Raw genomic sequence first — 144179 nt, 5'->3', positions numbered from 1 at the left:
TAGTCTTGTTTGAAACATTAGAAGAGTTACCTGACTTGGCTGCCCCTGGATTTCTAAACTATAAGACATCTCACAAACGGCTTAAAAGCTTATCTTCCAGAAGTGTCTGTATCTCTGATAACTTGACTCCACCATTCAAAAATCTGCAGTGACTAAAATTAGAGTCACCAAGGCATTTCACAATGTGGTCCAAAACTAATTTTTCATTCAATAAATATTTAGTGTATGCACTATGCGCTAGACACTGGGCTGATCACCTCCTCTTCCCTTAAGCCATTTCTGCTGAGTGTGCCAACATATAGTGGGCACCTACTCTATACCAAACACTGTGCTAGGCATTCTGCATGCATTACTTCATTTAATCTTCACAGTAATTCATTAAAGTAGGAACTATTATCCCCATTTTACAGAAAGGGAAACTGAACATCAGAACAGTTAACTAACTTGGCCAATATTACACTGCTAGTAAATGAGAAAGCCAAGATTATGACTTTCTGACTTAAAAGCCAATGCTCTTGATAATATCCACTGTCCCACTAGCAATTTCTCCATTCATTACCTTGATTTCTTCCTTCTATGACTCCCTTTTCCTGAACTACCAAAGCCCTTCTACGTTGTCTCTTTTACAGCACTGATGTCTACCAGCTTATATTTCCATTATTCAAATTATTCATTTATAAGTCCCTTGAGAATAAAATATTTGTCTGATCTATCTGTGTCACTAGCACCTGACTTAGTGCCTACAGTATGGTAGATGTTAAATAAATGTTACTGAATGGGTAAATAATTCACATTTGTTTCCAACAGAGAGCCAGACAAAACTATGCAATGAATGTCCACTTAATGTTAATACTAAATACATCCAAGAATGAGTAAAATCATTAAGCACTTAGTGATTTTACGCATTTTACTTAATGAGTAAAATCATTAAGCACTTAAGCACTTTCTGGCTTGATTGAAATATAAGTCTTCCTCAGGACCTCCTTCCCTTGACTCTGTTCTTGGTTTCACAAGCACAGCAGAGTGGTCACCAAAGTTAATGGCTCCATCATCCACCCAGCTGCCCAGCACAGAAACTTCAGACTTGGCCTCAACCCATCCTTCTCCCTCTTCCAGCCAGTCATCAATCCTGTCCATTCTGCCTCCACTGCCACTGTCTTAGTTCAGGCCTTCTATCTTTCCACTTTATTACTGCCTCAAAACTGGTTTCTGGCTTCCAATCTCTCCCAATCCCACTCCCTCCCCCTTATCCTCCCTCCAGCTCTGATCATGTCACCCCTGCCACAAAGGAATGGCAAAAAATCCCAAAATTTCAGGACCAAACTTCAAAACAAACTGCATTATTGTTTCCCAGAAGAGAAGCCAACTAGAGGAAAGCCATTCTCAATCAGCACAAACCAGTTACAAGAGCACAAAGCTGGTTTCACTATCTCAGCTCTTTGCCATCCTGTTATTTCTACCTGACTTATGTGGGGATCTCCAACACTAATTCATGTATCCTTTCCCTTCCCCCATGAGCTTCTTCATCTGTTTTTCAATGTTCTTCATTTCCAATCCACTATCTTAGTGCTGGACTATTATTTGTCTCTTTGATCTGTTGGTGCTAATGCAATACCAGATCCATTTTATTCTTTCCTCACTTCCTGCTCTCCCCGCTTTAAAGGTGAAGAGCTCACCAACAACACCATACTCTCTCCAATTCCTAGAGTAAATCTTTTATCTGTTTTTATTATTCAAAGGAGGGGGAAACCTAGTGCTAAAGTGTCTTATACTACCCCTAAAATTTTTTAATCACCAGCACAGGGGCCAAAAATGACAAAAAACCTGAGTGCCTTTTAGCAATGGAAACTTTGGAGGAGCATGAAGTCTAAAATAGTGCCCCTGATGAAGGATCTCTGAAAAGCTTATTCTCAGGAGTCAATCAAGTTACACAGAGTACAGTTTTATACTTCCAAATTATCAAAGTAAGTTTAAGTAAGTTAAATTATCAAAGTAAAATTAAGTAAGTTCTGAAAGGATACCAAAAAATATATTTATATATTTTTCAACTTGAGCTTCAGTCTTGCCTGCCTCCAATGCAATCTCCCCTATACAGCATGAACGAAGTAAATCTGACCCTATTACTTCTCTTGCTCAAAACCTTTCAAGGCAGAACTTCTGGGTAGCTCTAGACTATGTGATGGGGTCGGGGGAGAGGCAGGGTATAGTAATCAACTTCCCAAAATTTCTTCCCAAACAACTTTACATTACAAAAATTCTACACAAAACCACACCCTCAGCATTACTTGAAGACAGAGAATGCTGAAAATGCAAAATAAATGTAAGTAAAATGAGAAAAGTCATTACATCGTGGCACTATGATCCCATTTGCTCCAACCTCACCCTAAGCAGGGCTTTGTGGCCAGCAAGGAGGAGAAAGGAGGGACTCTAGAAAAGGTGGCTGCAGGAGAGCTGGAGCAACCAACAGCAAGATGAAATCCACCCTAACTCTGAAAATACTAGAAGATAGCCAGGCAGATCACAGCACAGACTACAGGAAAGAATTTCAGTGTGCGATTTAAAGGGCCAGACACCGGGAATAAAGACACAGACCTACTTGAGAATGGACTTGAGGATATGGGGAGGGGGAAGGGTAAGCTGTGACAAAGCGAAAGAGAGGCATGGACATATATACACTACCAAACGTAAGGTAGATAGATAGTGGGAAGCAGCCGCAGAGCACAGGGAGATCAGCTCGGTGCTTTGTGACTGCCTGGAGGGGTGGGATGGGGAGGGTGGGAGGGAGGGAGATGCATGAGGGAAGGGATGTGGAAACAGATGTATATGTGTGACTGATTCACTTTGTTATAAAGCAGAAACTAATAAAAAATAAATAAATAAATAACACTTAGAAAAAAAAAATAAAGGGCCAGACACCAAAAACGTGCACTTTAATGAGACTGATTTGGTTAAAGGGGCAAGCATGATTTAAAGGGATAAAAACAACTTAAAGGGACAGTCTTCCAATCTCTTGGCTTATGGAGGAGAAAAAGAACCAAAAGGAAAGCTCATAAATTAGGTCACAAAGAAAACATCAGTAACATGCATAAAGTGGAGACATTACAAACAACACTCTGATCACATGCAATAAAACTAGAGTTTACTAGGAAAAAAAAAAAAGAAAAAGTCCTGGAAATTTTTGAAAAATTAAATCTATTAAGCAACTCTAGGGTGAAAGTGATAATACAAACTGAAATTACAAAAAAATATATTTTTAAATAGTGACAATAAATCCACTATATATTAGAATCAATGGGATTTAAAGTAGTGGTTAGAAGAAAACTCATTGCACTAAACACTTTTACCAACAAAAAGGAAGAAAAAAATTAAATTTCTTGCTCAAAATAAAAGCACAGAAAGAACAAAGTAAACCAAAAGAAAGTACACATAAGGAAATAATGAAGTTTTATCTTTATTATTTACCTTTATTATTGAGGAAGAGACTAGAAAAATAAAATACCTAATTAACAAATCAAAATCCTGTGTTTTTAAAAAAAACTAACAAAACACTGGTGAACTTGATCAAGGACAAGGAAGAAAGCACATACATCAAAAAAAATGAAAAGGGGGAAATAACCATTGAAACACAAGGAATTTTTAAAAATCATAAGACACTATTTTGCAGACCTCTATGCAAATAAATTTGGAAACCTAGATGAAATGGATAATTTCCTAGGAAAATACAGATTACCAAAATTGACCCATTAGAGTTGGAAAGTGTAAAGAGACCAATTTCCATAGAAGATACAGAAAAAGTTATTAAGGAATTATCCCACAAAAAGCACTAGACCTAGATGATTTCACAGAAGAATTCTACCAAATCTTCAAATACCAGATCGTCTCAATGTTCTATAAATTATTCCAGAGCACTGAAAAGGAAGGAAAAGTTCCTAATTCCTTTTATGAACTAAGTATAACCTGATACCTAAACCAGATGAAGAAGTACAAAGAAAGAAAAACTACCCTGTCTCAAATTCCAATGCAAAAATCCTAAACAAATTATTAGCAAAGAGAGTCAAACACTATATTAAGAAAAAAGTACATCATAACCAAGTGGGATTTATTTCAGGAATGCAAAGTTGGTTCAATCTTAGGAAATCCATTTGTATCATACACCATGTTAATAAATCTAAGGAAAAAATATTATCTCCATAGATTTAGGAAAGCCTTTGACAAAATTCAACACCCATTCTTAGTAAAAACATTGAATAAAATTAAAATTGAAGAATACATTTTTTTTTTTTTTTTTTTTTTTTTTTTTTGCGGTACACGGGCCTCTCACTGTTGTGGCCTCTCCCGTTGCGGAGCACAGGCTCCGGACGCACAGGCTCAGCGGCCATGGCTCACGGGCCCAGCCGCTCCGCGGCATGTGGGATCTTCTCGGACCAGGGCACGAACCCGTGTCCCCTGCATCGGCAGGCGGACTCTCAACCACTGCGCCACCAGGGAAGCCTGAAGAATACATTTTAATGTTTTAAACATACAACCCCTTAGTCTTAAAGCCAATACCTTATTTAATGGGGAAATACTAGAGGGATTTCCCCTAAGGTCAGGAACAAGGCAAGAATGCTCACTATCTCCACTATTATTCAACATTCTATTCATGGTATTAGCCAGTGCAATCAGACAAAAAAAAAAAAAAAATCAATTGCAGGCATAAAAATGGGTTAAAAAGAAATAAAATTATCTCTATTTACAAATAATATGATAGTATACCTGGAAAATCATGAGCACTAATGACAAAACTAACTCAAATAATAAATGAATTCAGTGAAGTACTAGGATCAAAAATTAACGTACAAAAATCAATAGGCTAAGTGAAAGAAGCCAGTCACAAAAGTGCCTATATTGTGTGATTCCATTTATATGAAATAGGCAGAATAGGCAAATAGGCAATCCAGAAATTTGCAAATTTGGTATTTTCCAAATTTGTCTATTGTCCAGAATAGGCAAATCTATGGAGACAGAAAGTAGTTTAGTGCTTGCTTAGGGCTGGGGTTGGGGGCAGTGAGGGGGCACGGTGAGTGACTAGTCGCTAATGGGTACAGGGTTTGTTTGAGGGGGTAATAAAAATGTTCTAAATTGATTTTGATGATGGTTGCACAACACTGTAAAAAAACATTGAATTGCCCGTTTTTAAGGTAAACTGAGCAGATTGTAAATTACGTCTCAATAAACTTTTTTTTTTTTTTTTTAAGCACAGGTAGAGGGATGGGTCCTCAAAAAGAGGTAGGACCTTTCCAGGTGATGGAAATGTTCTAGACCCTAACTGTGGTGGTGTATAACTTTGTCAAATCTCCTGAAAGTTGTTGGGTTTGTTTGTTTGTTTAATCAAGAGGCTTTATATACACAAACAATGAACATCTGGAGGACATTACGGAAGAGGAAACCCCATTTACAACAGCAGAGAAGATCAAATACCTAGGAATAAATTTAACAAGATACATGAAAAACCGATAGAAGGAAAAAATTTAAATATAAAACATTCCTGAAAGACACAAAAGTAGAGTGAAAATGGAAAGACATCCTCTCCTCTCTTTTCAAAGAGGAAGTGACATCATTAAAGATGTCGGTTCTCCTCAGGCTAACTTATAAATTCAATGAGTCCTGAAAGGAATATGGACACACACGCCAAGGCCCCCATCATTCTGAGGGACTTCAGTGGCTCCGTCCAAGAGCCTCCCCTCTCGGATTCGGATCTCGGGCTGAACTCAAATGACCTTCACTTGCACTTCAGCGCCCTCTCGGGGCAACACCGAAGCGCAGGTCGGGCTTGTCTCTCAGCCCCCGGACGGACAAGAGGGCCGCCCACTGCCCGCGGCCAGGCGGGTGCTGGGCACGGCGGCCTCTGAGCGACACTACGAGCCCCGAGCGGCCCACCGGGAGGGAGGGTGGCCGGAAGCTGACAGGGAGGCCGCGAGCTGAGAAGCCGGCCTCCCTGAGACTCGGACCCCAGGCAGGACGGCTGCCGAGGAGGCCGGAAAGGCGGGCTGACCAGCCGGCACCCTCCACAGGTCGGGGGCCCCCTCCCGAGTCCCCGCCCGCCCGGCCCTTCGCGCCACCTGCATGTGCCTCCTGCCGAGGCCGGCTCCGCGAGCTCGACGCCCGCGCCGGAGAGGAGGCCGCGGGGGCCCTGGGCGGGGAGCCGGGGCACAGCTCCCCGCCGCCCGCGGCCCCCGGCACAGCCGCCCGCGGCTCCTCCCGGCTGCGGCCGGCCCCGAGCCCGGGCCTACACAGACCCTGAGCCCAGCGGCCGCCCAGCTGAAGGACGGCGCCGCACCGGTGCGAGCCGAAGCTAGTCACGTAGACGAAGCGTGCCCGGCCCCGTCCCTGCTCCCGGCCCGCCGCCGCCATCGCTGCCTTCTTCGCGCAACCGCTACGCAGTGCCCGCAGCGGCCAGCCCAGGGTCACTGGGGGCGGACGACGCGCGGAGGAGGGGCCGACCTGGGGGCCAGACCACTGTGTGTGTGAAGGGGGGGCGGGTAGAGCTGAGGGGCTGGACCACTGTGCACTGTGTAGGGGGTGAGGGGCGAGCTGTGGAGCAGGACCCTGGGGGCGTGGGGGGGCGGCATGTGGGTTGGGGAGAGATGAGAGATGAGGGATGAGGGAACAAGTAAGGGAGTGAGAGAGGCTACAGAGACCGGTCACCCTGTGGGCAGCGGGAAGAGGGGAGTTTGGACCACTCTGCACGGAGTGGGGAGCAAGAAGGTGTTTGGTTGGGGGGTGGATGATGGACCACTCATCTGAAAGGTGGAGTTAGAGTTTGGAGACCAGATCACTTGGGGGTGGGGAGCAGACCATGACGGGCAGATCTCTCTGAGGAAATGAACTGAACCAAGAACAGGGTGGGGGGAGAGGGAAGAGACCAGGTCAAGTAGTTTTACCATGGACCATCTCTAAGTCCATACAGCATTTTACAGCAGAGGATCTGGAGCTCCAAACTGTAGAGTGACTTCCCCAAAGTAATAGTGACAGAGACATAGTCTCTTAAACTTCAAGAAATTAGATTATAAATATGTGCAGAAAAGTGCACGAATCATCAGTATACATACGGATAGGTATTGACGCAGTGAACACACCCACGTAGTATCCGCTGAGGTTAAGAAACGGTGCACAGGGCTTCCCTGGTGGTGCAGTGGTTGAGAGTCCGCCTGCCGATGCGGGGGACGCGGGTTCGTGCCCCGGTCCGGGGAGATCCCACATGCCGCGGAGCGCCTGGGCCCGTGAGCCATGGCCGCTGGGCCTGCGCGTCCGGAGCCTGTGCTCCACGACGGGAGAGGCCACAACAATGAGAGGCCCAAGTACCGCAAAAAAAAAAAAGAAAAAAAAAGAAACGGTGCACTGCAGAAGCATATCACGTCCCTGCCCAGTCCCAATCCCTTTCCCTTCTTTCCTGATTTCAAACAGCATCAATTAGTTTTGCCCATTGTGTTTGACTTCTTTTACTCTTTATGTCTATGAGATACAAGTTATTGCATAAGTTTATACATCATTTGAATATACTACCATTTATTAATTCATTCCACTATAGATGGAAATTTGGTTGTTTCCAATTTAGGGTAATCATCAATCAATAGTGCTGCTGGGAACAACTATATATATATAGTTGAATATATGTTATAGGATATGTACCTTAGTGTGGAATTGCTTAGGGTATTCATATGTTTAGCTTTAGCAGCTACTGACAGACAGGAACCTGAAGTGGTTGTACCAGTTTTCACTCCCACCAGCAAAATATGAGAATTCCAGTTGCTCCACAGGTTCACCACCCTTTGGTGTTGTCAACCTTTTTCATTTCAGCCATTCTAATGGATGCGCACATTAGGACTCTGCAGAAAAAGAACCAATAGGTGTGTGTGTGTGTGTGTGTGTGTGTGTGTGTGTGTGTGTGTGTGTAGACAGGTCCATAATCTTCAGGATAGGCCAGCAGGCTGGAGACACAGGAAAGAATTGATGCTGCAGTTCAAGTCTGAAGGCCTTCTGCCAACAGAATCCACCCTTCTTCAAGAGACATCATTCTTTTTCTGTTTTTTCTATTAAGGCCTTCAACTGACACCATAATGAGGTCCATCCACATTATGGAGAGTAATCTGTTTTACTCCAAATCTACTTGTTTAAATGTTAATCTTATCTAAAGAATACCTTCACAGACATACCTAGCATGTTTGACCAAATATCTGGATACTGTGGCCTCGGCAAGTTGACACATAAAATTAACCATCACAATGTGGTATTACTTTCTTATAATTTGCATTTTCCTGATGATGTGTGAAGCTGAGTTCATTGGCCATTTGGATATTATCTTTTGCATTTTAATCTCTTGCCTATTTCTCTTTGTTTTTTTGGCTGCACTGGGTCTTTGTTGCTGTGCACGGGCTTCTCATTGCGGTGGCTTCTTTTGTTGCAGAGCATGGACTCTAGGCACACAGCCTTCAGTAGTTGTGGCATGCAAGCTCAGTAGTTGTGGCTCTCCGGCTCTAGAGTGCAGGCTCAGTAGTTGTGGCACTTGGGCTTAGTTGTTCCACGGCATGTGGGATCTGCCTGGACCAAGGCTCAAACCCGTGTCCCCTGAATTGGCAGGTGGATTCTTAACCACTGCACCACCAGGGAAGTCCCTCTTGTCTATTTCTACATGGGGTTCTCATAATGTTCACATTTATTAAGAGGAGTTCCTTACATATTCTATACATTTGCTATTTGTTAGTTGTATGTATTGCAAATTTTCTTCTCATCTGTGCTTCACCTTCTTATTCTCTTTATAAACTCAATAAATAAAAAAGTTTAACTGTAACGTAGTCCAATGTATCAGTGTTTTTCTTTAGTATTATACTTCTTGTGTTTGGTTAAATAAACCTTTGACTATTCCAAGATATTGTCCTCTGTTATCTTCTAGGAGCTTTACTGTTTTATCTGCACATTTAAATACTCAATCCACCTGGAATTGATTTTTATGAATAGTATGATGTAGAGGGACAAGATTAATTATTTGTCCATATGTATATCCAGTTGATTCAGGCTAAAACTTCCAATATAATATTGAATACAAATGATGATAATGAACATCCTTGTCTTGTTTCTGATCTTAAAGGAGAGTTTCAGTGTTTCACTATTAGGTATAACATTTGCTGTAAGTTTGTTTTTTGTCATATCATTTAACAGATTAAGGAAGTTCCCTTCTATTTTTAATTTGCCAAGAGTTTTTGGTAATAAATTGGTGTTAAATTTTATCTGATGCTTTTGCTAAAATCTATTGAGACAATTATTTTACTTCTTTATTCTGAAAATGTGAGGTATTACATTGATTGATTTCTAATGTTAAAACAAACCTGCATTTTGGAATACATCCAACTTGTTTGTAACATATCATCAATTAATATGTTTGACATACCTCTAAATTTGATTTGTTCATGTTTTGTTTAGATTTTTTACTTCTATGTTCATGAGACAGAATGGCTTCTTTCTTATGTATTTTGTAGAATTCATCATTGAAGACATCTAGTCATGGAGTCTTCTTTGTGAGTAAGGTTTCTGGTAATCATAAGATTATTCAGATTTTCTATTTCTTTTTGGGTCAGTTTCAATAAATTGTGTTCTATGAATTTGTTCATTCCTCCTATCCTTTAAAACTTGATGGCAAAAAACATGTTCAAATATGTTTTCATTATCTTCTTAATGTCCCTAGGAGCATTGTGATATGCTCTTTTCATTCCTGAAACTGTTAATTTATGCTCTCTTTTTTTAAATTTGATCTCGACAGTAAGTTATCAATTTTATTAATCTTTTCAAGGAATCAACTTTGACTTTGTTGATTCCTTCTATTGTTTTCTAATTATTTTTATAATATCCTGTGATGGATACTTAAATCATTGATGTTAAGCCTTTCTTCTTTTCTAATGCAAGCATGTAACGCTATATGTTTTCCTCTGAACATAGCTTTAGCTGCATCCCACAAGTTTTGTGTGTCATATTTTCATTACTAGTCAGTTCAAAATATTTTATTATAATTTTTATAAGACCTATGGGTTATGATAAATATATTGTTTCACTTTCAAGCATTCAGGAACTCTCTACTTTTTGTTGTTTATTTTTATCTTAATTCCATAGTGGTTAGTGACCATACTCTGAATGATTTCAGTCCTTTGAAATTTTCTGAGACTTGCTTTAGGAGCCAGCATGTGGTCCACTTTTGGGAAATATCTGTATGCATTTGTAAAGTATGTGTATTCTGTAGTTGTTGTGTCTAGTGTTATATATATACAAAAGTAGATCATATTTGCGAAGTGTCTTATCTGGGTTTCCTATTCCAAGTATACTTGTTGATCTTTCTTTGATTTATTTGCCCTATCAATAGATCAGATTGTCCTATCAGTTACAGAGAGGGGTATGCTAAAAATTTCCCTCTACCGCTCTGAATTTGTTTGTCATTTTGGTTATATCAATATTTACTTTATATGTCTTCAACTGTTGTTAGGTGCCTACACATTTAGAATCGTTTTGGTAGTTTGACTCTTTTATCTTTAGGAAGTGTTTCTTTGTCTCTAACACTGCTTCTTGTCATATATTCTTGTAATTAGTGTATCATGGTGTTATCTTTTTCATTCTTTTACTTTCAACCTTTTTTCATTCTTACGTTTATAATGTGTATTGTAAGCAGCATATAGATTTTTTTTAATTCTAGAATATATTTTAAACACCATGAGACATTAAAATTATTATCATTTTATATAGTCAATACTCATTTTGATTTTCTGATATATTTACACTTTTCATTGGTTTTTATTCATTCATACATATCCATTCTTCCAAATGGGGTTATTTTCCCTCTACCTAAAGAACAACCTTTCCACATTACACTAGTATAGTTCCACTGGAGATGAAGTCACTTAGTTTTTGTTTACTTGATATGCCAATTTTTATAACTGTATTTTTAAGCAATATCATTGCTGGGTATAAAATTCAAGGTTGCCAGCTATTTTTTTTCAGCACTTTGATGCATTCTGTCTTATGGCTTCTACTATTTCTATTGAAAGTCAGCTGTCAGTCATATTACTGCCCCACTTGAAAGTAATACATTCTTTTTCCCTCTGCCTGTTTTTCAGATTTTCTTTTTGTCTTTGCTTTTCAGACATTTTACTATGATACAACTGAGGATGATTTTCTTTGCATCTATCTTGCTTAGACTTCATAGTGCTTCTTGAATATGTGATTTGTTATCATTTATCAGTTTTGGTGAATTCTACTCTAGCCTTTCCCTTCTTTTCTGAGACTCCACTACACATGTTAAATCTTTGTACTCAGTTCCATTTATCTCTTTTGCTCTTGTCTGTAGTCTCTGTCCTTGTTTCTCTTGAAGCTTCTGTCTAGTTATTTTCTACTGATCAGTATAGCAGTTCACTGATCCTCTCTTCAGTACCATCTAATCTGCCATTAAACTCCCTTATTGAGTTCTAAATTTCAATTATTATATTTTTCATTTATAGAATTTCCATTTCCATTCTGCTGAATTTTCTTCTTCAGAATTTCTTCAGAATATTTTCTAGAAATGTTGATCAGAGTTATTTTCAATACCATTATGATAACTGTAACTACTTTTTTCTCTCTTGTGTTTTGGTTATCTGATTTTTTTTTTAATCCTGGTGTGATGGGGAAATTTTTTAACCAAATGCCAGATATTGTATAATTAAAATTGTAGAGTTTATTGGAGGGTTGGGATGATATTATCTTTTACAATTTACTTTTGTTTCTGGCAGGCACTTAAGGTAGGGGGAGTTCATCTTAATCCTGTCAGAAATTGAGTTGTTTATAGCTTGGCTTCAGTCTTTACATAGGCGAGTGTATATCTTGTTTGGTCTTACTCTTTAGTGCTTAGCTCTTCAGGTCTCCCAACTTAAAGTCTAGGGCATTTACTAGGACCTTCCTTGGCTGGCCCTGGACTCCAGGGTTTCTTCATTTAGCCCATAAGTCTGCCTGTAGTTCTTCTCAACTTCTCAGACTCTAGGCTGCCACTCATAAACCAGCAATGTCTGGTGGGGGAAAGCTATGCTGAATATTGAGTCATTGCAGTGCTTTTCTTGTCCTTGGAACCTTGGCCCCTCAAGGTCTTACCACCTCAGTAGCTTTCCAATTCTTTTGAACAGATTTTATTTCCTTTATCATTCAGAATTTGATATTTTTCTTGGCAGAAGAGTCAACAGATCTGACACAAACTAGTTCCCCTGGCCAGAACAGGGATGGGACAAATGTAGGGAAGTCTGAAGCCACTGTCTTGTGAGCCTACTCATGTGGAACAATCACAGAGCTCACCGTCACTGTCCCTGTCACCTGGGGCCTTCACAGCGCTCCACCCGAGATCAGCATGGATGGATACTGACGGGATGACCAGCAGGATGACAAGAGAGCCTGGTGGGTGAAAGGGGTTCACATAGCCAGAACCTTCTCACCGTTCAGTTCACAGCCTATAGGCCCCTCCTCAGAGCGCCCACCCTGGGACCTTCTGTCCAAAGCAGCCCCTGTCCCCAGTCCCTCCCTCATACATGGTCTCCACCATGGCCTGAAACTCTCTTTCTCATTTAGTGGTTTACTTGTTTATTGAGTGCCACCCTCTCCCCACAACCCCACAATTGCTACATGAAAGTGAGGACCTTGGCCCTTTTGTTCCCACAGCATGTACCCAGGTGCCTAACACAGTGCCTGAAACACACAGGCCTTCCAATTTCATTTGTTGTATTAATAAGGAAGTACAGGCAGACCCCAGAGATATTGTGGGCTCAGTTCCAGACCACCGCAATAAAGCGAATACCACAATAAAGCAAGTCGCACAAAGTTTTTGGTTTCCCAGCTTATATAAAAGTTATGTTTACACTATACTGTAGTCCATTAAGTGTGCAATAACCTTGTGTCTAAAAAGTGTACATACTTTAAAAATACTTTATTGGTCAAAATTGCTAATCATCTGAAGCCCTCAGCAAGTTGTAGTAGTAACATCAAAGATCACTGATCACTATAACAGATCATAAAACAATCATGAAGAAGTTTGAAATATGGTGAGAATTACCAGAATGTGACACAGAGATAGGAAATGAGCAAATGCTGTTGGAAAAAAGGGAGTGGATGGAGTTGTCCAAGCAAGGTTGCCACAAACCTTCAATCTGTAAAAAAAGCAATATTGGTGAAGCGCAATGAAATGAAGTGCAATAGAATGAGGTCTGCCTGTAACTAAATGAATGGCCAGACACATTACAAAAAGGCAAGAGTAGAAGGAATGGAGGGCAAATATCCCACAAGAACCATCTCTTCCACACAAGACCTTTGCAAAGAGCAAGCTTCCTCCTTTCCTGGGTCTTGCTCTCTTCCAGCCTCACCCCTCCCTGCATGCAGCCTCCTGCATATCTCCCAGAACTCACCTTCTCCCTCAGAAAACTTCACCCTGCCCAGAAGGAGCTTATCCCTTGGTCCCTACTTGTGTCTTGGAATCCCAAGCAATGCCTTTGGTGTCCACCAGGCAGGCGGTGGCCTCCTCCGCTCTGTCCTACCTGATGGGGAGGATGGTGGTCGGACTTGAGTCCTAAGAACGAGGGTGGATGGGAGTGTCCCAATCCCAGTTGGGGCTCTCTGTCAGCACAACTGTTTCTCTTTATTAAGTCACTTAGCGAAGATAAACATTCATTTTCTGTGCCTACATACAGGTCAAAACGCTATGGAGGAAGAGCTGTTTATTTCCCCTCCTAGCATTAGAGGCCAGATCTCTAATTCTCTCCTGTTCTCCACCTCACCTTGCTGGCACCATTTCAAAAGAAGCCACCCCTGTCATTAAGTGTGTTTCCAAGGGATGGCACCAGCTTCCCCATATCAGCTCAACCAGCTTCCTTTGACTTTAGTCTTCTGATAACAGGGGGAGAGAGTGTGCTTGTTCATTCCACCATTTACCTAGCCAACATTTCCTCCTACATAATCAACCCTTTGTACCAGGGTGTCCCACCTCTGCCATTCCACTGACATGACAAGGTCATCCTCCACTTTTGACCTTGCTCTCCCGACTTAACCTCACCATGGCTCCCCGTTGCTCTGAAGACAAAATGCAATCCCCTTCATGGGCCTCGTAGGGCCCTTGCGGAGCTGGCCCCTACCTGCATCTTCACCCTCATCCCAGCTCTCCCTTGGCCTCCAGCCCTACCCAACCTCTGTCAGTTTCTCAAAGGCACTGAGTCTGATTTCACTATGAGCCACTGCAAGCAGCATTTCTACTCTGCTCAAACCCTCTTCTCCTTGCCTCAGTTGGCTACTCCTTCTCACCCTTCGGAACTCAGCTTACAGCCTCCTTCTTCACAAAGCATCCCCCTCCCCAGGTGTTAGTTGCTCCTTATGTGCTCCTAGGGCACTGAGGACCATCCTGGAATAAAGTTATTACAAATTATAATCACCTGTTTACAGGTCTAACTCCCCAGCTAGACCCTGGGGGTAAGGACCATGTCTATTTTGCTCTTCGTGTGGTTATTTGCTTGCTTGTGCCTGAATCCCTCCAGACAATGAACTTGATGAGATCAGGCAATGTTTCTGCTGACCATCATATCCCCAATGCACCACAGCATGCCCAGCACATAGTACGTCCAAAGGTGCCCACAGCCCCATGTTATTCTCCACACCATACCACCAACTAACTTTAACTGAATGCTTTCTGTGCACCAGATTTGTGCTAACCATTTGCATGGAGTGTGTAGTTTATGTCTCACAATCACTCCATGAGATAGGAAGTGTTAGCCCCACTTCACAGATGAGGAAGTAGAGGCACAGAAGAGGTTTAGCAGCTCAGACAAAGTCACAACAGGAAAGTCTTAGAGCAGGGAATCAAACCTGGGCAGTGTGGCTCCAGCACTCACGCCTTAACCGCTACTCAAGACTGTCCCTATCACAGCATCTATCCCACTGTGCGGTGGCCAGACCTCTCCTCCCCACCACGGAGCTTCTCCGCAAGAAAACAATTGAGAAGAGGGAAGAAATGACTGAATGGCTGACTCATTAAAGTAAGCAGCCCTTTTAGTTGCTCAGTTAGCATCATCCACCAGGTGGCAGTCGCACCTCCCAGATAAAATCATCTCTCCCTTTATTTCCCCCCATTTCCAGAAAGAAAGAACTCAATTTTTATATTTACCAAGGAATGAGTAGTCTGAATTCAAACCTCGACTCTTTTCGGTTGAGCTTTTTGAAAATGGTGCTTGGAGAAAGTGCGTTTCTAATCCCTAGGCGCTGTGGAGTGCGTGGCCCCCCGCTGCTCCGCCAGGCTGGTGGAGAAGTTCAGCGCGTGCCTGGGGGGTGCCCTGCATAGAAAGACCGGGAGCCACTGTGCGAGATGTCTTTTCAGCCAGCAGAAGAGATGATTTGCTTCTCCCTCCCCCCACCCCTCATCAAACTGCTGCAGGAACAGAAAAGCAAAAGATGCATATTCCTAGTCGTGAATTCCGTTTGGCCAGCAGCAGGCATGGGGACATACGGTCCCCTGAGGAGATAGCCACAGATGACTGTCAGAAAGGGGCCTTCCCACCTCATCTGCGCCTGAAATGTTGTTCCTTCCTTCTCCACTGGCTCTGCCACACGCTTCTGGCAGCTTCCACCGTGTTCCTGAGAGTGGAATGGGTTTGGGGGCTGAAATGGTTCTTGCTGCCAAGTCCACCCTGACTTTCCAAAAGCGAACCCCAGGACTTCAAGAAAGAAAGAAATAAGCCCAGGCCAATTCCATAGCAGGAGGAGGGAGACAAGGGAAAAGGTATACTTTTCTTCTTTTTTTTTTTTTTTTTTTTTTTTTTGCGGTACGCGGGCCTCTCACTGTTGTGGCCTCTCCCGTTGCGGAGCACAGGCTCCGGACGCGCAGGCTCAGCGGCCATGGCTCACGGGCCCAGCCGCTCTGTGGCATGTGGGATCTTCCCGGACCGGGGCACGAACCCGTGTCCCCTGCATCGGCAGGCAGACTCTCAACCACTGCGCCACCAGGGAAGCCCGGTATACTTTATTTTTAAATGAAGAAATTGTGATATGTTTTAAATGCTTACATCGAACAAATAAATGCTGTTAACCCCCAAAATACAATGTAACAGAATTATGCTTTTCTCCAAGAAATCCCAGGAGTTACTTTTAAGACTGGATTCTTTGTGTTACAAGCAGAGGAATGGCCCTGAGCTTAAAGGTGTGTGATGGCTCCATTCTGTTCTCCTACTTGTCACTGGATCTCTATGGCCATTGTTTAATGTCAACTGTCTCCATTTTTGGCCCTTTGTGAACGAGAGGATCTTGGGTCCCAGGGGACCTAGCTTAACACTGAGTTTGTTGGGACCAAATGGATGGGAGGACCCCACCCTATGGGGAATTGAGAGAGAATCCTCTAGACCTGGTAGCAGGGAAACTCAGCCCTTTCCCCCTCCCCTGCTGCCTCACCACCACTAAACCAACACACACACACACACACACACACACACACACACACACACACACACACGCATCAGCTCTTGGTTTTTCAGCCTGATATCTAAGATTAGTTATCTGTGTCCTCCATCTATCTTGTCTTCCTTTCATATACCCTCTCTGAATCAGAATAATGCTTAATCAGAATTAGAGCCTGTTCAATGCCACTAAGTGCCACTCCTTACTTGTTAAAGCAGGATCTCTTGTGCCCTTTCATACAAGCCAAGCATTTCAATGAGACTTCAGAGGACAGGGAGGGGACTGGGGTAAAGATTGCCCTTTGTAATCAATACCCTCCTTTCTGAAGCTTCTGTGTATCTGGGTAGGATTAGGACGGGCCTTGTTTCCTTCTGCTTTCACAAAGGTTTTGCCTTTGCCAAAGTGTTCCAAGGGAGTGGGGTTAGTACTGCATGGTAAATTGTATCTCCTCCAAAAATAGTGCAGCATGTGGGATTTTGCCAAAACCCAAGTCATTCTCAGATATCTTCCTCACTCCCCACATTTCCTCAAGCCAGTGTCATCCACTGACATCCACTGACATTCACCATCATCCACCATTATCAGTCACAGAGACCACTGCCATCCCCTCCTAAATGGTTCTTCTGCTCCCACTCTTGCCCCCCTACAATCCATTCTCCATGCAATTGCCAGAGTGATCGCTGATCACTTCCCGTCCCTCTGCTGCAGCTACTCTTCAGTGGCTCTCCACCTAATTTAAAATGAAATTCAAAGTTTTTACCCTGGCTAACAAGGCCCTGCCTTATCTGGCCCCTTGACCTCTCTGAGCTTATCTCATGACCCCTCCGTCTTGTCACAGCCTTGATATATCAAGCTCAGTCTTGCCTCAGGACCTTTGCATATGCTGTTCCCTTGCCCAGAATACTTTTCCCTCAGATTTTGGCATGGCTAGTTTTTCTCGTATTATTCAGATCTCAGCTTAAATCTCACCTGTCAGAGATGCCTTCTCTAATCTCCCAAGTTTAAGTAGTCTCTTCCCAGTCTCCACCATATTATCCAGTTTCATTTTTCTCATAACACTAACAGTAATAACATTTTCTTGTTTATATATGTGCTTACTTGGCGATTGTCTGATTTCCTCTTCTGAATATAAATGCCAACAAGATAGGGACTTTCATGGCTTTGCCCCCATAATATTGCCAGAGTATAGAACAGGGCAAAACAGGGCAAACACTTAGATGAATGATTGAATGAATAAGAAAACTCCTTGATATGATTCTCCTTTGCAGATTGCCACCTTTGGCTAACAGAGAGCAAGTTCAGAATTCAGATTAGTGGTTCTGTGAATAATTATAATACCTTATCTTTGTAAGTCATGATCTCCTGAGATCCACCCAACAACTCCCAATGCTGGGTGTGGACATCACATTTCACTAGGGCTCAGATTACTGAAATGACTCACCAAAATCACATAGACACACACACACACACACACACACAGCTTAGGGCTCAAATCCACGTCTTTGTCCCGAGAATGTAAATGCCAAGAGGACAGAGACTTTATGTGTCTCATCCCCACAGTATCCTCAGAATAATGTGCAAATATTTGTTGACGAAATGAGTGAATAAATGAATGAGCAAACTCCTGGACAGGATTCTCTCTCTGGGACTAAGGCAAATTCTAAAACATAGCAGCTCCCAGCCTCTCGCTGTATCTGGCTGGCCTGTTCTAGCCTCAGGAGAGGCCAGCTCTTTGCTCCTCCCCCTACCTCCACCCGGGGGCCTGGGTCCCCCAGTCTCCAGTCCAGAAGCTGCATCCATAACCCAGCCAGACTCTCTTCTCTCAGCACCCACACTATCCCTGTCCTTGTTACTCCAAGGCTTCCACAGGGACTTGCTTCTTTCTCCAGCCTCCAGCGTGGTCTGAGAAGATTGTTAGAAGTGCAGAGTCTCAGGCTCCCAGGGGGGCTGAACCAGAACCCACATTTGAGCAATACCCCCAGGTGAACTTGGCGCCCATTAGCACTTGAGGACTCTGAGCTGCCTTTATCGAGCATTCCGATCTCTATTTTGCTTGGGAAATACCTTAGGCTTGGGGCCCCATTGCAGCACAGCCGTCCTCTCAGTGGCAGTTTTGAGAGCCGGCCTGGGAAAGAGAACTAACGTCAGGATCCTGTGCGTCACCCACTCAGCAAACATTTATTAAGCACTTATGATGTGCAAGGCGCGTGACAAGTCCTAAGGACACAATATGATTAAGACAGCATTTGTTTCCCCTACCCAAAAATGCAGGTTCACAAATTATATACCGTGATAATTATTGTAATAAATGCTACTCAGAAGGAGCGCTTGTGATAACAAATCAAGTGTGATGATGGTGAGTCGGGGCGGGGGGAATCTTTAGAAAGAGTGATTCAGGAAGTTCTCTCGGAGGTGATGTTGAATCCAAGTCCCAAAGGGTGAATGAGGAGCCTGGTCTGTTCTGAGTTGAGTTGAAGCGCGGGAGAAGGCAGAGCAGGGCAGGTGGATAATTTCTCACAGGAGGAAAAAAACGAGCGCGAAGACCCTGCCCGAGGAAAGGGGGCTTGCGCTGGAGGAAGGAGAGAGGTTCCTCCGTTGCGTGGCTGCAGGGCATGATGGAGACGGAGAGAAAAAGGAGAGGAGGTTGAGGTGGCAGCCGGGGCTAGATCACGCTAGGCGCCCGGGCCTGGGGAAGAGTGCGGATTTTATCTCCAGGGCCAAGGGAAGCTGTTGGAGGGTTTTAGCAAAGTCTGGCAAAGCCAGATTTCTGTTCCACTCTAGCTGCAGGGGGAGAATTGCAGCAGGGTGAGTGTGGCAGCGGGGAGGGGCCGCCAGGAGGCGCTGCTGCAGCCCGTGGGGCACTGGGCGTTCACATCACTTGATCCTCACCATCGCCTCCGTACACAGATGAGTGGGGTAGGGTGTAATATCGCAGAGGGGAAGGGACTTTGCAGAGGTAGTTGCTGTCAGTAATGGCCAGATCTGGGGCAATAATGGTGACGATAATGAGAGTCTCTAATGTTTATAGTTGGGGTGTGTGTGTGTGTGTGTTTATGACTGCCTCATTTAATCCTCACCTCAACCCAATGATGGAGGTATTATTATTTGTTCCTTGTGATGAATGAGACCACAGATACTCAGAGGTTACCTACTGTGGCCAACGTCACTCAGCCAGCGGTGGCAAAGGGACAGAAATCCTGGGCGTCTCACCCCAGAGCCACGTCCTTAACCCTGCTGGTTCCTGTCTTTGGGGTTTGAGCCCAGCTTTGCCTGACTTTAAAACCCATGTGGTCTCTGCTATCCCACTCTGTGCCAGGGTTACTTTGCCTACAGTTTGCCGTTCATTAGGGCAAAGGGGAAATAATCGAGGAACTCAAAATCGTATTTTCTCAAAAGCAGTATAATGGAGCTGTCAGCTGAGAGACCCAAGGCCTACTTTCCAGCATCCACTCCTCTTTTCCTGCTTCTTTCCCTAAAGAGAAAGATTCCAGACAACCAGGGTCCCAGGACATAGCCCCTTGGAGTTCATGTTCATGTTGGTAGCACAGACTCAGCCCCTCTGTTGCAGAGTGTGGTCGCCCCATGGGAGGATCCCTGTTCCTAAGATGGGAAGAAAAATAGCAGGAACTGAGCACAGCAGCACTGGGCCTGGAGTCTCTGCTTTCTCCATCACCATGGCAACTCTGCCAGGCTGGATCTGGTTGAACCGTGATAATAAGCAGGAGGTGGGAAAGCAGCATCAGAGGGTTCCACCTGCTGCCAGTGACCCTGCCGCCCACTCCTGCCTCCCCCCCACCTAGTACAGGGACTGGCAATTCGTAAGGGTGTAGATAATAATAATAGCACAACAATTGTCATTATGATGCTACTAGTAACAGGTAAACATATTGAGTACTTACTCTGTGATAACACAGCACTAACTCCTATCAAAAAAAGACATGGCTAGAACCCAACTTTCGAGAATTATGGAGCTCCACTCTTCATATGTAATTCAGAAAAGAAACTATTATGATATAAAACAAGTATAAGAAAGCCAAAAAAAGATTCCAATTTCCCCCTTTATGGGGGACTACAGCGTCACTACAAAATTGCCTCGCCCTGGGAGAGAGAGAGAGATGAGATTGCGATCAGGAGTGTGGGACGCTGTGTCCTGGTTATGGGGCATATGGGGGTGGAGGGAGGTGCCAGTGGCTTCTGGACACTGAATTGCACCTGACAGTTGCATTCCACTGCCCTTCTCCTCCCATCCTTCCCATTCCCTCCACACCCCCCTTCACCTACCCTCCTCCCCACCACTTTCTGACACCCGTCGAGGAGGGCTGCTGATCCTGATTTAAGTCGGACTCTTCAGGGCACTACATCTGAGTCCCCACTTGCATCCCTTCCAATTTTAGAATTTTGCATTTGATCCTTGATTTGAATTCTTTGGGTGGCAAATAAAAAGGAAGTTACTGATGACTGTATTTGGCTATGGCCTTAGTATCTCCCTCAGAAGAACCGTTGTACTGCAAATCTATGTTCCAGATTCTAAGTTGGTTCTTCCAGGCTCCACAGTGTCACATCTGTTCAGGAACAGCTGTTCAGGCTGCAGCGATGATCAAAGCTCTACATTCTAGACCTCCGGTGCTCTAAAAATGGCAAACACTTCTTCTTTCTTTCTACATATATATAAAAATCAGGAACATAAATTCTCTGTAGAAATCTATTTTAACGATTCTGACATCTCAGCCCAGAAGCAAAATATTCAAGTGCTGTTCTGAAATTCAACAGGGCACACCAGTAAGAAAGCCTCTCCCCCGCTCCTTTGGATTTTCAGGACTATTTTTGTTCTGATTACAGCGATGGTGCAGTGCCTCCAAGGATGAGATTCATGAGGAGGCTTGATTTCTATATAGAACGTGTTGTTCAATTATAGTTCTATAGAAGGAAGTAAAACCCTTTCTCTTTGGTGGGATTTTCCTTGAATCTCAAAGAAAATCTGATGTATAGTTGTATACATGTATACCTTATCTGTATCTATCTGTCTGTCTGTCTGCCTACTCACCTACCTACCTATCCACGTAACCATCCATTCTCCATCCGTTCATCCAACCATCTGCCCATCCATCCATCCAGCTAACTAGAGATCCTTCCTTGGCACCCATGTGACGATGATGGGTTGGACCACTTCTTCGTCCCCTGACAACTTAGCGGACAACATAACAACCACGAAGAATAGCCATCACCTTATCGTTAAAGACATCCTTGTCAAACAAAATAAAGGAAAATAATTTTTTGATGGGTCTCTAAAATGGTATGTATCCTTTCGGTATAACATCTTGGTGATTTCTTAGTCAATGCAGGGCGGGGAATAAAATTTTACTAAAATTTCTTTCTTGTTGGAAACTTACAAGGGGTGAGGAGAAACAGCACCTGGGTGTGAACCCTGAGTTTGAAAACTGGTTAACCTTTCTAAATCTTGACCATATTTAAAAGGAGCATGCTAACAGTACCTGCCTCATAGGACGGTGGGCAGAGGCAGAGAGGCACGATGCCTACACCTGGTAAGCACTCCATCGATGCTAGTAGATGTTGTCATTATCATGATTATTATTCTCACTCCCAGAGCTGCTTGTGTTTCTGGGATCTGTGGGTTCACAGTACTAGAGAAAAGGCCCTTCCTTTTTCCTTGTTTCCTGCCCCCCAAACTGATACGTGTCTTTTCCTGGTGGTGAAGTCAAAGAGAAAGGATATGCACTAAGGAGTCTGTAGTCCCTTGACGTGAATAGAAATGACATTTCAACTCCCTTGCGCCTACTCCTGGAAATGTATACCCCAGTCTGCCTGCTGAATCACATACACACATTTAAGGGAGGCCAGTGGGGCAGACAAGAATTGTAGAGGTAAACAGGAGCCCCCCTTGGCCTCACAGATGGAAGAGCTTTGGCCTCCTTACCTGGACTCCCCTACCCACCTATATGACCTTGAGCAAAATCCTTTAACCAAGAACCAGTTCTTGGGGGAGCAAGTGACCTCATGTGTGGACTCCAATCAAAACTCACCTTCTCTCTAGTGAATTGCTTCATCACCCTCTCTCTATACATTCAAATACGAGAGTTTGCACCCGGATTAGGTTTAGGAATGACACTTTTTGTTTTGAAAACAAACCTAACTTAAAAAAAAAAAAATCCTGTCCATTGCTATTCCAGGGGCAGTGAGGTTTATAGAGGAAGAAGGGATGTGGTAGGTGGGGACTGGAGTCCAGGCTTCACCACATACTAGCTGTGTAAGCTTCCAGGTCACCCAGCTGCTCTGGGACAGGACACAGTTCTGTATTCTGTTCAGTGCCTCACGGGCGGAGGGGGGGAATGGAGGTTAACCTGCCAAAGTACGTAGGTGCCTGATGCACCACAGTCGATCAGCAGTCGCTAGCTTCCTCTTCCAGAACCAAACCATCGATCGTCCTCGCGGTCATGAAGCCGTTCCACATCCCCTCCCCCACCCCACGCAGTTAAAACACACAAGGGGCCACTTGTCTTTTCCCTCCAATATGAGAGGTGAATATGCCTCCATTCGTTCAAATAAGGAGGCTCAAGGCTCAGGTCTTTCCTGGATTCTGTCTAAAACCTTTTATGGTTTCACAGACTTATGTTACTGCCAGTTCCCTTCCTGCTAACAAGTTTTAAATGCCCTCTTGTGTTTAGTGGGGATCCTTCCTGGATACGTTTGGTTCTTCTCTCTTTTGGTGTTGGGAGTAGGGTCGGAGAAGCGTTGAAAATAGTCTCTTTAAAAATGGTGACATCTGCTTTGATCGCAGTTGACATTTTGATGGTGTCAAAGCCCTGCTTACTGAAATAGAACTGCAATGAAAAGGATGAAGAAAGCGCAGGCTGAGCTTCTGGCATTGTATTCACTGATTCACCACCCTCCGCCTCCCACTTACCCACAAGCAGGTTTTTACCGATGCTTAATCAGATTATCCGCAATAGAAAACACTGCGGGTTTGGGCACACATTGGATTTTGACGCTGCTGTTCATTTTTAACTTCCTTGAAACAAACTGTACTTTGCCAGCTCTGGTCACCACAGTGAATCACAATAAGACAAAACAATGACACCCAATTTGACTAGAAAGAGATTCCAAGTTAAAATACACCAAGACTCAGGAGAGCCAAAATAAAACGTTCTCTAATAAGAGACCGAATGGGTACTGCTAGATAAGGGGCTCATAGTAGGGTAGAAATATTCGTTCTCTGAATTCTTAGTTTATTTGAAGCCTGTGGTCCCTATTCTCAGAGCATGGGGTGTGGGGTGTGGGGTGTATGCTGGGGGAGGTTGGCAAAGGAAATTTTTGAAGGAGGGAAATGATACGCGTTATCAGCAAGGTAGGGAGTGCACCACAGAAGGCAGATTCAGAGCACAGGTTGCTTGGGTGACGTGGTATTTGTGGCACTCGTGAGAAATAAGGGCCGATCTGAGTCAGCAAGGAGCATAATCAAAATAGCATTGCAAGGTGATAGTTTCTGCTGCAGAGTAAACTACTCTTTTTCTCCTGGGGTGGGAGCAGAGGCAGGAGGGAAAAAAGGAGGTGAACTGGAAATGGGACAGGGTTCAGAGGCTAGGCAAGTATGTTGAACCCAAGTTCAATGCAGACCATGGCAACAGCCCAGGATATGACTCAGGCGGGGCAGGAACAGGAGCCCTTGCAGAATGCAATCCAAAGTGGGGTTCTAAGGCTGACACCAGCAAACGTACTAACAAGTAGAGCAGTGCACCCCAAAGTATGTGCCATGGGATCCTGCATTACCGGGAAACAGTGTCTACGGTCAAAGCAACTCAGGGGGAAAACACTTGAAACAAAGCAAATAGGTTTCTTCACTGTAGAACTTCTCAAAGCCTTAATGAAGTCAATTGCCTATTTTCTAAGAAACAGGATGCTTTATTTTCAATACTAATTTAATGACAGAACTTTTTTTTTTTTTTTGTCCTTTTCTCGTGGTAAGGACTACCTTAATGCTCTGAAGATGAGAATCTGGGAGACAAATATTAAGAGTTTCTTGTTTATTATTCTGTCATTACATACTTCAGAAAAATAATTACCCTTTCAATGTGTTTAACTCACTTCATTGACACCTTCAATGTTCCTTAATTTTTAAAATCAGGAACTTATTTTCCCAATGACTTTCTTTCTCTCTGACTTTAAGTATTTCTCAAACTTAAAAAAAAACTTATTTTCCTTCTGAACTGTGTATGAATACAAACCCATTACCAAAAGAAGTTATTAAATAACTTCATTGTTAAGGACCGTTAAGAATGGAGTAAGGAGCTTTCCTTGTTGGGTGGGTTTAGGTAAGCTACCAGTGAATAAAATAAGAAAATGCAGCCCTTACAACCTCACACAACCTTTCCAGGTTCACCATTCCATGACTTAAGACACCAGAAGTACTGCACCTACATATTATTTCAAGATCCCATTGTTACATCACTTATAGTTGATATATCACTTGCCTAAAATAAGTATTTCCTCAAATAAAGAAACTAAATCTACTCATGTTTTTCCCCCCCGCCCCTCCTATAGTGCTGAAACCATGCCAGCATGCCCAGGGATACAGCAGAGGTGGCAACCAAATGTCACCCACATCTGCTATGTCCTTGGGGCTTTCTCAGGGGCCCTCCACTGAACTCTGAACTTAAGTTTTGGCTACTGCCAGCCAAAGCTTCTGTGACCTAGTACTCCTGGGGGGTCCTATGCACTGCTGGTTCAGCCTGAACTCTCAGAAACCCCTACAGTTGGAAGAGTTCTATATTGGGAATATTTAGACAACTTAGAAGCAAGAGAACTCCAGAGTCCATTTTCTAGTCTTAGGAATACTATACCCAAGGTAAGAAAGAGCAGAAATTAAATTTGACAAAACAGGATCTATTCAGTGTTATGTTTTATGCTATAATAAACCCTTAAAAGCTTGAAAATGCACTCTAAAATACAAATGACTAACACATCACAGTATTCAGTAGTCCACATGATTTATGGACGAACCCAAAGATAATACTTTCAATTCACATGCTCTACTGATTATAATCCCAGAGGCCACATCCTGTGATGTCAGGATCTAGGGAGGAACTGGGTGGTTAAAATTCCAGAGAGACTTGTTAACAACCCAGATCTTCTTGTGAGAGTGGCCAGAAATCAAGGTTCTTCACTGACGAAGACCCAAAACTAAACCTCTCAAATACTGACCTTGCCTATTAAGTAAACATGTGTCCCCTTACTTTCATTGGACATTTGGCCTTAAAGCAGATGACTGAACACTCGGATCCTGGGCTTAGGCCTCACACACATGCTGAAGGCTACAAATGAAAAGACCTCTGCAGGGCAGCGTGTGAACTAACAGTGCAGGCCAAAGACGACCACCGCTGACATTTATGGGTTTACATAAGCAAGGCACACTTGCCAGGAGTACTTATATGACCGGACATCTTTTCATTTCAGTTTCTTCTGCTTTGGCCAAAGAATACATTCCTCATATTTTTTAAATGTTATATCCCCAACCATGGAAGCATAATCTACTTATGTTGAAAATAAATAAGTATATTAAAAGAAAGCTGAGTTAAAAGTTTTATTCATTCAACATCTCACATTACAAATATTTAAAAATTATATGCATACTGGTATAAATAGTCATTTGCAAACTATTTAATAACATTAATTTTCCACTAGCACTTCAACAAATGAACTCTTTTAAAAAAGGAACTGTGTTATATAACTTAAGAGTAGAACATACAAAAATAGGAACTTAACGTGAAAATGACTTTAATAAAAAATGAATTACCCTTATTTAAAATGCTATAATAAATACTACAACCTCCCCATACACAGTAAAAACTATATGGAAATTCAGCCAAGTAGTACAATTAACTGACATACTTAAATAACTTTTCCTTCTGATAATATGAGCAATACACTGGAAAAAAAAATTAGGGATTAGTAAAAACTAGACACCCACTTGCTAAAAGTTTCACTTCCAAAAAATATAACAAAAATCTGATGAAAATTATAAAAACTAATTATACTTTAAATTTTAAAAATATAAAAAATAAAACAGTTGAATACAATATTGTCCCAATTCTTACAATGCTATCAATCACAGTAGCTTTAAAATAAGATAATAAAATAAAGCAAATGACCAAAACCTCTTTTATTCCATTTTTAAAAATAATCTCAAATTTACATTAGTAGAAAGATTGAGTTCTGATTCTTTTCTTTAGAAACACCAGCAAGAAAGAGGATTACTCTTAACAGTAGAAAATGACATTTTTAAATGTCTGTAATTAAAAACAAAGAATTACACTGCAAAGATCTTTCAAAAGTTTGAAATAAGTATTGCACATAACTTGAAGTTAACTTGCCACAATTCATCACATTCAAGTTTTAAATCACCTTTTAACAGAAGATTCAACTCTTCAAAACAAAAAGGGTGAATTATCAAGTCTTTCCAACAGCACTCTCATAAAATGCTAAATTCATTCACTGCAAGTTTTATTTTGCATTCTGCAGAGGTCTGTGTATGGAGAAGTATATATATTTTACCGAAGCTTAGGGACCAGAAGGGGAAGGGAGAGGGTTCCTTTACATAGAAAATAATCAGAAACACTTTATTTTACATTGCAAAAATAACCATGTAATTACTCTGTAACTACATTGTAAGTACATGGCTGGTGCCATGCTAGTGCGCTAGAACTACATGCTTGGTACATTGAAGTGATACCCTAAAATCTGTAAACTAATTACATGTTAATTATGTTTTGAGTTACATGGTAACTCCCAACTACAATCCCATGTAATCTGAAGGACATGTAATCAATAAAGTCCAGAGTAATAGATAATAATTGTTTATGCCCTGTAAATTGAAGTGTAACCAAATAATCTGTAAACACGCTTGTCACACAATCACAAGTAAATATTAGTAGAATAACAATTTCTTACATTAGTCATGCATACTAACATTACACACCTGTCCCACGGCAGGCTATTTTTTTTCTTTATATATAATTTAAAAGAGCAGACATCTCTGAATCAAACACTTAACACCAATTTATTAATATTAAAAATGGCTAAACATTCACCAAAAATGTCTGCATTATGAATAATTTTAAAAACTTAGTAAGAAGCTGTAGACAATTTTGTTATTTTAAATTTCTACCCTATGCTTATGCATTTAATTTTTTTTTTTAAGGAACTACAGTGTTATCTGTCATTTTCATGCAAATTTTTTTTCATTAATTTGTGACTTTACATAGACTATTTCTTAAATTATAGGTACACCAATAGCTGGTGCTGGGGAAGGATGTTTAAGCAACATGCTTTCTCTTCTCTGCAGACTCTAAAATAGCATTGCCAGTGCACAACATTCATAATTTAAAATGTATGCAGAGCACTGAAATGTATAAAAAGCAGAATATAAGAAAATAAAATTTATTAAAATTATTTATATTAAAAAATGAAGTATATGAAGATCTCTCAGTAATAAAAGTACAAAAAGCTACTCTTTGCAATATGAAAAATTGAGGTATTGCATAAAGAGATATCCCGTCAGTGAAAAGTGTGCCTAAAAATGTTCACTGTTGGAAAAACAAGATATACAAAAGTAGTGCATAACAAATATACATTATGTGCATGACAAAATAAGTTAGCTACAAAAACACTGTACCGAAATTCAGCAGGTCATGTACAAAGGGAAAAATTATTATTCAAAGCTAGTTCTTATTTCTTGTTAGCTCATCACACCTGTTTACTGAGTAGGAACAGCACGATAGCACACCCCAAGCCACCTACAAGCACTGAAAAGAATAAAAAGAGGCAAATGAACATTCCAATTAGAATTATGTCGTTCAGGAGAAAAGAAAAAAAAGTCCCTGACCAGCTACGCAAGAGCACCCTCCATTCACATGACCGCTTTCAATATTTGCAGGGGATTCTTTAAAAGCAGCTCCCTTTCTGTATCTATTAGACAGCAAATGCCTCCATTTTGACCTTTGGAACTTAACAGGTATAGAGTTCATTAAAGCCTGGATTAAAAATAAAGGACTGCTTTTCCAGATCAGTAAGGGTCATCAGCCAGGTGGTTCCACCGCACTCCTGGGGCAAGTCTTTGGTTTTGAAGGATCCAAGATGGTACTGTTAGGTAGCACAACTAGCAAGATTGCCATTAGTTTGTTTGTTTTTTTTTAATGTTTTGCACACTGATGATAATCCTTTTCATGGTGGATAGGGCATTTCATAAGAGAATGTCCATAAAAATAAAAGTTACTTCCATGACCAGGGCTTCAAGAGACTATTTTCAATTTACCCCTGAAGCATACTGTTCAACACATCATAACACCTTTCAAAAGCTAGTTTTATTTATAATAAAGCATGCATTACTTGATGAAGTTGGCACTTCAAACACTGACTATGTCCCATGCTAAGTTCTGAAACTGTAATGTTATTTTATTTTATAGGAAGAGTAAGATAAACATACGTACCTTTGCACAGATTTACACAGTTACTTAGTTCAACAGTGCAAAACACCTTGCAACTACTTTTTTTTAACTTTTTTTTTTCATTTGCTATGTTACAACTAAATTACAGGATACCCAAAGTAACTTTAAATCTAAAAGTAAGCCAATCAGCAGCCAATTTGAATATTGGTTTTGTCTTCCAGTTTTGGCTACACATGGTAGTCTAACACAAAATCAAAAATGATATCCTTGAGGTATCTCTAGATCTGTTTTTTTTTTTTTTAACGTCAAAATGGAGAGCAAAGGCTGACACCTGATGAGTGTTAGTAAATTAGGATATAGAGTTTATATATAACATCAAAAATAAAATTTATATATTTGTTCTTTAGAAGAGGAAATGCTAGTTTTCCCACCAGTTGTCATTAACTCTAGCTTTGGTAGGTTTCCTGGGGCTGTGACCAGATAAGTAAAAGTTTAAAAATAAATAAGTGCACTCCCCTCAGAAGTAAATGTACCCAATTTTTATATTCTAAGTTTAAAAACCTGTTTAAAAGAAAATAAACCTAGCTCTGCCTACTTTACTATTTTCTTTTTTCTGATGTGGTAGTAACTTTGCGGCATAATGAAATTACATTCCGCCTCTAAACCCTTAAAATTAGTTATAATGCTGCTTCAATCTTGCTCATGCATTTGTGTTTGCTTTAACACGCTCTTTCCTGTTAATAATTGTTAACTTCTTCCACTGCTGTTAAAAGAATAAAAAGGGGACAGAAAAAAAGAGAAAGGCAAAAAATATGAAAGAAAAGAAAGAGAAAGGCAAAAGCACTTCCCTGGGGGAAACCCCGCGTCAGGAGAGATTGATAGTGTTATTGTTATGTGGTTATTTTAATAAAAGTATTCTTATCTATTATTAACAATAATTTAATTAAAAACCCAAAATACTCTATTGTTTCATTTCTCTTTTAATATTTCTCTCTCTCCTCTAAGAAAATGTTGCGGGAAGTTTGGATCCTCTTGGTCTCCAGCAAAACAAGAGAATGAAACTTCCATGCAACACGATGGCAATACGAAAAAGGAGTTCATACATATTGTTTTCAGTGACACAAGAATCTACAAAACGCCTATATTATAGGTCATTCTTTCCATTAGACTTATTGTTAAGTTACAGACTGCACAAAAGGACATGCCAGCATGAAGAGGTTGAGGAAGGGGGCAGAGTTAACAGAAGAGTGCACTTATTCTGAGGCCTGAAAATGAGCACTGTAGTTATCCTTTAGTTCCAGCGGAATGAAATATGTCGAGGACGGTCACCACCTTCCTTCACCAGGGGCTTGTGGAATTCCCTGCCAGCGCGAGAATGAATAGCAGCCCAGCAATATTCACAGTAATACTGCAGACAGGTAACATTAGCACAGAAAAATGGAGCAAATTTTCCCCCACAACGGGCCCCCTGACATTCATCACACAGCTGATCGTCCAAGACATATGGCTTAACTTCCACCTGCAATCAAAAATAAAACAAGGGTGTTTACATTTCTCAGTGAATGGACCGGGCAACTCTTATACCGTGTATGTACATTTCCATCCACTGTCTGAATGAGTCTGTGCCAAGGTATCCCAAAGGAAGGGTCAATAATTCTTTTACTGAAATTAGCTATCATCTTTTAAGGTGGTAAGGCTTTTATGCCCATTGTTTTACATTTTTGTCTTATTACATAAACAGTTTTCAAATGAAAAGCAAGATCCCAGCAGAAAGTTAAGAGTGAAGCCAACTTAACATTTAAGAACATTATGAGGTTAAACCCACAGGAGAGTCTTCATAGACACAAACCGTCACTTTAATTAGTGGATCTGGATTCTTGTCATATGTGGAATTATAATTTACACAAGACCAACTGAGAGATTCCCAGTGCCACAAAATAGCACTTCAATGCACAAATCAGAGGGAAGCTGCCTGACTTCTGCATCACAAGCCTCTGAGCTGTAATAAGGTTTGGGTCATGGTTTCTATTTACAGTGTACACATCTTGGGTTATAATCACAAACCTCGAACTCCAGGAAAACAAGATGCAGCCATAGTACTCATAATCTAAAACCTTGCTTTGTTCTTTGTCAGGAAGAATGGTTTACTTCAGTCTAAAAGTCAGAGGTGAATTTATAAAACTGGGTCTGTTCCAGTGTTCAATAGGCCAATATCATTTGAGCCTCTCAAGCATTAAAAATAACCTGGCTATTAATTCTCCAGTGAGAAAAGAGTTGGTTATTTTTAGTCTTGGAGAGACTCATGACTGAAACTCCCTTACACCAGGCTATGACTACCACTGGTGCCATCCACTTCTGACAAGGAATCCTGAACAAAGGTTAGCTGTGAACAAAAAGAGAAGAGTGATATGGAAGGCAGGAAGAGCAGACGTAATCAGAGGATTAGGCTTCTGGCACCGAGGCCATTCCATAACATCTACAGAATGGCAGGCACACTGGTCAAAGAATTGGATCTTTGTAGAGGAAAACAAATTAAGTCTGAATTTCTAATGGCTAACCTTACAACTCTGAAACCGATGATGGAATGAAGCGATGAGGCGGGAGTGTCCGTTTACTCAGATGTACATATTTTTTAGTGTGAATAAAAAACGAGGAGGCATGTTAACATATACTGCAACTAATCCTGCCCCCTTCCTCCATGTTTACAGTAGAATCTATACCTTTCGCCTTACTATATTCACAGTATGATGACCACTACCATGGGAAATTTTCAGCTGCCACCGATGTGAAATATACGTGGATTGGAACATAAGCAGTAAGTGTAAACCACTAGTGACTTGATAGTTTCTACGTACTGAATTGAGAAAGGCACAATACAGTCAATCAACAAAGACTTTTCTGAGCACAATGCCTTGGAGTGTTGGATATCTAAGTCAGCCCTAATGAAAGTGCCAGTCTGCCATGAAATGAGGAGCTGACACCAGAATGTAAATCAACACATTGCTTTCTTCATCAAGAAGGTCTTTCTATGAAGAAATCTCAACTGAACTATAAACACTGTGCTTATTAATGCAGCAGATTCACATTCTGGTATAAATTCCTATCTCACCACAAACTCCTAACAAACCATTTACCAACTGGCAGTCGGTTCACAAGCCGTATTTTGAGCAGTACTGGTGTAGGATAGAGTTCCATCCACCAGAACATAAATCCATGAGGACAGGGACTTCTTGCCCTAGTCACTAAAATGTTTGTTGAATGCATGAAACACAAAGATAAGAAATACGTGAATGCAAAGAAAAAAGACATATAATGGAACACACAGTCTCAAATACAATACATTAAAAAACAGAAGAGTTAACTTTGAGAGTTTTTTCCAGCCTTTTGATTCAGAGGATAAACACAACAAAGAGGAATATAAAGTGTGAAAATAATGCTAATGAACTACTACCTAATTTCAGGCAGTAAAATAGATTACAGATGAAAGGATTCTGAGTTCTTCTACTTAATCTGTTACAATGAAATATTTCTTAGACATGCCGTCCTAGAAATGAATTTACTCAATCATTTGTTACACAGGAAAATAGGGCTTGCTGAGGTATTTTTGATATCCCAGGTTTAAAAAAAAAAACCGTGAGGAGATCTCAAGGGTGTTCATGTTTGTATAGTTGATATAACATAGTACAAAGGATTCGGTAAATATGCACTGAATGACTAACTGAATAAGTGAATGGATGGAGGTGATACCTTAGGAAAGATTAAACAGACTCAAGCAAAGTGACTGTAATGTTCTGGTTAGGCTATTCAGAAAACTAAGAGACAGAAGAAATTCATATGAAACTCTTAGATGTGTTCCAGAGCATGCATCTAATGGGTCCTACAGGAATAACTATCAGCTGTCAATTTATTGTCACATAAAATTCCCCCACTCCAAGCTTGGTGATGACATAGACGGCCATTTCTAGAACTTCCCAGAATGTAGTCCAGGACTTACCCGTTTATCTATCTCTCCATGCTGCAGCTGCACGAAGCGGGCACTGATAGCAGCTATGTAACTCTGTTGATTAGAGAATGCGACTCGCCCAGCTCCTTTTGGGTATTTCAGCTCAGGGTCGGTATCAATCCCAGCATAGCACACGCCTCCATACAGCCGGTCCATTATCATGGCAAGCTCCACTACATATGGAAGGAGCAAACGGGACATTTGAAATCAGGAAAATTCATCTGGCTCTTACATCAAAAGCAGTTCATGTGTCTGTCATTACAATAATTATTAAAATGAAACTAGCTATTATAACCAGTTGTCCAGGTGTTCATCTTTAACCTACTGTAACTAAGGGCAGGGACTCTGCTGAGTATTTCACATATGTTCACTTTTAATCTACACAACAACCCTATGAAGTAGGGAGTAATTTTCTGGGGAAACTGAGGCACAGAGAGGATGATTAATCTGTGCAAGGTCATGGGTAGTTAAGTGACTGTGCTGCACTTGGCACCCTGGTCTATCTGCTCTATGCCACGATGCACCATATATTTACCAGTTAACAATGTACTGCTTAATATAAGTAATCACTTGAACACTAGAAAGCTGATTGGCAAGCTCTTTGGGTGTCCTTCGAGCATATTTCCAACAAAATCCTTTTTACCTTTCTTTACCGTGTAGCTATTTGCCAATTTTTCACATAGAAGCTTGAAGTAGTGCTTCCCTGGTGGCGCAGTGGTTAACAATCTGCCTGCCAATGCAGGGGACACGGGTTCGAGCCCTGGTCCTGGAAGATCCCACATGCCGCAGAGCAACTAAGCCCGTGTGCCACAACTACTGAGCCCGCACTCTAGAGCCTGCAAGCCACAACTACCAAGCCTGCGTGCCACAACTACTGAAGTCTGTGCGCCTAGAGCCCGTGCTCCACAACAAGAGAAGCCACCGCAGTGAGAAGCCTGTGCACCACAGTGAAGAGTAGCCCCGCTCGCTGCAACTAGAGAAAGCCCGCACGTAGCAACAAAGACCCAACGCGGTCAAAAATAAATAAAAAATAAATCAATTAAAAAAAAAAGAAACTTGAAGTAATAAATGCATCTTCTTCTCCATGAAATGTTATAGTTTTGAAACTGCATTCATGTTCATTTTATGTTCAACTCACTTATACTATTAAACCTCAAATTACTTGAAGTTGGGGATGAAATTTCTTCTGTAAGCACTGCTCTGACAACACAATGCACTGCTGAGAACCCTGCTGTATTTCAGAGCTCAGTAAGCAGCTGTTGAGCACATGGGGACGTGGAAAACAAACAGCGACCATCTCGATACCTAACCCATCCCTGAAGGGTTTTGTTCTCTCAGATGATGATGAGAGTGATGAGCATTAGCATTACGAGACCGTGCACTAAGCACCAGGCACCCACAATCTCATTTAATCCTCAAAACAACTCTCCATAAAGGACATACTTATAACTCCACTTGACAGATGAGGAAATTGAGAATTAGAGAAATTAATTTGAGCAGGGTTACTCAGCTATTAACTGGAAGCAGAGCACATGAATTCAAGCCCAGACACTTGGATTCCAGAACTCTCACTCCTAGACATGAACTCAAATGCTTATGGAGAATTTATCCTGAAAAATCTGTATATTTCTTATGCTAACGGATAAATAGGGTTTTTTTGTTTGTTTGTTTCTTTGTTTAATCATACCAGCTCGCAATGGTCGGGGAACACCACCAACAAATATAGTTTTTCGTGGGTCAAGAGGCTGTGAACCATCCATCACAAAGTCACTGTCACTGAGATTCCAAGGCCGAATCTGTACCTAGAGAGTGTGCAAACCAAAATGTCTCATTCTCAACACAGACAGTTTATACATAAAGGAAGTTTAAAATTATTGCAGAGTATTTTACTTTTAAAAGCAATAATCCATGTCATTACAAATCAATAAAACTGGAAAACTAGAAAAGACTTACAAGTAGCATATTCCAACCTTTCATTTCACATTTAAGAGTAAACTAACCAAGGTGGAAAGTTCAATTTAATTGCCTATTATAACCCAAATCACTTAACACTAACATGCCCTTAATTATCTGTAAGTTAATTAACTATTTTACAGCTTATTTGGGCCCCTCTCCTACGCAACACCCCAGTAGCCATATAATTTAAATTTAGCACGGTATTGGATGTTGATTAGTATTCAGTGCTATGTGAACTAGGACTGTGTGTCCAATCCTATGTCCAGGAAATGCAAACTACTCCTGATACTAACAAATCTGTTACATTGTTTCAAAAAGCATTTCAAAATAAAAATATTGATGATATCTGCAGTAAGCTTTTTATGATAAAACACTTCAGTGTGTCCATTACAACAACCAAGGATCAAGTACCTCAATTCAATTGTTTGCGTGTATAAACTGTTACCAATGCCCACACCAAAGGCTAAGGGGTTGATAGTGGGGTATTCCCAACAGGTACACCAAACTAAGTCCCAAGGCCAGAAGGTCCCCAATTTAAATACCTAAATTTAGGGACTGGCAGGGAACAAGCAAGTCAAATAGAGTCTAGCCACATAAGAATTCTGGGACAACCCTAAGACACTAAGAGGAGCTCCACAAATCACTGTTTGAGCTAAGCCCACTAGCGCCTCCATTCTGAACTGGAGACCCTATCACTAGGTACTGGCTGAGCGATAACAGATTGTTGTGTTGGTTTGCCAGATTTGTCAAAACAGGCTAGTTGCTACTATTCCTAAAGACTAAATTTTATAATAAAGAAAAACTGCTTCAAAAAGAAACAATATGCAATGTATATTTATGTATATACATAATTCATTTTACTTGGCGAGTACCATATGCAAAAAGTTAAGGATAGTACTGGGTAAAATCTTGATCAAAGAGAGGAAGGAGAAAGACAGATCTATTTGTGATTTGAGTTCTATCATTCAGAGGAAATTCAGCTACTTTATATTTATCAAATGCATTACCAGGTGAAGTCTTTTAATAGAAAGATTCACCAATATTTTAACTAACCAAAAATTCAATGTCAAAATAATGTGCACAAATATACAGAATGTCAATGTCAGGAACCTGACAAAAACAAAACTTTTCATTTCGATTCTACTTACAAACGTTGTCAATTAACACATACATTAAGATGTCTGTGGGGTTTTCAGAGCTAACAAATAGAGGCAAAAATGAGAAGCTATTTTCATGCTAGACTGCACTTACTGGCTTGTCTTTGATAGTGGGACTTGATACACAAAGGTAGAGTTTTCCATCTTCTTCAATACATGCATCAATGAGAGCCTGAACAGAGCTTTCATCTTGAAATAGCAGGAATGCATAGCCTAATAAAAAAATTTTTGAAAGGCTTATATTTTTCCGATTTTTAAAATAATTCTTCAAGGGAAAGGAAGCATAAAACTAAGGAAGGGAAAAGGTGTAGAAAAAAACGAAAACAAACAGAAACCCCTAAAAGTTAAATCTCACCCTAAATCGCATAATATCAACATTAAGTTCAGTTTGGTATTATCCTGAAACCTCTTTTAGAGTAAAATTAAATCTGAATTGAAAGTACATACTAAATACAAATTTTAAAGACATATTTAGGAAAATGTAAGTTTAACAATGAAAAATTGTACAGTGAAGGCAGACATTTATGAAAAGAACATAAGGATAAACTATGCATGTATATTGAATATTGAAAATTACCTTTAGGAGGAAAATAGGATTTGCTCTCTGCTTTATGAGGCCAATCCACAATCAAAGGGCCAAAGCGACGAAAACTAGCTGTGATCTCATCTAATGAACAACAAACCAAAAAAGTAGATTTAAATATTTTTATGTTCATTTTTGGGAAATAGTTTAGAAAAAAAGTTTCCAATCTACTCTTTACAAGAATAGTACACCAAGACCTCCCACATCTCCTTCATCTGGATTCCCCTTACTGTTAACATTGCGTGCGTTTGTCTTCTGCCTCCTCCCCTTCTATCTATACACGAATCTATCTATCTATCTATCTATCTATCTATCATCTTTTTCTGACATGACGCTCTACTACCCCCAAACATAACTACTGGTACCTGCTCAAAGCAAGGTCACTCCCTTATACTCCCTTATGTACCACCAAACAATGCCGCTTCCAATCAGGAAATCAACATTGATACAACACTCTTTCCCAATTCACAGACTCCATCCCAATTTTAAACTATCGCAATATATCTCTTTTTTCCTTTCTGATCCAGAATCCTACCCAGAACCATGCTACATTTAGATGTCATGTCCCAGGTCATCAGCCTTTTTCAGTTTACAATAGTTCCTCATTCTTTCCTGTCTTTTACATGCTTAGTAGCTTTAAAATATACAGACCATTCATTCTGCAGGATGGCTCTCAACCTGGGTCGGTACTGTTTCCTCATGACCTATGCGTTCCAAACAGGAAAACCACCATAATGATGCTATGTCATCCTGTCCTTTCACTAGGTATGTTCATCTTGATCAGCTAGTCAAATTGATACCCGCCTGGTTTCTCCACCAAAAAGAAACCATTTTCCCCTTTGAATTTGATTAGTATTTTGTGGGGGAATATTGTGTTATCCATCAATATCCTGTTCCCTCATTAGACTTGGCATCCATTGAAGACTCCTACCTATATCAACTACCACAATGATTACTGCCAAATGCTGATTACCTATTTCTATCAATCCTTCTACATTTACTAGTTAGTATTATAAAATAAGGAAGAGTTTTCCCTTCTCCCCCATTTATTTAGTCATGTATTTATTTATATCAGATCAGTATGGACCTATTTTATTCAATGGGTTATAATCTGATTCTCTCATTTATTTTGATGTTCAGTTTGTCCTCAAAATTGTCCCTGATTTGGCCAGTGGGGGTTCCTATGTCCTTTTGACCTATCCCCCCATCATCCTTCAAGGGCTTCCATACTTCCTGGCCCAAGAAGATACTCCAGGCTTTCATCTTGTTCTTTCTCTGCCCTACCCTTAGAATTAGCTGTTTCTCCCCCCACCCCCCAAGAAATCCTCGTTCCTTTCAGTGACAAAAGATATTTAGAAACTGAGATTTGGGTATTCCATATAGTCATTGCTAGTGTATATTTATTATTTCTAAGTCTTCTCCGAGGACAAAGCTAGGAAATATATGAATATACACACAGCTATATTTACAACTGTTTCTATATCTGTGTACATTTATAAAAATGAGTTCATACTGGTAATTGCAAGTCCACTCCAACATCCCATGTTTCTCTCTAGCCTTCCCCACTTCCCATGTTTGTAAATTCCCTTCTCGTTATGAGAAACCAAGTTCTGATTATCCTCAATATGTTGGCTTCCTTGCTCAACGTAACCCATCTTTCAGCTAGCTGCCCTGGCAGTCTCCTCTACCTTCCACCTCTGCACCCTAGCCCTATTGCCCTGATTTACTGGGCACCGTGCACACTGCTGCCGAGGCCTCTGACAGGCCCCTCCGTGTGTATACCTACACACGCCCTCCACCTGGCACCCTCTTCCCCCTCACCAACCATCTTCCTTGGACACCAATATCTCTGAGCCTTATGAAGAAGGTAAAGGAAGGGCACGTGGGATGGACAAGGAAGACTTGATCATATTTTCCTATTAACGTAAACGATACCAGTTATGCTATATTATATATTTGGAGAACTAATGAGTAGACTATAGGAAAATAAATTTCCAGGGAACTTCTAGAAAGAGTAGGCAAGCATATGTAGATAAGACCTGCGAGTAGGGCAGGAACAGAAAAGAGAGATGAGAAACATGTTCAAATTTCAGTCTGGTAGAACTGTTCTCATCTCCTCCAGATTGTGAAAAAGGAGTCTGTTCAAACAGCTATGATGCCTGTTGCTACGGTACCGTTTAGCTCGTGTGAGATTGATAAATAGGGGAATGATGTCAGTGTAACCTAGACATTATACTGGTTCACAAATGACTTTTCCTAAGCAAGGTGAGCTAGCATAGTGGGAGAACCATAACCTTCAGCAGGAAAGGAAAAAGCCCCCAGCTTGTGTGATGAGCAGGCAGGAGCCCCCTCAGCTCTATTATAAGAAAATTAAGAATGAGCACAGCAACCAAGCCTCTCTGGTCAGAGAGGTGTTCCCCCAACCTTGCAGGGCTCTGATCTCCTGAGAGTTTGCATTCCTCAGCTGCTCAGAGGTCCACTTTCATCTGCATTGCCTCCAAGCTAGCAAGCCAGCATTTCTGCTCTATTGGTTTTGTGCATTTTCAATATTCCTTGAGGCAGCCTCTAACCATACTGAGCTGCTTGCCTGAACTGTCCAAGTTATTTCCAAGGTACTAATTCTCTTTTTGTTAGTGCCTCTGGTACAAAATTCATTAGGTTCTAAGTGATCTGCCTCTAGCCCCTTTTGCCCCATAACTCTGTGATTCTTAGTGCACAATTCTGCAGAACACAGTATTCTTCAGGAATATGTATTTCACATTTTAACAGAAAGGGCTGCCTGCCTAAATTGCTACCAACTTATCAACATACGTGGTCTTGAGGATAAAGCAAGATGACTAACACAATTCCCATTAATTTTGCTCACTTTAAACCACCTCCTTTGCCAAATTGGTCAAATTTACCTGCGCCTCTAAGAAGTTTAGGAACAATACATTTAAGATTGCTTAGTAATTTTCCTAAAAGATACAGACTAACTAGGCCAGAGAAGGAGCTTATCCCAAGCAAGGTCAGATAAAATTCAGTCTTCTCTTTCTGTATATAAGCATATAATTTCCTCATTGAAGTCCATCCAGGGCTCAGGAGTGTTAAAGATTTGACCTCTAAAGGCTCATAAAACCTAGAATCCATAATGCTAAGGAAAGTGAGGATTCCAGCTGGAGAAAAGAAAAGGTCACACCCAGGAGCTTACTGGAGTGAACAACGTCATGATGAGGTGTCCAGCCCAGGGTGAACACTTTGAACAGAAGCTATGCCTTCTGACCACAGAACAGAGATTGAGCCAGTCTGGCCTGAAATTTCAGCACAGCTTCCTCCAGGACATTTTATCATAGACACACACACACACACAAACCCTGTGTTTATTTCAATCTTTGGCTGTTTTGAAGCCATTTTTATCTCAACCTTCTAAAAGACTGATCATCTTAAGGAAAATGTAGTGGCTCAGTAAGTTTAATCTCAATCTAAATGGGAAGTTATTAAACCTCACTATTAGACCTTATAGATTTTTAGAGAAAACTCTTCTATCCTCTGTAACATTTCTTTCCATTTCCATTCAGGAAACCAAGACAAAGTAGATTAGGAACAAAGAGCAAGCAAGGATATATGGTTGCTATATGGTCGCTACTTTGATTTTTGTCAGGGTCACTTAGACCCACAGGTGAATAAAATACTTCTGGACAATAGTCCTCTATGTCTTTTTGCATGACTGGCTCCTCATTCAGGTCTCAGCTCAAATATCATGTCCTCAAAGAGGAGTTCTTTAACCACCTAATCTCACAAGTCTCCCTTCTGAGACTTCACTATACCACATCAACCTGTTTTCTTTTCAGTACTTATTCTCTAATATTTTCACACATTTTTTAACTCCCTTCCCCCACTAGAATATCAACTCTATGTGAGCAGGGGCTTTCTATCTTGTTTACTACTCTAAACAATCCTAAGAACAGTGCATAAAATTCAGAAAGCATGTAAATATTTGACAAGTGAAAAAATACTCAGAAAATGATCCAACTCTTAAGATTCCCTACGACTCCAGGCTATATTTTTCAAAAGTTCAGGCTTATTCTAAGATTTTAAACTTTTAAACAATTAACTGTACATTTATAGAGCACTCCTAAAAGGTAGAAAATAGGAAAATGAATAACTGAATTTGGCCAAGGAAGGACACACAGACAAAAATGCAGTTAGCATCTGTGTTTGCCCACAACAGAATCCTTGAGAGGTTTTCCCAATGATGTTTACTCTTTTTGATTTAGTCCAGCCACTTGCTTCAGCAGGTTCCCAGAGTCCTGCTCCCTTTCCTTCTGTGAACTAACCTTACATGTTGTGTTAGGAAGACAGGACAAGAGAACAATGCAATCACAACTGAACACCTGGAGCCAGATAAGGCTGTTATTATAATAACAGCAACCGTTACCTATGCATTACCTATTATGCGCCACAGTCTGGGAACCATGCTATAAACGGCTCGTTCTAAATATACCTTCATCGATGTCAGGAGGTAATCCGCCCACAAACACCTTGCGAGAATATCGTTCTACTCTTTCTCCATTCTGGTGAGTGAAGCAGTGAGGTGAACCCAGGCCACTATGAAGAGGTTGATCCCCACGGCCATCATCCAAGAATCCATCTTCCATTGGAAACAGTGAAGACTGACCTGGAACAGAAAGCAGGAAAAAAAAAAGCTAACAGAAAATGTTCCTTGCCACTGATTATCTTACACAAGAAACAAGGAAAACAGCAGATCCAATAAAACAGCTGCTTTTATTTTTCTCACTGAACAATAAATCACTTAGACATGCTCTTGAATTTCCATCACCTTAAGGTCCCAATTGAGTCAGGGAGAAAGTACATGGTTCAACAGAGGGCTGCTCAACCATCCCACTGGGATCCGGAAACTTGAGTGAGGTGAAAGCACAATAGGAGAGAGCACTCTTTTGAAAGCAGTTGGCAGCAGACTGCACCACCTTGGCAGGGCCCCATGGCCACTGGCAACCTACACATGTACACTAAGTATTAAATTTGACTATCAGATGCTAGATCACTTAAATTTCTTTAAAACATCATACAGTATAGCCTGCCCAATTTGCTCTAAGAATGTCCCTAAAATGAACAAGTTGATTTTTAAAGTGAGCACTCAGTTTACCTTAACTAATGGGATGCCATCAAAATCCACTTGATGCTGTTATCCAATTTTGTTGGCTAGTCTTACAGAATTTAAGATTTATAGGCATGCTAAAGATAAATTTTCTTTTAGTTGAGTAATTATCAGCTGGTACAGGGAGTGTCTAATTCTAAAAACTAGTCATTACGTTTGCTGTTAGAAAATACTATCATTCAGAATATAAAGACAGAAAAGACCAGAGATGCCAATGTGGTTAATATTCTTCCCATACTTACCTGCCAGTAAAATATGAACGTATAAATCATAAAGCAAAGAGCTACAAAGAACTGTAGAATCTCTCAAGCACTGTTTTGTCACTTTTCAGGCTGCCAATTTACTTCTAGGTACTACATAAGGAATTCGGTAATGGATTCTGCAGAAATATATCTTAAGTGCTCTTCCTTTACTGAAACATTCCAATATCCTTTTGTCACCACACTTGTCTTCCTTTCAACTTTCATTATTAAACACAATTGACAGTATATTTGTTATGAATTTACCCTATAAAACCACAGTTCAAAGAGTTATATAATGAAGATAAAAAATGACTCTAAAATTGGAGGTTATTTCTGGATCTTCAAAAGTCACTTATATTTTAAAGCTACATTATTTAACTGTCTAACTTACTTTCTTATAAAAAGGCAAAACTATAGTACAGGAGGCAAAAATAAAGTTTATTCAGGCAGGCACTCTAGGAGATGATTCTTTGAAATTCTCTAAAATGTGTAGAGCTTTCCCCCCCACCCCAATGTTTGAAATTTATAGGATTAGTCATCTATTTAGTTAGTCTCATTTTAAACAAAATGCAGTATTATGCTCAGTAATAAATAGACAAATAAATAAAAATTTTTGAAAGTAGATTTAAGCTATTCAAGCATAACTGAACCTCCAATATAATCAGGTATTTTGGGACCAGTCATACTATATTTTCCTTTTTAAAGATTCTTAATTTTGTTCTCCTAAGAAATTCCTTTCACAAAGGAAAAAAGGGAAACAAATCTTCAGATAAAAATAAGGTGAGTTTGAAATTATTTCAATTCAAATCCAAATCCTACCATTCTGACTCCTTCAAATTAGAATGTCTATAATTTTAACTATAACACATAAAGTATGTATTGATCACAGCTATGTTTCATTCCCCCTACCCACTTCCCAACAAGGGTTAGAAATTGAGCAAACTTGGGTCCTCTCCAAATACAACTGATACATTCAAAAGTTAGAAACAATAATGTTACCTCTCCTTCGCCCATATGTCCTTGCTGCATGTCAAATGAGAAAACAAAAAAACAAAAAAACAACCTTTCAAACATTGTCAGAAGAATCAACTGTGATTTCATCTACCAGCTTTAGAAACTGAAAAAAATTGGCTGTATTCCTCATTTCCTGGTAAGCATCTCAAAAAAATATGGAATTTGGATGGTGAGAGGTCAGTTTAATGCATTCCTTCTTTAAGTTCTTCAAGGACACTGTAAAAAGTGTATTGAGCCTTACTTGTTTTAAGGGAAGCTTTCTGCTCTGTCACCCAAGGTCCAAACTAGTATGAAACTAAGGGATATGTAACATGATCTAAACCATCTCCTACCATATTGATCTTAATTTCTCCCAGAATTCCCTGCTAACTAGCCATTCAGTAGATATTTCAATATTTAATTCATGACTTTTTTGCCACTACAGGATAAACAGCAGTTTTATACTATTTCTCAATTATTCCCTAATAAAGGAACTCATAACAAATGAAGTCTTTAGGAAATTTATAAACTTCCTTTTGGCCAGTTTCTTGTCCCTAATCAAATCTTCCACCATGGCCCAAATGTTGAAAAGTAAAAAGTTTGGCATTTTATCACAAAGTAGGTTCCAACCAAGAAGAGAAGAAAAAGAATATAATATAATATAGTATAATACAACATAACATAGACTTATAATTATTATATGTATATACCTGAATACTCAGAAAACGGCAGTATAAATTTCAAATCAGGAAACTTTTGAGAAAATGTCTTCCTTCAAACAAACTGGAACTTGTATGTGCAGTTTGTCCAAATACCCTAATTCTATTCAACAAACATTTCTTGAATGCATGCCTGATCTTGCTAATAAGCACTATGGATGAATTGCACATGGGTCTGACTACATGGAACTTAAAAGGCCAGGTGGCCACATATGCAAATAACGGTAATGTAACCATTACAGCAACAGGCATGTGAAGTGTTAGGTGCAACAGAAGCAGAGGAGGAGAAACTCGTTCTGATTAAAGAGACAGAGAGGGGAGGGTGTGGCTCTGAGATGGACCTTAAAGAGAAAACAGAGAAAGGGCACTGCAAGACCTGGCAATGGCATGAATAGGGGTGCTGTAATGCTCAAGGAAAGATGCCGAGAACAGCAGCATATGCAACAAGTGAGGTCTCTTGACTGGAAAGGAAGTTTAAACAGGAAGCTGGGATAGGTTTTCCAGTTAGAAATTATAGCACATTCTAAGAGATCACTACATGAACTGGTCAGGGTTTTCATTCTTAGCCCTCTCGATAAATGCTAAGTAAGTACAGCTCAGTTATAACTGAGTTATAACTTAGAAGTACCATGTACCTATTTTCCAAATGAAATTATGTCTCATACCAAAATAATTTCTATCATTACTAGATAACATTGAATTTCACCAAAGTACTTAGGCAAATGGATTAAAACCAGTAAAATCTCCCTCAGCTGTTAGATTTTCACTTCAGTAGTTCTTAAATTTGGGGTGGAGGTGGATGTATTTTCTCACTCAGTGAACCTGACAGAGGTTAGAAAGACAAAGATATCACAGAAGTAGTTGTTTAAGAACATTCTATTCATACAACTGCTTCAAAGACAAGGGAGTTTGGGGAAATTAATGATTTGAATATCTTGGTTCTGTCAATCTTAAAAAGTTGATTGATGCTGCTTGGATTTCTGAGAAAACAGATATTTGAAAAGAGTGGGCTTTTAAAAGCTACAAAATTAACATTAAAAAATCTCATGGCTTCCGCTATTTCAAAAATAAGTAGTTTCGGGAACAGTAAAGGCTATAGATCAAAAGCAAAAATCAAATACTCTTAACGTCTTCAAACGTGCACTTTCAAACTTTGATTCTGTACCACAAAATTAAGCTGGTTAATATAAAAGAATCATGATTAAATTCCACGATTAAATTCTAAAAACTGTATTTAGAAACATTTTCCCACATTTAGGGAAAACAGGTTACAGGTGTACAATGCTTATAGCTACAAAAACTGCCTAATCAAACAGGCAAATTAATATAAAGTATTACCAAAAAATAAAAACAACGACATTCTGGAGCACAGAAAATGAGAATGTTTAAATTTTTTATTTCCACTTATTATAATGCTCTACATTATTTTAATGTAGATTTTGACATATGACATATATATAGGAAAGTAGACAAATCATAAGTGTACAGTTCAATGAACTTTCCATAACATGAACACACCTATGTAACCAGAACCCAGATATTAACAGAATGGTAAGTGGTGCCACTTCATCTATGTACAAAAGTGGTGCTTAAGCACAATTCTCTCACCTATTTCAAATTATACTTGGTGAAACATATTATGATGAAATACTTATAACACAGAGCTTCACCACTTTCCTGAGGAAAATGTCAGATTTCCAATCTCATGATTATCAAGTGTTGCACATTATTTGATGTTTTTCAAATGCTGGAGGAAGCGGCGGTTAAAAAAAAAATCACTGTAAATATGTTTAAAGAAATCTATATTTTGAAAAACTTCTGGCTAAGTCAGCTAAAATAAACCTTGCTTAGAATTTTCCGTGAGTTACCAAAGAGTATACACTGTTCAAAGTTTTCAAAAATGCATACTATTATTGAATAAAAATCTTCTAGTTCCCATCAGTTAAGATTAATACTATTTATATGTTTATCTTTTATATTTATTACTTAGTTTTGATTTATATAATTTAATGTTCAGTATTAAAATGATTCAAGAATTTTTAAATGGGCTGGAAACATTATGGCTATAAATTTTTATAACTTCTGGATGCATGTTGTTATTAGATCTATGATAAATACTTTATTTCCAAAGTGTCTTTACAAGATTGCTTAAAAATGCCCCATATTCATCAGTAAATTCCCTCTAGTAAAATTCCAGTAGTCTGGCATTCCAGACTTGCAAAAAGGTACAGAAAGACTTACTGGGTCTTTTTCAATACACATTATATATATATATATATATATTTCATTATAAAAATGAAAGTATCATTTATTTATCTCTTTAAAAGTATCTTTTTCTCATGTTATAACATTTGTTAGTCACAAAAGGAATAAATTATCCATAATAGTGATATATTCATAACAAAAAAATGCAGCCACTTAAAAGATATGGCACATATTCATGTGTTCATATTAAAGCTCTCTAAAATGTAGTTTGCATGAGGTGCCTAAGTGTGTACTGTATGATTCTTATTATGTGAACTTAAAAATAAAGGAAATATAAATAGATATGTGGGAATATACACAAATGTTTTTTCTAGAAACAACCACAAGAACCTTTGAGGATAGGGACTGGGATGGGGAAAGAAGGAATGATTCCACTTCTTGTTTTATCCTTTTCTGCACCATTTAAATTTATTACTACTGTGTACACTATATTACTACTGTGTACACTATATTACTATATTTGCTAATGGACCCTTTTGGGTTTTCTTCTTGGTACTTACATTAAAAACAAACAAATGATATATTAAAGAAAAGCATCCTTTCCTACACGAGGGCATCTAATCAACTCTATAAATAATAGGACTTGAGGCCATAAGGAGTAACATATGACTAGCTTTTAGTGGGGAATGAAAGACTGATCCTATTCACACTACCTCTGGCCTTCCTCAGGCTCTTCATCTACCTCTCACTGCCCCCATGTTGAGAAGGCAGATAGCAATGCTACTTGGAAAAATAAGGGGAGAGGGCTCAGATTAAAAGATGTTATCAAATAACTGACTTTTCCAGCAGGACCAAAAAAAAAAAAAGTATGTGGGGGAATCAAATTAGCAAGTCAGTTAAAAAGATATAAATTAAAGGCTGGAAGCTAAAAGGAGTTGATCTGTTAACAAAAGAATAAAGGTGGTAGAACCCAAAAGCAGACAATCATCACAAAGACCAAAGCATACAATTCAACAGAGATGCGAAGAATCATTTTAAAGGATTTTATAAATCACCTCCTAATTTATTAATGGGCTCATTGTCACAACATTGCTTTAGATATATGCTTAAGAGAATTTCCTATGTCACACTGGCTTCTGTTTATACTAGCCTGCTGGCATTAACAATATTCAAAGAATGTTGATAAGGTATAATAAAGATATGAGAGGATTATTTATAAAGAGCTATCTTACAGAAGGGCAGAGTATGAATGTAATTCTAGTTTCTGTATATCCCTAATCCTCAGTTTCTTATTTATAAAAATGGAGAAATGAATAGAGAATCACAAAAGATACCACATGCATATATGATGGTCAGACAGTCAGACGCTCAGTAAATAATAATTTTCTTCCTCAAAAGTAAACTCGTATGTATAAATTCTTAGATTGGTGTTCAACAGTTACTTTCAGCTTCCCATTACTATTCCAAGGCTAACAACTGTAGAGTACTGTAGAGTTTACAGTCTGCTTTCATATTGTCTTTTTCAAGAAGGGCTCTCTCAACATGCTCCTTACTGTAGCAACTAGAACCACATGATATACATTTTCAGCAAGTGACTGTAATCTACATTTCTCCTGGGTAAATTTTCCCCTCCCTTTTCATAGATTTCTGTCCCCCCACCGCCCGCCCGTCCCCTTTAAGCAAACAATCTTCTCCCTTTCCTTCCAAAGAACTATAATTAAGAGGTGTTGTTCTATGCTAACCTTTAAAAGATCTCTTACTAATCTTCTCTTCTGGGACGAGCAAATATTTTAGCTGATGCTTCTAAGGGACAGACATCCACAGAGGCTAGGAAATACATACATACATGCATCTGTTCGAAACTAATTTACTGGATTGGCTAAAAAGTTCATTCAGTTTTAAGTAAAAATGAAAGACGCATTTTTCATTTTCACAAAGAATTTTATTGAACAACGTGTTCACTGACTGAATGAACTTTTTGGCCAACCCAATATTTTGGGGTTCTACAACTTTCCCTGCCACAAGGTTCATTTTTGAAGCAGCTAATCCTAAGGGCTAAAGTAGTGAAATGGGAGGTTAGGGGAAAAAGTACCATGCACGAGCACTTTTATACAGAGGTAGTGGTGGTTAAATATTAGTTTTCTTGGACAAAATAAAGCTTCAAGTTGGGTAAAAAGAATATTAATCATTTAACCTGATATCTATCTCAGAGCTAAACCAAGACACACCAGAGGAATATAAGGTGAGTCTGGCCTATGCTTAGCACTCCTTTCGGACTTAGCTGAGAAACTGAGTAAGTTTCAGGCTTGCTTATCATAACATAAAATGGATATTCTAACTATCTTCCTACTATGTATAAGATTAACTAGGAAATCGGCATCTGTTATGGGATGAATAGTGTTCCCTCCTCAAAATTCATATGTTGAAGTCCTGACCCCCAGAAGCTCAGAATGTGACTGTATTTAAAACAGGGCCTTTAAAAAGGTGGTTACGGTTAAATGAGGTCACCGGGGTTGGCCCTGATGCAATATGACTGGTGTCCTTACAAGAGATTAGGACACAGACTTGCACACAGGGGAAAATCATGTAAAGACAAGGAAAAGACAGCTATCCTACAAGCCAAGGAGAGAGGCCTCAGAAGAAATCAACCTTGCTGACACTTTGATCTCAGACTTCCGGCCTCCAAGACTGGAAATAAATTTCTGTCTAAGCCACTCAGTCTGTGGTACTTGTTAACGGTAGTCCTAGCAAACTAATACCATATCCAAAAAGTAGCTAGAAAATTGTGTTTTTTTAATACATTTAAAATCCAAGGATTTCCCCCAAGAATGCCCCTCAAAAATATCTCTACGATTAATAACAACAATAATAATTCCCTAGAACATGCAATTATTATTTGTTGAATTATACTGGCAGTGTCTTTTAAAAGTCATGAGTGGTAATATGAAGGTAACTGCATAATCTGAAAACTGATGACTGAGCATAGCCAAGGGGAAAAAAGAAAGCAATCTGAACTTGATCCAGTGGATAAGTAAGCTCTTTTTATCTTTGTACATGCAAATTCCAATATTATTCCAATATAAACTGCTGAAGCTAGTAGACTAACTATTCTGAATCTTTTTTTCTTTTTATTTATTTAGGATTTAAACCCCACTTCTTTCCAAAACGCTTTGTGATTGCTTGAAAACTTCAAAACAAGTTATACAATAAAAATCATGTCAAAATTCAAATGTGCAGGTGAGAAAGAGAAGAAACAGCTCTTTCACATTTTTATTCAAACAAAGCAAGAAATGCTTCTCAACTCAACAGAGGCTTGGAAGAAAAAGCTCTGAAAGTTATAGTTGAAGCAAAGTAGAGTATCGCTATATAATCACCTTTCGAAAGGTTTTTAAAAGCCTGAGTAGACTATTTAGGTGGACAGGAAAGAACAGCTCCTGATGGTTCCTTAAAGTCTTAAAATTGAATAATGAATATAAAGCAACACAACATATCTGGCTTTTATTTTCAGTTTTAAGAAAAAGCTGAATGGATGTAAGATGCAAAGGGACTCTATTTAAAAGTAAATAACGTTTCAGGTTATCGCTCTTAATAATAGACAAAGAAAGCATGTTCGTTCATCGACAATCATAATCCCTTGTTTTGTGTTTTTTTCCCTTGTAAATCTTTAGCACTAATATTCCCAATCCCCCCAAAATGACACTCTAATTATTTAATTTGACTACATGCCAGGTACTATGCTAAATGATTGTACATGCACTTAAATCTCCACCACAGTCCTATGAAATGGGTAGCATTTGTGATTTTTAAGTTTATCTTCATTAAACACAATTAATGGATTACACTAGATTTTCAATATGGGGACTCCCAAAACCTGAGCTATACTGAGAACAAAGCTACTAAGGTTCAACATATGAATGAGATCAATTTATCTACAGAAGCAATCCACCATAGAAGATGGTTCATAAATTTGACTGAAGAGAATGGGCAATGCCTAAGCCTAAATCAAGGTGACTAAAGAACTGTCTTAACATCCCTCCACCCCCACCTTGCTTTAATTTCAAGATTTTTAAGCAGTCTTCCAAAACCTGGACTTTGCTATCAGAGAATGGGTCTATCAGTAAATTCTAGCATCTGGTCTACCTAGAAGTTGTACTCCTCATTATGAATGCATAAATTGGCATCCGGTCCTAGTTGGCTTGTTATTAAGAACTAGCGCTTGATCAAACCTGACAAAATCAAGTTCAGGGACCTTGCAAAGCTGAATACTGGATCTGACAGCATGGCAGCCATAACCCCATATTCTGGGTCTTGTCTGAGGAGCCAGCAAGTTTCCCCTCTTTGACATCTCTTTGTTCTTTATCATCCTATCTTTCAGTCTGAGGTAATGTTAACCTCAGTCAGTATACTTCTATAACAAAATTTCCATGTCTACAACAGTAAAAACCATCCGGTCTCCTTCTAGAATCTATGGGCCAATAAAATTTCAAAACATAAACATTCAGAGGGGAAAGTTACCTTTTCTTTGCCAAGTAAGAGTTGTTAAAAAATAATCTATTCTTAAAAGAAAGGATATTAACGGGGCGGGGTGGGGGAGGTAAAAGGAAAGAATCTCATAACAGACTCAAAAAAAATTAAGTGAATTGGGCTTTAAGGAAAACCCACTAGAGAGTGTTTCTTTTTCTCATCTCAACAAAGATGACCCCAGGGGCAACTGATCTAATTTAGCGACTTCATGAAGCAATTGGGACAACAAAGAGTTGATCACTTTGCCTAAGATCACACAACAGTATCTCAAATCTTGGTTCCCTGCAATTTCCAGCACTTGACTCTGGAACTCGTTCCACAGGAAAAGATGAAACCATGCTACAATGGCAAGCCTTATATTACTCCCCCTTATCCTGATGCCACCGTCACCACTGTGTTTGGTTTTCGGTCTACACACATTTACACTGAAATATTATATTTTGGCATTATTTCTGGTAAATGTAGCATGAAAAGACGAAAGACTAATGAACAAGTGAGGGTTTTACAAACCATATAGTTTCCAGAGGATCTAATGCACCCAGCAACTCTCATAAATCAAATCTCCTTCTAACATTTCTTGGCTCAACAATCTTACATTCTACAGAACACTGATTTTAAACACTAACCAAAAAGAAATCCAGTCATAAAAGCAATTTTTAATTCCTCATTCATACTATATAGCATGGACAAGGAGTAGGATTTTTTGGTTTTGCTTTGTTTTGGGAATGAGCAGAATATAGTTATTTGGTCAAGAATAATTCATAGAAGTGGTGGGACTGAAAATGAGTTTTGGCAAATGGAAGGCATTATGAACACACAAATTTGAAATCCATATTCAACAGTAAAAGAGTGGAAAAGAAGTAAACAACACTTCTGTATTCCACCCAATTATTTTAAACTATAGTACTACAAAAAAGGCAATTTTTAATTCTTTAATTCCTTCTGTGAGTAGATGGCCCCTCCTTCCGTGTGAAATTTAGTTTGCTTCAGAATACACACATAAAAAGAGAACTCAACAGCACAGTGTTAATATTTAGAATAGGCAAGGAGAATTTACTGAAGGCACTGCAAAGGCTAATAAAACTTCATTTTTCTTTCTGTCATTAGACAGCAAACAGTGAATGACCTTGTCCTTTGCAGTGTCAAGCCCTGTGGTCTCAGGCTGTTTTGTCTGACTTTCCATCTCTGATTACCTTCCCTTTCTCCTGGAACACTTTTCCAACTACATGGAAATGGTTTTTATGTTGACATTTCAAAGGTCACTCTACAGAAGCTAACATTGGATTAAGCCATTCTTTAAGTGTCATTATGGGAGTCTCATTTATTCTCATTGTCACCAGTTTCAAGACAGCAAATCAGCTGGCTCTCAAAGTTTAAAAAAAGTTCCTGCTCTAATTTGGAGGAATAATGATTATCCATAAAATAGGTGCTAGATTAATAGCAGCTTGCATATTCATTACAGAGCAAACTAATGTCATTTCTCCACCTGCTGAAGCTTAACTACTGTATTTTCTACCCAGTACTAACTTGTTACAGTTCTATGAACTTAACTAAGGTGAATCAATTATCACTTACCATTAATAAGCAGAGAGCTATCGGATCCTGGATATGAATAGTTTAGACGACCTGAGGGTAAAAGAAGGCCGTTACTAAATTTTATTTTTTTTCATAGATGGTTTAAATGTATTCAACAACAAAGCTGAATTAATTGCTTAATAGGTATTTAAAAAGCCATATTATGAGATAAAACTTAGCTGTGCTAATAAACACACAGAGTCAGTTGACATATCAAACAGCATATTCACAAACATTCAAAAAGGGAAAGTTTCAGAGTGGGAAAATAAAATATCCCTTAAATTTAACTATTCGGTTATTCTAATTTCCAAATTCCCATCCAAAGGAAATTTTTATACCATTATGTTCTAATACCAACTCATAATAACAATCTTCATATTTTTCCCCATAAATGTGCAATTTTTCTTTTACGTGTAGTTTTTCATAGCTTTTTAAAAGTATGTAGTTAGCAGTAGCATTTTTTTATATAATTCATAACAAAATTGCCAGTCTTATGCCTACATGTACAGACACACTAATGGGTTTAAATTCAAATTTCGGGGAATAAGTACAGAAGGTAAAGAGACACATTTCATTGTACTTACACATGAAGAAAATATCAAAGCACATAGCACAATGCCCAGAGGCACAGTAGCGTTCAGCAAATGCTGGGTTAATTTCCTTCGAATTTTGAACCTAAAATGGGTACCCAAGATACCCTCGAGAAAAGTGTTTGTGAAAGTCTAAAATTTTGGGAGGATGCTCCACCTTCCAAATTGGTAGCCACAAATAAAGGGGGGGGGGGCGGGGGCGGGGAATGCATTTCTGTTTTGGAAGAGTTTCTACATGCAAGTTGAGGTAGCTAGACCACACACCATGTAACTAGTTCTATGCTATAAGTTACAAAACTCACTATGACAACATTTTCATGTCTCCATATTCCCCATGCCCTTTATGAGAATGGTGGAGAACCCTCAAGTCTTATTCATCTAAGGAATGGATAGGGGAACTTCACTGTTAATTACCCACCACTGTCTAGCACTCTATACATCAGGAATAGAGTGAGAATTTAAAATTGACTCAGAATTACAAACATTCCAATTAGGAAACAGCAGTCTAAACTCTGACCCCACAGAACAATAATAGACTCTCTAAGACAATGAAAAGGTGGGTAAGCAGAGGCTCTCCCAGGCCTGGAGGCTGGGGCAAGCCTTTCAAGATGCCAGGAAGACTCCACCTAGTTCCAGAGAACACTGCGGGAGCCAGAGCTAATAGGTGGTCCTATCAATCCACCAGCCACACATTTACAACTCTTTAAAGAGGAACTTTAGACCACAACTATCCTTCAGTCTCTCAAACTCCTACTTCTTTGAAATAGTCTCCACAGAAATAAACTCATGCCATGAAAAGAGAAAACTGTTCTCTGTTGCTAACAGCTTTAATTAATCCACGTGCAAACCTTGGAGTCTCATGTGAAACAAAATCTGAACTTATTTTTTCTACCATTTAACACCAAATACAAGGATTTAAAAAATTAAGTTGTTAATTGCTCCACTTCAAATTTCAGCATGTTCCTATTTAGGGAGGAGAGGTAGGGATGAAGACGGGCAAGGAGGAGGTGAAAATTAATTTTGATATTTCAATTTCTTCCTAAAAATTGGCTTCATTATTTAATGCTCATATACACACAGTCAAGTATCCAAATCCAGTGAATTCCAGCTGAACTGCTTTAACTACAAGCCCAGATCATATGACCTGTCACAAGTATTATCTTTAAAAAAGCATAGACTTGAGATGCTGGAACAAGAACATGACCTTAACTGTTAAAAACTTGGGAGGGAGGGAGGGAGTGCTGTTTTTGAATCACTTGACTCAAAGTAGCAGCTGATTTTCCATGAGGGAACATTTGCATTAATTTTGTAGCTGTAAAACCCTCTGGTAAATGAATTAACAGCTATCACTCATACCATTTTTATTTATCATAAAACATTTTTTAAAAAGATGATATAAATTAACACAGAAACAAAAATATTTAACAATATTAACTGAAGTTAAGAAAATGTTTCGCTTTTTCTAAGAAGATACTCTAATTGAGTATCTAATTGAAGATACTCTAACATACCAATTGAAACCAGGGCTGTTCCATATGAACTATAATGCTTCTTACTTGATACTAAGGAAGGATAATTAATGATGAGGATCCAAAAAACAAATTCTCAAACTAGCTGGCCCAGTTTAACAAATCAAGTTCCACCTTATCAGAAACTCACCTTTGGGGTACCTTTTAAGGAGAGAGAGATAAGAATATTTCAACTTGACAGGCACAAAAATATCCCTTAACTCAGTTCTCTCAGAGTCTGCCTCAACACACACCTCCTAAAGAGATGCCACTCTCCACCCCCAAGGTAGGTAACCTTTGAGACTTTTTCTGATCCTTAGACTTCTAAATGCAGTAGTTCTAACCTTCAGCTAAGACAATAGAGTAGTGAAGAATCAGTGGCAAAATTCACAGTTTAACTCTCAAAGTGGTACTTGTTTTTATTTTTTGACCTGTTCTTATGAGTCCTGTCAGGCTGGAATCAGTTCTGGCCTCTGAGTAGTAAAGATACCTGTAATATTTTGTTAAACCAGCAGCAATGCCTTCTACTTCAATTTTAAAATATTAGCAGTGACATTAAAAAACCTTTGAAAAAAACTTTCATAATGCTTCCCTATCCTACCTGCCCTTTCCTTCTATAAATTTTTTTCAGTAATTAAAATATCTAGAGTCATCCACTCATGACACCTATTATGGCGAATATATATCACTTCCTTTCTGGAAATTCTCTGAAAGCTCCCATTATAAGTGCCATGGGACAAGTGCCTTGTCTTCTACAAGCTTTTCACCTTCTCCTTGTACCCCTTTTATTTCTGCTCTAATATTCTCTCTGCTCTACGGATGCTAATTTTCACCGGCATTTTTGCATCTTCTATTCCATGGCTAGATTACTGACAATCCCCTCCCTCCCTCTGAGACAGTGGCCCTCTTTCTTTGTTTCCAGTGGAGGATATTTTCAAATCTTTTTTGTTTGCTTGTTTGTTTTTCAAATTTTTTTCCAGGGCACCTTTCCCAAAAAGGAAACCCCCTTGTTATATTAACTCACCAGATTTTGTTTCTATCTATATTGCAACAGCCAACCTTCTCACGTAATCATTTCAGCTACTGGCTAACTTTCTTATCTCTTTTAAGTAACAGCCCCCTTTAGGAACTAGAGCTTTTTTTTTTTTTTTTCCGGCCACACAGCTTGCGGGATCTCAGTTCCCCAACCAGGGACTGAACCTGGGCCACGGCAGTGAAAGCCCAGAATCCTAACCACTAGGCCACCAGGGAACTCCCAAGAGCTTTTTTTTTTTTTTTTAAACGTAGGTACCTCGAGTTTCCTGTTTGGGCACCAGGTAAGCATTCAATTAGTTCATTCCACTGAACTTAAAACACCAGCACTTCACAAGTGAATAAAGTGAAGTAAAATAAAAATCCCTGAGATATCTAAATATGAATATAACCCAGTGTTTGTGGGTTTTCTTTCATTGGTTTTTTTGATAACTCATCTATCTATAAACATAACTCAGGTTTGGGCACATTTAGAATTGAATTCCTCAAGGGAGAAGGAAGGCATTTCAGGCAAGTAAACCTATTTAGTGGATAAAATTCAATCTTTGGAGGCTCTTGGTATTGACTGTGTTATAAATGCAAAGAAATACTGCCAGATCAGCAGTCCTAACCTTAAGGGACGCAATGACAGGAAAAGCAGTCATCTCTGGAGGCCAGCTGTGGCATTTGGAGCCAGAAGCCTGGCATACATCATGCAAAAGGCATAGACTATATTTGGTGACATGACTCAACCTAGCCAAATATAGGCAACTGATACAGTGTGACTCTGGGGAACTACACTACCAAATTCTACAGCCTAGAAAAGATTCAGACTCGAACTAGGCAATTCTATGCTAAGCATTTGAGAGTTGGAAAGAACCAATATTTATCAACCAGAATGACTAAGAATTGCTGGGGGGAGGAGGTGCTCAAAAGAACAGGGTGTATTATCATATTCTTTTAAGACACTAACTAAAGTAACCGAGTTAATGAGATGAAAGGAGAAAAGACTAGAAGGAAATACTCTAAAATGTTTCCATTATTTTCAAAATTAGGTAAAGTACGTTGTTTTCTAAAAATTAACCTAGATATTATTGCTACTGATGATTCAGCAGGAAATGATACAATAAATGTTGCCATTTCAAACACACAAGCAACGAAAAATATCAAATGGTCTATAGCGCTATTAGGTTTCATGCTATGGCCTTCTCTTTTTCAGTCATGCCAGCATTGTTGGGGTCATGGTACAGGTCAAGGAATGATAACAGGGGATAACTCTGCAAGGTTGTCTAAAATATAGCCATGCAGTCCAAAAAAGTGACAAGAAGCATGAAATTCTGGGTTAGTATTTTTATTGACTCACAGTATAAAAACCTAGATACTCCAACGAAAAAGGAGAGGTTTTCAGTGAACATCGTTAAAAATTTCTCATAGGGAAAGGATAGGCATGGACTTAGGTCCATTTCTAAAACAGATTAAAAGGTTTATGCACACGACACACACACACACACACACACACACACACACACACACATACATACATACACACATATACATTATTTGTTATTGTTTAACTAGAGATGCTTCTCCTGATTTTGCTCCTGCTAATTTTATTTAGCTCATATCTAAGTAAGCCAAAGCTATACTGCCATAAATAATTTTTTAAAGGAGGTGCTGTAACTGCCTTTCTGCATCTGCTGTTTTTACCAACACTGCCTGAGACTTGCAGCAAGATGGCGCTGTGGGGGCCTGGATGACGCAAGCAAGGTCCAAGAAATGTGGAATAAATTCAATTTCTGAATACCAGCTTTATACTTACACAAACGCAGTACACGTATCAATATGAACTAATAAAAATGTGTTCATTATGTTCTATCATTTAATGATACAAGGATAATCATTTTTATAATTTCTTCCAATGACCTAAAAGTAACTCCCCAAATCATAATCAGTAACCTTATTCTACCCCCTGACCTATCTGTGATACAACCGACTTCCAGTAAAGACGTTTCCACTCAAAATTACGAAGGAGACACTGGCTGGGACTGACATCAACTGATGGAGAGTCTTGCCCCCTCCAAAAGAGCCACTTAAATTACACACACAGTTTAGGCTACACAAAACCGCTCTCCAGGAGAGATTTGACTTTCAGTTTAAAGACCGGGACTTGTAAAAAATACCTGAATTCTCTTGCCTGCCTCTCTAGGTTCATCTCTCACACTGCCACTTCCCTTCCCACATGAGGTACTCTGCACGTTCAGAACCACTAGCCCATTGACTTTTACTTCTGGGTCCCTCCCTCTGTCTGGAATGCCTTCCTTTCTCTCTGCCCCCAGTATTTCACCACTCAAGCCTCCGCCGTTCTGTCCAGGTAGCTTCTTTCTTAGGCCTCACATCCTATGGAAAGTCCCTGCCTCAAGCCAGCCACCTGCTCCCCGGTTCAGACAGCCTTATGGGCTCCATACAGCATGCTTTACACTTATTATACTATATATATATATATATTTTTTTTTTTTTTTTTTTTTTTTTTGCGGTACGCGGGCCTCTCATTGTTGTGGCCTCTCCCATTGCGGAGCACAGGCTCCGGACGCGCAGGCTCAGCGGCCATGGCTCACGGGCCCAGCCGCTCCGGGGCATGTGGGATCTTCCCGGACCGGGGCACGAACCCGTGTCCCCTGCATCGGCAGGCGGACTCTCAATCACTGCGCCACCAGGGAAGCCCTATACTATGTTTAAATCACCTATCTCTAAACTCTCTTCCTAGTCTAGGGCAACAAAATCTTTGAGGATAGATTTTGCGTCTTGCATCCCAGAGCTTAGAGCAGAGAAAGGTACTCAATAAATAGCTGTTGAATAAGTGAATAAAACAAAGCTAGCAGCTGGTGGTCTCTCTGCCATGAAACACCCAGTGAAAAGTGTAGAGTTGGACCAATCCCATCTTGTGAGCTAGGTCAAATTACTCAGTTTCTCTGAAGTGAAACAGAGATATTTCTATTTACATGTGACAAATTCGTGAGATAATTTTTGCAGAAAGCCCAGAAAACTCTCCCAGTATAGAGTATGTGCTCAATTAATATTAATTCCTTTTCCCTCACTAACTTATAAATCAAAGATAACCAACAGTTTTCTACTTGTGAGAGAAAGAAAGGAAAGATTCCTCTTAGCCAAATAAGACCCAAACTGGAACCTTGGAGAAGGGAGTGGCTATCTGCGGGATTTTGGGCTTCAGAGAAATGAGAGTTTGCTAACGTTCTGAGTTACAAACAAGGATATCACTCTTCTCTGGGGGAGAGAAGAGAAAAAAACTAACTCTTTACTTTTATGATAGCCAAACAGGCAAAGTAGCAGAAGTATCTTAGGAAATGAAAACTTTGAAAATTCAAAGGAACTTAAAAATGTTCCTTTTAACAAAAGCCAAGGAGGATCTCTCTTCTGTACCAATAGCTCAGATCTAATTTTTCAATTGTGATATGATAGCTGAAAACCAGAATGTATAGTGGCCAAAAAAAGAAGAAAAGAACCTCTATCTTTAAGGTAAGTAAAGTCAATGGGATATGTTTCTACAGATTGAGGAAGGGTTCATAATAAAAGAAGGTTTCATAATAAAAGAAGGTTTGCTTTGACTATAACTCAGGGCAGGTGCAAAGATGGAAGATCTAAAAGCATCTAAGAATTTCAGGCAGAAGGGAATGTCTAGAGAGACACTAGCAAAGAGCTGACCCAATTAAGGAATTTGAAAGATTTCCTACTGCCAGTAAATCTAACAAGAAACCAGCAAGCAGGAAGGCTATTTTTATCCCTGCCAGAGGCCTTCTGATTCTGGATGCTACATTTAGAGGACAGAGCAACAAGATAACTTGCCTTAAGAGGATGTTATGATACCAGTGATTAATGGCAATATTCTAAGCTTTAAAAAATTAGGCATAGTTTTTATCCACAGTAAACCAGCCAAAGCCAGTTTAAAAAAAAGAAAGATAATATAATGGAAAGACAAGTGGAAAAACAGACCAATGGATAGTAGAAAAGCTGTAAGTAATCCAGAAACAAAGACAAGGCAGTAAATTAAAATTCTACCTTGCAAAAAGGTTGATTAAAAGAAGCATGTGTTATAAGAGACATATTTTAAAAGAACCAGTGAATAAAAATAAATTGTAGAACTGGCCAGAAGGTAAAGATGATGTTGAGCAATGGCTCTCTGTACTGACATGAAGAAGACCAAGACAAACTTATGAAATCCCTAGGTACTGTAAACTAAGTTGCTTGCAAATGATTGAGAACTTTAGAGATGAGATAAGCCATTCTTAACACTGGTTACTTAAGTCCAAACCCCAAAAAGCAATCAGCAAAGTCAGTAGTTGGCTTTCTGCATACATATCATCAACCCTAATCACTTACTTAATATAAATTCTGATGACTTTATTGAAACTTCATGAAGAATGCACCTGGGGCTTCCCTGGTGGCACAGTGGTTGAGAGTCCGCCTGCTGATGCAGGGGACACGGGTTCGTGCCCCGGTCCGGGAAGATCCCACATGCCACGGAGCGGCTGGGCCCATGAGCCTGCGCGTCCGGAGCCTGTGCTCCGCAGCGGGAGAGGCCACAACAGTGAGAGGCCCGTGTACCACCAAAAAAAAAAAAAAGAATGCACTTGGATTTCATACCTAATCTGATTTCATCTTTTGTTGTCTCAAAAGGCCAGTTCTTATTTTCCTTTATCAATACTAAAGGCACTGAGTCTTCCTCGTATTGATTAGCCCTCAAAACTAAAAAACAGGCTGCTGTTCAAAGATATCTACAAATTATTTGGAGAATAAGTTGCATGAGGCCAAGAGTCTTAATTTCCTGATATATCCCAACAGCCTGAAACAGTGCTTGATATTTATTTGTTTTAAGAATAGCCTCCCACAGCTTCAGACTTTACATATATATCTAAAGCGGTTCTCAAAGTAGAGTGAGGCTGGGGGTGAGGAGGGAGAGAGTCTATCTGAATCACTTCCAGAATACATATGCTTAAGTCTCATGACAGACCTGGTGAATCAGAATCAGCGAAAAGAATAAGCCAGCTTGGAAAGTCCCCTCAGTGATTCTATTTTGACCTCCACCCTCCAAAAGGCACCCTTCAATAAGAAATCAGCAGGTATGAGATCTGAATCTTTTACAGAAGATTATGATAAAATACAGATTTTAAATTCTGTCCCCAGTCTCCTACAGAGAAATTAAGAAACCTGAATGCCTGCTCTCTGTCTAAAGTATACTAAGACAAACTTTTTTAATGTTTGTTCCCCTCACAAATGCTACATAATAAATACCTTGAACCAGAAGCCAGAGGCTATGGGTTCCTATCTTGATTCTCTAGGCACCAGTTAGTCGAGTGACTTTACAAAAGCGGTTGTATCTCTCTGAACTGCAGTTTCTGCAACCGTAAATTGGAGATCACAAAACTCACATGGAAGGTTATTATAAGGATTTAAATTAGAGATAATTCTCAGAAGCGGCAAAGAATAAGAGCCAGAGAAATGGTATCAGAAGTAACTGCCCTTTCACTTGAAACTGGTTGTTAACACTGCTTCCTATACAGAATGTCCAGGTCCACCTCAAAAAAGAAATATGTAGCTCAGCATCGAATGTGTCCTGTGGTCTACTACTACTCGGACATGGAATACACTCAAATGTGTGTGGAGCTGGAATATAAGCAGAAGCTAAAATGTAAGGTACTTCCAAACCATGTGGCTTGAAGAGAGCCATCGCCCCCCTCATAACAAGGGCTACCATGTTACTCCACTCCAGGGTGCACCCCTCCTGTCACAGGGCTCCCTCTGCCCCCTGGCACTGTGCCAGATGTAGCCTGACAAGTCCACGCTCCTAGACATGCCTCAAAAGGCAATAAGATGGCTTCAGATGCCAGAGACAACATTCCAAAATGCTATTTGGTGGAGATGATAATCTAGGATAGGGTAAGCGACTCCTCCTCACTCCTCTTTGTCCTCGTCCTCACTATTTCCTCTATTAAATTCCTTTTTTTGTTATGTTCTTTTTTGGTAATGGGGAACATTCTAATGGTAGGAATTTAAAGCGGAACAATTAGAGAAGTTCTCTACAGCAGTGTTTCATAACCTTCCATGATTATTAAGACCTACTTCAATCAAAATATTTCAGAGAGGCTCCCCACCATAACACCTGAAACCCTCAAGCCCCATGCCAGTGGATACAAGTAAAACAACCACAACAAAAACCCTTAATAATAAAAGGCTACTATGAATTCAGCAACACCTTTAAATATATTTTCATTGTATTACATCAGCATCCACGTGCTTCTGGAAGATAATCATGCAGCACATACATGACAAATCTGTCATCTAACTAGAACGCTTGGTTCTAATAGGTTCCTAGACCCCATCAAGTAATTCCCATGGCTGAAGAGGCCCGTGGTCCACAAATTGAGAACAGAAACATTATATCAAGCCAAGTTTAAACAACTGCTTCCTTGACATAGTATTTTTAGGCCTATCTCAAAAAGAAAAAATGCAGTCTAGAAACAAAGCCTTCACTCAACTGAATAAATTTGATTGATTTCTGGTTATATTCCTTCTTACAAGCTACTCAATATTAAATGCTGACACACCCCAACTCACATGAAATCCATGTTACTTTCAGTCATTCAACTATAAAAACCTTCAACTTTGTCACTGAGAAATACCATGCCAGAGAGGCTGCGTGGAATTGCTGATAGCAACTTAAAGATCACTAAGTTCAATCCCTCCATTTCCTCCTGCAGGTAGAGAAACCAGGATCTAGAGGGAAGTGACTGACTTAAGCCATGTAACTGTTAATGGCAAAACCAGGTCTTAATACACTCCTACATGCTTCTCTTTATTTCTAACAATTTGGGAAAGTCTATTATAAGCTAACAACTTCTGATCTTTTACAATAAAGAGATCAAGTGGCCGATTTAAATATCTCCACTTAATTAACCATGCCAGACATTTATTATTTGGAATACTATAGCCAGTAGAAGTTAGATTTCTTTTCTTTTTTAGATTCTTTATACTAATTAACACTAATTAATCATGGCTGCTCTTCAGAATGAAGATCTGCACTTTAGTGCTGATTTCTCAAGAATTAAAAAAGGGTCCTCTAATTGGTTGATTCCTCCTTCTCTTCCCAATGTATAACAACTGGCATCAGCCCAACTGGATTCCAAAGAGATTATGGAACTGCTTTCCCTTCAGAATTCCACTAATGTTCTTAATTGACTGGTTACCAGGTAATACCCAGAATAAAACAAAGCCTTGCTTTTAGAACAGAGTGTGCTAGTGTGGGACTGAATTCAGACTCAGTCTATCAGACAAGATAATGAAGCCCAGAGGCAGCCTAGCCATCTCCATATCTGGTTCAAAAAGTAGTAACTAGTTTAAAACTAGCTAAAGGTATTCCTTTTGCAAATTTTTACTGCTGAACAGCAACAAATTCATCAAGTTTTTTCTCTTTTCCCTCCTGTAACTTAGGTAATGAGGATAGTGGCAACATGAGGGGGAAAAACTAAGGAGTAGTGAATAAAGAAATTCACAAATCAGGTATACACAGCTGCTAAGTGAATCAACTGCCTACAATATTCAGGTAGAAATTCCATGCCTGTCAGGAAGAAATAATTTTGTGGCACAATTGTGTGACTATTCTGCTTCCTGCTGTTAAACTGAATGCAAAGAGAATCTTGCATATTTTTATGACAGCTATGAATCAGGTAGCATTGTTTCCACTCCCTTAAAGTCAGCGAATAACATATTCCAGGATTATATAACAGGATTAAAGAAAGTCTTAAGACCTTCACAGACAACTCACCATTGTATTACTCCATAATCAAAAGGGCTTTCATTATGCAGATTATTAGCATATAGGGTTGTTCTAGTAGCTGTCAGGAAATGAAACAGCAAGTCACCTCTCTACAGAATTTTATAATATAGAAGGAAAAAACAGAAAAATAATAAGTGACACTATCAAAAGGTACAATATATTATTAATTTGGACACGGTGCATGAACAAAACGGATCTCTATAAGTGTTCTGGACCTCCTTCTACGTTTTTACACAGTAGGGAGGTCCATAACATTTGACACTGACAAAATGCTGACAAAATCTGAAAACCTTACTACTTGAATTTATTCAGATTTCATTTCTGAATGGAAAATAATATTGTCTGTCCACATGGTAATATCTATACTTACTAAGTTGTACACAGTACTTAGTGTGAAAATGTACAAGATTACAGAAAAGCACTCACTAATTTGTTACCTGCCTGCTGCTTGTTTTTTGATTTGGTATTTCTAAGTGTTAACTGTCACATATAGTTTATTCCTTTACCAATCCCTGCCCTGAATGTGAGTCTAACAAAATCAAGTTACAACAGCCATAAAGTACGTGAGCCTTAATACAGTTGTAAAGAAAAAAAAAAAAAAAAAGAGTTAAAAGCACCTTTCAAAGAAATCGTTAGGCTCTTCAACCTTCTAATAACATAAAAAGTTTACTGTCACTTTCCCCTCTGCCCCCCTTTACGCTCACCTCTCACCCAGGTAAAAGGGGAGTTGCAACAATGTTTTAAGATGCCTACTCAATTTTCCTGGGCTCAAGACTCTTCACGCTCAATGTTCAGGATTAAGATAAGGGACTGCTTGAGTAATTATGGGCCCACATCACGGATGACATAAGACAAATTCCCCCTTTGTGACAACTGCTCTTATGATTTTCGGAACAAATAAGAACAAGGGTCAATATTCTATCACAAACACATGGAGGGCAGAGGACAGAGGAGCACTACTTTGTACTTACCAGTACATGTTATATAAAAAATCGGGCAGATGAGGCTCCTGAGGTACAGGAGCATTTAGTATGAACCAAATTGGTTTCACTTCGGAGCCTAGAGTAAGGAAGACTTCAATCCAAGGCTACGAGCACATCCGTATTCACAAACATCACGTTTTGTCCTCCCAGGCATTTCCCTTTCCCCTCCTCCCCTTGAAAAATTTAAAACAAAATAAAACAAAACAAAAAACAACAGCAATCCTCATCGTGGAAAAGTACAGTCACACAGTTTGAAACCGACACCTTTGTAAACTCTGCCTACACTGTGCTGTGAGGAATCAGAAAAATCCTGACCAACAGTAAACCAAAAAGGAGACAGTGGGTCCGAATTACGAATACACTCTGCACCAGTAATACACAGAAAATCATGCCCCAGCACTTTGCCCCCTTCTTCCTCACAAAGGAAGTTACCTCAACACAGAAGCCCAGGTCCCATCCTACGGCACAACTAAGCCAAGCAAAAGAGAAAGAATGTTTAGGATGTTCCATTTCAGCAGCCAGGAAAGGGAGAGTGGGGAAGGAGAGGAAACCACTTCACTTCTAATAGCCACATGCAAAGTTCAACTGTAGCCAAGTTTGTGAACTGTATTCTTTGCTGTGTGCCTTACTCAATTACTCATGAAGCTTCTAGGAGTAAGGCAATTTTCTGCTCCCCAGGGACCTCAGCCACTCCCCTGCTATGCTGCTTTGAATTACTTGGTATCATCCAAGCAGAGCAAGAAAGAACCAGCCGAGTTCAGGAAGGCTCCAGCCAGGTTTGCAGGGCAGCTGCCTGGAAGACTCTGAATCTTTAACACTTGGAATATTTAAAGATCCCCCAATTCACCAGAAGACATTTGATACCACATAATGGTAATGTGCTAAGAAGGAGAAATTTGATTATGAATCCAAGTAAAATTTAGCCGTTTTGCTTTATCCGGGTCTTCTCTATGGTACTTTGTATCACGGCCCATTAAATATCCCTTGAAGAAAAACGTCCATCTAATCCTTTAAAAAGGTGACTGGGGAGTGGGGTGCAGAGCAGTGCATAGTTGTCTCTCCTCAAATTGCCACAGGCAAACTGATTTAAATAGAAAAAGGTTAAATACTGTAAGAGATTACATCTCCCCACAACTATTTCAAATAAATCATTTAAATAATATAGCAACGGAACTTATTCGGGTAAAAGTCCCTTTCATTTTTTAGAACTGTATTTACTCTGAATCTCAGATTTATAACTGAATGATATTAAATTTAGTCCTATTGTCAGCAAGTCTCATGGAAGGTTTCCAGAGCTATCTCGGTGTACACAAAGTCAGTATACAATATCTGTTCAAAACATCTGTATCGGTATACAACATCTGTTCTTGAAAATACTGAGCTAAGTGACTGCAATTTGGAGTATAGGAATATTAAAAGAATTGTGGATCGAAGGAAAATTTAAGGTTTTCTTGTTATTATTTATGATATCTTTTTAAAGCAGCACTAACTTTATTCCTTCCCCTACTGTAAAGATACAGAATTTAAATAATTATCCCAACAGTCACTCTCTCCCACAGTGACATAAAAAAGCTTATAGAAAATGAACAAAACTGGCTTTGTATACTAAACTTTCAACTGAGTTTCATGATTTTCTTCTAGAGAGATTATTATAAATGGTTCTGCTTAGCAGCAAAGAAAAGAGGCACAGATGGAATCATCACTTGCCCACTCGTTGAAGCATTTGTTTCAAACAAATTCACAGCCATGAAAAATAGTTTGGGGAGGGCCCCTAATTTAATGTGTAGATAAGGAAAAAAAATTTCAGAAGTATTTTAAAATGCAAGGTCACAGTACCTTCAGCAGTCTGGAATTAAATGCATAGCATTTTTGGAGTAGGTCCAGCTCTTAAAATAAGTTCTTATTAAATTAATGCATGAGGCAAGTGAGGCAGTAAGGTCTTAACACACTCCCACTACTTACTTGACTGACATATGCAATAGGTTTCTCGGGCACAACGGGAATATGTAAAAGACTGGCACTTTAAACAACTTGCATTTCTGAATGCAATCATCATTGCCCAGATGCAAATTAAGTATTTAAAATGCCTGAAACTCAGAGGGATTGGGGTAGATATGCTGAGCTTCCCCTTCCAAAAACTGGAAGCAAGATACTTCCTATAACAATATGAAGAGTGGAAGACTCTAATTTCACAGTATTCTGAGAAAAAATAAAATGATATTCTGATTCATAACTTAGTTAATTAATATCTGAAGAACAACTATATAATGTTTTGACAATTTACAGATTGCCTTTGTTCTCTCAATAATTTTGCTGTCTCATTTGGCTTTCTAGTGAAATGAAGCAAACTGGATATTAAATTGTTTTCATATATATGATTTGAAACACTCAACCACTACTATGAAACTGTGAATTGTTCTACTCTGACATCTGATGATTTTCAAATATTCGTTTTTGTCTCTTTATTCCAGTGCTGTCTCCCTCTGCTTCTATTCCATGAACTACTGCTTCTTGGTTTATACATATATTCCTTTATTCCCTTCACATACAGGAAAGAAAATTTTAAAAAGTCTCCTTAATTTTTAGAGGTTTCTCCTACTGTACACTGAATGTAATACCGCTTCATGAATCTTTATTTCACTATGTCCAAACTATGCTTCATAAGGGCTGAAAACAGATGCACTCGCACGTGTTTTTAATCTATTTCATGGTGCTCCATTTCTAAACAATAAGTACCAATTTCACAGGCAGGAAAAAACATAAATAACAGTAAGATACAATACTTCCCAAATAATCATCTCAGCATCTACAATAGTAAAAGATTTTCCTGTCCAGGTGAAGAAAATACTTGATAAGCCTAATAATTATAGTAGCAATGCACAAGCTGCCATCTCAGAGATCAAAATTCAAAAATTAGTCTACAGAGCAGGCTCTTAGCTTGTAAGACTGGGTGTGCAGTGAGGAAAATGAAATCGTTCTCTGGGGAAGAACTGCTACAGACTGTCACTGGTGTTAGTTATGGAGAAGGCAATACATAATTTCGTGGATAAAAATACTACATACAGATATGCCAGCTGATCAGTGAAAGGACATGGAGATAAGGCAGAGGGAGGACCCTTTTCTTCTCAAAGAGGTAAACCTCTGTACATGGAGAAAATGACAGTAGCCTTAAAATTCTTAGAAAAACTATTTTTAAATGAACTGTAAAAAATATATATATATATAAATTATGAAATGAAGGCTAGCTATTCTGTTTGCACATTTCTTTAAAAAAAAAGGTTGCTAAACAAGCCAACTGGAATCAACAGCACATTCATAAAAAATAAACTCAAAAATTATATTTGAAAGTTCCTAGGCATATTAACATCTTGTCTGTTGATGGCAAAAATAAAATAAAATTTTAAACCAACTTCATTAAGGGAGACTTTTTCTTTTTTCCCAAAAGGAAAAGGCAAATTCAATTTGGGTTTTTTTTTTTTTTATTTAAATAAATAATAAATACAGCCTTAACGACTTCATTCAATTGACAGGTCTTGTATCAATTTTAGGCTTCATTATTTAAACACATACACAAAAACCACATATCAATGAGGAATTGCAAATGAAAATAAAAATAAATGAAGTCATTCATAATATATTTTATAGTTATTTTTAAGATAAAACTAACCCAAATATAAAACCTGCCTCCATATGATAGTTTTTTAAAAACAATTTTCAAATTAATGTTTTGAAAGGCATATTATTCTATACTAGTCTCATAGAAATAATGCCCATTTTCTGTTTTATCTGTTTCTAAGGAAGCAGAGCACATGAAGAGGCTATTTATTCATTTTCTAAATGGACAGGCAGTTTTATATACTTACTTTAAAAGGACAATGTGTTAGATTTTTTAAAGATATTCAGCTTTTATTATCACCTTTAAACAAAATTTCACAATAGAACCACTGTTAAAATCAAACATAGTTTTCCTAAAATAGCTGTCTAAATCAGAGGAGAGTTTGACAAGAAATAAAGTATTCCCCTGAGCAAAACTGCACTGCAATAGACTACAATGGTATAAAGTTCATCATCTTGGTTTAAAAAAAAAAAATCAAGCATAACTGCAGTCTGGCATTTTAGGACCATGAACTCATCTGTGAATTCCTTACTTCTCTTAGAAGGAAAAAATACACAAAGTTCAGTTAATATGCTTAAGTCACCTTGGCACTCATATTGAAACCGGTTTTCTCATTTGATAAGCATGAAAACAGACTTAATAGATGTTTAGTAATACTCGATACCATTTATTGAGTGTCTTCTCAATGAACTGGCAGTATGCTGGATTTTATAGACACACGATGTCATTTAATCCTCATAACTACCACAAAACTGTAGTGGCAGAATGGCAATTTATTTATTTATATACATATATTTTTTTGGTACGCGGGCCTCTCACTGTTGTGGCCTCTCCCGTTGCGGAGCACAGGCTCTGGACGCGCAGGCTCAGCGGCCATGGCTCACGGGCCCAGCCGCTCCGCGGCATGTGGGATCTTCCTGGACCGGGGCACGAACCCGTGTCCCCTGCATCGGCAGGAGGACTCTCAACCACTGCGCCACCAGGGGAGCCCCAGAGTGGCAATTAAAATCCAGGTCTGTGTGACTCCAAAACCCATGGTCTTTCCATCCTGCCACACTTCCTCTTTTATGTCACAATTTCACAAAACATTTGTGTTCCCACGTTAGGTCAATCAGAGTTAATTTTTTCTGTCATCAGACTTAACTTTTAATTATCTCTACAGAATCAGCCTAAAGAAACCTAATTTAGGTAAAAGTTGGTAAGAAAAAATTTAAAAGGGAATATAGAATAAAGGCAGAAGTTTACACAATGAGCCACTTAGCAAACTATAGGAGAAAAAATAAACCAGAGTTGTCCTCGCTGTATCCGATAAACCAAGGAAATGTTGTTAATCCTATTAGAATAATGTGTGCAAACTCTTACATAAATACTAGTTAGAAGCTTACTTCTTAGAAGCATCACATAATAAAGTGTTTATACTGCTGCCATTTGTAAACTGTTTTCTCTGATAAAAGACATAGGCACTTATCATGAAAATGAGTTCTAATTATTATCCCTATTATCTAGTACATAAGAGAAGAGGCTCTCAAAAAAAAAAAAGTTGCTGAGGAAATCAATTAAGGAAAAAAAGTGTCCTTTAGAAACTTTTTCTGTACTTAACTTTTAATTCTGAAACAATCATAGATTCACATCAAGTTACAAAGAGTAGTACAGAGAGATTCTGTGTACCCTTTTTCCAGTGTCCTCAACTGGGAACATCTTATATAACTATAGTACAAAACCAGGAAAGTGAGACTGTACAATTCAGACTACTCAGATTTCTCCTTTAACTACTTTATTTTAAAGTGTGCAGTTTTTCTGGTGTTAGACAGGGCCTTAGACTTTCCTAATTTTTCTGATGGGAAAACAAAGGTTCGAAGAGGCTGAAGGACTAGCCAAAGTCAGAGTGCTAAGAAGTGACCAAAAAAAAAAAGCCAATTCTGAGAGATCCTCTTTCCTCAGAAACAAAGTATGCAATCAGATTAGAGTCCATCAGAATTCCCTGAGGAATTCAGTCAAGACCTTCAAAAGTTAGTTCATCAGATGGACACATATTTTTTCACATATTATTTTTCATCTCTCCAGACCTCAAAAAAATTCCTCATAAAAAAATTTATTGTTATAGGTTTGCTGAAAAATAGTTTTACTGCATCAGTAATATGATAAACCAAACTCAAAGGAAAACTAGGCCAAGCTGGTTACCACTTGAAGTCACAGGCTCTTTGCCACCTCTGATCCCGGCGCAAAGCTCTGTTGGCACAAAGCAGGCTCAGAAACGTTGGATGAATGAATGAATGAATAAGCGAACAAACAAACAACTTGTGACAGGACCAAATATACCAAACAACCCAAATGTCTTTAAAAAAAAAAAAAAAACAAAACTCTTCAGTCTAGTAAAATGAGATTTTTTGCAGAAAAATATTTTGTGGGGTAGTTTTCACAAAATCAGAGCTAGAATGGCCCTTAGAGAACATCTAATCTGCTCATTCTCAACTCTGGCTACACATGAACATCACGTGAGACACTAAAAAATATCATAAGCCCCACCCCACACCTGGGATGGGGCCCAGGCACCTGTATTTTTAAAGCTCCCCATTATTAACTCCCTTATCATAAGAGTGGTTCTGGGCTTCCCTGGTGGCACAGTGGTTGGGAGTCCGCCTGCCGATGGGTGGGGCGCGGGTTCGTGCCCCGGTCCGGGAAGATCCCACATGCCGCGGAGCAGCTGGGCCCGTGAGCCGTGGCCGCTGAGCCTGCGCGTCCGGGGCCTGTGCTCCGCAACGGGAGGGGCCGCAGCGGTGAGAGGCCCGCGTAACGCAAAAAAAAAAAAAAAAAAAAAAAAAAAAGAGTGGTTCTAAGTCCCCTATTAAAGATGAAGGAATTGAGGCCTAGTCAAACTGCAATATCTTATTCAGGGTAAAAGAACTGAGACCAGAATCCAAGTGGGAATAGCACTATTTTTTTTAACATAATGCAGAAAAAGTATTTCAAGAACTACAAAGCTTCATTTTAACTTTGAAACTGTTGGCCATTTTAAAAAACATGAAACTAGGCCAAAAAATCTATCAACATTTGAACTCTTCCTAGTGTATAGGCACTGTCATTGGTGAACAGACATAAAGGTTTTGCGGCACTTAGCAGGTTTTGCCTGAGAGATAAAAAAAAAAAAAAATTAGGAGTATGGTTCCCATCTTTCCAGTTAACTGCCCTCCCTTAGCAATTAGTAACTCTTGTAGGTAGGTCCCTTAATTGGTATTGTGAAGGGCTTACAGCGGATGCGCATAAAATATGTTTGTTTTTGAACAAAAAGAGGTACATGTATAAAATTGATGGAACTGACTGGATATAAAATATGAATCTACAATATTTGCCATATTGCTCATCATGTTACATAGATAATACACATTTTAAACTATTTACTAAAATCAAATAGTTACATTTGGAAAATTACCTTTAATCGAATCATTTTCAGCTCTCATTATGTCAATGAGTGAACTCTCCAGTGAGTGCATGTCAAAAGTCCTGGGGCGATCCTGTAAATACAAACAGCCACAAACCACTTTTAAAACAGCATTTAATTATAAAAGAGGATAATAAGCTGTATTTGATGGGACACATCAAAAAGTGGCAATTTTCCTCCCTCTCTGTATAAGGCGCATTATTACTACGTTTTATTTTTAACACTTCCAAAACACCAACACCACAAAAGTTAGGTACCCAGGGCTCAGCAAAGATAGATTTGATTTCTAATAATAATTTCAATAAAAGCATAACTTTCATGAACAAAGAAAAAACAAACTAATTTTCATATGGTTAAGAATATTAAATAAATGTAAAAATAGAATTCATAATCTTTCTCTGTCACTTAAGATTGCAGTCATGTGGCAAAGCTTCCCAAACTTGTTCCAGCAGTAATCTACTAAGGCGGCATCTACATGTGCTATTCAGAATAGCTATATTTACTTATAAGCCAAGATCTGAAAATAATCATCAAATGTCTGTAAGGCCACTAAGTGGCAAAGTATTCTTGATTTTTCTGCCATTAAAGGAAAGACAAGGTGTGGAGAACACTGCTGGTCTAAACCCCGGCTTAACGAAATGCACTTCATGAGTGGGTGAGGAATCTGAAAATATACATCCACCCCAACTGCTGGGGCATTCTTCAGGGTAAAAAGTACTAGAGATAACTAAAATTAAAGTTTAGCTTGATAATGAAAAGTAGATGAAAAAGTTTTCAAATTAAATACTGAAGTTTCCAAATTAAATACATTAACACATATAAAGACGACAGCAAGGGTATTAAAGAAAAGGGGGCTTCCAAAGCCCTCTTTATTACATTTTCTCTCTCATTACTTTTTAACTCAAAGCTTTGGCTTTGTAAAAGAATTCACCTCATTTTATCCCTTTTTTTTTTTCCCCCACACTTGTTGGGATCTCACTTTTCCACCTTCCAGCTTCTCTAGAACTTTAAGGTTGATAGGTCAAAAGTAGTCCTTCTGATCATCCTGACATTTCTCCTTTGTCCTTCCGTAACACTACTCACCCTATACTATTATTATCCTTCCATGAAATAGGGACCGCCCCTCCTGACCCCACCCACCGCACAGATATCCAGTAATATTCACTCAATTGTTTTAGGATACAAACTTTTTTTTACTTCTGCAACCTGAGGGGTCCAAGGGCAGTTACACTGGGATATAATCCATATTTAAAGTAGAGAGTATTACAGGTTTTTCCCCCGGGGTGGTGGGGGATGAAGATGGGAGGGGAGTAGATGCCTTAACATGCTCTTCGGCTCCAAACTGGTATGGCTCTTCCAGAATATCTTTCCCACTTTTCCTCCCGATCCTTTCCTCATTGTCCTCATCTTCTCAATACGGTCCATAGAGAGGCAGGAGGACAGGTGGCCAGAATGAGAATTTCTAAGGTTAGTGTTCACAAAAAGGAAAAACTCTTCTGTTTTTATCCTTCCTCATCTCAAGCCCTGAATTAAATCAAAACTTTATTGCACATTCTTCCGGAAGCCAAGTGGATTTGAGGCATAACTGGAGAAACAAGTTAAGACAAAATTCTGCTATCTCTTTCTGCAGTAGCTGGATTTGTCCTCCCTCCAACAATCTATGCACCACACTCAAAATCAGGCCAGCCACTATCTCTTCTCCACAACAAAACCAGTCTTGGAGACACTAATGCTCAGTGTCTGTTCCCTTGCCTATGTTCTCTGTCAGTTTCCCAAGGGTAGGAAGTACGTCTTAAATCAAAAGTTCCCAACGTTTGTAACTCCCAAAGGGTGATGGTGTATCATCTCCTCAACCCACAGGACTGCCCAGAGGGCCTGATGTGGCAGGAACTCCCTGGCAGATGATTTCTATTTCTATATTATCATTTTCTATGCGTGCCATGATGTGAAACAGGTTGAGAAGCCTTGTTCCACATGTCTGTGTCACTGTGCCTCACACAGGGCCTGGCAGCTTAGAAAGCCTGCATATGTCTCCTCAATTGAGGAATGAATGAATTCCTTCAAGTAATTTATTTTAAATGTTGAAAATATTTCTTTTCTCCTATTTCCTTATCTTGAGGTTTGTTTTTATACATCCCCTTTCTGGCTATAGAGTTGTAGGGGGGTTTGGGGGTCAAAATGTAATGGTGGTGGGGAGAGATGGAAGAGGAGACCTCAGCCTTTTTTTTTTTTTTTAATGCAACTAAAGTAGTAAGCAACCTGTGAACTTCCAGAACTTGCATTTTGCCAATCACTGAATGACAAGAGCATCCAAGAGAATCAGTCAATAAAGAATATTATACAGTGTTTTTGTTTGTTTTATGACAGCTGTTTCCAGTAAGTAAAGAAGCCTCCTTTTCACCTATAATTTAGCAAAGCCACTTCATACCGCGCCCCCCCCCAGCCTATTGCCTAGAATATAAAGATTTTTGCTAAAATAACCACTGACTTCTAATTGGTACAGTACATTAAAACTAAAATCCTAAATGAATATTTAAATTTTCAGTAATGCTCTGTGGGATTAAAAAACAAACAAACAAAAAACCCTCTATCCTTTTTACACTTATACTAGCTTTCCTTTCATTTGTCACGATTCAATACAAGGATGATAAATAAATACCAATATACAAACTCTGATCAACTGGTACTGACTCTCAGATGTAATGTGTTGAGAAGAATTTTCAGGCTCTGAATGGAATTAGAAGAAAACAGTCTCTCAACAGACATTTTTAAGTGCAAGATACAGACCCAATGGCACAAGCACCACAATTTTGACAACCCTGGTCTAATATGTACTCCTCCCCACGATCCAACCTTATTCGCAATTACAATTATTATAAACTACTTTACATTTGTATAACACTTTGTTTCCTATGATGCTACGGTAATTCAGAGTTCCAAGCCACATATTTTGTCAAGTAAACATTCTGTTCTCAGAGAGGGTCCAAAGTTTATCATTCTTGATTACTCCCTCACTGACTTTTTTCTGTCTATTTTAAGTATCTAATTTTACAAAAAGGACCAAAATGTAAATGTCGGTGTCATTAAAAAGTAGGTGGAGGGGTACAGACACAAATAAACCCAAGGAATAAGAACAGCACAAACAATGTTGGTTTTCCTGCCCAAGAACCAAAGTGACAAGTCAAGAGTGCTTTGATTTCTATATTTTATTCTTCGATTTTTCCGTTTTGGCTTGCTAATTGGGCCAAATATCAAAACCACTTACCTATTTTCTAGAATCCATTTCCCAGAAAGTAAACTAACTATAAAATAGAAACCTTGTTAAGTGACAGCTCTTCTTGATTGAACTTGAGCTGATGATCAAAATATGAACATCAGCCTAAATCAGTGGAACCGAGCATTAGGCACTAGGAAGCCTGGAGTGTCATGTGAGCTTGGCATTTTCATCCTCTAGACCCTTTTCCTGATCCAAAAAAGGAAGAGTTTGATTAGATCTCTAATATTCCTTTCCCAGAAACAAAATACACTTGTATTCTAGCTTTCCAATATCCTAAGATAGTCTGTGCTCCTTCAAGATTTGCAGTTTAAATTATGATGAGTATGGAAGGAATCAAAGATGTGAACAAGAATGACTGATCGGGGCTTCCCTGGTGGCGCAGTGGTTGAGAGTCCGCCTGCCGATGCAGGGGACACAGGTTCGTGCTCCGGTCCGGGAGGATCCCACATGCCACGGAGCAGCTAGGCCCGTGAGCCATGGCTGCTGAGCCTGCGCGTCCGGAGCCTGTGCTCCGCAACGGGAAAGGCCACAACAGTGAGAGGCCCGCGTACCGCAAAAAAAAAAAAAAGAAGCTTTATCTTCCTTCTTCCTGTTGAGATGACAGATAGATGTGGTCCACAAATTAAAGACCTAACACAAATGCATCTCTAGGTTAACTACAGCCAACCACAGGAGCAGAAGTGGTAGTAATAGCAATAATAATAGTACCAGCAGCTAACATTTAACAAGCTCTAATGCTTTACACGCATAATCTCATTTATTCCTCAAAAAAATCCTATACAATTAAGTGTTAAGTTATTATTCCATTTCACAGAGGAAAAAAGTGAAGCTTAGCATGATTAAGTAACTTTACCAACGTCAGGTAATGGAGAAGGCAGAATTTGAACCCAGGCCTTCTGACTCTAGAACATGTGAGCTTAATAATCATGAATGAAAATAAAAGACCACCAATTATTTTCAAGGCTCAGCAAAGCAAACTTGATTACAATGTGTAGACCTCTTTTTATTTTGTAAAAATTAATTGTATTTAATATATTGAGTTGTAACTTGTTGGTTTCAGTTTCTGTCATCTCTACTTCACAGGACAATTTCTAAAGGAAAAACCACACAAGCCACTATGAAAATCAACATTGATAAAAATAACCTTCTGACAAAACAAATTAGTATTTCAAAGAGCAGGACCTGTCCTTTTAACATTCACCTGAATAATCCTAACTGCCACAGCGCAAAGAACTGATGACACGTCTTTTTACAACATCCCAGAGTAGCCACAAGAAGCACGTGAACCTGTTGGGTCTATTACAATCAGGATGAACAACCAGATTGCAATTATGCCACAAACCAAAATTATCATTTTGTAGCTTTTAAAAAAAAATCCAGATGGATAATGTAAGCCAGTGTTTCTCATACTTAAGAGTATATCAGAATCATCTGGAGGTCCTGTCAAAACACAGACTACTGGGGTCAACCCGCCAGGTTTCTCATTCAGTAGGTCTGGGTAGGGTCCAAGAATTCACATTTCTAACAAGTTTCCAAGTGAAGACAGGGACCACACTTTGAGAACCACTGAGTTAAGCAATTCCATTCCACAGGTTAACTTCATTAGATACTTGGGGGTGTGAGCTGTAGCTTACATCCTGTTGACAGCTGTGATGCAGTCCAGCTTAAATATTCTACATCAACCATTTTAAGGTTTCCTTATGAAGAGAAGGGCTTTGCTCTCAAAAGCCAAATCAAAGCCCTCTCTTCCAAGCTCTAAGATGCATAAGTTGGAAAAAAGATTACAATTCAGTTCAGTTTCAACAGAACAACCACCCTGACCACTCCATTAATTGTTCCTGTCTTCTTATACTTGAGTTAGTATGTTTTAGCATTACTAGACCTGGTCTAAAACACAAAATGTACTTAATTGAATGTGCCCACATTACTAAGAACCAAAGCCAAAATTCAGCTACTCCCTTTACTCATTGCCTTCATATAAAGACATACATTACTGTGAGCATCACTTCTCAGACTGCCAGGTATCTGTATCAGCTTATGGAAGTTTCTCTTTCCGGCTTAAACTTTCCCTGGTGAAGAAGGGAAAGGAAAATATTTTGGTTTGAAAGGCAAAGTCTATGCCAGTGTATCAGCTGCCAAAATAAATAGGAAGTTTGAGATGCCAGCAGAGCCCATAATTAATCAAAGGTAACTCTGGGAGTTTTAATCCAAAATTTGCCAAAATGTAAATATTTTTCTTGGGTTAAGTATTTAAGGCCACAGATATCAGAAGTTGGCAATATAGTCAGCTTTCAAGATTCCACTACCAGATGACCCTTCCATCCCTGTGCAGGCACAAGTCCCTTTTTCCCCATATCCCCCTAGCACACCGACAGCCCACATGATATTGACAAGCTCTGTTACAGCTACCCACCCCCTCTGCCGCTGGACTGCGAGCTCCACTCATCTCCACAGCCACAGACTGTAGCAACTGTGCAGCGTCCAGTAAGTCTCTCATCATCGTTACCATCATCATTAAAGTGGCTAACATGTCCCTCCTGGCTCTGTGTTGTGTCTCAGATGAATGATGTATGATTTATGTACATCAGTTCCTCACAACCATCATGTAAAGTGGATACAATTATCACCCCCATTTTAGGCAAATGAGTTCTGAGAAGTCAACTACTTGCCCTCAAAGTCAAGAAGTGAGTGGTGGAGTCTGACTTCAGAGCAGAAGCTCAGAAAAGTGGTCCATTTAAATGAGCTTTGTCATGACCTAGAAATTCCAATCTATCAACACCTGCGAGGTATGAAATCCTTCACTGTATACAGGGTCTGAATGCAGAGAACAAGTGTCAGAGGTTAAAGTGAAAGAGGTAATTACCTGAAGTAGGAGAAACCACATTTAATAGCATCTCATATTTCTTAGCAGGATCCCTCTTCAGTCAGTGCTTTCTCATTATGACCGCTTTATAATGAGGCAAAGAGTCTTCCAGATCTTGGGCTACCAAGTGCTTCCTAATAGAATAATAAACTATAACAAAATGAATCAATGTCTTTGGGGTATTACCCTGACTGGATCAATAGCTCCATTTTCTTCCACATGAACTGAAGAATCTGATCTCTCCAGAAAGCCTTTGAGAAAATTTTCTTTGATCCCACCTTCACTAAATAAGCCACATTCAAGTTCACCATTAGAAATCCTTAAAGTGGTAAATATTTCTTGTCACCACTTGACTGTATTAAAAACACAACTTGGCATTCTAGACTTGATTAGTCAGTTCCTAAATCAATAGACCCCTTCCTCTTGTTAACTATTTGTTCATTTTCACCTTGCCTGGCAGAGGGAAATAATTAAAATCTAGTCCAAGACCTGCGTTTAAATCACCACTTAGAAGACAACTGATCTTGACACTGCATTGTCTCTGAACCTTGATTTCCTCATGGAAATAAGGATCGCACCTCCCTTATAAAACTGGGGTGCGGAGAACTGAGACAAGGCCCACACCACGCCCACCAGTTAGGAGATCCTCTCAGTAAACATCCCCTCTGCCCCTTCCCTCTCTGGTGAAATGGCAAAGGAGCCCGAAACTAACATATTAAATTAGGCATTGTTTGTATCTGAATAATTCAGCTGTTCTGTGCTATTTCCTGTAGCTCATTTTCATAGAGAAACAAAAAAGGGGGGAAAAAGATATTTCCTACCTAATAAGCTATTCGAGGCAAGAGGTCATTAGTTCAGGAAAGTGGGAAGAGCTACTAAAACTAGGCCCTAAGGGATGAAGTCATGTAGACCCTCTGGCCAGTCCTCTGTCTTTGGCTGCTTACTGACAGTCAGCAGTCCTCTGCTATACATCTGCTGGGCCTGATCAGGGTCCGGAGTCAGCAGAGAGAACGGTCACCCAAATACGCAATCTTTATTCTTAAACTGAGGCTTGTATCCTGTAACCCATAACATCCATAACGTCTCTTCTCTTTCATGAGCCCTGACAGCAACGTCAAAAGGCAGCCTGTGCCCAGTGTCGGCCTCTGGGCCCTCACAGCTCCCCCCGCCACATCCTTAGCTCTCCAGAGTCTCCGGAGCAGAAGGCACTTCTCAACACGCAGGCACAGAGCAAGAGGTCACCGGACTGTACAGTTCATGAGGAGGAGCATGTCTGCCTTGGTCATGTACTCCTAGCACACGGTCCATTGAAAGCATCAAACATTTGTGGGTTGAAAAAGAGCAAGAGATGAAAAAAAGTGTGATGCAGTCCAAAGGCCTGCAAAAGACCCCAAACCTTTAAATTCCCCTTCGGAAAAACAAAAACACATTAACAAACAAAAACACAACCAAAATGCTCTCAGTCCTGTCCTGTTCTCTCTCCTTTTGGAGATCCTTCCCCCAAGTCCACAGAAGCCTGAACCCAGGAGAAGGCTGAAATGAAGAGAGGAAAACTGAACAATCTCCTCCCAAATTTGTGGTCATCAGCTGATGTTTTGGTGTCTTGTTCGATCTCTCTCTTTTTTTTTTTTTTTTTGACGGCCATGTGACCACCAGCACCCTTCTTGACCTAGAAGGGAGATGCGGCCAATAGTGGTTTCTTTAGAGATTAGCACCAGGTTGAGTGGTGAAACAGGCTGAGCAGGTACAACAGAAATGTGGGCCTTGCTTCAATTTCTCACTATCTTTCTTTAAAAAACAACTAGAAGATATTTTTGTATGTTTTTAAGGGGGAAAAAAAGACTATCTTTTAGAGACACATACTAAACCATTTACAGATGAAATGATACAGTTCCTGGGAAATGCTTCAGTTCCTGGGAAATGCTTCAAAATAACATGAAAGCAGGAAGAGACAGTTAGGAAGATGGATGAAACAGGACTGTCCAGGAGCTGCTCATTGTTGGAAGCCAGGTGACATGTGTGTACATGGGAATTTGCTATACACTACTCTATTATTGCATATGTTTAAACTTTTCCATAATAAGAAATGAAAAAGACTTGGGGGGAAAAACTTTATCCAAAGAGGAAACAAACAAACAAACAAAAAAACCAGTTGGTCACTAAATTTTCCAGCAATGTTCAAGAAAATGGGAGCATCATCTGGGCTGATTCCCACTATTAAGTACACTGAGTTTATTAAACAAAATTATAGTTCAGATTCTAAAATTCTTCTTTAGAGTTAAACTCAAATTACCATACACCAGTTACACAATGGTTTTCACCTTTTAAGAATCTGTGCTATTTGCAAAATTTTGAATTAATATTTCTATTTGATGACTTTCTTATACCAACAGAATCTTTTGGAAGCCAAATATTAGGCACATTTCATTTCACTTCAAAAACACTGGACAAAAGAAATGTGAAACTGAAGGATCAGGAAAGTTGAGGAGCTTGCCTTAGGTCACACAGCTAGTAAGTGGCAGAGCCATCGTTGAAACTCAGATCAACTCAGATCTGACTTCCATATGATAATTAGGAGGTTTTTCTGAGTAGCAACTGTTCTTACATTGTTTGGTTCTTTTTAAGGTTCTTACAGACAGTAAGGCTACAGCAGTTATTTTACTGACTAGCACCAGATGCATTCCTCAAAAACACCTGGGAAAACTATTATTAAAAGTATGTTGCATAACATTTAAACATTTAAATAAATATGGCTTTAAAATGTATAATACTGAGGAATTAACTATAACTTATTTTAGAGCTAAAAGAAAGCAATGACTGGGATATATCTGGTAAATATGCAGCAAATAGAAATTGCCCAATCTAAATACTCTACAATATGAAAAGTCCTTCTTTAGCTTAAGGCTTTAAACTTTAAAAATTCAGTTTGCAAACATGAGGGAGGACCTGTAAGTGACTGATGAAGTTTTTTTTCCTTGACATGTAGTGAGACCTAAATTCTGCAACCCACAGGCTAAAGTTTGCCTTTTGTAGTACCATTTTGTCACAGAACTTAAAAAAGCACATGTTGTGTACAGGTGTATATTTATAAATGTGACCATTAATAAAATATTTGGAACTGTCATTTACACACTGTTTCTGTTATACCTAAAGTTGAACCTGTTAGTTTGCCTTGAAGTTTAAACAGCTCATGGATTAAAATGAAATATAACTATTGGGCTAGTTGCTAATTTGTTTACAATGATAAAAAATGTATGTTCAGTATCATTCAAAGATTAGCACAGGTCAGAAATACATTATGAATCAAATCAAAACAATTTTTATGAGATATCTACCTATGCCTAGTCCATAACATAGCAGGTGCTCAATAAATATTTGCTAAATAAATTAATTAAAATATAAAAAACAGAACTTAATTCCAGGATAAAAGCTAAAATATATTCAATTCAAATCTATGGTACCTTTTCCTGTCTTTTAACCAACAAAATCATAAATTCTTCATTAAAGTACAGTCTCCTTCTAAGTGTCCATCGACAGATGAATGGATAAAGAAGATGTGGCACATATATACAATGGAATATTACTCAGCCATACAAAGAAATGAAATTGCGTTATTTGTAGTGAGGTGGATGGACCTAGAGTCTGTCATACAGAGTGAAGTCAGAAAGAGAAAAACAAATACCGTATGCTAACACATATATGGAATCTAAAACAAAAAAACAAAAAAACATGGTTCTGAAGAACCTAGGGGCAGGACAGGAATAAAGACGCAGACGTAGAGAATGGACTTGAGGACACAGGGAGGGGGAAGGGTAAGCTGTGACGAAGTGAGAGAGTGGCATGGGCTTATATATACTGCCAAATGTAAAACAGATAGCTAGAGGGAAGCAGCCGCATAGCACAGAGATCAGCTTGGTGCTCTGTGACCACCTAGAGGGGTGGGATAGGGAGGGTGGGAGGGAGACACAAGAGACAGGAGATATGGGGATATATGTATATGTATAGCTGATTCACTTTGTTATAAAGCAGAAACTAACACACCATCGTAAAGCAATTATACTCCAATAAAGATGTTTAAAAAAAAGTACAGTCTCCTTTAATGTATACAAAAACAACCAAATGTTCTAAATTACTTAAAAATAGGCAAAATCTTTCAAACTACTGAAAGATGCAGGCTGCCAATGCTAATAAATGTTTAGGTATATAAACAATTATAAAACCTCTCTTCAAGAAAACTGATAATTCTGCTAAATGTTTTATCTGTCCTGGGTTGCATCTAGCTTATTTAAAAGTAGTACTCTGAGAAGTGGAGCATATATGATAGGATAAGCAAAACTAAGGACTGCTCAAAATCTTTCATAGATACCCAAGCTTTTTGTAGTTATTTTAATTTCCTGATTTTACTCAATATTAGAGATTTTAATTTTATTTTAAACAAAAAAATGTAAGCTACCTAATACGGCCACATATTTAAAGTAGCTTACAATAACCCTTCACTGCTAGGTCTGTGTTCTCAAATTTAAGTGACTTGCTCAAGGTCACACAGCTAACTAGAGCTCAGATCAAACTTAAGTCTGTGTGGATCCAGGGCCTGTGCTTCAGTCTACTATATTTTTGGCCTCACACAATAGCCTTGCTCAGTAATTATCCAAGTGTCAGCTTCAGAAACTGATTAAAAATAGAATCTATAGATCCTTTATCTTTCTATTGAGAATTTTCTGAAAACCTGAAAGTGTAACTCCTTCTGTTCCAATATTATACAATATGATGAGAATCTACGCTAACTTTGAAGTAAAAAATTCTACACTGCTATAAATTTATCATGGTAAAAATATACTTTAATTTCCGCAAGAACAATTTTGTTTGAACAATTAAATACAAAATGACTTTTGTCAGGAAAAATTAAAATGAATGCTCATGTTACAAGCTCCCTGCCTTAAAGAGAAATATATTATCTCATCTGTGATGGGACCAAAAACTGAGGTAAAATACAGTGCTGAAAAAATGTGATAATGGAACCTCAAGCTTATTTTCCTTTATAGAAAGAGCAAAAAAGTCGTAAGGAAAATAGATTTAGACTGTAAAATTCAAAATAGGCATATGTTAACTTTAAGACTACTTTTCCATTTCTTTCTCGTGAACACCAACAAAAATTATTCTCAAAAGCATAAACTCATGAACTAAATAACATCTTTCTAGTTGCAACTAGCAACAAGCACATTCACTAGGCTTGCAATAACCAGGTTTTTCCTGAAAGATGTTGGAACAGTGTGTTGATCATATTCCATGGCTTCCCTGAAGACACATCAAAAAATAATCAAAAAACTACCCTGCCCAAGTTTCAATTCCATCAGAAAAGCAATTAAACCTAGTTAAAAGGCTTTCTCCAAAAAGGTGTAAAATGGTATCTGGTAGCCTTTTCCCAAACTTTTCCAATATTTCAATTCTGCTGGAGCCAGAACCATCCAACCCATACTTTACAGTTAAAAAAAATTACTTTCCCGTCTTCTAATATAGATAAATACAAAGTCAAAGAAAATGTTTCCTACATCCCTCTTGGGACTATATGAGAAAACAAAAAATGTAATTAGGTTGCACTTTAGACAATTTTAATATTGATAATTCACCATGACTTTCAGACCTGAAGCGATGCAGTAACTTTCTGTTTTCAGATATAAGATGCCATATATAATTTTGAGGATCAATAAACTGAAAACACAAGGAGAGTTATTAAAGTTAACATAAATTATTTGCCTGGTTAAGACAACTTAACAAATCCATGGTGACCAAGTAAGAGCAAATGGGCTCCAAATCCTAAAATGTCTCCCTATCAATCAAGTTTTAGGACCATCTTTGTAACAGATTTTGTCTCCCCCCTTTCCTTTTTCTTTTCTTTTTTTTTTTTTTTTTCTTTTTGGTCTACTTCTTGGTTCTTAGCTAATAGAGATGGGGGCGTAACTGAGCTGAATATAAGAGAGTACTAGGATATATAGCATACAATTCTCCTTTACATTCCTGTAAGGACAGAAGATCTAGGCACCCCTCCAAAGAACTGCTATATTCAAATTCATTATTGGCAGGTGCCCCAATATATTATTTGGTTCGGACATCAGGATTCCAGGATGTGTTTGGCAGGATGGGTAGGATTTTTCTCCCCTTAATGTAAGGGTCAAATCATGCCTTTAGTCACATAAACATGGCCCTTGTTTCTTCATTTTGAAATTAAGACAATAAAACTAAGCCTCATAGGGTTGAGAAATTCTATACACGAAGTGAGATAACATATGTGAAAGCACCTAGCTCAGTACCTAGTATATAGGACGTACTAAAATCAAACAAAAATATATTGATTTGAATATTATTTGTTTAATATTTTAAAGTTGATAAATAAATATATTCTATTATTTTCCACTTTCAAAACTTTATAATCAGCTTTTGATCATCAGGTATCAATGATTCACTGTAAAAATTTTTCTCTCATCTTACATGCTTCTGGGAGGCATTTACCCCTCCCATCTGTAAAATGTCTATGTGAAAAGACACTGTAGTATAATGGTTAAAAGCCAAATCTCATGTGTGAATAGTAATAACAATAATAATAATAATTTCTACTTCATAGGATTGTTGAATGAATTAAATGAGTTAATACATGTAAAACACTTAGACTATCATAGGCATGTTAGCTATTATTAAATACATATTAGTTTAGTTGTATCTGAAAACTGGATTTCAGGCATGTTATCTGCATCCACATAATGAAAACTTTAAGCTAAGCAAAAATAACTTAGAAACAAATTTTAATACAAAGAAAATCCCAAAATATAATGCCTGTCATATCAGTTATTTAGAGGATTATTCACATATTTGGAATCTTTGCTCCTGCTCCATAAACATGGATAAAAGAGAAGGTTAAGATTGGCCCCCAAAATTAATTTAAAATGTCATCATGAATTTTAATTCACTGTATGTACCCAAACCTGTATTAAACAAATGTAAAAACCATTGATTCATTTCAAATTAAAATAAACATTGCCCAGTATTAGTTACATTTCAGGTAAATTATTTCCTTTTAATATAATAATTCCATGCTAGCCTTTGATTGAATACCAATATTATAATATAGCCATGTAAATTCTATCCTGTAATTTCTGTGGTAAATTTTAAGATCTCTCTATAACACCTAAGGAATTCTTTCTAAAAGCAATAGAAATTGAATTACTAATCTATAAAATGTCTTTCCTAAAATTAATAGTGTTTAAGGTAATAAATTTAAATAAGATAGCAGTGTTTAGAAAAAAGTATGGACTGTGATTGCAGCAGTTTAAATTTCACAGTAGCTTGCTTTAGAATAATAAGGAACTTAGGAATCACCTAGGTCACCACCATCCCCAATTTTATGAAGAAACTGAGGTCCCCAAATGCTATGACACTGATAGGGCCAAGACCACAACCTAGGTGTCTGGGCTCCCAGTCAAATAAATGTTTCTTCAAATCTTTTCATATCAGATTTAACCAAGTAATTCATATCAACTCAAAACAGTATTTTTTGCCAAAAAATTATTCAAAAGAATAATTCTCTAAAACACACACACAGAACTACATTCATTTAAGTAAGCACCACGGTACTCAGTTTACTAACTTCTTATATTTTCAAAACCCTATTAGGAATTTCTTGTCATAAAGATTCTTTTCAAATCACTTATTTTTATTGTGACTTTCAACTCAACCCAATGCTTGCTCTCAGCTCCCCATCTCCCAACCTCTCTCTTTCTCTCTCTTCACTCTCTCACACACAGAAATATATACACTCTCCTAAAAATGGTGGGGATGGTGAACAGAAAGCAACAACTTAGTTTCTAATCCTACCAAATTTGAGCCAGGTATATTGACTCACCCATTTTCCATCCTCAGCATAACAGACAACAATTCTAAGGGAAGAGTTAGTTTCTAACAGTACCTTTTAGTATCAATCTAGTCTACTATTATTTCATACACCAGCTTAATTTCTAAGAAAACATCTGATTAAAAAAATTTCACATGTTAAACGCATCCCATTAGCTCCATAAAACTATTAATAATGTGCATATACATATGTTTATTCATTTTCTGGAATTTTTATTTTTCCCAAAGCAAACCTTTATCAAAAGTCAGTAAACTGAGAATGGAAAACAAACTATGAGGTCACATAAATTCACTCTGTCACTTTATAAGTAGCAAAATAGAAAAGTATTTTTAATTCTGAGCCAATCTTAGCCCAGTTAAAAATGTTGAGAATGCCGTCTTAGATTTTTTCAAATTAGGAATATATAAATAATTCATAAAAGTTACCTTTACATTAAATTTCCCTTAAATTTATGTTCAAAGGAATATCAAAACCAACTTTTTAAAAATAGACTTCATGGGATTGCCAATGTCTTCAACAGCCTTTCACCTGACCACTAAAGCATGATAATTGCTCTCTTCAGTTTGAGTAAAAACCCTTTCTAAAAACAAAAGCCAACAGCTTTTTTTATACCTGGGCAAAAAAATTATTAAAAAAAAATTTTTTTAACTAGATTTCACCAAATATTTTAAGATACATCCTAATCATTATACCTGAATCCTTAGAGAAGGGTTATTTAATTCCTTGGAATGACATAGGGTTCTCTTAGCAAACTTCCCCTCCCTCTGAGCAAATTATTAATTAAAACAGATAATTCTACTTGTGTTGACATCATATATGGAGACATTGCAATTATTTTGAAATCTGTTTGAGCCTTTGCTGAAAGATCTCTAAAATAACCCTCTAGATATAGCACATGTGTATGCGTACACATGTATGTAGCATTTTTTAATCCTTGCTTTTTAACCTAGAGTTTGTGCTCTTATCAGCTGTGTGCTCTTGGGCAAGTTATTATATCTTGCTGATACTCAATTTTCTCATCTCTAAATGGGGATAATAATAGAACTTATCTTGTGGGTTTTGTTCTGAGGACTGATTCAGTGTTAGCTTAAAACCCATATAAATTTCCTAAACACATATAAATGATCATACCCCCAAAGTACACAAATTTAGTGGGGCATCTGATGTTCAATTAACTATGAAATTCCCTTTATCCTATGTCTATCAACTAGACTGGCTGCTCATTAATTAAAAAACATGAAACAATGTGACTCTTGCAGAATAAGGATACATTGGTGGCAAGAAAGACAAGTGATCTTTGCCTGGGCCTATTTTTAGGAATGGTTTAATTATCTACACCCCCAAGTGTTAACACTGGAAAATAAACAAATGGGTGAAAGGCATCATAAAAGAGTCACTCTGAGATCAACAGTTTCATAGTATGCAAAAATAATTGGGGATGAAGAAAATATTTAGATCATTTCTCTAGCAGTCCTTACTGACACAAGGCAGGCCAGAATTTGCAAAAAGCTTTAACAGGAATTGCCAAATTGACGAATTCAAACTGTTCAGACCGCAGGGTTCAGAGAGGTTTCAGGTTTAAAATATAACCAGTGAGAAAACTATAATTCAATAGCTGGTTTTCAGTGAATCACTACCTTACAGTGGACAAAAATTAATTTGCGAGGTTATATAGTTATGCAAACGGGTAGAAAATGCTCATCAGTTTCCACAATGAAATATATTTATATCTACATTATTTATTCTCACTTAAATAAGTAGGGAAAAACCAACCACGATTCTCTTGTCAGGCTAGAAAGGTATTATAGTTAATAATCATGACATCACTACCTACCTGGTATTCATAATTATGCTAATTTATACGATTATCTAGGGGAAGATAACAATTAGAAATTTACCAAAAAAAAAAAAAAGCTGAATATTTTGTTCCAAATTATACTCCTCTCCTGCCAAAATAATATCTGGTAATTAACTAATTTTCTAAGAAGAGCTCAGATATGAATACAGACAATTCAAACTCTCTTCGTTACATAGATATTACACCCTGCCGTTTCCTTATTTCATCTTCATCTATTAATGGAACATAATCTTACCGGAAAAGGAAAAATGTTGTCAGCCCTGTTCAAGCTATCTTCCATCCAGGATTTAGGAGCAAAGGCAGAGCTGGGGCGAGCATACTTCTGGAGCTGAATATGATTGCTTGCAAAATTTTTCTTCAAAGGCGAGATGGAGTTCAGGGGCGTTATTCCTCCATTCAGCCCTCTGCGGTGATCTCGGCCTTGGGAACCTCCCCAGCCACCATATCCACCACCTCCTGGGCTCCAGGAAGAAGACGGTGTAGGAGAGGGACTCTGGTAGCTGCTCCATGGAGAGGGGGGCTTGTTAAGATTATTCGCCAAATGAGGCAGCTGGTTAAAAGCAGCATTTCTATGTGTGAAAGGTGGGGGATGGGGACTGGCAGGAGACCTCCTTTGCTGCTGATGCTGGCTGTGATGATGCTGGAAATGAGGGTGATGCGGGTGGTGCTGTGAGAGAGGCCCGATCTGAGGAGAGAAACTGCCTCCAAAGCCAGGGCTGACATGATGGGGAAAATTTTGAAACAACAGAGCACCGTTATTAGCCGAAGCAGCCGGGACCCCTCCCTGGTGAAAGAAACTTGCATCTTCATTGATGATTGTAGAGGAAGAAGGTGCTATCGCTGCCGACCAGTTACTGAAACCAGTAAGAGACGACGCGCTAGACGTCAAGGGTTGGGTTGAAGTACCTAGCCCCGTGGCTTCTTGATAATCAAACCCTGTCAACACTGGTGATTCGATTCTTATTTTCTCCTTCCCGTTGCCATTTTCTGAAGAATTGTCCCCTTGATTTTCTTCAGATTTTGCCTTCTCAGTTTCAGGCAGTATTCCAGCTTCCTGACCTGGACTGGGGGAGAGCTGCTGCTTTTCTAAAGGGTCTTGCTGTTCCTGTTGCTGACTTTTTGCCTTTTCTGATCCCAAGATCTCATCCTGAATGTTATGGGTAGCCGGAGCAGGAAAGAGCCAAGCTGACCCGGCACTGCTGCCACTGGCAGCTGTGTTATTATTTATAAAAGCAGCAGGGCTGGGGGTGGCATTTTGGTGATGGTGTGGAGGCTGCAGATGTGGATGGAATCTGACTGGAAAAGCAGATTTATTCCCAGTATTGCTTTGCACTAGCACTCCAAACCCGTAATCCCCCATTTATTATTTTTAGGCTCAGAATCTTATGATAAAAAAAAACAACAACCTGATGTCTCACGCCTTTGTATCCTCTACCCCAAATTTAAGTTGCTTGTTTGAAATGTCTTATTTTTAGCTAGCTCAAAGATCGCAGCTTATCACCCTAAATAGTACAGATTTGGAATTCTGGTCTCTGAAAGAAAAAAGAAAAAAACTAAAAAAAAAAAAAAAAAAATGTCTTAAAACATTGACATGAATCCAACTTATTCTAGGAGGGAATAAAAACGAAGAGGGTAAAAATCAAGTCTTTGGTTAGTAAAATAGGCGCTTTCTTTTTCCAAAGGAAAACGTACATGAATGACAAAAACACAGCTTCTCAAGCATCTATGGATGTAGAAGAATAAGCATTGCGCGGAGTAAAAATATATATATATATATAATTTAACAATCACATATGGTCTTCTTCAGCAGTTTAGATTCACTCACATAAAAATTAGAATAGGGCTAAGGGGAGAATACGTTCTTTTCTTGGCAGCTTGGTTAAAAAAAATCAGGAATAATTTAAGAACATTATATATTATATATTTATATATAGAGATTATATTAGGTTATTTGGGGTGGGAGGCGAATTCCTGGTTGCGGGAGAGGAAATCAGCATTGACTAATGGAAAGATGATTGCAGGGAAGTTTCTGCTGTTCCTGGTCCTGTTTCTGATCTTTCACGGGGTGCAGTTTTGGCCTCTGGGGCTGTTCCTGAAGCTCTGGGTGCAGATCTTGCTGCTGTCGCTGTTCCTGGGGCTCCCCCCGGCCTCCTCTCCCCCATGAAATGGGTTGGAAACACCCGTTTCTCCCTCTTGGGGATGTCGCGATCAGGACGGATTAGCGAGACTCGACGAGGAAAAGCTGGCGGCCCCGGGGTGCGGGGACCAAGGGGGCGACCTGGAAGGTCCTGCGGTTTCGGCCTCTACCCCTCTCTGCGGCTCCGGGGTTTTTTTCCCTCATGGGACCCAGGGGCGGTTTGTTCAGTTCTCTCAGTTCGATTCTCCGCAGGGGGGAAAAAAGAGGAAAAATAGGAAAACCCCACCAGCGTAGTTACTCTAAAAGAGAAGGGCCTTCCCCACTTTGCTCGCTCTCTCTCTTTTTTCCCCCAGATTTTTTTAAAAACTGTAATTTAGAAGGCTTTTGTTTCTCCTCACGGTTGCTGGGCCGTCGTCGCCGCCGCCGTCGCTTTACCCCGGTCCCGCAGTCCCCGCTGTCGTAGTTGCGGACTCCGCCTGGCTCTTCTTCTCTCCTCCTTCCTCCTCTGCTGTCGCCGCTGCCGCCGCCGCCGCCGCCGCTGCCACCGCCTCCCGGTGCCCGGGTTCAGCAGCCGCGGCTGAGTCCCTCTCCTCAGGACCGAGCCGAGTGAAATGACAACCAGCTGGAAAGACCGAGAGACACTTCCGGTTCGAAGAGGGAGGGGTGGGTTAGGGAAGACACCCCGCCCACCTGCCGAAAAGCCAATCAGCTGCTAGAATTCAGATTAGGCCACGCCCCTCGGCTCAGGCGCCCTCCCAGGAAGGTCGAAAAGTTATCTCGAGAGACGCCCCTTCCGTCTGCGCCTCGCCCAGTGAGGCCCGGCGCCTGGAACCCGCTCCCCCGACCCAGAGTGAGCGCAACTGGTCGCCATCTTTAGTGTGGGCAAAGGACTCCTGCGCTGTTTATCTCGCCTAACCACGTTCTGCAGGAGGAGTATAGCGGGACGCGTGGAAGAGAACGGATTCCTCTAGCACTGCGGTAAAGAGTCTAGGTGTGGGAGATCTGTGGGGCAACCCCTGAAACCGCGGATGAACGGGAGGACTGCCCATAGTAAACGTGGTTCCCCAGGCATCACGTGCTTTGACCGGAGCTCCTCCCCAGAGGTATCTGGAAGAGGAGGCGGGTTTTCCTGGCAGCTGTGCGGTGCCTGGAGTTGCGTATGTCCTTGTCGTGAATGTAGACCTCACGCGGGACTCTCCCTTCACCTTCCATTCCCCCACCCCCACTCCTCCTCTTGGTTTAGGCTCCCGTCTGGTGCAGTCTCAGGCACAAAGATACAGCTGCTGTAAACGTCTGTGGCTGAGCCCTCATTCCCATCCGGCTCTAGTGTACCCTTCCCGCTTACTAGAGGGACATTTCCAAAACGAAAAGCTTGTTAGGGTCCTCACCTGCTCAGACCTCTCTGCGACTGCCCACTACCTCCTTGAAAGAGACCGAACTTTTTAGTCTGGCGTTCAAGGCCATTCCACTCTGGGGGCAGTATATCTTAACACCTCGTCTCCCTCCAACCGCCCCACACCAAGGTGCTACAAATATAATTTCAGCGCCTTTTTACCTTCCCTTTCCTCTCTTCTCCACCTGGTAAACTCCTATTTAGTTTTAGGAATCGGTTCAAAAGCTACCAACTCTGTCTTCCGAGCTCCCTCTTACGAACATCCATGGCCCAGTGTACATCTCATGCTTCTTTATCACCCTCTATTTTAATGGTTGCTTATGTCTCCTGGACCTGTGGTCAACTGTGGGCTCTTTGAGGAGGGAACCTTGTAGATAGGAGTCATCAGTGAGTGCATGCTGAAGAAATGAGTGAACAAACCAACTACAATGAAATCTTTCCTGAATGACAGTCCCTTTTCCAAATCTGCATAATTTCATTCCTTATGCCATTTGGTTTGGGCCTCACATCTATCAAACTTTAATCATTTAGGTTGTTCATTTGCTGCTCAAGGGCTCCATGTCTTGTTCATATTTGTACGTTCTCACCACTATGACCACCATCAGGACCTAGATTAATGCCTTGCTCTCAGCACTCGCTCTAAAGATGTTGAATAAGTGAGTGTTCTCCTTTAGTAGAAAATGAGAAATGAAACGAAATCAGAGAAGAGCCACAAGTGACTATGGCAAGAGTAGGGAATAAAAAAGGGAGAGATCAAAGACTTTTAAGAAGAATCTCATGAAAAAAGGTGGCTTCCATTTTATTTCCCTAGCCTTTCCTCAATGGCCCCAACTTCTGCTGCCTGAGTTTATCAATCCTCCCATACTTCCATGTAGAACACCTGTTCCGGACCTTAATCAGTGATTTTTTTTGTCTTTCGTTGTGTCATGAACATGAGTCTTGTCTCTGTAACTCTACTTTGAGTTCCTTAAGTGTTAGGGATTGGGTCTGATTCTGCTGTTTATTCCCCACAACTGGACATACCTTGAGACTTAGCTGGTTCAGTTAGGTGTCACTTCCTCCAAAATGATTTCCCTGACTATTCCTTTTTGTAGCATCTTACAGATTCCTCTCATTTACTCACTGCTGGTTGTCAGTGAGTTAGTTTTTTCACGAGCAGAGCTTGTGTCTGATTTATCTGTGTGTCCCCAGTGGCCATCAGAGGGTCTGTCACAGAGCAGACTCAGGACATGTTTATTGAATGAATGAATGAATGAATGAATGAATCTTCAATGCCCAGTAGATGGTTGAGAGTCTTTTGGGGCTGCCAATTCTTAGTGACTAAAATGGCTGCCATATTTGAAGGAAAGAGGGCTATCTTTAAAACCAAACAGGTAATTTGAATTCCAGATCTGCTACTTCCTAGTTGTAGAGCTCTGGGCATCACCTCTACAAGCCCCTGGTTCCTCATAGATAAAATGTGAATGATATTCCTCCCTGGCTAGGAGGTGGTAAATTACATGAGATACAAGTGAAGTGCTGGGTTCATAAGAGGGTTTCAAAAATGTCAGTTCCTTATTAACATATGAAGCGCAGAGAACCACTTCTCAAGTGCCTTTTGCCTAGAAGCTGCATGCATGAGTGAATCCAGGAACCTATGTTGGTTTGTAGAGGGAGGAGACACACCAGAGCCATAGTCAGGGTGCTGCTAGGTCAGCCTGATCTTTTAAGGCTAAATCAAGCATGGGCAGTAGGTTTGGGCTGGGCTGAAGCTAAAATGATCCCTGCAGACATCAGGTTCCTGGCTAGGGATTAGGAGCAAGGGAGAAGGAAGCGGGAAGCAATTCTCTTGAGTCAGTTGCCTACAGAGACCCAGGATACCCAGCTCAGGGCTGCCCTCCTTGAAAAACATTCTGGCCTCAGAAACTGTCCCAGGTAACCATGACAACAATTCAGCAGCTCTATTTAGGACTTCCAAAGAGATCAACAGTTGCAGATGAGTGCTGGCTTGAACACTTTGCTGGCAGAAGAGAGCGCCTCCCATGAAACATGCTCACCGGGAAGCCTCCAGGTTGCCGAGAAAGCAAGCTCTCCCTGGACGTTAAGGTGCTACCAGATTTTTTTTTTTTAATTAAAAAGATTTTTTTTTAAAACCCTCCCTCCCTGTCCATTAAGGGCTGACACACCTTCAGAAAAGTTGTAGGCTAGTGAATGGACCCTGCTGGCTACAGCCCAGCCCCCTCTGGGGTTTGAGGTCAGCCACACCCCAAAGTCGGAGACTCCCAGGAAGCAGGGCCCTAATATTTCCTTCATCAGCCTCTCTTAAAGCTTGGCAGGCGATATAAATCTCACCTCATAATCACACAGAGTGAACTCTTCCCCACGCTAGCTAATGTCCTCCACCACTGCCCTTGAAGCACACACTGTCTTCTCCCAACAGCACACACCCAAGCTCCCCAGGGGCCTGTCTAATGACTTTAGCAATCAGGGCCACCGCCCAACGTTGCCCAGGTTGTGCACTGTGCAACTCCATAAGGCACCACAGACTATGATGTGAATGCCCATCCCCCTGTTGCACAATGCAGTGGCCCTGCTTTGGTTCATTTCCATGAGACACCGAGGCACAATATGGAAATATGACACTCATACACAAAGCCACCAGATACTACCATAAATTACATGAACACATGCTCATCACATGGAGAAATATGTAAAGCAGTTGACCTTTTTAGATTTGGTGGCCCAGGAGCTTTCTGTAATGGAACTGAAGGACACCGTGTCCTTAGTGTTGTTTTGGGTGGGGAGCTATAGTGAGAAGACAAGTCCGGGCAAGTACATGGTCCAGTCCCCTAAGAGATTAATACCCAGCAGTTATTTTGCTTAGCAGCGTTCATAAGGATTTTAACGTAGTAGAGGAATATATATGTTACTGAAATGAAAAACATATGATATTAATATTCAAAAGCAGTTCTTGTGAAGGTAGGGGAAGAGAGAAGGATGGAATTACTTTTGCAATAACGTCTTTTCCAAAACTGCCCGAAAACTCACTACCAGAAGGCAAGCCAGACAGAAAGAGAACCACGTCCTGAAGGCAGGTTTTATTAAACCCACTCTGATCTTCACCCTGTTTCAGTGTTGGAAAGCAGGCACATTTACTTAGAAAGCACCATTGGTTTTTTTACAGTTAATTGCTGGGTTACATTTTCTCCTTTTGTTTGTTGTTTTATAACCTGCAAAAGCCCTCTGCATTTTAAATACTATTTCCTTCCTGCTTTCCCACTTAAGGTGTTGTCATGAACATGGAGTTCATAGTTAACAATCCATTTTGGTGGGGAGCGGTGATGTCAGTTCTTCCAACGCAATGTCACTGAACAAAAGGTTTGGAAAGGTCCAGGACAGAGACGTGCTTCACTTGATTTCGCCGTATCCCGGCAAAGCTTTAGGTGAGCTGGAATGGAGGGTTGACCTTCCAAACTGTGACATGTATCACATGGGATGACTTGGATTCTTTTGTGGTTCCAGCCACATATGTGGATGGGCTGTTGACCTAGATTACCCCTGGCTGTTTCGATTGGACACACTTCACTTCCCTGTATCAAAACCATGGCCAGGCTGCCAAACAGCCGCCATCTCACACTCTGTGGCTAGACTAGAGGATCTTCACCTGCGATGCTGGAAAAAGAAGAGCTTTTTGGAGCTTGCAGGGAAGCTGCAGAGTCCAGAGATCTGAGATCTGGGAGTCAGAGACCAAAATTTTAGCCCCAACGTAGCCTTGGGCTCACAGGCACTGGTCCAGTTTGTCCAATGATTTCCTTTAAGCCAGAATTTTTACTGCCAAAGGAGTTGCACTTTGGAACCCATAAGCAATAAAGTTTCAAAGAAAGTCATCTATATAAAAAAACACTAAAGATGGTCCTTTCCTTTTATGTCCATATTTCTTGCTCCCCTATTCTTGGAATATATATATATATATATATATATATATATATATATATATATATATATATAACTAAAGAACAATTATAAGAGTTGATTTGTAAGCATCCAACCTCAAACTTTAGCATGCAGTCCCCACGGGAGCCCATCAAATGCAAATTCCCAGGCCCTGCCCCCACGATATTCTGATTGTTTTCTCATAGTGTTTTCTCATAAAGTTATAAGGTACTAAAGATTTTCTCATAATAATGCAAAAGCACAGAAAATCCAAATGAAGGATGCCTAAAAAAAGGGTCTTTCTCACATGAAAGAAGTTTGCAAGAGTCCATATAGCGCTGGTGGGGTAGTTTCAAGAAGTCATCAGAAACCAGGGTTCCTTTTATTTCATTGCTTTTCCCTCCTCAGAATTCAACTTCTACCTAAGATCTAAGATAGTTGATCTAGCTCCAGCTATCACGTCTGTATTCCAGACCAAAGGAAATAGAAGAAGATGAAGAATGACACAACCGTTCTTTGAGGGAACTTCAGAAGACATACACGTCACTTTCGTTCTCTTCTCATTGGCCAGAATTTGGCCATATGGGCACACCTAATGGCAAAAGAAGTTGGGAAGTATAGTCTTTATTTCATGCTTTATGTATTAAGCTAAAAATGTATATTCTATTATCAAAGAAGCAAAGGGAGGTGGATATTGGGGGTGGGGCATGTAGACCAGAGAGGTTTCATGACTACCTGAGGTCTTATAACCAAGTCAATGCCCTCATTTTGCAGTTGAGGAAACTGAGGCCCAGGGAAGGGCCTTGTCTAAAAAAACTCAGTTATTTTGCCCAGGTATCTTGACTCAAAACTCTTCCCTCTACTCGGTGGTCCTCAAATTTTAGCAAGCATCAGAATAACCTGGAAGACTAGTTAAACCAGAATTTCTGATTGAATAGGTATGGGGTAGCGCCAAGAATTTTCCTTTCTTTCTTTTTTTTTTTTTTTTTTTTGTTATTGCCCTATTACTTTTATTTTTTTTTAATTTTTATTGGGGTATAGTTGCTTTATCATATTGTGTTAGTTTCTACTGTACAGCAAAGTGAATCAGCTATACGTATACATATCCCTCTTTTTTGGATTTCCTTCCTGGACTTGCTCACTGAATTTTTCTAAATAGAGAATCTAATAACCTTACTCCATTGCTTAAATACTTTCAAGTGGCTTCCTTATGTATTCAACTCTATTTTTCAAACTTGAGTGATTTTCATTCCAGCATCCCAGTTTTTGCCATATGGATGTGGTTCCTGCATTGTCCTTCCTTTAACATTTTTTATAAACTGGTTTATCTTTAAAAAACAAACAAATAAATATGCAGTCAAGACAACTTGATTAGCCACCCGAAATGCTAGAACCAAAAGGTAATTATCACATTTAAAATAATGAAAACAAAATAATGGTATTGAATTGCTCCTAGATCCTGTGAGTATATCACAGGCCCTAAGTCTGAGGCTTTCTTTCTCTTTGTAAAAAAGGAAGATTAAAAGGTTAGAGAGAGATGCTAAAGACTTACTAGCCCAACCTGGAAACGTCGTCTTTACCTAATGAGAAGGGCTGAAAAAGAATGGAAAAGGAGCGAAATTTCTCATTGTGTGATTCAAGATTATATACTGTCTTGTCTGTGTACCACCTACAACTATCTCATATACCCCACTGGGAAGGGACCCATTCTCTGGAAGGCACTGCCGGACTCCTGAATGTGGCACCCCATGCACCTGATGAACTGGCACCTGCCTAACATTTTAGCATCATCTCCTGCTGCTCTCTGAGAGCACTGTTCCAACCATTCTGAAAAACTTGAGGTTCCAAGTACTTGCAATGTCATGAATACTATTTGCTGGAAGTAATGGAATGCATGAGTAAGAGTGACAAACAGTAAGTGGTGATTTTTCTCACACATCAAGAAGTCTAGAGGCGAGCAGTTGCTGATGCTGGCTGGTCAAGTATGACAGTGCTGTGGATTGGAATCTCTGGATGTTCTTGGCCTCACCTTCAGGGTCTTAAGATGTCTGCCACAGCCCCAGTCATCACACCATGACATTCAGAAGCAAGACACAGAGGGCTTCAAAGAGCTGAGAGTTTCTGGTCACGAGCTTTCCTCTGATCAGGGAGGAAAGGTCTACCTCAAACACCCTCCAAGCACACTTCCTGTTACATGTTTTTGCTCAGGATCGGGTCACATGCCTTGATCTCGACGAGACCTGGGCCCACCTTCCCTGAGACCAAAGGACCCCAATGTGAAACAAACAGAATCAGAATTCTGCTAGCGAAGGAGCAGGAAAGTCTTTGGAGGAATCAACAAGTGTGTCCTATGCTCACCACACAACTTTCTTAGGCCTTTCAGTGTATGTCTGTCTGCCAAGAACAGCTATCTCGTTTGCCAGGGGAGCTCAGACTCAAGCACCTTCACTGCCTTCTCTGACCCCCCAGCAGAGGTGGGCATCTTCTCCCAGGTTGGCACAGACACTTGGCCACATAACTGACTATTTATGTAATTGGCTATTTAGATCCACCCACTGGAGTTGCTCCTCCAGGTCAGGCACTTTTCTGTTGTGTAACCCCTAAGCCCAGCATTATGCCCAGCACACAGTAGGCCTTTAATGAGTGTTTGCTGAATTAAGGTTGAATTAATCAGTTTTCTTTCCTCTTGATATACAAGTCATAAGGAAGTCTGAAGTAATAAATGTTAGGTTGACTTTAACAACAAGCCTTGGAAAATTTGGGGAATCTCCTAGTAGTGTACATCAAATTTCTATTGACATAGCATAAAAATTCTACCACACTGCTGATCTTTTGGCAAATCAGTCACTGTAAATCCTGGCAAATGGCTTTATAAACTTAGTAAACCATTTCAGTCTTGTGTAAAACACATTGTACAGGGTAATAGCTTCATTTGGCCAAGTCATCTTAGATGCAGTTCCACGATTGCATAAAGCTAGTCTTTATTGATATACCCTCAATGTTAAACAGCCTGTTAATGAAGTGGATTGCCTTGAAGCCATTGAATAGTGCACATACACACACACACACATTTATCACCACCTGAAAACAATGGCAGAGGCAGTAATTATATAATATTAACGAGCAATATCACATACAATTGGATGTGCCAGTTTCTAACATAGCTGAGTTGATTCTCAGTAATGGGTTTCTTGAAATGACCTGGCCCCCACAGAAGTACCTTCAGGTTCAACAGCCCATGTAAAATATAATAAATGCATAAATAATTTAGCAAGGGAAATAGGTAGCATTATGGCCGCACTTCTGTGCTGCTCTTATTTAAAAGCCTGGCAGCTTGGTAGTTAGAAACCACTATGTCCAGGGGTGTTGTACTACACTAGTTGCTTGGAGTTGAAATGAGGCAGAGAGCTCCAGGGCCCTAGCTCATTTCTTATTTAGAGGCAGGTTTTTTTGTTTGTTTTTTTCTTTTAATCCATTTGGCTATTTAAATTCCAAAAATAGAAAGAGGAAGAAGAAACACGCTTCAAATTTAGAAGTTTAGAGGCTAGTTGGAGTCCTCTTAGGCAGGCTCTGGGATGTGTTTTTTTAAGCAAGTGAGTTTAAAAATTAGTTTCATTGTGTGTGTGTATGTCTGTTTAATCCATATATGGCAATTGATGAGGCAGTGTTTTTCAAATTCTAGTTCTTTTTGTTATCTCAGACACATAATTTTTGCTTCATTGTTGTATGACCTATTTTATTATTCACCCAACATTATCTGTAAATGGACTCATTTTTTAGAACTTAACTAAATAAATTGGAAAGAAAAATTCTGTTATCACTCATGTAAATAGAAAAATCAATACACCATGCCATAAATGGATGCTGTCGTTTATTTTTTCCTAACCCACACTAAAATAAATGAGTCAAGCAAATGCCTAGTAATAGAAATAAGAGTTCTTCTGTGCCATCTGAAGACATCTCAAAAACCATCGGTGGCACTTTTAGGGAAGCCTGGCTTACTGGTTGAGTAATACGTACCTTTCGAATCAGGCAAGATTGGTTCAAGTCCCACCTCTGACATTTGCCAGCTGAATGACTCATGAGCAGGTCTTTTTGTCTCTCTGAGCCACGGTTTCTGCATCTGGAAAACAGGGATAAAAAATTGTTGAGCAGTTAGTTGAGAGGATTATATAGGTAATACATGTAAAGCTCTTAGGATGGTGCCTACCTATAGCAAGTGTCCAAGAAATGTCACCTATGATTATTATTCATTTGTGATTGGGGAGATGTGGGTCATCACAGAGAACCAACCACCAACAAATTCAGTCCAGAACAAACAAAATGTGCTAGGTGTCTACCATACGACAGGCTCTGTGGTAGGCCCTGGGGACATGGAGGTAATTCTTGAGGTGACAGACGTGTACAGAGCTAATGACAGTGGTACATGGGAAGTGCAGTGAGAGGTAGGTTCCCAGGTCATTATGGCAGGCCAGAGGAGGACATGATGAAAGTCGTGTCAGGGAAGAAAAATGAGCAGATCCGCAAATCAGGCCTTTCCTGATAGCTTATGGGGGACATACATCAGTACTAGGAGGTACCAAGTAAATTGGATTTCTGCTGGGGAGGAGAACGTGCATGAAATTCAGACATATATACAGCAGTGGAGACATACCATTTACTGATGGGCTTAAGTGACATTAATGAATTGGTGAATATCATTTTCAAAACTAAATGGTGGTCAAGCAACTTGTAAATGGAATTTTAATTTTCTTTCCTTTCATAGAGGCCACAGTGATACACAGATATTTTTTTAATTTGGCCAGCCGGATGATTTTTGTGTTTTTTTCATTATTATTATTACTTGGTAATGTAAAAATTATGCAGTTTCATAGGAAAACCCAGATTTGTGTTCTCTCTTTAAAAAAAGTGGAAGATGTAGCCATCTGAATCCATTCCCCACATATGGCAAATTAGGGCTGGCATTGGCTGCTCTTGTAAGATGGGGCATTTGCTCTACAACACTCCCAAGGCGACAGTGCTGCCCTAAGACTCCGGCAAGTGGGGCCCCTGCCCTTGACCCCATGCAACCAAGTGATGTCTGCACTGCCTCGTCTAGACCAGGCTGCTGGGCCCTGGAATTCCCTGGCCACGTGACCCAAGCCTGCTTCCAGAGCCTGCAGAGACCTCTTTCCCAGTTAGTTCTCCCAAGGGCGACTAGCACTGCTAGGGAGTATACCCCATGCCCAAAGTGTGGCCAAGACAAAGCTGGAGGGAGGGAAGGGACTGAAGCTTGAATGTGCAGGCCCTGGTGTCCATCCACCTGTACAGAGTTCCTTGCTGTGGGGGATGGAGTCAGGCATGGGAAGAGAAGAAGAGCAGATGGTGTGTTGAGGGGGGTGGGGAAGCCCTTGGCCTGGGGACCAGTTCTCCCCAACATCTTCAGGTAGGGAACCCTGAGGAGTCTGAGAATTCTACATTGAACTTGGCCTTCCAGGTCATTATAAATGTACATTTGTCAGGGTAGGAGACTAGAAGTTACTTCAATTTGTTAACTCGATTTATAGCTTGTAAAGTATTTAGTGATCTGGTAGATGGACTTCCATTTAAACTTTTTCCCAGGGCCTGCAAAATATGAGGAGTGGGCCTGCTGGTGGATCTCACTCCTTTCTCCCTGCAGCCTGATGCCCATTAGTGCTGAGTTTGTGGTTCCCAGTAGACTGTGAGCTTCGTGGGGGTGGGAAGTGTACCTGATGTTTGCACTTTATCCCCTCACCCCTAGCACAGTCCTCAGCTGTGGTACCCAATTCATACTGAATGAGTGACTGTCTAACCTGAGAGCTGATAGTTCAGGTTAGTCCCCTTGGAATTATCTTCTGTCATAGACTTCCACACATCACAGATTATTTTAAATTGTCTCCTTAGCAACTTCATTAATTGCTAGAAATGATTTTGGTTATTTCTGTTTTTCTGCTGTAAAATGAATTTATGTACACGGTAACATAATCTGAAAGGTTTTGTAAGAAAAGTAAAAAGAAGAAGGAAAGAACATCACACATCACCCTAATTCCACTGGTAAAGCCATTATTAACATTTTGGCATATTTATTTCAGTCTTTTTCATATGTTTCTTTTCAGAGTTGAGATCCTACCCAGAGATTGATAACAATAAGCTGCCATGTTCCAAAATTTGAGCAGCTTTCTGGCTGCTGTTTGTCACTCCCCGTGATGCATTTTAAAAGATAAATTGCATAAGAAACTTCTAGATTTCATGGAGAAATATTGAAGTGAGGAGCATTACAAACATTTTCCCAAGAGGTGAATGATGTGGTTCTAAATTTTTGTGCCTGCGAGGGTTTGTGATTTACCCTACTTACCGGTCATTCATCATTTTTATCAACATCATAATCACTGTCAAGGGTCAAATATTTGCCATCTAAGTTTTTACAGCCTTTTTCTGTTAAGCCCGATATGAAGAATGCTGCATACACTTGGCCCCCTCTCTTTCAAAGCCAACAGACTGCCATGCATACATGCTTGTTGTACTGCCAACAGTCCACAAACACTGATCAGGTGATGCCTAAATACCGTGCACCACTGAAATCCTGAGGCTATCCAGTGTAACAGGGGAGAGGTGACTAAATTCCAAATTGCAATAAGCATGACAAGCCAATAAATAAGGGTGCCATGGGGACACGGAAGAGAAGCTGCCTTACTCAGCCTGAGCTCCAGGGAGGGCTTCCAAGAAGAGGGGATATTTGAGAGCTGTCTGGAAAGCTGAGCTGGGGGTTGGCAGCTGCAGAAAGGAATCGGGTGTTGGGTTGAGGCCCCTTGAGGGTGTGGCTGGTGCAGAGGAGAGGACCTTAGCAACATTTAATGACTCTGCACTATGTATCAGGGGCCATGCTGGGTCCTCAGAAGACAGAAATGGCTAGGCTAGTGAATGAATACATGAACAGACCTTTGGGTGACATCCTACCTGATAGGATACTTCAGAACTACATCCTGATAATTAAGCCCAAATCCAAGGCATTCTAGAAGATCCCTAATTAAAGTAATTTAAAATGTCCTCTACAATTCGGCAATACCTATTAAAATAAAAAGTGTGCATATCCTATGACCCAGAAATTCTATTTCTTGGTTCCTACTGTAGAGACAAAACCTGTTCAAATCACTTGCTTGTGGAAAAGGGTGTATATTGCAGCACTTTTTGTCAAAATGAAAAACAGTTGGGATCAACCCAAATATTTATGCGTAGATGAATGGCTGTCAAAACTAGGCTGAATCTATCCCATAGAAATGTATGGAAAGTTAGAAAGAGTAAGGTTGATTTATATATACACAGTAAAGACTATGAGACAGATAGCTGAGGGAAAAAGTTACATAATACGCATACAATATGATATCATTCACGTAAAAAAATTCCACACACAAAAACCACCATGTTTTCTATAGTTACAGAGATATGAGAGTTTTTATTAGTTCATAGATATACATTTTATATAAGCACACAGATAACTAATTAAATGCATTAAGGGCTTTTTAACTGAAAATGGTGGCTGCCTTTGAGAGGTTCAGAGATTGGAGGAAGTGGTGATAAGAGATACAGGCCTTACCTTTTAACTCTTTTTACAAGGAGCGTGTATGCTGTGAATGACTTCTGCAATTAAAGGTTAACTAAAATGGTGAAAATGTTCTTTCAGGGTAAATCAGTACCACTTATTCAGAATCGAACTGAGCAACATGAAACAAGACACTAAAATGTTCCTACCCTATGACCCAGTAATTTTCCTCTTGGGAGTCCAGCCAAAGGAAATAACCCCAGAGAGTTGCAAAGATTTTCATATAAAGGTGTTCAATGCAGTATTATTTATCAGAGTGAAAAAAAAAGGGGGAATCATATGAAATGTCCAGTAATGGGTGAAAGCTTAAATGGTTAGTTTGCATAATGGAATGATGAGTAGCCATCAAAACCTGTTGCAGAAGAATTTTGTTGACTTGTAAAAATGTGACCAAAGTCATATTAATATAAAAAGGTGAAGGTAGAATGATCTCAAATATTGTATAAGCACAAATACACATACATAAGACCCATGGGGGTGGGGTAAGGGACCCAGGAGAGTTATTTGACTGTGCCTCATGTTCATCTAAGGTCTCAGATTTAGATTTTTGACATCATCTCTAAATGCAGTTCTATAAATAATCACAGGGATACTCTGAATACTCGCACATAGTCACAGATATACTCTTGCTAATATCATGTGACTCTGATTGTTGCCTGTAAATATTTAAAATACAGCACAGTTTTTTTCCATCCTGCTTTAGCATTTGCTTCACAAATAGAGGAAGCCAGACTGCTCTCACTGGCTGAGAGATCCCGTTCTGCCACAGGTACAGAGGATCAGAAGGAAATACCCCAAACGGGAGTATACAAGCTGGTTGTCTCTTGGCAGTGGGAATTAGATTTTTTTAATGGCGAGTTTTCTGTTTTTCCTAACTTTTCTACAATGAGCATGATAAATTAGGAGTTTGGAGTAACATATACACACTACTGTATATAAAATAGGTAAACAACAAGGACCTACTGTAGAGCACAGGGAACTCTACTCAATATCTTGTAATAACCTGTAATGGAAAAAATCTGAAAAAAATAAATATATGTGTATAACTGAATCACTTTGCTGAACACTTGAAACTAACACAACATTGTAAATTAACTATACTTCAATTTTAAAAAAAGAGCTCCTAGAATAAAAGTTTTGAAAACAAACGGGAGAAAAACAAAACAAAACAAAACAACAGAAGGGGAAGCGTCCTCCTTTAAAGCACAAAAGCAGCGCCTGGCCGGAAAATGTGCCACATCAGGATGTCCCCGGGCGGAGTCCTCGGCAGGCTGGCACCAGGGCTGGACAGAAAGAATGCGGCTGGACCCTGCTCCAGTGCGTCACGGGAAGGCCAGCGCGACTCCGGCCCCCGCCCCTCCCCCCCGGTCCTGCTGGGTGAGGCCAGAGCAGTTCCGCAGACCAGAGGCGCAAGAGGATTCGGGTTCAAAGCCGGACCTGGGGTTTCGAGGGCGTGGGGAGATTGTCCCGGCTCCTGATCAACCAGGCGAACCTGCGTCCGTGGCTGTAAATCAGAGTGCGCAAGAGCGGGGAGGAGCAAATTTGCAGGAACAAATGGGACACTCCGGTCTGGCCGATAAATAAATCCCTTTATCAGGGGACTTCAGAGCGGAGGATTTATTTGCATAGCCAACAAGCTGCACACTGGTTGGCAGGCACAATAGGGTGAGAAAGACAAGAATCACTAGATTACAGTGGAATCTCTTATTAATAGATTTGGGCCTTAACTCTTGACAGGTTCAGGGTGTGTGTGTGTGTGTGTGTGTGTGTGTGTGTGTGTGTGTGACTGTGTGTTATAGTCAACAAAAGTGAACACTCCTTCCCACTAACGTGTGTGTGTGTGTGTGTGTGTGACTGTGTGTTATAGTCAACAAAAGTGAACACTCCTTCCCACTACCCTCCGCCCCCAGGCTTTTACTTCGCACTAACAAAGCGGGTGTAACTGGTTCCATCAGTCAAACAAACACAAGGCCATCAGTTCTTCCCCTGGTGAGGAAATCGCTCCTGCGTTCTCACCGGAGGAACACGTGCTCTGATAGGTCAGGGAGCACACTGAGTGTCTGGTGGTGAACAGCTGGGGCCAGGAGCCAGCACCCTCATTAGAGGAAGCTGCTACTATTTCCAGCCTGCCTCTATTCACTGAAAGCAGGTCATTACAAACACAGCGCGTTTTTGCATATTAGCCAAATTAAAAGAATAATATGTTCTCTCCTTTCATGTGCTATACTGATAAATCCCAATTTACGAATGAAACATGCTGATTAGTTAGTTAAAAAATAATTAGTCCCAGAATGTGTTTCGGAGTCGGAGACTTAATGAAAGCACACACCAATACTGTTTCCCAAGTACTCGGTACATGTCTCTGAAAGAAAAATATTCATAAGATGCATTCATGAGAGACTAATGATGAAGTAGCCTGATTTTATTTTTATTTCTTTCTCACCATGTGGGTTAACATTTGGATGTTATATGGTTCCTGACAGGCTGGGTCACTTTAGAAATATGGGTCCAGGTGATGGCTGTTATCCTTGATTGAATATTGATTTTCAGGTTGTCAAGAGAAAGGGTCTCAGCTCAGAAGCTCCATCTTGTTCTGGAAAGAACCTTCCAGCCCTGCTATGGAGCTTTCATTTCTGGATCCAAGGGTTAATTACAGAAAGACTGGCAGTGGAGAACCAGGGGGTAGCATCCAGTGGGGTCCATTAGATTTTCACTGTGTTCCCACAGCTGGGAAAACCAATATTGGGTTTCAGCCAAAATCTGAGTGTTTTGGCCACTGGGAATCAGAAGGCTCCAGACACTCCAAGGACATAGGGGCATAAGGATGACCGCCAAGCCAAGGACCTTTAACCCAAATACCAGCTGACCATTCCTAACCCTGGAGGCTGTACACAGCACAACTGCACCTTACCATATACTACAGCTTGTACTACAATGTATATTATAAAAACCACCCTTGCAAATGCCTTCACTTGCCTATCCAATGTATGTGGTACAGTAAGATGGTTTAGCTTCCATTTTTGGACCAGATCACGGTTTCTTTGATTGAGCCCCAAAAGGAGTATATGTTTGCATTTAGAAACTTTGCTGTGTGGAAATCACACCGAGATGCTTTGGCCATGAGAGGCCTGTAGGAAGAGAGATGAATCAGGCTTCACCCCATAGTTACTTCAGGGTGCAGGCCATCGAGAATTAAAATGTTGTGTGTTTTTTCAAATATGTATAGTGCAATTTACATAAGTCAAACAGTCCTACTTCCCTGCAGGGTATAGGCTAAGGGAATAAGATTTGGTGTCAGATAGGCCTGGCTGTCCAAACTGTTATCATATTTCTCTGAGTTTCCACATGTGTATCTGTAACTTGGGGATAATAATAACTAACACCGATATAACACTTACTATGTGCCAGAGGATTTTAGGTGATATGGCTTCGCTCCTCTAATCTTGGCAATTCATCTCCCTCTGACAGGCAGCAGGGAACATGTAGCAGACTACAATAAATGGCAGCTCCATTATTGTCTTATTGCTGCTCTTCAGTTTCATCCCCTGTGACTACCCATCCCATGGCCTCCATTTCATTCATTCATTCAACAAACATCTCCTGACCACTCTGGGCCTCTAAGGGACCAGAGATAAAAAGGTCTCAATAGTCCCCCTAACTGACTCTGTCTCCTGTCCCCGCTCTTGAAGTTTGTTTGCCTAATGACCAAACCCTCACAACTCAGCTCAGGCATCTCCTCCTCTGTGAAGCTCTCTCTCAATTCACCACGAGCTGATATTCACCCAATTCCATGTAAAGGCTGGAATCTGTTCTGATGGGTTAAGCAACCATTCTGCCTGGTACGTTAGTACCAGTTGTAAAATATCTGGAAAATCCCCCTGACCTCCCGCCCCTTCCCTCCTTCCCTTACTCCACTCTGGGGTCCCACAGCACTTTGCATGCATCTCCATCTTTACTTTATTATCCTGCATTTTCATTGTTGGTTTTTCCTCTCCTAGCTCCCCTACCTGACTGTGAGCCCCTGGAGGGCAGGGTGGAGTATCACTCATCTCCAGGGCTGGTGGCCACTAGAAAATATCAATAATGGAGAGAGAGGGAGAGGAGAGAGCAAGATGGATAGAAGGTAAGAAACATGGGGGGAAAGGGAACTGGTATATTTTTGGCCCATGTGCTGATCACCATGAAGAAGTGGCCACAGGCTATAAAGCTGTCTTTATAGACACCTCCCCCAGCCATCTGCCCCAAAACTCTGGCACAAGAAATCTCTGCCTTTCCTATAAAAATGTCAGCTCATATGCAAATTGTATATGTGTTGAGTATTATCTGAGTTTTACATTTGGAAAGGGAAAAAAAAAATCTCTTGCTCTTGCCTGTGTCTGTTTCATTGTCCGGCCCTTTGAGGCGCTGGTCTGTGAGTGTCTGTGCCAGTGTGTGTGGCTGAGAATGGACGCTTTATGTGCAAAGGAAGCGAGGCTTTTCTTTGGCTGCTTCTCTGAACCCAGCTGCCAGTCACAGGGCTGGCTGCCTCGAGCCACTTCAAGGAAGTCTCCCGTCTGTGTTTTAGCTCTGTATTGAGGAGGCTGCTGCCTTTTCAGGCAGGCCTTTAGGATATCCCTTGAGTCCGGAGTGTCCTGGGGCCGTGGAAGGCCCACAGCCCAAGTGCCAGGTAGCACAGGGCAAGGGCACAGAGCCCTGATATGCCTTCTTCCTCGGGAAGCTGTGCTACAGTGGAAAGGAGTCAGGCAGATAGCACCAATGTGGCTCTAAGTCTTCAGCTGAGTGATCTAAGACAAGCTCTCTGACCTCTCAGTTTCCTCATCAGAAAAATGGGGAGAGCAAAATTGCCACCTCGATACAGTTACTGTGAGGAATAGGTGAGGTAATGCATCTGATCACATTTGGTGAACGGAGAGGTTAGATGCACACGTCAATTCATTATTAACAGGAGGTTCAAGTTGAAGTTCTAGCTGAGGCACCAAGGTATGACAGCTGCTGCATTCCACAGGAGGGGCAAGGCCAGCCAAGTGCAGAGTTTACAAAAGAAAATTCCAAAAACCAGTCAAACCCTTCTCAAAGCTCTCCACCACTTTGGAAGGTAGAAAAGGGGTGGGCTGTTGAAATTTCGGGAAGGTTTTGTGAAACCTTCTTTGGAGAAGGAGTTTGTGCTTTCACCCTGAGTCTTAGCCCACTGGGACTCTCAGAGAGCTTGTTTTGTGTGCCCTGACGCTGGAGGACGTGGTGGGCCTGGGCCTGACCTGTGCTCAAGGGAGCTACAGTGGCTGGTGGCAGCAGAGAAAGGGAAGAGGGACATGGCCCTACGATGGCAGGTCAGAGCTAGGTGAAACGGGGGCCAGATACTGGGGACTGGGGGGCTGCCACATTCAGAACCGCAGTAGGAATGTCAGCCTGGGATCCTTGTGAAAGAGATCCTGTCCTAAAGGAAGTGCTGGAAGGGAGAGGCCAAGATGGGGAATGGCCGGGACTGGCCAAATGGAAAGCCTGGACTTGTCATCATGGGTGGTCCAGCAGAGACATCTCCAGAAAACCTAAGTGCGAAACTGTCAACTTCAAACATCTGTCAGACTCAGAGAGGGCAACACCAGCCTCTGCCAAAACCAAACAATTGAGAACTTTCCTATCCCCCTTCCTTTCCTTCTCTATCCGCATGTGATCCTTGGAGGGACCAGAAACTAGGTTATCATGCTAGTGGGGGAGCAGAAAGACCCAACCCGCAGGATCCTGCTGACGGCAGGCCCTGGTGGAAAGAGGGGAGAAGAAGTAAGTAACGAATTGAGGCAGTTGTCCCTGACTTCAAGTGACCACATGACCTTTTATGACCTAACAGTGATTAGAAAACTCACGGGACTGCTCATAATCTCATTCAGGAGTGAGGAACAGATTACTTGCAGTGAATAGGTTTAAAGGGAAACGGGAGACAAAAATCAAGTTGTTTTTAGAAGAATCCTGCTTGTTCAATGTATTGGATACATTATTTTTACTAAGCTAGCACTAAGCATGTGCTAAGTACCGTGCAAAGCACTTTATATTTTCAAAATAACCACAGAGGTAGGTGCTATTATCATGTCCATTTTGCAGGGGAAGAAACTGAGGCTCAGAAAAGTGAGATAATCTGACACAGGTTGCAGGATGGATGGCGAGGGGCCGGGATTGGGAGCCAGGCAGTCAGGCTCTAGACTGCCATCCTGCCTTCCCACTTGGGTGTCTCAGTAGGCAGATCAGACAAGGGCTAAAGTTGTCCAAGTATACGCAGCTAAAAATACTTCAAGGGTTCACAGGAATTTTCACAATCCCTTTGGGGAAGGACTTCAAGGAGACATGTTTTGGTTAGAATGACTTGGTTTTAAATCTCAAGACCCACTCAGGCTAGCTTAAGGAGAAAGCGGGGAGAAGAACATTGTCATAAGGATACAGGGACATATTCTGGAAGCCTGTTCGGCCCTCTCTGCCTCCATCCCTCTCCTTTCTAGTTCTTATTCCTCCTCCTTTTCCCTCTGTACGGTCCTTAATCCTTTTGCAGATTGTGGCTGCCTCAACTCTCAGGTGAAGGGTCCCTCAGTGCCAGGCCTGCAGAGGACAGTTGGCTGAATCCTGATTCCAAGTGCAGAGAAAGATTCAGTTCAATATATATTGTGCCTGGCATAATCTTAGGCACTTGGGATTTAACATTGCATAAAATAGGAAAAAAAGAAACAAAACAAAACAAATGCTGCCTTTGGTGGTGGTGTCCCTTGCAGTGAGATTCTGATTGGTCTATCTCAGGTCAGCTGACCTCTTCCCCCAGCCCAATCAAATGTGCCCAGGGGCGGGATCACAGAGGATAGCCTCCGTGGCTGGAAGCCCAGGCAAGAGGCTGAGTTGGGTGTGGAACCCAGGGCATCAGGTTCCTGAAGCCAACCCAGCCAGAAGATGTCAACCTGCCTTGGATCTGGTTCTAGCAAGGCTTCAGCCCTCCATAGTGGCAGCTGCCCGCTGCTAGGTCCTATTGGCTTTCCCTTTCAGGAGGGCCCCTCCCTCATCAGCCTTGTCCCCAGTCTCTTTCATGCTGGGATTGACACACATTGTCCCCCTTTTGTGTTGGATGAAGCCAGATCTTATTTTCCTGTTACTTTTTGTCCATCTCTCCTCTGTGAGTGAAGGCCTTTAAGGAGGAAACAGGGTAGTCTCCCCCCGCCCTGGTGCAGACAGCCGGGGGAGGCAGAAGACAGACTATATACTGGGGCTCTTGTCCCCCCACATGGTCTCCTCTGAGGCAGTGACACTGCTGTGTACAGCTGGGCCTGGCTGTGGGCGCCGGGCTGAACCGGGCCTTGTCAAAGTGCCCTCACCCTTCATTGTCCCGCAGGCAGGGATGGTGATGACCTCAACAGTTAGGGTCCTCCCCTGCTTCCTGTTTGATGGCCACTGTGATCAGCTTGGATAATACCAGCCACTGCTTTTCAGTTGTCTGGGTTCTGGGCCTCCCGCCTTCCTACCATTTCTACAGCCTTTTTCCCCCCCTTTCTTTCCTTTTATTTATTTATTTTTTAAAAATGTGAGCTACTGCGCATTCAGTAATGGAATAGATTACATCAGATTCTGTGTTTGCCAGGCTCAGCGCTAAGCTACGCATCTCACTGCTGCAGCAGAGGATGATGCCAACCTCGTTCATGTTGGGATGGAATTCACAGGGCAGAATCCCCCCAGACAGGCTTCTGTAGGATCCCTGAGTTTTGTCAGTTGAGAAGCATGGTACTGTCTTCTTGGTGGCTAAGAACTTGAATGTCTGAGTCACAGCAGACCAGGATTCCATCCTGCCAGAGCCACTTAATATGCATGACCCTACCTGTGTAACTTAACCCTCAGTGCCCCAGTTTCCTCGTGTACAATGAGGTTAATAATGGTTTCCTTGTTGCATCATTGGAAGTTGAAATCGGGATGACGTATGGAAGGTGCTTAGCATAGTTGCTGACAAGCACGGTAATGACCCAACACACGGCAGCCATCGTTAATATCTTCGTTACATCCCTTCTCAAGCTCTGTCCCCCAAATAATCCCTATGGCCATAGAAACAGTGTGCTGGAACCAGGCTTTGGAGTCAGACAGACCTGCAGAGCTCTGACAATCACATGTAGCTCCTAATCCTGTGAGGATCAATTAAGTACATAATCATAATAAGCATATATAAGTGCTTTACACAGCTAACTCATTTCATCCTCACAACAAATCTAGGAGGTAGGTACCATTATCATATGCACTTCACATATGAGGAGACAGGCATTAACAGGGGCCTTAAGTAACTGGTTCAAGGCCACAAGTTTGTAAATAAATAAGGCGGGGAGTGGGTAGAGTCAGCATGTCTAGTCACTCTGTCAATTCCACTCTCTACCACAGGAGTTCAAAAAATATGGGGCTTCCCTGGTGGCGCAGTGGTTGAGAGTCCGCCTGCCGATGCAGGGGACACGGGTTCGTGCCCCGGTCCAGGAGGATCCCACATGCCGCGGAGCGGATGGGCCCGTGAGCCATGGCTGCTGAGCCTGTGCGTCCGGAGCCTGTGCTCTGCAACGGGAGAGGCCACAGCAGTGAGAGGCCCGCATATTGCAAAAAAAAAAAAGTGAATTATATTTCTACATGTTGCAGGTGTAAAATGACAAGGCGACAGAGCAGAATGGATGCTTGAGACAATGTCTGTGTGAATCTGTGAATCATTAGGGAATACAGGCAAGCCGATGATACAACCAAATGAGGTTAAGAGTGCCTACTGTATACCAGGTGTTCTCCTGAGGGTTTGGCGTGTGTAGTTGCAAATTAATTCTGAGAACCACCATGCGTGGTAGATGAACAGGCCCTGGTGGCTCATGTGAATTCTGTCCACGCATACATTTGAGGTTCCTGATCTCAGATGAGGCTTGAAAACCACTTTTCCTTAGAGCTGGGAAAGAAAAGTGACTGGCTGGTCCAAACCAAAGAGCAAACAGGATGTGCAAAGATTTGGAAGGGCAACTTCATCATGGCCAACTTTCCAACCTTATTTTCCACGTGGGCCATAAAAATATATGCACAGAGCAAAGTGATCTCCAGGCTGAGAACCTGGAGGTGTCAGTCAGGGGCTAGCAGGAAACAGATGGCATGCTCAAATTAGGCAATTCAAGGAGCGTTTAATAAAAGAGCTATTTACAAAGGTGTGGGGGAGCCACAAAGATAGCCCAGTTCCCTGGGACTGGTAAGAACTGAGTTCTGTCACCTCCCATAGGCCTGAAGAGAGAGGGGAAAGTGTGGTGACCAGAGCCGTGAGACAGAGTACTGTGTGGAGCGCTCCACCTGGCAGGACCTGTGGCCTTGGGTAGAGGGACTTAGCCAACCCACAGAGGCCCAGCAAGGCGGAGACAGGGGAATAAATACCCCAGTCTCACCTTCCTCCCACCTTCCCATCTCCTGTTCAGACTCCCCATTGTTTGAGCCTAACCAGGAACCAGAGGGTAAGGGGCTCCATTGACTGAATCCACCAAGGTCAGCCTCCCCAGGGCAGGCACAGAGCAGGGTGAAAGTGGGTGGAGTATGGGTCTGGATGGGCACAGGGAAGATTTCTGGGACACTGGTTCTCAACTGGAACCACAGAGAGGCCATTGCCCGCCCTGGGACTGGAGATTCAAAGGCAAAGAGAAGTTTTGGATCTTAGGGATGGTGGCCTTTTCCAGGGAATGTGGAGTTGGATGGCTGGTACCTGACTAGACTCGTGTTGGCCAAACTGGGAGCCTGACATCATCTTCTGTCCCTCCACACTTTGGATGGAGTCTCTCAAACAATTCGAATCGAATCGACTATTGAATCTCATTTTTCTTTATGGCTATATGCTCTTAAAAGCCAGAAGTAACCAAAGAGGACTTTGCAAACATAGGATGTCTCTGACTACAAACCCATTTGTGTCCTTCACACGTGGCATAAATTTCCCTTTTGTGATGTCTCTCGTGATGTTTGTGTGCATATGTCCCACTATTTAAATATAGACCCCACAATGGCATGTTTTATTCATCTCTGTATGCCTGGTACCTGACACGAGACTGACATACTGTAGGATCCCCAAAATATTCATTAAATCTTTACGTCCCTATAGTCCTCAGCAGATTCCAATTTAACCGGCATTTATTAAACCCCTACCACTTTCTAAGCACTGTGTCAGGTCATTTTCATATCAGTTCTCTAATTTAATATTCCCAACAGCCCCTGTTATTCTCCCCATTTTTACAAATGAGGAAACTGAGGCCCAGAGAGATGAAAGAGGCAGAACCTGGATTTGAACAGAGTTCCACTTCCCTGGCCTAATGCTCTTTCCTTTCCTGCTCAGAAGGTGTCCTTTGATTGGTCATTGAACAGTAACTTCATGCATATGCATGAGCTGACTGCATGAATGAGCTCAGCGGAGGCTATGTGTGTGTATGTGGTTTGTGAAGCTCTGAACATCACTGATGGTGCTGACCTGTTCACAGTGCTCATCCCAGGCTGATGGCTGCTGCCAACTAAAGCACTCATGGATATCCTCCCTGTAAAGTCTCCCTAAACCCACCCTGCAATATGACCATGAGATCGGATCAGACGGATGCTGCCCCTGAACTCAGCTCCAAGTTGGATGCAGGAACCTGGCTCTCTCATAATTGGCTTGCTCCCATTGATTCAAAGCACATCTATTTCTGACAGTTTCCGCTCTCAAATACTGAAAACATGAAATTGTCAAGTGCCTACCCTTCAGTTGTTCTGCAATGGAGCTGCCAAAATTCTAATTGGCCAATAAAATCCACCTGTCTTAGAAGAGCCCCAAACACAGCCCCACTCACCAAAAAGAGAACAAAAGTTAAAAGCTGGTCCTTGTTATGCATATTCCATATGCCCTGAACTTGCATATAGTTCTCTCAATCCTCATAGCAGCCCTGAAGATAGCACTATTTATTGTTAACTATATTTTATAGGTGATGGGCCTGAGGCTTCCAGATGGTGAGGTGTTTGTCCAAAGTCACACAGCTAGGAAGTGACAGAGTGCGGACTCAGGGCAGATCTGGACTTCTGTCTCTTGCCCATGGATGAGACCAGCCCGAGGGAGCTTTCTGCTGCTTTTAAACCTGCTGGCCTCAATCACAGGTAGTATCACCTCGATTCCTGCTCATTACCTTCTGCCCTATTTTACTGAAGATTCAGGGCAGATTTGAATCTGGCCTAGAAAAACATCTTCCTGACCCCTCAGAGAGGGAGAGAGAGAGAGAGTTTCTAGGCTGTTCTATAGAACCAAAGGCATTTCCATGACAATGCCTGCCAGTCCTCAGGACACTTTAAGTGCCTCTTCCTATGGCCCTTGTCACAGTCTGCCTTGTTGATTTCGGCCCTATCTCCCCTTCTAGGCAGGGAGCTCTTCAAGGGCAGCATCTGCATCTGATCCTTTTGTCTCCTCTCACACTCAAAGTCTCAGTGTCCATCAACATTCACCGAGCACTTTCCACATCAGACACTTTCATAACTGTAACCATCTTTCCTGTTTGTGGCAACCCATGTGGAATCGATTGTACGATTAACCCATTTTACAGATGAGGATATTGAGGCTGGGAGTGGGGAAAGAAGTTGCCCAAGGCCACAGAGCTAGTCCAGGGCAGAGCTGGGAGTTGAGCGCCAGCTGTGTAGCCCCACTATCGGTGATCTTTGTGCCACATCAGCAGCTACAGCCGCTGAGCAGCTGCTCTGTAAATGTCCTCCTTGAATGACAAAGGAAGGAGGCAAGGAAGGAGAAGAAGGCGGGATAATGAAAACAGTTGAAGATAGCAAAATAAAGAGAAACAACAGAATTTTTCAAAGCAGTATATTGATGGAAGATTAGAGAAATGGGTCTAGGGTCTAACTTCCTTTCTTCTAAGGCCACGAAAAGACAGGCACACCCCCAAGATCAGAGAAAGGAAAGCACGGAAGCAGCTGGAATTTGAGCTTCCGAGTGGACCTTTCACTGGGCTCTCTGTGGGGATAGACCCGCTCAGAAGGTCCACCTCACAGCATCAGGATAAGCCTCATAGCTCTGTGTCCAAACAGGAAGATTCTTTTCAATGAACTTGAGCAATTTATAGATATGATATACATATACCTACACGTGCAGTGAAGTTAGAGGTCTCTGCCCTTGGAGTTAAGTGACCAAGGATCAAATTCCAGGTCTATCCTTTCCTAGCTGCCCAGCCTTGGATAAAACTTCTTAGGTCTCTTAACCTCAGTTTCCTCATTTGTAAAATTGGCATGACAAGATTCCTCATTTCACAGGGGGCTAGTAAATCAAACTAAGTAGTGAACATAAGCCCCTAACAGGGGCCTTAGTTAAATGTTTCCCACATCATTCTATCTAATAAATTCTTTTTTTTTTTTTTTTTTTTTTTTTTTTTTTTGCGATACGCAGGCCTCTCACTGTTGTGGCCTCTCCCATTGCGGAGCACAGGCTCCGGACGCGCAGGCTCAGCGGCCATGGCTCACGGGCCCAGCCGCTCCGCGGAATGTGGGATCTTCCTGGACCGGGGCACGAACCCGTGTCCTCTGCATCGGCAGGTGGACTCTCAACCACTGCGCCACCAGAGAAGCCCCTAATAAATTCATTTTAAATGAGGAGAGACAAAGTAGCCCCCACTGCTGCAAGTTCCAGGTCTCCACCTCGGTGAGCACACGGAGACAGTACAGAGCAGAGAGGGTTTCCAGGGACTCTGGAGCCAGACTATTGGGGTTTAAACCTGGCTTCACCATTTGCAAGCCAAGTGACCTGGGACAACTTACTTAACCTCCCTTTGCCTCAGTTTTTTCACCTGTAAAGTGGGAATAATTATAGGACTTCCCTCTTAGAGTTCTTAAGAAACATGTGGTCCCTTGGAACCCTGCCTAGCACACAGCAAGTGTTCAGAAAACGATAGTTATGACAGTATTGTCATTATTATCATTCTGTGCTGAGTGTTTTTCTTATGGCTGTTGCATTGCCCCCTCCCTCACTTCCCTCATATTCCAACTGCGGAGCTGCAGGACCCAGATCTGCAGGCCAGAGAGGCCTTACTTAAGCGAGGAGAGCGCCTCTTCAGCTTTCACTGATGTCAGGAGGGCTCCTTATCAATTATTGAACAGTTTTTCCAGGAACCCAATCTAGAGAGTGCAGTGCCCTGGCTGCTGCAGAGCCTGGCTGGCGGGGGCTCCCGGAAGGCTCTGGGCACAGTGGGGATTGTTATCTGCCTGCTCTGTGGGCGGAGGGGTCTGGTGGCTGCTGGAAGGACTCCTGCTGCAGGGTGGGACTCAAAACTCAAGCCTCCCAGCAAGGTCCTTGAGCTTCCCCCAGGCCCCGCCCTCACGGACCCGTTCTAACAGCCCCCAAATAGAAGACCTATTCTGCACCTGGTGTGTTTGAGCCCAGAGCCTGGAAGTCATTCTGAACACCTTCCCCTCCCTTGCTGCTCACTTTCAGGCCATCCGTAAGTTCTGATAATTTTGTTTTTCAGCATGACCCAAATCTGCCCCCTTCTTCCATTCTCGTTACCACATCCTAGTCCAGGCGTGCTGGGGCTCCCACAGCAGCATCTCTCTGGCTTCCCTGCTCCCCACCTGCAGCCCCCATCCCCACCCCCAGTGCGTGTACATGCATGCGTGTGCACTCACACACACACACACACACACACACACACATACACACACACGGCGGCGGCAGCAGCAACAGCAGTGGCGGCAACGAAAAGTAATGTTTCTAAAATGCAAATCTGGTCATGTCGCCTCCATGCCTAAACACTTCAGTGTCTCGGTGTTGCTCATAGGAAAATATTCAGCCCTCCATGTGTCCTCAAGGCCTGTGGTTAACCCAACTTCACCCCGAGCCCTTCTTGTCTTCATTCATGACCTTCTGGTCACACTACCCTGTCCCTGTCACAGAGCCTTCGCACCTCCAGGCCCTCCCCCGTCCTGTTCTCTCTTCCATATCTGCCTCCTGCTTATCATGCAGTTCTCAGATAATGTCACTTCCGCAGAGAAGCCCTCCCTGACCTCCTGTCTAAAGCAGTGACCCCACACCCTCACCCCTTCTTCCCTCCACAGACCCTGCATATTTCCACCATGAGACTCATCCCAACCACAATGATTGTAAATTTATCAGCTTCCTTATTTAGAGTCTCCCTCCCCCACTAGAAGGTGAGCCCAAGAAACGCAGATCCTGTCTGTCTTGCTCACAGCTGCATCCTCATGACATCCAATAGCTCCTAGTGCCTGGCAAGTGGGCAGCAAAAATTTATTACATGGGTGCACGGGAGCTAGGCAGTCATGTTGTGTTATGGGGTGAGTGCTGGACTCGTGTCCAGAGCCTTGGGTTTGAGTCCCAGCTCTGTGACCCCTGTGTGCTGTTAAGCCCAGCCTTGGACCCCTCTGAAGCTGCAGTGGAGTCAGGAGACCTGGGGTCTAGCCCAGGCTCTGCCACACGCAGGTTACGTGAGATTGGACAGCTCATCTTATCTCTTTGAGCCTCCGTTTCCTCATCTGTCAAAGGGAGCATACTGTCTACCTCACAGGGGACTTGTCAAGATTCCTTGAAATGGTGTGTGTGGAATCTGGGCAGGTAGAGACTGACACATTCTGGGAATGATGGGAGCGGAGCCTAGGGTCTGTCAAATCCTACAGGCATTCTGCACTGCGTGGGTGAACAGATCCTGTGTTCATGCCAAGGAAGCCACAGCCAGAGGGGTAAAAAGCAACCAGCCCAAAGCCTGGTAGATGATGCCCACTTCAAAAGAGCCAAGCCAAAGCACCAACACCCTCCAGACTTCACTGAATTTCCCTTGGGGAATGGGCTTCCAGGGAGCTCAGAGAGACCTTGGGCCCTCAACCATAGACTTTTCTCCTGTAGTGTGAGTGTCCATTGTGCAAACTGGCTATAAACCAATGGATTATTTACGGTATACAATTGGCCTTACCGGGCCCCCTGAGGGAACCACAAGGGTGACAGGTGAATGGCTTTGAAGTTATAACATTTGCTTTGAGAGACTTCGTCATAACACTGGTTGAAAAAGACGATAAAGAGGATTAAAAAAATACCTAAGATACTTTGCCCCGATGTCAGAGCTGGTGGCCATAAGGGGAATAGCACATGATCCAACACAGCAGGAGCTGTGGACATTTAGGTTTTAAGGCTGTGAACACCCAGCTACAGAAACACTTTTACTGCTGGGACTCCTGGAGGAAAAATTATTTGTGTTATTGCGACGCTAAAGCTCTCTAGTCCAAACCCCCTTATTTTTTTCTGCCATCGGAACAATTTATTTTATAACCATGGCCCTGAACTCGGGGCTGCGCTGGCATTAAAACCAGAAATGGGCCACCAATGCTTAGCAGGTCTGCTTTCACCTGCTTGCCAGAGCATTCCTTTTTTTTTTTTTCCAATCTTTGGAAAAACATTAATGTGGGTAAGGCACTTAACTCAGGACCTGCTATATAGTAAGCGCTCTGTAAACATTATCTGTTATTATTCCTACTCCTGTTTTATTAACAGGAGTGTATATAAACACACTATGTACTCAACAGCCTCAGATCCTTTTGAGGTGGAATGAGGTGAATGGTAAAGAAATCCTAGGAGTCTCGAGTAGGTTCTAAGTGTGTGGATGGAGTGAATTTGGTTCCATTGCCAGGTGACCCAATATCCATCAGGTAATGCCTGGCTGTCTCTTAAAGTTGACCTAGGTAAGAAGCCCCAGATTGGATGGGAGGAGGAAACTTATATAAAGTAAGAACCTACCAGGTACCTCCAAATGACCTTATCACACTGAGACCTCATGGCAACACTAGGAGGTAAGCCTTATTTTCCCCAACTTACAGAGACAGAAACTGGGTCTCAGTATATAACTCAGTAACTCACCAGGGGAATAGAGCCAGAAAATGGCCAGGCTGGACTTGAACCCAGATCTTTATGACTCTAAGGACGGCAATCCTCTTCTCTCTGGTATCGGTTCTCAGGTCTCGGCCACTGCTTTAGGAGTCTGCAGCAAGTCTGAACTTGCAAAGTTTGCGTTTGTTGAAAATGTAGCACCCTACATTGCAATTTCTTTCTAAGTGCTCATTCTCCATGTTGCAGGCAGCCCTGCTTCAGACCTCCGACTTCTCTTAGCTGGTCAGACCTCTCATCTGTAATCCAATCCACGATCCTAGCAGAATCCAGTCAAAATAAGTTATCTGCTGTCAGGGCTGCTTAAATATTTCATGGTGGCCTGGATCAAGCTGGAGGACAGATCTCTCTGCTATGGGGGCAGGAGAGGCAGCTAATGGGTCAGCTGCAGGCACCAGATGTCCGGGAGCTGGGGACATGGCTCATCAGATGAGGCAAGCAGAAAATGGGTGCCTCAGGTTAAGCATCTTTTAAGGACAGGGATGCATGTTTATAAGAGGTCAAATTTTTAAATGCCTGCTTTAGATGGACATTGAAACTGGTCTTAAAGAAGAAGCTGCTTTAGTGTTTTTATAAGCATTATATCAGCCCTTGCATGACCTTCTAAGAAACACACACACACACACACACACACACACACACACACACACAGCCATGAGGCTGGCTGAGCGTGCTAATCGGCAAATGGGTAAACAGAGGCTCACAGAATTTAAATGACGTGTTCTAGGTTACCCTGGACGTAATGGCAACTCAGGGGTCTGATCCCCGTTTTCTCTGTCTCCATCTAAGAGAAGTAACAGGTTATTGAAAAGATCTTGGAATCTGAAAAGAGAGGAAACCGAGGTCCTCTTCCACTCACTGCCTGTGGCCAGATCATTTTCCCAGTCTGAGCTAAAATTTCCATCTTCTGAGGAATTCTTAGGGTCCATTGCCAATGTGACCTTTTTCCCACTGCAGCAGATCAGGTGGGGGGCTACTGGCAGAGAAGACAGGGAGATGGACAATAAAGCCATTCCAATCCTGGGCCCGGCATCTCAGTCTAGGGACCATAGGCATCAATCCTGGGCAGAGAAACCAACTGCAGGAAGCTACTTATGTGTTGGTTGTCTATTTTTTGAGGGTTCAAGTGCGAAGGGAGAATGCTGATCATTAGGGGGAAATGCCAGAGAGGTTAATCAACTGGAACTTGCCTCTGCAAGCTAGGGAGCCCACGCTGCTAGAGCAACAAGGAAACTGAATCCGAAAGGAGGGAGGAGAAGGGTTCTGAAAGGTGGTGTCTAGCAAGGTGGGAAGTGCCTCGGATTAGAATGCCAGCTCTCCACTTCTCATTCACCTGGAGATGATTTCTTGAGTGCTTACTACATTCCAGGCACTGGGCTAGGTCCTGGAAAGCGAGATGAATAGCCCTCATGTGCCCTATGTTCCAACACAAGGGAGGATGGTGCTGTCCCTAAACAAGAGATGTTTCATGAATTCCCAAGGGTTCTGCAGGAAACAGAACAGGATGGGGTGGGGTGATTGGCAGGAGGTACATCCAACAGGGAAGTGACGGTGAGTGACCTCAGAGGTGGACCTGAAGGATGGGGCGGAGCCAGCCAGGAGGAGAGGGTCAGGCAAGAGGAAAAACCTTGAGGCTATGCACACATTTTCAGCTGAAAGTAACGGAAAACCCAACTCAAGGTGGCTTAAATGATAAGGAAGCTTCTGACTTCCCTGACTGGGAGTTCTCAAGTCCAAGGGTGAAAAGCGGGGAACACAGAAGTGTTCAAACACGTCATTAGAATGTGGGGTCTTCTGAGTGTCACTGCTCTGGCAGTCCCAACATCCCAAGGCTGGATCCCCTTTAGGGTCCTAGGATAGCTGCCTGTAGTTCCAGGCACATTCAGACCTGTGTCTAGGAGAGGGAAGAAAACTTCTCGTGGGTCATTTTGAAAAGAGAAGATGATTTCCCGGGGAGACCCCCCGCCTCCCCGACACGCACACAGGACACTTTTTCTTAAACTAGAACTGGCTCACAAGCCCAGCCTCAAACCAATCACAAATGAGAGAAATGGCATTATCCATGATTAGATTGGGCATCTAATTGCGATGGGCTACAATAACCACCGCTCACCCCCCTATGGGTGGACATGTCTATCCAAATCAGGATTCTGTTAGCTGTGGTGGGAGGTGGAAAGAGAAGGCAAATGTAGCAAGAGGGAAGTGTCCTAGGAGGAGGGGAGGTCAGGGAGATGGGCATGAGACCCCTGATTCACTTGTGAGCAGGCTATTACTCATCCATGAGAAATGAAGGTGATAATCATATATTTCATAAATAAAGGCACCAGCAATTATAAAGCACACCGTTATTTTATGAACTACTAAGAAAGAATCACCACTGTCAAACTATGACATGCTATTAATTGTAAATTATGCTCTGATTTCTCAGATGTTAAAATGGGGAAAAAAAAATAAGTGTGAGTTCAAATCATTGAAATATGGTGATAGCAACCTCCGGGGCAGAGGCAGAACTGGAATTTAAATCCAGGTCCCCTGTTTCTCTTCCTATGTGGTGGTTTGATTTCTGTTTTTCTTCCAGTATGGTGATACAGTTCCTGTAGGGGTTCTTATGGCCACACCTTAAATGTAGGGCCGACATGTTTGACTCATGATGGGGTGGAAAACACACGCAGCAAAGAGTGGCCCTCTTCTTGGGCCACTCAGCTGTAATGGGACCTTGGACGAGACCCTTGTCCTCCCTGGGTGTGTTTCCTCTTCTGCCTCTCCTCGTGCTGTGAGGATTCGCAGAAGCAATGTGCAGGAGCCTTCTAGCCCATCACCCAACACGTTTGTAGGAGCCCAGTTATTTCCCTTCCTTTCTCTCTTGCAATTGGGTAGACTCAAATATAATTCCCCAGAGATAGAAAGAGCCTTTGCTCTCAACGCCCCTGCCAAGCCCACTGGCCCTAATGTTGCATTTTTGCCTTTGAGTCCACAGTGACCTGAAATGGACATCACCATGGACTCCTCTGGATGGTGGCTGAATCAGCTCTGTCCAACCCACCACGTGCCACCAATGCACTTTCTATTTCAGTCACAGTCACTAAGTGCTTCCATCTAAACCTCTTGAGGCTACAAGGTACCAAATGTTTTGAATTAATTGGCTTCTATTTTCTTCCCGTACGTGTGCCTCGGTGCCTTTTTAGGGCAAGATTGACTAGAGGAATCCTTTCTGAATTCTGGCAGCCCTGATTCAACTTGGAGTTAATTATCTCTTATATGCTATACAATTCCCTCTGTACTTTTTATGACACAGAGTGGAGGCATAACTTATCCAAGTCTATCATTTGAGACTTTTTTTTCTTACAAAAAGAAAATTATTACGTGTGTGCCTTATAAAAATATTCATTCTGCCATCACTGTACATTTACGAGATGTTTATGGAGGGCGCACCTCTGTGCCAAGCATTGCTCTATGTCCCTTATAATTCGTTACCAGGTTAACTACTCACAAGCCTATCAGGTCAGTGCTCTTATCCCCCATTGGCAGAGGAAAAAACTAAGTTCAGAGTGAAGAGGGAGTTCTGCCAGGAGCTGTGTCCCTCCATGAATAATTTTTCCATAACCTCCAATAACTCAGTTTCCTCCCTTTGTCCTCCAGCCCTAGGGCTGGTCCCAGCTTCCCTCTGTTGCCTCAGCATCCCTGGTTGTCCCCTACGTGCTGTGAATGGTCTTTCCTCCAGGGCTCTGGCTGGTCCACTTGTCCAAGAGCATGCAGCTGATAGGGAAGGGGTGACTCTGAGATCCCACGTTCTCCCTCTGTCTACCCTCTGCATTATTCTGCCCTCTCTCTCCCTGTTATCCTGAGAACTTATTTTTTGAGGATAAGAAAAAGAGAGCCGTGTTGCATCTTTGAATGTCTCTGTATTTTTGATAGGACATTTAGAGGAAGACAGGCCTTTTTAGTATCCGGTGAAAAGTGTATGTGTTTCGCTTCCAAAATTCCATTCAAATTGAGCCAACTGACATCTATCACCTAGTTCCTTTCGAAAGACTCTTGTTCAGTGGTAGATTCGAAGATAGCTAAGCGGAGCTGTGCTGAGTTTCCCAGGGCTGTCATAACAAAGTACACACACTGGGTGCTTAGAACAAAAGAAATTTGTTCTCTCTCAGGTCCAGAGGCCAGAAGTCCTAAGCCATGGCATCAGCAGGGCTGTGCTCCCTCTGAGACTATGGAGGAGTCCTTCCTCGCCTCTTCCCAGCTTTTGGTGGTGGTCAGCAATCTTTGGTGTCCCTTGGCTTGTAGCTGCAGCACTCCAATCTCTGCCTTCTCCCATGTGTCTATGTGTCTCTTCTTCTTCTAAGGCACCAGTCTTATTGGATGAGGGGCCCACCTATTCCAAATTGACCTCATCTTAACTAATTACATCTTCGACAGCCCTATGTCCAAATATGGTCACTTTCTAAGGTCCTGGGGGCAGGGGTCTGGATTTCAACATATCTTTTTGATTGACACAATTTAACTGATAACAGAGCTGTCGCGGAAGACTGGGGGTCAACTTGGTAGGGGTCTGACTGCCACTTGGAGATGGGTTTAGCAAAAAAAATTTAAGAAAAGAAAAAGATCAGGAGCCGCAATAAAATTTAAGGGCAACCTTTTTTTTTTTTTTTTTTTTAATGACCTTAAGCAGCGTTTACACACTTTGGCTTACACCCATTCCTATTGGAGGGGTGAGGATGGTGGTGGTGGAGACCCCAAGAGGTGGGCGATTAGACAGATCATTTTCATAGAACTAACAGGACCTGAGGACACACGCAGTGTTGGGTGGGGGTAGCGGAGGGTGACTGGGAGATGACAGTAGGCTTTTTAAAAATCCCCTTTTCTTGTGTTTCAGAGTAACATGTACTGATCTGCACCAGTCAGTGTAATAGGCAAGAGCAGGGGACTGCAAGGGCAGAGGGGACAAGAGAAGCCTGGGGCAGGGGGCAAGGGTCTGGAGGAAGAGACGCTTTGGAGGGGCCGTCTACAAAAAGGCAAGAATCAGCACCCCTCCCTCCGTCCCCCCCCCGCCTTTTCCTTCTTTCTTTTCTTCCATCCATGTTTCTTTCCGGCCTCCTCTCCCTTCCTCAATTGGCTCCCAGTATATCCCACATCGTGATCTTGCTAAATAAGGTTAGGCATTAGGCTGCCTGAAAGTCACAGATTAGGATCCAGCCAAGCAGAAGCAGGGGCCACCAAGGAGGGTGTGTGGCGAGGAGGCTGTGGGTGTGTAGATGCACCATCTCCAGCAGTGATGGGACACAGCCCAAGCTGTCTGCAGTCTGAACAGGCGCTTAATGAACAAAGGCAGAAGCACTTCAAGAGCATTATAAAACAACGATTCCCTTTTTATAACTTTATTTTCTGTTTAAAAAGGCTGGAGTTCTGCTTGCAGCAGGAACCCTCACTAATAGGAGCCCCTGCCCTACAGAAAGAGAGGGTCCGGGAGGAAACTAAGTCAGGTGAAGAGTCCCACTCTGTGTGCTCTTTTCAAGACTTCTTGTTATAGGAAAAACGGGATTGATCTTCTTTGTGTTTAGCTGTGAGTTGTATTAATGACCAGCTATGTGCTCAGCAAAATAATCATGACCAAGGAGAAATTGTTTCAACATTTGAATTTCCCATATTTAAATTCTGAATTTTTTTAATGATAAAGACTACATGTACATGAGGAAAAATATCTAGACAGTGCCAAGGAGTAAGCACTAAAGCATAGCTTTTCCCTCCATCTCTAATTCCTGGTTCCCCAGAGGCAACCTCTATTATGGGCTTTCTTCAATGAACAATCTTTATAGAGTAAAAAGTCAATGTCTTCTTTGCTGATAGTGTTCTAACTGTTCCAGATGGTTTGCTTTAAAGTAACATAGGAGGTTTTTTTGTTTTGTTTTCTTCTGTTTCTTTTTTCCCCAAAATAAACTTGTTTCTCTGGAGACTAAGCTTTTCTTCTACTAGGTCATACCACCTCACGATTAACCAACGAGGCTAGGACATGACCAGTGAAACCTGGAAATAACCTTGTGAGGTGGGTGTTGTTATTCTCATCTGTAGGTGTAGTTATCCCCATTTTACTGATGAGCAAACTGAGATCCAAAAAGACTAAGTGACTTACCTAAGGTCATAGGAGAAACAAGGTCTGACCACAGGTCTGGTGAGCTCTCTTCACTATATGGAGCTGCCTTCTCACTTATTCCAAGAAGACTGTTAATCTATTTCAAGGTCAGTGATTCCCAAATAAATAAATAAGTAAATGATGGAATCAATTGATCACTCAGTTCCCAATCCTACTCCATGTAGGTGATTCAGGAGGTTATGCAGGTAAGGGATGGTGCATTCAAAGATGGCTGCACATTTTTTGCCTGTTTTCCCATCAAGAGTCTATTTCGAATCTGGATTGACGTGTGACTTGCTTTGACTAAGAGAATTCAGCAGAAGTGATCATGAGGCTGGGCTTTAGGAGATTTGCAGCTTTCACTTTCACACCTTTGAAATACTTCCTTTTGGAATCCAGCTGCGCATGCCACATGGAGAGACCATTTAGAGAACAGAGTCGTCTGGTCGACAGCCCCAGCTGAGTTCCCAGCTGACAGCCAGGACCAACGACCAACCACAAGAGCAAGCCATCTCAGCTGAGCTGTGCCTCTAGATGAAAGTAGCCGCTGCCAACACCGTGTGGAGCAGAACTGCTCAGCAGAGTAAGTCACGTCCTTCGCCGTATGATAGCTTACAAACAAACTTCTGATGATTTCATGTGCTGCACTGTACCCTTTTTATAAATTTATCTTCTGTGTAAATAGGCTGGAGCTCTGATTGCAGTAGGAACCCTGACTGATGGGAGCCACTGAAGGCATTTTTGCTAAGCAGTGTCAGGAAAAGTCTGCATTTTACAAAGACCACTTGGGCTGTGACTCGGAGAACGCCTGGGAGAGGGAGAACACCAGAAGGCACGGAGACCAGTTAGGAGGTCACTAAGGGTGATGATGATGTCAACTTGGCAGTGGCAGGGAGAAAATAAGCACCTTGGGAAGATACTGAAGATGTAGTCTTTATATGTCTTGGTGATACAGCGGGTAAGAGAGAGGTAGGAGGTAAGGAAGATGTCCAAGTTTCTGACTTGATCAACTGGATGGATGGAAGTTCCAGTTACAGAGATCAAGAACCCTGGAGACAGAAAGGTGAATATTAGTTTCCATCTTTCCTTAGGAGGCAATAGTACTGAGTAGTTGCTGGCTTCAGATCCACACTCCAATTTATCCCCCCACCTTAGGAGATCTGAAGCCTGGGTGATTATTCCAATAAGCACATCTGATCATGACACATTGATACTTAAGACCCTTCATGGCGTCTCCATTCTTTTAAGATGAATCCACAGTCCTCACTGGCTTGCTCCTTCCTCTTCCAGCCTCCTCCTAAACCTTTCTCAGCAAGTTCCAAGATCATGTAGGTCCCACTGTGCACCGTGCTCTTGTCTATTTCCAGACCTTTGCTCCCACGATTCCTCTTGCCTGGATCATCCTTCTCCTCTTCTTTGCTCTGCTGAATCTTTTGTCAAGATTCAGTCATCACCTCCTCCAGCAGCTTTCCCATCTCAGGGTAGGCGTCAATCCTCCAAGGTCCGAGAATACCCTCTGTTTACTTTTGGAGCCGCCCTGCTCAGATTCCATTGTAATGGCCTGTTTATGTGTCTGGCTCTCCCACTGGACTGAGAATTCCCTGAGTATTTGTGTCCTCAGAGCTGGCTCAGAGCTGGGCTAGGACTTTTCCCCTGCATTACCTCATTTCTTAGCTATACTACCATCAGCAGCATTTTTATTATTGTTTTTGCTTCTCCTTTGTAAGGGAGTGCTCTTGGGTAACCCTGTCCAGATGAATTCATAAATGTACTTAAGAAAAAACAAACAACAAGCAAACAGCATTTCAGAATTGAACAACTAAAGAAAGAAGCCCAAAGTTTATACACAACTTCCTGTGGTAGTGGTTTCAACAAGAGGAGAATGAGTCCCCGGCTAATGTTTTACAACTCAAACAAGTCCCAGGGGACATATGGAGAGTCTAAGGCATGTGAAATTGCACAGGAAAATTGGAGAGCTTCAGCAGAGGCCAGCTTCTGGGAGCTAAAGCAGCCTGGCTTGTCCCTACTTCTTTGATCCCAGACCCCTTGCCCAAACTGCTCGCAGGCTGGGGCTTCACACCCACACCATACACCCGGGGGACAATGCCCCAGGCCTCCTGCCTAGGGCTGTGTCTTTGTCTGTAGAGCAGTGCCTGCGAAGAAGTCCTAGAGTCCCCATACTTTTGGTTCCATGGGAAAACTCAAATTCCCTCCAAACGCTCCCACTGTCCCATCTCTGCCCTTCTTCAAGGACTCTTGGCTGCAGATTTGGGTGGTTGGAGTGGGGAACAGATGCCATCGGATCCTACCATCAGCATTGCAGGCATCAGATCCATGGGGGAGACTGCAAAAGGGCAACTGGGACAAGGCCAATGACACAAATAGGTGCACTGGCCAAGGGTAAGGCGGTAGAGAAAGGTGGGGAGTGAGGAAAATCAGGGTTCCCTGCTCCATCCAAATGCAGCCACTGCTACCCAGCTCCCAGTGACTTTTGCCAGGAGGGAATGTCAGGTTAGGGATGCCAGATCTTCTCATGTTTCTTCAGCTATACCCAGAAACTGGAATTTTCATGTGGAATCTCTCCCAATGTTAAATATCAAACATGAATTTATAAAATTTTAAAAATCTCTTGCCAAGCAAAGCACAGGCAAGGTGTCCAGTTGGTGACCTCTTTTCTATTGACAGCATGTGTCCAAATTATAATCTGTATCTGAATGTTTTCTACTGCAGGAACTTTCCCAGGTCTGGGTTATTGATAAATCCACAGGTAGAACAAGGCAGTGGAAAGATTTTTGGGAGTCAGAAAAAAAAAGGGTTTGAAACTCAACTTCATAATTTTCTAGGTATGTGGCCTTCACTGAGCTTTACTTTTCACATCTGTAAAATGGGTGCAATAATTGTCCCCATTGCAGGCTCTTGGTTACCTGCAAGCAGTCATCTCCTACCCCCACCCCCTGATTGGCTCTTCCTAATAGGAAATCATTTTGTTCAGGCATTGGAGGGGCAGCAGTGAGCTTACTGCACATATTTGAGAAGATTATGCCCATTCTTGGAGATACCTTATGTATCAAGCAAAGCCATAGTGCTCAGGAAGACCTTAGTTTCTTTTGTTCTGTCTTTATTTTCACCTGAAGACATCTGAAAAGGTGTTATTGTCCACCCAAGCCAACTTGATACAGGTCCAGCCTGAACTAACAGTCTGAAATATACCTGGTGGGCTGCTCTCAAAAAATATCCATTATGCAAATGGAAAGGACAGTGAAATTGCCCCTGCGTAACTTCCCATAGAACCTCTCACCTCCAGCATGTTTGAGAAACCTCCATGAAATGTGCAATATGGGACTGGCTTCTGCCTTCAGTACGAAATGTCAGTTCAAACCTTTGCAGTGGAAGGGCTTGAGATCAAGAATTTCCCTGTACAGCTCTTTTCAGAAGCCTCCCACTTGGTGACTTTGGACTTCTCTCATTTACTAAACACCCACCTAATCATGCCCAGAAACCAGTGTAACTATTTACCATTATCTCTCATTATAGTGGAGTCTCTTCAAAGCTTCCCTCCCCAGACCTGCCTCTTGGCTTGCTGTCTCCTTATGACCAGGCTTTTTCTTCTGTTTTCCTTTTCACGTCTCTACTCCTACTTCCTATGAATCCTTTTCCTATTCCCCAAGCCCTGCACATTTTCCCCTTTCAGGCTGTGCTGGTGTTTTCTGCCCAGCTGAAAGGGCTCAAAGGGAGGCAGTGTGGATCAGTAGAAACAGTCTGGCAAAGCCTCCCTTAAGAGGAACCCCTGGGCTTCCCTGGTGGCGCAATGGTTGAGAGTCCGCCTGCCGATGCAGGGGACACGGGTTTGTGCCCCGGTCTGGGAAGATCCCACGTGCCGCGGAGCGGCTGGGCCCGTGAGCCATGGCCGCTGAGCCTGCACGTCTGGAGCCTGTGCTCTGCAACGGGAGAGGCCACAACAGTGAGAGGCCCATGTACCGAAAAAATAAATAAATAAATAAATAAAAGAGGAACCCCTGCCCAGTCCTCTCTCAGTGGAGTCAGTGGGTCCAGGGGCGTTTGGTAGCAGCCAGCTTCTCAAACTTTAATGTACATATCCATTGCCTGGTGATCTTGCTAAAAGGCTGATTCTGTCTAGGGTGGGGCCTGAGATTCTGCAGGTGCTGTGAATTCTGCTGGTCCCCAGACCACTCTTGGAGCAGCAGGGTTCTAGACCTGCACTGCCAAACAAGGCAGCTGCTAGCTATTGAGTGGCTGTCAAGCATCTGAAATGTGGCTGGACTTAACTGAGACGGGCTGTCTGGAATTCAAAGGCTTAGCACAAAACAAAGGACGTACAATTTCTCATGAATATTTTTTTACATTTGCTTACATGTTAAAGGGATAGTATTTTGGATATTGGGTTAAATAAAATGGACTACTAAAATTAATTTGCCCTGTTACTTTTTACTTTTTTTTCCTAATGTGAGCTAAGAGTGAATTTTTTTTTTTTTAAATAAACTAAACCTATTTATTTATTTATTATTTTTGGCTGCGTTGGGTCTTCTTTGCTGCGCACAGGCTTTCTCTAGTCGCGTCAAGCGGGGGCTACTCTTTGTTGTGGTGCACTGGCTTCTCATTGCAATGGCTTCCCTTGTTGTGGAGCACAGGCTCTAGGCACACGGGCTTCAGTAGTTGTAGCACGTGGGATCAGTAGTTGTGGCTCGCAGGCTCTAGAGTGCAGGCTCAGTAGTTGTGGTGCATGGGTTTAGTTGCTCCACGGCATGTGGGGTCTTCCCGGACCAGGGATCGAACCCGTGTCGCCTGCACTGGCAGGCGGATTCTTAACCACTGCGCCAGCAGGCAAGTGCCAAGAGTAAATTTTAAATTCCATACGTGGCCAGCACCTGTAGCTCATGTTATATTTCTATCAGATAGCGCTTTTCTAGATCATGCTCCATGCACACATACTGGGGACCATGGAAGCCTTGCCCAAGTAGCTAAAAGCCCAATTCCGGGACCTGCATAAACTTCCCCCGCCTGTCCTCCCAAAGGCTGAGCAAGCTGCCTATGTGCAAACCTGAAAGCCCAGTGGAGGTCAAAGAGCAGCTGTTGGAGGTGTAGATGACGCGGCTTGGACATGAGGCTGGGGTACTGTCGGGTGTTTTCCTGCACAAGGCCCATCTCAGGACAGAGGTCAGGGTGGGGCAGGGGCCGGGCCTGGGGCTGGGGACCAGCTCTCCTAACGTCATCATACTGAGGCATGTGAGATTTCTCTATTCCATCTTAGCTTCCAGATTGTTAGGCAGATGTATTTTTCAAGGTATGTGGATAGGACATATTTTATTTAACAGTTTATTAGCTTGATTTATAACTTTCAATATTTAGACCTATGATATGTGGACCTCTGTCTGTGTTCTTGCCCTGGGCAAGTAAGGTAATTACCACAGAGCTTCGTACGGGCTGATGAGGGATGTCGAGGGTCTAGTGGGAGCCCAGAGGAGGGCCATGCTCTGCCTGCTTCACAGGGACCTTGAAGAATGTTGAACTTCAGAGGAAAAAATCATAGCTGAAGGACCACTAGTAAGTACAGTGGGAAGAAGTTGAACCCATTTATTTTTCCATGGCAGAAAGGCAGGAGGAATGTCCTGGGCATCTAGCTGCTGAGATGGGGATCCCGGTGAGCAACACAGCCAACCAGCTTTGCTTGTCTCCACTGCCTTACATTTGCAGCCATGGACCATCTGGTTGCGACACCATCCATCTGCTTCCTTAGGGGAAACAGAAGATTGATTAAGTACCGTGAGGGCCCAGGCTGCGAACTTAGTTCTTTGAAGCCTCCTGACAGCAGCATCACATGCAAGATGCAGGACCACTGGGATTTGAATTCTGGGTTCCCCTCTCTGAGTCTCAGTTTCCTCATCAGTATAAAATGGGCTTGATAATACAGGCAGACCTCAGAGATTTGGGGGGTTTGTTCCCAGACCACCTCAATAAAGCAAATATTGCAATAAAGAAAGTCACATGAATTTTTTTTGTTTCCCAGAGCGTATAAAAGTTAAGTTTACACTATACTGTAGTCTGTTAAATGTGCAATAGCATTATGCCTAAAATAACAATGTACATACGTTAATTAAAAAATACTTTATTGCTAAAAAATGCTAACTATCATCTGAGCCTTCAGCCAGTTATAGTAGTAACATCGCTGATCATAGATCACCCTAACAAATATAATAATAATGAAAAACTTTGAAATATTGTAAGATTTACCAAAATGTGACACGGTGACACAAAGTGAGGGGATGCGGTTGGAAAAATGGCACTGATAGACTTGCTCAACTCAGGGTTGCCACAAACCTTCAATTTGTAAAACAACACAGTATCGGGCTTCCCTGGTGGCGCAGTGGTTGGGAGTCCGCCTGCCGATGCAGGGGACACGGGTTCGTGCCCCGGTCCGGGAAGATCCCACACACCGCGGAGCGGCTGGGCCCGTGAGCCATGGCCGCTGAGCCTGCGCATCCAGAGCCTGTGCTCCACAACGGGAGAGGCCACAGCAGTGAGAGGCCCGCGTAGCGCAAAAACAAAAAACAAACAAACAAAAAACACAGTATCTGCAAAGCGCAATAAAGTGAGGTATGCCTGCAATAGTACCATAAGTGGGTCCTTAAGAAGATGAATTGAGAACTTAGATGAACTTAGAAAGGACCTAAAACAGTTCCTGGCTCTGCCCAAGCACTATACAAACACTGGTTATCACTAAGTCCATCTTACAGATGGGACACTGAGGTGTAGAGCAGTGAGGGAATCTTGTTTAAGGACACCTGGTTCAGTGGCAGAGCTGAGGTTCAGACCCAGCTTTCCTGTGCTTCAAAGCCCATGCTCTTTCCTGCTGTCACGTTGCCTCTCCCATGTGAGCATTTCTCAACCACAAAGATAAATGCATCTCCTCTTTCATGTGGGGTGCATTCGCTGAGCTGGAGAGAGAAGGCTAAAAATACCACCGGGTGTAAATCTGATCCAGCGAGAAGGGGTGAGTTTGGTTGGGTTGTATGTGGAAGGAAAGGCCCAGCGGACAGAGCATGAGACCTTACAGTGGCTCTACCGTTCCCTTCAACCTCCTCTCCTGCAGCCTCCTTCCGGCTTGCTCCCTGGGCTCCAGCCCCACAAAGCACATCCCTGATCCTGGAACAAGCCAAGCTGGTGTCCTCCCCAGGACCTCATGCACATGCCCAGACCCAGATCTTCCCAGGGCTGGCTGCTGGCTCAGATGTCATAATCAAAGTGGCCCTTTCCGACCACCTTCCCTAAAGTGGTCTCGGTCACCTCCTCACACCGACCCCTCACTCTGTAGCCCAGAGCCCCTTCATAGGCTGTGTAGCACTTAGCACAATCTGAAATCCCCTTGTCCATCTGCCCTTCTAGAATGGGAGCCCAGAGACTGCAGGCACTGTACTCATCTTGCCCACTGCTGCGTCTCTAGAGCCTGCAATATGCCTGATGCCTATTCATGTTCAAAAATATTTTTTGAATAAACAAATGTGCACCTGTAGGAATGAATGAAACCTCAATTCTGGTCTTGATTGTGCCACTCACTTGCTGTGTGATCTCAGGAAAGTCCCAAGACCTCTCTGAGTCTCAATTATAAAATGAGAGGTTTGTACTAGATTAGGAAGTTCAAAGGTTACTTTGTGGGTAATACTGGGACCCAATAGGAAGTGGATCAAATGTGCCCATTCTGGAGCCCAGGGAGTGGCCAAGAGGCTGTGACAGATGTGCAGGCCAGAGAGAAATGAGTCACCCAGGCTTATCAGAAGATAGCATGTAAAGATCACAAACCGTCTCAGGTGACCAACTGTCACCAGGGACCCAAGCCGACTATAGGCTATAGAGTTATATATGCTGTGGTTGAAACTTCTCTGTCTCTCTCCCTCTCTCTCTCTCTCCCTCTCTCTCTCTCTCTCTCTCACACACACACACACACACACATACACACATGCACACACACAAACCCCTTCCCCCATCAATCTGCTTCATTGTCATCTGGGTTTACAAGATTATGTGATAACGGCAGATTTTTAAAATTTTAATATTTTGATAAATTATTTTCCCACTAACAATTTATATATATCTAATTGACCCCTTTCTATGTGCATATTACAATAACACACACAATATTATATATGTACAATAATACTATACAATACAATAATACCATAAAGTAGAAATTTAAAAATAGAGACCAAATCAAGATTACGGAAAGATAGATTTTAACAGATTCAGACCAGGAAGGAAGTTAGAACATAAACAAGCAAACAGAGGATTCTAGGCTTGAGGGGTTTTTTTTCTTTGTTTGTTTGTTTTTTGCGGTACGCAGGCCTCTCACCGTTGTGGCCTCTCCCGTTGAGGAGCACAGGCTCCGGACGCGCAGGCACAGCGGCCATGGCTCACGGGCCCAGCCGCTCCGCAGCATGTGGGATCTTCCCGGACCGGGGCATGAACCCGTGTCCCCTGCATAGGCAGGCGGATTCTCAACCACTGCGCCACCAGGGAAGCCCCAAGCCTTGAGTTTTGAAATCAATTTTTCCTCTTGGTAGAAAAATGAATAAAAAGAGCTACAATTTATTGAGTACTTTTTATGTGCCCAGCACTATGCTAAGCAAGTGACATACATGAGCCCAGTTCTCCCCCAGACCTCAGAGGATGGATTATCATCCCATCGACGGATGGGCTTAGTGGGTTCTCACACCTTGCCAGAGATCAGACAGCTCTTAAGACTAGTCCTTTTGACCCCAGTTTTCTGCCCCAGAGCACGAGACTCTTCCTCTCTGGGGAGTCTGTGACGTTTGCTGAGGATATGGGTATTGGTCACAAAGCCAATTTTATTTCATATCAAACCCCAAAGGAAGACTCTTACAGGAGATTTCATCCCAAGATGAATGCACAACAATGTCCGCTTCAGTTTCAGAGGGAGAAACTGATCAGTCCACAAAGATCCCACCAAGATCCACCAGATTGCTGTAATGTGGTGATGTATTATGTATAAAAAATAAAATGTTCATCATAAGGTGGCAAATATGCTGCCCTCACAATTGCTTGCAGGAGACAGAGGGGGACAAGCCCCGGGCAGCCAAGCTGTTCAATTTTCCTTGATTTTGCCCATATTGCACCATAATGCCATCCTTATTAGAAGACAAATACTAAAAAGGACAAATCCTGTTGTTTGGAGAAAACATCCCCAGAGCACTCTTCATCCACACTCTTACTTAAGTGTAAGCCTGGGTTCTGGAGTGTGAAAGAATCGAGTTCAAGTTCTGGCTGTGCCCTCACTAGATTCCTTTGGCCAGTTATCTACCTCCCCTAATAATAACAGCTCTGACCCCATAGGATTATTGTGCAGGTAAAGAGTGAGATGCTGGCAGTTTTGTCCCATGTCTGGCACACAGAAAGTGCCTAATAGATGGGAGTTATAATTATTCAGTAGCTTGGATTACAGCCCATCCCTGGACCAGTCACGCTGGCCAGAGGGATGTTGTACTCTCCTTGGCCTGGCTTGGGTCACAGAGTTACACTCTGAGTGATGATATTGATTGCAGCGTGGGCATGGACTAGGGGTTGCAGGAAGGAAAGCGTGGGAAGCAGTGATTAGGAGCCTATTGCAGGGATCAAGGCCAGAGATGGTCGTGGTTTGAAAGAGGGTGGTGACTGTGGTGCCAGAGTTGAGGTCCAGGCATTGTGTTCCTGGCAAGCTGTGGGCAGTGAGTAATGCGTTCTCCCAGCTGTACTAGTAGCTCTGCTTCTTCTTATCCATGTGCATAGGGACAGAGGATGCCAGAGGGACCAAGGTGAGGCAGTACATACCATGGGCACATCTGCAAGGCTGAATAACAGGCTATCCTTCTTATATCAGGTCAGACCACCAGATAATGCCTTCCTTTGATCTTGGATTTCTATAAGAAGGAACCCCAGTGGAGGAAGGGCTTACTGCAAAGCCAGAAGCAAGCTCAAGAGCACACCACCAGTCATGTAACCACGGGTGACAGGCAGTCCTTAGGCATGGGGAGTTGGGAACTGTCTTCCCCATGCCTCTACTGCTCATCCTTGATTGCAAGTGAGTCCCTGGGTTTCAAAACAGGAAGTAGCCCAACTTGGGTCGCTGTTCTTCCTGGCAGCTTCCCTTCTCAGTAGCCCCTCCTTCAGACAGAGGCGAGGCAGCTGTTCCACAAACAGTGAGACCACACCCTTCGTGGAGCTCTGGGGCTGGAGACATGAATGGCCCTGGACGGGGGACCCCGGGAAGCATGGCAGAGCTTCGGCATGGCTCGCTACCACTCTACAAGGCACGCTTGGGATTAATCAAGCAAGAACCACATGAGAGGGAAAGGGACATGATAGCCATTGAGAGCTAGCCATGTGCCAGGGGTTGGGTTAGGTTGTTTTATCTTGGAGATGGCTTTCAGTGACCCTGAGAGGTGGGCATTGTATCTCTCATGGGATAAGCTCAGAGTTAGTAAGTGGTGCAGCCAGGACTCACATCTCTGTCAGACTCCAAAAGTCTGTACTTTCTTAGTCAATCACCTGGTCGTCTTCACGTCCACAGTGAGCCCATGACTCCACTGAGTTGGAGAAGCATTCAGACCAGTCAGAGACTACCAGCATCTACTGCCAGCCTCGTAGTTGTGTATACACATACACAGATATGCATGCACTTTGCACATTGTAGAAGGTAATGAAAAAGTTAGGGTTTATCATTATGAGCATCTCTCCTATTTATCATACTGATTCCCCTCTTAAATTAGAACAGTCTAATTTCCTTGAAGTCAGGAAGCACCTCTATCTGTTTCATCTTGTTCACGCAAAGGATGGTACCCCATTAATATCTCACACGTGGCAGGTGCTAGCTGTGTTATGCTTAAAAGGAAATGAATTGAATTATATGTTTTATCTGTGCTTTGCAGTTCTTCGGAATTTAAAAGGGAGCCGGTAGTCCACAAATTTTACTGCTTTGTCAATGGTAAAGAGCTTTTCAAAAGGGAACATTTTCTTTAAACTCCAAAGGGGTTGGTAAACATGGGTTTGAAGGAGTATAAGAGCACGATATTCCAGCTCATTTCTCAGAAGGGGTCTCATGTCTCACACGTACGCAATTGTGCTGTGTCCAAGACTCTTATTATGCTTTTAAGTTTGGCTTTGATGAGAGCCTGACCAACACCCAAAGGCCTCTCCAGCCTAAACTAAGGCTTGTCTTGCCAGAAACCAAAGTTCCCAGCCATTAATCAATGTCTGGTCCCTATCCGGCTGAGAATAGACCACTTGCCTGTAAAGATGTTCAAGGAAACTGCCAGTGGCTTCCGGGAATAGGTGGTATGAGTGGGAAAAACATAAGTTATCAGGGGGGTGGGGTTGAGTGGATAGACAATGAGGGACCGTTGTCAATGGTTTTATCCAGGTAGAGTATGATTTTACGAAAAATTAAACTAAAATAAAAGGAATAAAGTAAGGTCAGTGTCACTTCCTAGTTCATTCTGGGTTGGACTTCAAACACTGATTATTTGTGTTCAGTCTTATCTATGAGGCAAGATGTGATTGCAACTGAAGTACATTGATTAACCCAAAATAACTTTCCCTCAATTTGCTGGATGCTCGAGAATACTCTGGAGACCTCGCTTTTGTTTTGAGTTAGCCATTTGGGAGCCTGGCGCTGATCCTTGCGCAACCATTCAAACTGAGTGAACCAGAAAACTGTCAGGAACTGCACAAGGACATATAGCATAGCTTACTTAGCTTAGAGAGAGGGTGGGTCCTCCCTTCTCCCTAAACATCACTCAAGCAAAGTGTTCTTTTTATGGTACTTGTTAAAATAATTTCATGGTTGCAGTTTTGTTCTCATGCTAACTGAGCAGGGCCGCGTGGGTTATTAAAAAGGGTAGTCAGCCTGGCAAAGTTGGGTGCATTCTCTTTGCTTTTAAACAACAGAGGGGTTGAATCACCTGGCTTGTGCAATGGCATATGAAAGAACCCAATCTTGAATGTCAGCGCAAGGCTGAAGCGCCTGTTAATAATAGTCACTAGCTAGGAAATTCTTCTGCTGACTTTTATCAGGAATTTTCCATAGTAAGCGAGGCTGCCCACGGCAAGCCGGCCTGTGGGATTTTCATTCCATCACGTACATTTTTCTGTTCATCGTGGTAAGGAGAACATTACTTACTGGAACATGTGACCAGAGTTATGCTCTCTGGGAATGGAAACCTTCCTCTTCCTCCTCCTCGGGACAATTCCTCAAAGAGATTGGAAAACTGTTCTCTTTAAAGGAAGACAAGCCACCCTGGTTTCAAAATATTGGTCTGCTGCATTCATTCCAAGCCCCCAAGTCACTCTGTGTCACTCTATCTCATCATACACATCTTGCAGTCATCAGGGCAATCAGGGCCGCCCTCCCACCTTATGTGGGAACCAGGTTCAGAATTGATGGCTCAGAAATATCACTCCCCTGCTGAAGAAACTTCCATGGCTCCCCAGGGACCATGGGATAAAATTCGGACTTTTAAAGCCTGATAATTCAAGGTCGTTCATAATCTAGCCACAAACCATTGCTGGCTTCTTTTCGCTTTCCCCATGCTGCCCCAGCTAGATCCCAGCCACTGTGAGTGGCTCTTTTCGGCTCCCTTAACAAAGGCTCTTCCCAACCTCACACCCATTAGGGTAGCTACTATAAAAAAATAAAATAAATAAAAACAGAAAATAACAAGTGTTGGCTAGGATGTGGAAATATTGGAACCCTTGTGCACTGTCAGTGAAAATGTAAAATGGCAAAGCTGCTGTGGAGAACAGTACAGCAGTTCCTCCAAAAATTAAAAATAGAATTATCATGTGATGCAGTAATTCCATTTCTATGTATATACCCAAAAGAACTGCAACCAAGATTTCAAAGAGATATTTGTACATCCACGTTCACAGCAGCATTATTTACGATAGCTAAAACATGGAAGCATCCCAAGTGTCCAGAAATGGATGAATGGATAAGCAAAATGTGATATATACATGTAATGGAATATTATTCAGCCTTAAAAAGGAAGGGGATTCCACAATGCGCTACAGCACAGATGAACCTTGAAGACATCATGCTAAGTGAAATAAGCCGGTCACAAAAAAATAAATACGGTACTTCGGTGAGGTACTTGGAAAAGTCAAAACCCTAGCGACAGAAAGCAGGATGTGGTGACCAAGAGCTGAGGGGAGAGAGGAATGCAGAGCTATTGTTTAATGATATAGAATTTCAGCTTTAAAAAATGAAAAGACTTATGGGGAATGGATGGTGGTGACGGTTGCACAACACTATGAATGTATTTAATACCACTGAATTGTACACTGAAAACCGGTTAAGATGGTAAATTTTATTTTATGAGAATTTTACCACAACTTAAAAAGAGAAAAAGAATGTCCTTCTCCATGTCTATTGGACAAAATCCTTTTCATCTTTCATCTGTTGAGGCAAACTCAAATAACATCTCTTGCAGGGCCTTAAAGGCTGTGCAATGCAGACGGTGAGGCTGCCTCAACAGCACTTTTTTTTTTATTTTTTTTTTTACGGTACTCGGGCCTCTCATGTTGTGGCCTCTCCCGTTGCGGAGCACAGGCTCTGGATGCACAGGCCCAGCGGCCATGGCTCACGGGCCCAGCCGCTCCGTGGCATGTGGGATCCTCCCGGACCGGGGCACGAACCCGTGTCCGCTGCATCGGCAGGCAGACTCTCAACCACTGTGCCAACAGGGAAGCCCCCCAACAGCACTTTTTAGACCTATCTCCGACTGAAGCATTTATAGAAGAGTGTGTGGGGGTTTGTGTGTGTGTGTGTGTGTGTGTGTGTGTGTGTGTGTGTGTGTAATATAAAACTGTCTTTTAAGCCATTTACCCGTCAGAGAAGCTGGTGACTCCCTAGAGCTTTGCTTTTCCAAGTGAAGTTTGCAGCCTCACGTGAGAGTTTATTAGAAATGCATAACCTCAGGCCCCATCCCAGATCTACTGAATCAGAGTCTGCATTTTTACCAAAGCTTCAGATAAATCATTTATGCATTAAAGTTTGAGAAGCCTTGGTCTCCAGGGCCCAACTTCATGAGGGTCATCTTTCATTCTTCCATTGTACATGGTTACACAACAGAATCAGTATGGAACTCTTTAAGCATCACATACACCTAGGCCTCACCTGATTCAGTAGGTCTGGGGTAAGTAAGCCCTGAGCAAGTATAGATTTTTAAATTTCACGGGTGATTAAGGTGCACGGGTAGGGTAGAGAACCATTGGCTTAGCCCAGTGGTCCTTAAACTTGAGTGTTGTATCAGAATTACCTGAAAGGCTCCTTAATTCAGGTTGCTGCGTCCCACCCCAGAATTTCTGATGGAGTAGATTGGGGTGGGGCTCAGAATTTGCACTTCTCACAAGTTTCCCAGTGACGCTGCTGCTTATGGGGATCACACTGAGATCCATAGGCCTAACACATAGGAAATATTTGCTGGATGTATAAATAGAAAGGACGATTAGAAAAAAATTTAGATTCAAAAAATGTCCAGTGTTTTAGTTATCAGTGGTTGTACAACTAGCCATCCCCAAACGTAGGGGCTTAAAGCAACAGTAATGTATTATATTTCAAAATCCTGTGGGTTGACTGGGCTCAGCTGGGTGGTTCTTTTCCTCCACCTGGTGTAACTGAGGGCACTCATGACCTGCCTTCCACTGGAATCTTGGCTGAGCTACGCTGCTCAAGGCAGCCTCTCAACCTCAGGGCCTCTCTCCAGGCCTTGGCTTCGTACCCTTCACTAGTCTGGCTGAAGCTCCTTTAGCTGGCTTCCAAGAGGGAGAAGGCAGAAGCTGTCAGTCTTCTTTTTAAGGCCTGAGTTTGCAAACCCCAGAACACCACTTTTGCCATATTCTGTTGGGTATTATAAACTAAGCCTCAAGGCCAGCTTCTATTCAAGGGGAGGAAAACTAGGTCTCCATCTCTTAATGGGAGGAGCAGCAAAGAAGTTGTAGCCATCACGAACCCCCTGTATCTAGTTTTTTACAGAGGGCAAATTAAGAGACTGAAAGAGAAGTACATAAAATCCCATTAATCTGTCAGTTGGTCAGACCAGCAACGTCTATCCCAGGCATCTCTTGCACTCCACGCTGGATGTCCAAGGCTGGGAATTCAGTGGTGGGTGTCAGCTTTGCTCAGCATTCCTGCTCAGGCAAGCTCTCCTTGTGATCTCGTTGTTTTTGGACCCAGGCTATTCTCCTGTATCATCTATTATGACAAAGATGGAAGGGGCTTGGGAGAATCGGTCTGTGGGTATAAAACCACACTTCACCGAGGGTTCTATAGGACTCAGATACTGAGGTAGTGAAAGCTCCTAATTAGTTCAATGAAACACTGATGAATCTCTTAACCTTTGATCATCAGATGGCAAAAAAATAAAAAAAATTTGGGGAGTGAATGAAAACTTGAATGACTCTGCCCACGATCCATTCAAGTGGGAGTTGTTATTAGTAAAAATATTACTTTGGTTTTTCTTCCTTGAATAACCATCCTTTCTGGACAGTCTACAGAGCCCTGTCTCAGGGGCATTATCACGTCATCATTCATCAGGTGGTACAATTAGCCTCATGCTGCCCATGAGGAAGCTGAGTTTCTAAGAATGGAAGTTGCCCAAGATCATGATAACTAAATAGCTGCTGGAGTTCAAACCCAGGACTCCTAGCCACGAACCCTCTCCATGACTCTGTTTCAGGAAATTCCTTCCAGGAAAGAACTTAATTGAACATCCTGTTGTCAACCTAACATACCAGGAGGGAATACAGTACAATTTCGATCTCTGTTACTTAAAGTGCACACTCAAATCAGCAGGATCACCATCCTGTGAGGGCTTCTTGGAAATGCTAAATCTTAGGTCTCAACCCAAAAGCTACACTTTAACAAGGACTTTAAGTGATTTTGTGTCCCCCAAAGTTTGAGAAGCACAGATTTGGCACGGTTTTGGAGTCAGAAAGGCTGGGGTGAAATCCTGCCTTGGTTACTCACTAGTTGCGTGACTTGGGCAAGTAATTCTCTAAGCCGCAGTCTCTTTATTTGTAAAATAGTAATTTAAAAAAGCACCTTCCCTCCCAGCATTATTGTGAAAATTCTATAAGTTAATGCACAGAAAGTGCTTTGCAGACTTCCTTGTTCATAGTAAGTGCTCAGTAAGTGTGAGCTACTATTATTGTTAAAAATAATCACCTTCCCCATCAGCCAGCCAGACGGCTCATGACTCCTTGCTGTGAAAAGCAAAATTCTCCACCCATATTCAGAAACTGCAAAAGAAAGAAGAGACAGAGACTTTGCCCTTGAGATGCTCTCGGTGCAATGAGAAAGGGAGGGCAGCTGCATCGAAAAACAGACAAGCAAACTTCTCCCACAGAAACATCCCCACGGAGCCCGCACCCTCGCAGCCTAGATGGGCTGTTTGATGAAGTGCCACAGGGAAGAGGCATGGTTCTGGAGCTTGTTAACTAACTGATGAGTCAGGGGCGACAGCCACTGAAGCGTGAAGGTGGAAATACACAAACAAGGCTCAGCATAGCCAGGGCTGCCAGGGCACACGTCCCCTCCCTCGTCCCCCCACCGATGAGAGCGCAGAGGGGTGGCAGGCCGGAGGCGAGTCTGGAAGGGACGGGGGTAGTGTGGGGTCAGGGCTGGTCCTACCTGGGGCAACACGGGACATGGGGGCCTGAGGGGCTGACTCAGCCAGGACCTATAGGGGAATGCTGGGCTGCAAGTCCTGGGGACAAGTACATTGATTTCAAACGCAGAATGGATAACGGCAGGATAGATGTCAGCAGTCAGGAGTCTCCAGATACGTGCTCTATAAGCACGAGGAGCCAGAGAGGGCGAAAGTGAGGGTCAGGGTCCTGAGGGCTGCCTTGAATCATGATCATCATAACAGTAACAACTGACATCATCATAATAATATAATAATAACATGCATCAAGGGCTTAGTGCATGTCAGCAGTTCCTCTGTGTTACTTCATCCTCACAAGTATATGCAATCAATACTTTCTTAAACAAATGAGAGGACCAAGAAGAAGAGATGGTAAACTACTTGCCCACAGTCACACAGGCAAGGAAGTGGAAGAGCCAGGCCATTGGGCTCTCAGAACTGGCTCTCTTAACTGTTAAACTAGACTGAATATCAGCTGGTCTTTGATGCTATTTTTGGGGGTGGGGGTGGGGTTGATGTGTGAGTTGGGTCTACCTGGCTTAAGGAGCCTAGGGGGAGAAAAATTAGGATAACTTATGACACTGCCTTTGGAGGGGTTGGCCACCCTAGAGATGAGGTCACTCCTAATTTAACTTTATCTTAAGTTTCAGTCCACATGGGGCAGATATGGTAAGTGCCCATCTGGGTGACACACAGAGCCAGGCTCTGGGAGACACAGCTGGGTCCGGCACTGTCCTGGCCCTGAGGAGCTCAGGGTCTCATAGCTTCCTGTTGCAGTAACATGTGTCAGAGAGGTGCAAACTACAGAGAAGCAGGGGAGGATGCTGTGGGTGTAAACTTTCTTCTCAGCCAATGAAACCTAGATGGTGGAAGGGTTGGCACTATTCTTCCTGCTTCTAATTTCCTCCATGTCCTGGGTCTTTGTGAGTCTTTCCCCCAAACCCAATTCGGTTTTTGTTTTTTGTTTTTTTATAGATTTTAAGCTATCTAGTTTTATTTGGTTTTTTTAATTAATTTATTTATTTTTTGCTGCATTGGGTCTTCGTTGTTGCGCGCGGGTTTTCTCTAGTTGCGGCGAGCGGGGGCTACTCTTCGTCGCGGTGCACGGGCTTCTCATTGCGGTGGCTGCTCTTGTTGCGGCGCACGGGCTCTAGGCACGCGGGCTTCAGTAGTTGTGGCTCACGGGCTCTAGAGTGCAGGCTCAGTAGTTGTGGTGCACGGGCTTAGTTGCTCCACGCATGTGGGGTCTTCCCGGACCAGGGATCAAACCCGTGTCCCTTGCATTGGCAGGCGGATTCTTAATCACTGTGCCACCAGGGAAGTCCCCAATTCGGTTTTAATTTGCTTTACCTCCTCACCTTCTCTGATTTCTCCACACACCTCCTCAAGTCTCCTTATTTATGAAGTTCACAGATGTGGTCCCCAAATAGGAAGATGCTTTGGCAAAATCCCAAATTATACAGCATGTGGTTAGAAATTGAAACTGTGTGCCTCAGATTGGACTTGAACCTATGCAGCTGGGACTCGAACCCAGCCAAAACCTACAGTCTTCCAACTGAGATCACACACCTGGTTTCAGAACTTAACGAAGCTCAGGTTCTTGATGTCTCATTGCAGAAAGAATTCAGTGAGAGACAAAGTGATAGGTAAGAAGTGGATTTATTTAGAGAGAAACACACTCCACAGACAGAGTGTGGGCCATTTCAGAAAGTAAGAAAGGCACCAGGGTGGGTAATTTCATAGTGGGAGGAGTATTCTAGCTATTTCAGGAAGGGGCGGGGAATTCCAGGAATTGGGCCACCACCCACTTTTTGATCCTTATGGGCAGCCTTGGAACTGTCATGGTGCCTGTGGGTGTGTCATTTAGCTTGCTATTGTGTTACAGTGAGCGTATACTGAGGCTCAAGGTCTAGTGGAAGTTGACTTGTCCACCATCTTAGACCCATTTGGTTCTAATCAGTTTATGTCATGTCCTCCAGCTATGTCATTCTTTCAAAAGTTGTGCCCTGCCTCCTTCCCTCCTGTTTCAAAATGACCCCAGTGGGCCAAAACAAGCCATGAGCAAGTCTCTCCTGTAGAGATTGGCTAGGACCATTCAGCTGAAGAGGCAAAATGCCCTACACATCAGTGGGAAGAGACTTGGTCTTGGCTTGGAAGATCTCTGTGTAAATCCCAGCTCTGACACCAATTAGCAGTGGGATCCTGGGTAGCGACTTGCCCTCTTTAAACCTGCGTTTCCCCTTCCTCTGCAAAATCCTTGACTTGCCCCTATTGCCCTGCATGATCTAGGTCCTGCTAACCTCTCCAGTCTTACTTCTCACAACTCCCCATTAGGATACTTTTGGCTACAAATAACAAATGAGCAGTCACTTAATTCACAAGGATGTATATTGTTTACTTGGCAAGAAGTCTGGGGGGACATGCTTCCAGAGTTGCTTCAGCAGCAGCTCAAGATCCAGATATTGGTTCCATGTCTCCCCAATTCTCTTGGCCTTCCCCTTATTATCACAAGATGGCTGCCACAGCTCCAGGCATTACACTCACAAGTAAGAGTGAGGAGCTCTCTCTCTCTCTCTTTTTTTTTTCAAAGATTTATTTATTATTTATTTATTTTTAATTTATTTTTGGCTGTGTTGAGTCTTAGTTGTGGCCTGCGGAATCTTCACTGAGGCATGTGGGCTCTTCGTTGTGGTGGGCAGGCTTCTCTCTAGTTGTGGCGTGGGGGTTTTCTCTTCTCTAGTTGTGACATGCAGGCTCCAGGGCTCATGGGCTCTGTAGTTGTGGCGTGTGGGGTCCAGAGCACGTGGGCTCTGTAGTTTGCAGCATGCAGGCTCTCTAGTTGAGGCATGTGAGCTCAGTAGTTGTGACGTGCAGGCTCAGTTGCCCTGCGGCATGCGGGATTCTATTTCCCTGTCCAGGGATTGAACCCGCGTCCCCTGCATTGTAAGGCGGATTCTTTACCACTGGACCACCAGGGAAGTCCCTACAGTGAGGAGCTCTCTTCATTGGCTTCTTTGCTTTAATCTGAAATTTCCAAGGAAATGTCTCCTGACATCTTTTTTGTATGATACTGGGTCACATGGCCTTCTCTAGCTGCAAGGGAGGCTGGTAAATCATATACCTTGCTCTCTCTCTGTAGTGTAAAGCTGGTAAGAGAGAAGTAGATTGCAAATATATGTTGAGTAGCCAAACAGTATTATCTGCTATATTCCTAACCAAAATCTTGTCCCTCTAATGCACCAATTCACTCAGTGTTCCCCCAGAAGAGCATATAATTTCAGCTTCTATGTCATTGCATATGATGGTTCCCTCTGCCTGGAATGCATTTCGTCACCTTCTTCATCTGGTAAACCCTCACTTACCTTCCAAGATTCAGTTGTGCAACAACTTCCTTTAACATCACTTCCACTCTAAAGTCTGGGTTCAACAGACCTCGCCTCTGTGAACA

General features: G+C 41.6%; 2 protein-coding genes across 5 annotated transcripts in view; both read right to left on the bottom strand.

Moving 5' to 3' along the window:
* Positions 1 to 6393, bottom strand: part of LOC307051072 (uncharacterized protein C5orf47) — a gene marked incomplete at both ends in the record, with an annotated part of 19680 nt that extends 13287 nt beyond the window's left edge. The window contains one exon of the mRNA XM_079701421.1: positions 5796 to 6393. Within this exon, the coding sequence (XP_079557547.1) occupies positions 5796 to 6393 (598 nt within the window). The remainder of the gene's footprint in view (positions 1 to 5795) is intronic.
* Positions 6394 to 29911: 23518 nt separating this feature from the next.
* CPEB4 (cytoplasmic polyadenylation element binding protein 4) lies at positions 29912 to 88300 on the bottom strand (the record flags this gene model as incomplete). Of its 4 annotated transcripts, XM_079703569.1 has the most annotated exons (10): positions 29912 to 30447; positions 32923 to 33104; positions 34619 to 34733; positions 36139 to 36257; positions 36622 to 36711; positions 41111 to 41284; positions 43027 to 43050; positions 52044 to 52094; positions 71031 to 71112; positions 87176 to 88300. In XM_079703569.1, 10 exons carry the CDS (start codon positions 88298 to 88300, stop codon positions 30220 to 30222), a joined length of 2190 nt encoding a protein of 729 aa, XP_079559695.1. In that variant the 3' UTR covers positions 29912 to 30219. The 4 variants fall into 4 exon arrangements, with proteins under 4 accessions (XP_079559695.1, XP_079559696.1, XP_079559697.1 ...); XM_079703570.1 differs by lacking the exon at positions 43027 to 43050; XM_079703571.1 differs by lacking the exon at positions 52044 to 52094.
* Between the last annotated feature and the right edge of the window lie 55879 nt (positions 88301 to 144179).

The sequence above is a fragment of the Hyperoodon ampullatus genome (genome assembly GCF_949752795.1).
Source record: "Hyperoodon ampullatus genome assembly, chromosome: 4".
Taxonomy (NCBI): Eukaryota; Metazoa; Chordata; class Mammalia; order Artiodactyla; family Ziphiidae; genus Hyperoodon; species Hyperoodon ampullatus.
The sequence above is the reverse complement of the archived record's forward strand: the minus strand, read 5'-3'. Positions and strand labels throughout refer to the sequence as shown.